Source organism: Camellia sinensis, chromosome 5 (assembly GCF_055761805.1).
Source record: "Camellia sinensis isolate YWXY chromosome 5, ASM5576180v1, whole genome shotgun sequence".
Classification (NCBI taxonomy): Eukaryota; Viridiplantae; Streptophyta; class Magnoliopsida; order Ericales; family Theaceae; genus Camellia; species Camellia sinensis.
In genome coordinates this window covers 199,506,426-199,650,604 of record NC_138965.1, presented here as the reverse complement: position 1 = coordinate 199,650,604, position 144,179 = coordinate 199,506,426, and the positions used below count along the sequence as shown (strand labels likewise).

The window sequence follows — 144,179 nt, the reverse complement described above, 5'->3', positions numbered from 1 at the left end:
GCCATTACAAACGGCCTCTCCCAAATTCTTTCATGGGGTACTGTAAGAATCTCGGAAGAAATTTTGAATTTCCCATAGAACAATATGTCCAAGTCAATTGGTCTTGGACCATACCTTATCCCATCAGTACGCCCCAAGTCCTTCTCAATCTTCTTAAGTACTCCCAACAGTTCATGAGGCCCGAGTTTTGTAACACCTCTAACAGCAGAATTGAGGAAGCGAGGTTGATCCGTCACATAAGCAGGCTCCGTCTCATATAAACAGGCATGCCTTGCAATGTGTATGCCTGATTTCTTCAACAACTGCAATGCTTCATTAAAGTTATGAAGTCTATCCCCCACATTACTTCCTAAAGCTATTACTACTTCATGTTCTTGTGCATGAACTTCCACAGAAGTGTCTGAAGACGAATGGAATAAAGAAAGGCATGCTGCCAAAAAGAAAAGAAACAAGTATCAAGAAAGTAACCAAACCCTCCAATAATATTTCAGGATATACGCAATTATATTATATATATGTTATGCAACATTTAGGCATCCGAAACAAAATGTCATTTCAAAGCTGAAAATTGAGAAAGTTTGGTGTTCACATCCAGTTCTTTCCTGATTAAGCCATTAAACATCAAGTTTATGGTTCTAATCTTCCAGGCAAAGATCTTCTTTTAGGGTTGAATTTTACAAACTGAAGCTTCTAATTATTTTTGGGGGTATTGTTCTTCATGAAGAAGATGATCAGAAGAAAATAAAAAATTCTTCAATGGAACTTTCTAATTTAAAATCCAGACCTGATCCCTTCAAATGACATAGCTCTAAACATGTCACAAGCTATTAAATTAACTCTATGCAACTACATTTTTGCTGTCACAATCATAAACCTAATCTTTCTCGGAACTTGGAAACCGATTTATATTATACATACATTTTATGGATCAGAACTTGAACAAAAGCATTGTGGTTTCATGATTTCTTGGCATCCAATAACAATATGATTCAAGAAAGCCCATACCCTATAAAAATTACACTAAAAATCAATGATCCAATAAAATAAGGAGTGGAGACTACCTCTACAAGATTTTATGACAGCACCTCTAAACCCACATTTGATGGGTGCTAACTGTTTGAAAATGTTCATCTGAGGACAGGTCTTTCTCCAACACAAACTTGCAAGTCAGAATTCCTTTCAGTTCAACACAATTTCAAGAGCACTGCAGACACAGTAGTCATACATAAAATTGAAGTAATTAGTGAAACAAAAAAAATACTTGCACAAACCATTCAAGTAATTCCATCTCCGATTCTCCAAAAAGTAAAATCTTTGTAATATTCAGAACCATTCATGAACATCACAGCAAATATGACTAGAATTTAAAATAAAATAAAATAAAAAAGCATTTATACCATTATAATTAAAACATTTATCATTCATAGGATTTGAGAATGCCAGTTTCTGATGAAGCAGTCTAACAAAACTAATGAATATGCTGAAGAAATCGATAAAATAGAAGTAACCCATTTGACTGATTTGCAAGAAAACGAGCTGTCTACTGCTGAAATAGCTCAAATCTACCGAATTGCATTCTGGGTTAGAGAGAGAGACAGAGAGAGACAGAGCTTCGGTGGAATTTTGATGGTGAACAACCCTAGTGGCATTTTGGTAACTTAAAGGTAAATGAGTGGCATTCAGTGACATGGTTTAGATAATGCATTCTTTTTTTTTTTTTTCTTTTAACTTTCTAAAAAAATTCCAAAATCATAATCAAATGGGCTAGCCCCGAAGCCAAATGGGGGTTTTCTCTCCCCTCATCCTCTCACCAGTTTCACTCTGATAAACCCTTTCTGGGTTTACACAAAAACCCAGTCTTGGAGCTCTCTGGCAATGGCGTCTGCCTCTCTCACCCAGTTCCTATCATTGCCCAGGTTCTTTCTCTTCCCTCAATTATCTCTTTATACCCATCTTTAGTTCCATATATCTTGTGAATTTGAACAGAAAATATATATTCTTTGAGGGTTTATGATAGAGAAAAAAGATAAAGGCTCTGAAGTTGGGACCCATTTTGTTTGTGTTAGTAAAAATCATGTATTTTATGGTGCAAACATTTTGTTTTCTTAAAGATATTCAAAAAAACTTAAAACCTAATTTGGTGATTTTTTTTTTTTGGGGGATAAAAATCAATGGGGCCGTTTGGTGTAGCTGTTAAAACAGATTATAACTTATAGCTTAACAGATTATAGATTATGGCTTTAATCAGAAGCTGTTAATCTGTTTGGTGTAACTGTTGGATTATAGATTTAAGTTGTTGAGTGGTGTTTGTTAAATAAGCTGTGAAGTAGCTTTTTGCTGTGTAAATGTCTTTTTTACCCTTGTTAGTTGTAAATTGATTTTTTCTAGACTTTTTGCTATTAATTACATATTAAGAGATCATTCCAACACCAAATTAACATAACCCTATTATTTTTAAATAATAATACAATGAAATAAATATTACACAAAAATAAATTTTTATACAATGATTTCAGATTTTTTAAATAATAAATAATAATAACTTGAAATAAATAAATATTATGAAATAAATAATAATACAATGATTTCAGATTTTTTAACATCAAAAATCTTATGAGATAAATTAATTTATTGAAGCTTTTTTTGATTATAGATTTAATTGGTGGTGTTTGAATTAATCTTAAGATAAATAATCTTATGAAATAAGCTATAAAAATTAATCTTAAGATAAATAAATAAATCTAATAAGATAAATAGCAGCTGCATCAAAAAAAGCTTCAATAAATTAATCTTATGAAATAAGCTATAAAAAGTGTTAATTTTTTTAATTTATTATTAATCCATTACAATTAATATTATTTAATAATATAAAAATTGTTAATTTTTTTAATTTATTACTAATCCATCACAATTAATATTAACTAATAATATTAAAATTTTTAATTTGTTTAATTTATTATTAATCCATTATAGTTAATATTAATTAATAATATTAAAATTGTTAATTTGTTTAATTTTATTATTAATCCATTATAGTTAATATTAATTAATAATATTAAAATTGTCAATTTTTTTAATTTATTATTAATCCATTACAGTTAATATTAATTAATAATATTAAAATTGTTAATTTTTTTAATTTATTATTAATCCATTACAGTTAATATTAATTAATAATATTAAAATTGTTAATTTTTTTTAATTTATTATTAATTCATTAGAATTAATATTAATTAAAATATAAAAATTGTTATGAAATGCATCTGGAAGTCCTAGCCAAACCCTACCGCCGGCGGCCCTAGCCACCGCCGGCCGCACCCTTCTTCTCCTCCTCATCCCACACTACAGCAGCCCTCTGCAATCATTGATCACGAAGAGAGAGAGAGAAGCTTGTTGTTGATCGCGATCGCGAAGAGAGAGAGAGACAGGCGTTGATCGCGATCGCGACGCCGGAGAAGAGAAGGATTTCAGATCGCGACGCCGGAGAGAAAGGGAAGAAGGGTTTCAGATCGCGACGCGACGCCGGAGAATAAGGGTTTCATCGCGATGGGTTTCATAGCACAGCCAGAAAACAACGTCGAAGAGAGAGAGAGAGAGAGAGAGGGATCTGGTTCATAACGCCAGACTTCTCGCCGGAAATCGCCTGTGTCGCCGGAAATCGCCACTCTCCTCTCTCTCAGAGAGAATGAACAGTGATTTCGTGGTTTATATAGTGGCAATTTCGTAATGCTTCAAATTATTGAAGGGCATTTAAGTAATTTCCACACTCCTCCGCATAATCCCAGTTGCGGAAGCTGCTCCAAGCAGCTTTTGATTTTCAACTTTTTTATGTAAGAAAAAAATCTGTAGAAGCTCAAGTGGTTGGCCTTAAGCTCAACCAAACAGTCTGTAGTAACTTTTTAGAAGTCAAAAGTTATAATCTGCCCAAATTAAGCCAGACCAAACACCCTCAATAAACTCGTCATTTTTATATGGTTTTGGCTGAATAATTTTAGAATTTTGAAAATATATTTTTTGGTGCTTTTTTTTCTTTTTGTCAAACTAGTTTTATTGTTCCAAATTTTTTTTTGAAACATTGATTCTGAAAATGAAACCAAACAGAGCTCTTGGAGACTTGACTGGTTTGATTAGGTTGCTGACCCAATTGAGGTTTAGGAGGAAAAAGTGAAAACCCTTTTGCTAACAACTCCAATTTTCATGTTTTGGTGAGCAGGTGGCACTCAAAGTGGCCTTTCTTCCCGTCATCAAGCGTTGTGCAACTTCATGATCCACGTAAGAGATGGGGTCTTATGGCAATTTCTAGGAAAAAAGTTAAAAAGTCCTTAGCTCAAGAGTTATCGGGCGAAGAAGGGATTGTTGTAGAAAAGAAAACATCTAGAACATCCAAACGCTCACCCGCTAGAAGTAGGAAAAGGTAATAGAGGATAGTCCAGAGGATGATTTTGTGTCAGTGGTGAATGCTGATGTTACAGATGAGGAAATCAATAAGCCCCCAGCATCAGGTGAAGATTCAAAGAAAACCCGAAGAAGAACTCGAAGGAAAGGTATACATTTTATCATATAAGGGGCATGCTTTTGGATTTTGCGTTGTCAATACAATTTGCCCTCATATTTGGTATGCCAAATGCTAACACGGGCACTTGTTAAAATCGAAAATGTGATATAAAGTGTTTTGGAAAAATGTAAAATAATTAAAAAATTGTTTTAAAATTCATAAAATGTTTTAAATTTAGTGATAAATGTCTCGGGATCTACTCATTTTTTATTTTTTTTTAGTACCCCAGGGCACTTCTTAGCAAGACCCTTTTTGTTTACTTCATAATATTGCAATCTTCAACTTCATGGCTCACAGCTGAATCTACTTCTAGCGTGCTGGGGGAGGAAAAAGTTGAAAAAAAGATAATGAGGCGGGGAAGGATCAAGAAAAAGGTTGATGATACGGAAAATGAAGTGAGTGAGATGGAACTTAGTGATCGGGAGGGGGATTCATTCATTGTGAATGTGGAGGATGAGTATGACGAAGACCTGGAACTTGGAAAAGATGGGGACGAGGAAGTTAGCTTTACTTATGGATGGCCTCCTCTGGTCTGTTGCTTTGGTGCTATTCAACACGCATTTGTGCCGTCAGGAAGGCCAGCCAATAGACTTATAGACTATGAACTGCAAGAAAGAATGAAGGATGCGTTGTGGACCCCGGAAAAATTTGTGAGGGCACCTGGAGGATGTGCAAGTAATGTTGCGGTGGCTCTTGCAACCTTGGGTGGTAAAGTTGCCCTAATGGGAAAAATTGGGGATGATGACTATGGTCAGTCCTTGTTATATTACTTAAACGTGAACAATGTTCAAACCCGATCCATGCGTATTGACAGCAAAAGAGCAACAGCAGCATCACAGATGAAAATTGGTAAGAGGGGTGGATTAAAAATGACATGTGTCAAACCATGTGCGGAGGATTCTTTATCAAGGTCTGAGATCAATATTGATGTGTTGAAGGAGGTAAGGGATTTAAATTTTATGGAAAACGGTTCTTATTTATTGTGGTAATTTTCAATGTCGGTTGTTGAATTGTGACATATTGATTTCTATTGGTTTTATTTTGTTTGCCATCATCAATTTTGTGCACTATCACAACATGAAATGTTTTCATTTGGGCATTATTGATCGATAGCACCCCTATATTTTCTATACATTTTTCGATAGCACCCTTATATTATTGGTCGATAGCACCCTTATATTTTCTGATGTATTAATATAAGCTTCAAGAAGGATAGGATTCAGTTGAAATATGAGAATTTGGCACACTTCTCTCTCATTTGTATGTGCATCTTTACACAGGAAATGTCCCAATGCATAAAATTGAACTTCAAGAAGAATAACTTGACGGGAACTAGATGAATGCCTGTTAGATGTACTATTCTTTCGTTTGGTGCACAGTACAAGCAGCTTGCTCAAGATTTCAGTGCGAGCTGTCATACAAGCAACATTGTTATCATCTATTTATCGATTCTGTGAACGTCACATTCAGGCAAAGATGTTTTACATCAACACATTCTCCATGCTTGACCGGAACATGAGATCTACCATGTTGCGAGCCATCAAGATCTCCAAGAAATTAGGAGGAATTATATTTTATGATCTTAACCTTCCATTGCCACTATGGCAGTCTTGTGAAGAAACCAAAATGTTCATACAAGAGGTGTGGAACCTTGCAGATGTTATCGAGGTTACCAAACAAGAACTCGAGTTTCTATGTGGGATCAAGCCCTCTGAAAATTTTGACACTAGAGACAATGATAGATCTAAGTTCATTCATTACACGCCAGAAGTATTTGGTCGACTTTGGCATGAAAATCTAAAGGTTTTGTTTGTGACAAATGGGACTTCGAAGATACACTACTACACCAAGGAGCACAATAGTGCAGTTCTCAGGATGGAGGATGCACCTATCACCCCATTCACTGGTGATATGTCGGCATCTGGAGATGGCATTGTTGCAGGTAGAAATTGCAAAATCTGATTTATGTTCCCTTTTTTGTTCCCCTAATCACTGAAGAGCAGACTTCTTGTGAGGTCAACTATACTGTGGAGCCACTGGAATCCTACATCTGTTTCGAACATATATTTACACCTAAAGACACCTACAATTTTACATGTGGTCAAAAAAGTTTTTTGAACCATACAGGCCTTATTATTAATTTTTTTTCTTTTTTTCTTTTTTATCATTTTACTTAGTATCTCATTCCATAACTTTTAACTAATTTGGCACAGGATTGTTGGCCTTTCTATTGGTGGCTTTCACCAGTAACTTACAGTCTGTCATTGTTTGCATTAGCATACTTTCTTAATTGTCAAATCACTCTGTGTAGGCAAATTTGAGTCTACTAAAATTTTTTACATAAGAGTGCTGTTACTGCTCTATGATCTATTTGCTTGCATTTTCTTTCTTTCCTTTCAATTTGTAGTGGATGCCTTTTATGAAAGACCTGATATTTTGTTTTTGTACATTTTCTTACTTCTGGTTGTTATTACATCTATAGAAGTATTATATTCTCTTGCATCTTGTAAAATGGAATCATACGAATGAACTACTTGGGATGCCCCATTTAAACATAAATATAAGGGCAAATTACATATACCCCCCTCGAGGTTTAACAAAATTACAGATACCCCCTGAGGTTTGAGACATTACAGATACTCCCCTGAAGGTACTATTTGCATAACAAATTAGGGAGCAAATTATTATGAAAATATAAACCTCATGGGGTAATTTGTTATGAAAATATAAACCTCAGGGGGGTATCTGTAATTTTTGAAACCTCAGGAGGTATCTGTAATTTAGCTAAACCTCGAGGGAGGTATATGTAATTTGCCCTAAATATAAAAGAAAGCTGCCTACTGAATGTGATTTGCCTCTGGCATTGTTTTATGGGTTCGTCTTGGAGAAAAGGCATTGTAGAACCATGGTTGATAGAATTCGGAGATAGATTTATTAGGTTTTTGAAGCAAATTTGAGGACGAATTAAGATATACTTCTAGAATAATTTTTTTAACAATTAGACATCCAATAATATTGTTTATTTTTTATCCAAATTAATCATGTAGGAACACATTTCTATGTGCATTATGACAATGTTTTGACGTTTCTCCATGTCAAAACTTCACCCACCTTAGCTTTTTGTTTGTATATTTGAGTTTTTTTACTCCTAAGGAAACCATCGTGAAATCTATTGCAAAAAATCTTTGAGATCATTTTTGAATGGTAAATTTACCGTTTTGGAATGAAAGTGTATCATATTTAAGAATATGCATTCCAAAACATAGTTCGCCTAGGGTGTTGGTGTATTTTGGTAACAATTGTGAAAATTTGTCATTTTTGTTATGATATTTGCGGCATGCATTCATGTATGGAAAATGTTAGATACATGCAGAAGTATGAAAATGTTAGATACACGCAGAAGTATAAACATCTTTCTTTCTTTGGATCATCCCTGCGCCAACATTTTCTCTGGAAAAACATTACAACCCTTGTTCTCTTTCTGAGATATATGCAACCTTAATTTTCTAATTTTCTTTGCAACATCTTTGCAGCTCTCATGAGAATGTTGACGGTTCAGCCACATCTTATCACCAACAAAGGATACTTGGAACAGTCAGTCAAGTATGCCATTAACTGTGGAGTGATTGATCAATGGCGGTTGGCACGGACAGTTGGCTTCCCTCCCAAAGAAGTTATGGAAGAAAATGTTGAGCCCGATCCAAATGGCATAAGATCAATTACTGAGAGGGAATACCGCACACTGCAGCCTGGGCCTGTGAGTTGATCAAACTCGGTTCTCCAATTAATAAGGATTGTGGTGTTTTTTGCCTTTGATGAGCCACAATTATCCCAATCCCTGTAAAGTGAACTGATTTTAGTTTTTTTTTTTTTTTTTTTTTTTTAACCATGAGGTTATTGATGTAACTTAGAGAACACCAATTTTGAAATGTGTGGGTATTATCTACTACCATAGAATGAGAATGGCAAGTTTTCAGGTTTAAGTCACAAAGATTTTCCATTTCTATTTTGCCTGCACCCATCGTAGTCATTGCATAATACAATTTGAAATTAGAAAGAATTAATATTTAGTCAGCATATGCAATGATGTTAATAAATATTATTCTTATTGTATTATTTATTTGTTAGCATTATATCCAGATTAATTTCCGTCCTTTGAATAGAGGATATAGTAATTTTTCTTAGGTTTCTCAGTTTATTGTTATTTTTTAAGATCAACCCAAGACACATGAGGCTGTAGACATACTTGACTGAGTTGGTTGTTATAGCTCATAATTCTGTCATGCACATTTCAGAAACACCTGGAACATCACCTGCGATGCAAAACTGAGTATTCTTTTCAGTTTTTCTCTTCTTTGAACTGGTGTGCTTAAGACCAAGTGTTGGGTGTATGAGACACTCCCTTTTCTGGTGTAATGTCCAAGTTCTTTCTCCCCATCTTCCCAACTCTTGATTCTTTGAAAAAAAAAAAAAAAAAAAAAAAAAAAAAAAAATTGTGTTCATATGGGTATGGCCAAGCAATGTAAAATAGTGTATATATATCTATATATATATTGAGTTTTTTTGGTGCAGTTTATGTACTACTTACAATCTTTTTTTTTTGAGAAATTGTGTCAAAGTGTTTGGTATATCTTCTACGTGCAACTTATGTTTTATAGCTTATGAAGCAAATTTTACTTGAAGAAGTTAAAAAATTGATACTTTTAACTTTTACTTTCTTATTAATAGCTTTCAGTTTTATCAATAGCAAGTTTCAATGGTAACTTCATTCAAAGTTATGTATTTAGGGTTTAAAATAGAGTAGTTTTTTTTTAACATAAAAAATAGAGTAGGTAAAGCAGCTAAATTTTGATTTTGTGAAGTGATGTCAAGTTCTCTACGGTGGTAGCAATTGTCTTTGAAAAAAGGACATGTAATTATTGGTCCTAGAATGGGGCCAAAACCAAGTTGTCAAGACTATCAATCTATTATTTTATTTCTTTTCAGTTTTGGAATATAGTAACAATTTGTGAACTAAAAAAAAAAAAATTGAGAAATTAAATACAAAATCACATGATTGAGCTTAGATATATATCATTTTCAAAAAAAAAAATTATTAAGATAATTTTTAATTACAAAACTGTTATGCTTACGCATCATTCTCTCCCTTTAAGATAAAATAAAATACAATAGCAAAGAAAAAAAATAAAACAACCACCAACAAAAAAAGAAAGCAAGGAAAGAACTTGGTTATCTTTTTTCTTTTGAAAAGAAAAGATGAACTAAGAAATCACAACTTCAAGATAACCTAAACTTTATGACAATTTAATAGAACATCTACGAGGGGGGAAAATGCCAGGATACTACTGAAAACACCAACTAAATTTCTTTTCTCACCCACCTTTCCCAATTTCCCCATATGGGTCACTTCGGTATAGTTTTTTATTTTTTTTTTTGCAAATTAAAAGATAATAATAAAAAAATAGAAGACAAAAACAACCCTCTCTCACCTTTCTAATATTCACTTTTTTTTTCTAATTTATTTAAACTATTTGTCTGATACATTGTAAGGCAAAAACTATATTAAACTGTCTTGCACACATTTAAAACGAAAAAAAAAAAAAGGAACAACCATATAAGTTATACCAAACAACCTTATAAATCAAAAATTGTGCTTCACGCAGGTGTAGAGAGAAGTTGGTGAATGCATTTTGTAGTACCCAAAATGCCATTATTTACATTTCACCATCATGGACAAAAAGAAGGGCTTGTTTTCCCACAGATTGATGAGATCAGATTCATATCAATGTGGAACTGAAAAACAGAAGAGGACTTAGTATTTAAAAGCCCCAAACTTCTCAACCTCTTCTTACAAGAAAGCATAGTCACACTTTCCCCAACAACCCCCACAAAAGAGAGGGAAAAAAGCCCAAAAAAGGAGAGAGAGAGAGAGAGAGAGAGAGAGAGATTAACCCAACTTTGAAAAGGAAAAGAACTAATGGAAGAGGGTGTTTCGACAAATGTACGATCCCTCAGCTACATACAACAAACATAAGCGCTTTGGCAAGAAGAGCTCGGCCCTAGTCGGAAAATTGAGCACCGTCGAGTTTTGAGGCAGCCGCCATGCCCAAAATTCATACCAACTTCCCCTTGGTTGGCTGAACCATCCTCGAAGGCAATGACAGGTAGTCAGGCCCCACGTCGTCAATTGCCAAGTGTACAGCCTCCGCTTTGCTGCCACCTGTCACAACCACAGCCACATTGGACTCCGAGTTGATGACAGGGATGGTGAAAGTGATTCTCTCGGGTGGGGGCTTGGGTGAATCAGTGATGAAAGTTACCCATTGGTCTTTCTCATTGAGCACGGAGTGATTAGGAAATAATGAGGCAACATGTCCATCCGGGCCCATTCCGAGAAGGATGAGGTCGAACTTGGGGCAGTCGCTGATCTCGGATACACTGATGACACGGGTTTTCACAAGCTGTCTGATGACAAATTCGTAGTCATCTGCAGCTTGCTCACATCAATTTGATTCTCACCCAGATGAGAAATTTGATCCGGATGCACTTCCAGTTGTCCAACTCATCACATTCAAGGACATAGTTGGCACAAACATCACTACTGCAGGGATGTTTTCGGGAATCTATGAATCTCCATTCACATCAATTTGCCTATTTAATATTTCATTTTCCATTGATTTTGACCCTTTGACTACTTCATGGGTATGTTCTAATGTGTCAGGTTACTCTGAGGACGTGTCTCCTGAACCATGTCCCGAAACCTCCTCATTTTCTAATTCTTCCTCAGCTTGCTTCTTATTTTTGCATTCAAGAAGCCGTGTAGCGATTTTATGATACCAAGATCTTAAGCTACATTTTATTGGTGTAATCGAGGGACTAAATGCTTCCCTGGGTTCCACTTTGAATTCAAGTGGATAAATCATCTAGTACGTTGCAAATTCAGAATCTTTCATCGATTGAGCATTCTCAAATTGTGCATTGGACTCTTCCAGATTGGTGTCTCATCCTGGCCAATTACCCATGTACAGCCTCATTTTTCTTCATTCATATGTGTAAGGAAATTTTTGGTAGTGCATTACATATAGAAGCTATGCTTGCTGAGTTTGATTCTTTTGCCTTTTTTTTAATAATAAATTTGCTTTTGAACTTCTTCTTTTGTTTTTTTGGTTATTTATTTTACAATGTAAATTTGTGTATTGTTGATAGACACCGAGATTGGTTAGTAGTTGATGAGCAAGGGAAGGATGTTCATGGGAGTGATGTTTGAATACAATTTTCTTTGTTCTTGTGATATTACCAACATACTCTTTCTTGCTACTTGTTAATAATTTGCATTACTTGGTATTTCTTGCATTAAGATCCCTCTTAAGTTGTTGATAACTGTAGAAATTTTTGTGGGATCCCAGCATAAGTACATCAGGTTCAACGGCATAAACCTCATCTAAATGCTGCATAATGTCCTGTTTTGTGATTTATAATGATTGGTGATCAATATGGATCAAGGACCGGTTCATGTCCACATTTGGTGTCAAGATATGCGAATTCTCGCTTTCAAAAATGATTTCCTATGTTGCAATGAAAAATAATTCTTGAAAGGAAGACAATAAAGTTTAATATCTCCCTCCTGATCATCTGCAACAATTTTTTGGAAATTGTTAGAACCATCACAAATCAACAAGCACTCGAATTTTCCAGAATTAGACTCCGATTTCGCCACATGATGCAAAACAAATGAAATGGAACAGGGTAAAATATGACCATCTAATATATACACTAGATTAGGAATAATGCAAAAGAATTGCCTCATTTGTGACAACTTTTCACAAGTCACAGAAAATTGCAATATAAATGACAATAAAATAAAATAAAAATCTTTATCCCAACTCCACAATCCCCAACTCGGAGAACAAGTTGGAAAAACAAAAAGCATTCAATCAAAACTGAGACAGACGTTGAATTTGTATACAACAAAAGGAGAAAAAACAAAAAGGATTTATGTTTATCCCAACTCCATAAGCCCCCAACCGGGAGAACAAGTTGGAAAAATGAGAAGTTTTCAATCAAAACTGAGATGGATGTTGAATTTGTCACAATCTCATGTGTCGTCAAGGTACAGCAGCAGATTAAGAAGCAAGCTGAACCCAACAAAATTCCTCCTTGTAAGGTCCATTGTTTTCCTCACAAGAAGCTTCACATGTATAGACAACAATAGTTGCCCAATCAAGAGAATCCACATCATTTTTCACACCAAAGTAGTAAAGCAACTGTGGCAAAATCTGGGATGACCAAATACAAACATAAACCAAAGGTTTGAATGGAAGATCAGATTTCAGATAAATAGGCACATACATAGAGCTACAGATTAAATTGAAAGACTGTAGCAATGACAGAAAAATAAAAAATTGAAGGAACATTATTTCATACCTGAAATTCAAACGCTTGAGGGCCGCCACAGTAATTGCATTTAGGAATATCAGTCTTGGATGGCTGGCCACTGGACATGGGCCATAAGGGTTTAGCACTTTCATACCTACAATACCTGTTATATTTAAAGAAATAATTGAATCAACCAACCAGATCAATAATATTATAGCTCAGAGGTAAATTTGCCACAGGTAAATGTTATCAGAGGGAAAAAAATAATAATAACGATGAATGATATTCCAAGATGTGAATTGGCTAGTTATTAAATTAGAAATGTTCCAAGTCCAACACCTTAAGTGGGTCCATGCCTTTACACACCTGAAACATAAACTATAGACATGCAAAGGTATATATATACGTGACGCAAACAAATTTTATGTGGCATACAGCACACACATAGTGATGTTCATGCACAGAAATATTTATGTACAGATCTACATATTTTATACCATCGATGGAACACTTAAAGCTATTCCACTGATGTTTAGTGTGCTTAGAGCAAGATGACAATTTAAGTGCCATTACGTGCCTCAAACAAAATTTGCACGATTATTAGGAAATTAAGGAAGCCTGTAATCCATATTAGCGATTCAATACCTATTTCCCATCAACTAAAATGCAGGTGTAGACACCACTTGAGAGAGGAAGGATAACATAGGTCTTATAAAACCATCAGTCTAATTGCTGCCCAAGAAATCAATCTGGTATCAGAGTGGAAGCACTTTACAGAGTAAAACTATAATCTCTAAATCACACAGCCAGAAATCACTGGTGATAGGCCTACAACATCTATGCTGGCAAAAGAAAATTTTGAAATATTTCTTCAATTTATGTCATATGCTAAATATAGCAGCTCATCATTAAATTATTACAATGATGCAGAAAGTACATTACAGCTGCAGTAACAATTTTCATCTTCATATATTGCACAGTGCTAATTCTATATATTTAGATTGATGTATATGGATTTATAGCATCAAAGGATCTCGCTATGCATCTTGAATTGTAGCAAAAGACATTAATGCATCATATCCTAAATTCTTATTTAATTTTCTTGACTGCATGCTTCTACTAAATTATATTTATAATAATTTATTCTTAAAGCTGTATTTTGAATAAACTAAATGCCACCCAATGAAGATATAACATACATAGGTGCACCCAGAGTCAAATAAGAATTGAGATTTAGAAATCAAAGAATTACATAGACACAGCACTAATCTTTACCTAGGCTAGGTAACACAGGATACAACTATTTTAAAAAGATCTTCCCCAAGAAGGCAAGAGGCTGCAAATTTTTGTTACATCTTATCTTGTTTTCTCAAAATTGAGTTGGTGTATTTTCCCCGCATGTAATATGGTGCAAATGCTCATAAAATGATGACATGTATCCTTGTATGAAAGGTAAGCAGTCACCTCAACACTTGCTCAGGGCCCCTGGCTATACACTCTTGGAAGGAGGCCCAACTCTTCTTGTCACTGTCCCCCTGTTTAGCAACAATGAAACAGAGCCTGTAAAGGTTTGTAAAATAATTTCAAGATTGTGTAAACAAGCTATCCATACCTCAAAGTTGTCCAACAATGACTTGACTGATTCATCCATTTGGCTCCCAGAAACCAATGAATTAGAATACTTAATATCTTCAGACAGCCCTGTGTCAAATTCACATTCATCCTCATTTATGATCTCGTATTCGGGCCATATGGTGTTGCTTGCAACTGTTCATATATAGAAATTTGATCAGCAGTGAAATTCAGAAGAATCCAATCTCATGGATAACCTTTGCTAATGAAACCCTAGATTTAGAGTTGCTATTGACTGAACAATTTCTAAAATGCCATCTAAGAAATGAGTAGAGATTATGAGTTTCATAAAATAAATAAAAAAAAACACGGGTCGTTTGTATCAGTGCAAGTACACATCCCCTATAAGCCTATGGCAGCCAATTACCTCCTTGTAACATAATCAATAATACATTAATACTGGCCTTTTTGTGTCTCTACTGAATTGTTGGTAGGGCTAGTGTTAGATGATTGAGGATAACTGTTCAACTGTTGACATTCAATTTTATGACCTGATCTCCAGTGCATAGCCTACAAGTAAAAAGGAAGGACGATTCAAGATTCAGGATTCAGGCCTGGATAACCTCAAATACTGGAGCATAAAAATAATAACAAAATTTTCTCTAATTACCTGATGTTTCTTCGAGCAATAGCGTGCTCTTCTACAGCTACTACAAACTTTATCTCCTTTCCAGGTACCACACCAATTACACAGTGCAGCTAAAGCAAGCATCATCAAAGAGATAATATCATGAGGATGCTAAGGAAAAGAAACAACATGTAGTTTGAAGTACATAAATGCATCCACACAAGTTTCAGGCAAAGTCCTTGTGTCTGCTATCATTTAATCAGTTATTAATCATGATGGAAGCAAAAAAAAAAAAGTACATGAATTGGCTTTTTACAATTATACACCTTTAAAAGTTGAGAAGTATACAAATGCAGCAACAATTTCAAAATCTGACACAACTGGGTGTAAATTACAAAAAAACTAATGAAGCAACTCCAAGAGAGCAGGGATAAGGTTTTGTATAGCTGAGTTCATAATGATAATACTGATGATTGCCATCAGACCTATCAATAAATCTAAGTCTAGCAGAAACCAAAGAGTAAGACTGAACTACAGAGCGCAATGAAAGAATATTATACCTCCAATGCCAGATGGTTTGTCAGTCCCATCATGTTTTGGGGGTTCACTTGAGTAAAAAGGATTCAAGCGAGCCAGCTGACTGCGAAAAACCTTCACACTTAACAAAACAGTTTCATAATCAGAAACACAAAGTAAAAAAGGATAAAGTGAATAACTTGTTCAAAATTGATTCTCCTTGATGGGAAACCAAAAAGAGAGAAAAAAAAATTATAAAAAGAAAAAAGAAAAGAGATGAAATTATGAGGACTGAGTAATCCCAACCATTACCTTCGAGATGCCTTCTCTGGTTGCCGTTTCCATTGCTCATGTTGATCTTGGAGAAGACAAGTCATCGATAGACACATGAATACAAATAATGTGCGATGAAATGTAGGTTCCGTCTCAGAGAGGGGTGCATAAACCTAGGGAATTCAATGAACCAAAAAAAACTACCATCAAATTCAATCTCACGCCTCTGTTCCTTTTAGTGCTGCATAGATAAGTGAGTTGAAAAGGGACTGCTAAAGTGAAAGGAAGGATGAGATGAGAATTTGGCAATGCGTAACTTAAACATTGGACTAAAGCAGAAGTCATATTAATCCATCTTTTGGAGCCAAAAATTGACATGACACAGAAAGTCATAAAATAGATAATTTTAATCTTTCAGTTCAGTCATTTGCTGCAATAATTTGTAGGCCCAAACTGACAGTTTCCATTTTGGAATTTTTCTTTTGTTTTTGTTTTTGTGCCTAAAGCCCAACCTAAATATAAACCATACAAGGGCAGGCCAAGCACTGAACATCAGCTTGAAACCTGAGAAAGACGCTAGAAGTGCGCAATAATATCAGCTCTCTTTAGCAATCCAGGATTTAGGACACGCTCCCTTTAGCAATAATATCAGCTCACCCATTGGCCTCTCTCCATTGATGAGAAATATAGCCACACTAATTCCCAATTTGCAATTCAGACTCAAAAAAGTCTCTGATGGCATTTGCTTTCACTCTACAAACCAGCGGGACGTTTAAAAAGGTTGTGTCATTTGGATCATGAGAGGCACTCATAAATTGGCATCAGACGCCTCATAACACCACACCTAACAACACTCAATGAGATGATGCAAAGCAGAGGTGGGAATGAAGGCTTCACACACCCTTCCCTTATGAGTTGAAAGCTGAAAGAATCATCACACCATAACTGAACAGTTGGAATAAATTGACAAAAATGGCAACTTTTCACTGAATTGATGATCTTTTCATGGTTGCACAAATATAAATATGCAAGAACAATAGGTACAAGAACTGCAAAGGACATGTCTCTTTGTTTAAACAGTTAAAATTACTATGAAAAGATATACACCTGAAGCAAAAACTGCAAAGGCTCGCCGCAAATTTCACAGTGACAAGATCTTCCAGAGGGCAAATTAATCGGATCCAACCAAGCCTAAATTAAATTAAATTTAAATTTTAAAAAAAAAAAAAAAAACATGAATTAAATAAAAAACAAAAGAGAAGCAAGCCACAATTGTTGCGACAACTTAGTAACTTACCAGGACAAGATCTGCAGCGTCTAAGAATTCCAACTGATGTGTTATAAAAAGAACTGTCTTCTCAGACAAGAGATGCAGTAGATAAGTCTGCAAATTAAGTTTCAAGTTCTTAATAAATTGATCTAAATGTATAAGCAAAAAATATAAAATCACACATAATTTAAAAACAATTATTATGAAGAAGTGTTGCTTGCCTTTGAATAAGTGTGCCCCGGTATGTGCATCAACAGCACTGAAAGGATCATCAAGGAAATAAACATCTGAATCACCATAGATTGCCCTTGCTAATTGTATCCTCCCAACCCCCCCCCCGCCCCCCCAACCCAACCCCCCCGCCCCCGCCCCGCCCCGCCCCCCCGCCCCGCCCCCCCAACCCCCCCCGCCCCACCCCCCTCCCCTCCCCTCACGTCACACACGTCACACCCGTCACACACGTCACACCCGTCACTCCCGTCACACCCGTCACACACGTCACACCCGTCACTCCCGTCACTCCCGTCACACCCGTCACTCCCCTCCCCTCACTCCCCTCTCGTCACTCACGTCACTCCCGTCACTCCCCTCACGTCACACCCGTCACTCCCCTCCCCTCCTCTCACTCCCCTCACGTCACTCTCGTCACTCACGTCACTCCCCTCCCCTCACGTCACTCCCGTCACTCCCCTCACGTCACTCCCCTCCCCTCCCGTCACTCCCCTCACGTCACTCCCGTCACTCCCCTCTCCTCCCGTCACTCCCCTCACATCACTCCCGTCACTCCCCTCACGTCACACCCGTCACTCCCCTCCTCTCCCCTCACTCCCCTCACGTCACACCCGTCACTCCCCTCCCCTCACGTCACTCCCAACACTCCCCTCCCCTCACGTCACTCCCCTCCCCTCCCGTCACTCCCGTCACTCCCCTCACGTCACTCCCGTCACTCCCCTCTCCTCCCGTCACTCCCCTCACATCACTCTCGTCACTCCCCTCACGTCACACCCGTCACTCCCCTCCTCTCCCCTCACTCCCCTCACGTCACACCCGTCACTCCCCTCCCCTCACGTCACTCCCGACACTCCCCTCCCCTTACGTCACTCACGTCACTCCCCTCCTCTCACGTCACTCCCCTCCTCTCACGTCACTCCCGTCACTCCCCTCCCCTCCCGTCACTCCCCTCACGCCACTCTCATCACTCCCCTCACTCACGTCACTCCCCTTCCCTCCCCTCCCGTCACTCCCCTCACTTGCGTCCTCACGTCACTCCCCTCACTCCCCTCCCGTCACTCGCGTCACTCCCCTCCCCTCCCGTCACTCCCGTCACTCACGTCACTCCCCTCCCCTCACTCCACTCCCCTCACTGAGTGGTGGTGGTGGTGGTGGTGGTGGTGGTGGTGGTGGAATAGGGGGAGGTGTTGGTGGTGGTATAGGTGGTGGCAGGGGTATTGGTGGTGGAATAGGGGGAGGTGTTGGTGGTGTTGGAGGAGGTGTTGGTGGTGGTGGTGGTGGTGGTGGTGGTGGTGGAGGATGCGTTGGTGGTGGTATAGGTGGTGTTGGAGGAGGTATTGGTGGTGGCGGTGGTGGTATTGGTGGGGGCATAGGTGGTAGTGGTGGTGTTGGAGGAGGCCGTTGGTGGTGGTATAGGTACTGGCGGGGGTATCGGTGGTGGTGTAGGCAGTGGTGGTGCTATTGGAGGAGGTGGTGGTGGTGGTGGTGTTGGAGGAGGTATTGACGGTGGCGTTATGAAAGCTCCCTCCCCCTCCCTCTGTTATGAAAACTCCCTCCCCCTCCCCTCTGTTATGAAAGCTCCCTCCCCCTCCCTCTGTATCAAAGCTCCCTCCCCCTCCCCTTTCAATCGCTGCCTCCCCTCCCCTCCCCTCCCCTCCCCTCCCCTATATATGCGGGAAGCTGAGATGGAGATGAAACTCAGAAAATAAAAAAAAATAAAAAAATTCAAAATTCCCTCCATATGGCTCAACCATACCAGACAGCGGGAAGCTGAGATGGAAGGAAGCCTCATACGTCGCGGACTTCACCGTGATTGGCGGCAGCGACGTCGCGACTTGATTCCTTTCCTTAGTCAGTTCACCCCCTTCCTGCTGTTCCTGCCGTGCCGATTTCACCATTTTTTTTTTTTTTTTTCTCTCATGTTGTCACTGTGTTTTTTTAAACTCTAAAATATTAAAAAATAAATAAATAATTTAAGAATTAAACCTAAACTCTAAGCCTTAAAGTCTAAAATAAAAAAAATAAAAAATAAAAAAAAAAATTTAAAAATTAAACCCTAAATCCTAAACCCTAAAATAAAAAAATAAAAAAATTTATATCAAACCATATATATATTCATATACTTTATATTTCTAAACCATATATTTTTTTTTTGACATGTCATATATCAAACATGAGCTCAAAATGAAACAACACGAATTTGTTCAGTGCGACTTATTATAAATTAAAAATTGATAATCAAAAATAAAAATTAAAGTATTCATTTCTTAGTTTAAATTATTTTTACATAATAAATTATAAGCAAAAGTTTAATCAAATAATTTGTCAAAAATTTTTAGAATAAAAAAAAGTATAATCAATTAAGATAAACCGCATTAAACCGTCCCGATTACATGTAATAATAAACAAATGGAGTTCTAAAACCGATCATTGAATGAGAAGTTTATAAATACATTTTTTCACAAAATCACATGGAAGGAGATTGGGCTAAAAATATGGCCCAATTATAGATCAGCCTGTTGAACCTGAGCTTTCGACCCATACTATAAGCTTGTTTTGGTAGCAAAAATATCAATAATCACCAGCAAATCATTCTATACATGTAGGAGTTAAATTTAGGCAGATCTAACCCGAGCAACTCAAACACAGATGGAATGTTTTTAAAATTTAAATAACATATTTTCAAATTTTGTGTATAATTGGAGAAAAATTTAAAAGTCCGTATTAAATTTGAGATGAACTTTGGCAAATGCACACAATTTCATACAATTTGAAGCTCAAAATAATTGGCCATCCTAAGTCTAAGTACAAAAAATAAATAAATAAATAAAAAGAAAAAAAAAAGGTGCAAAATTTTGTATTTTTCACAATTTTACATAAATACTAAATCTAAGAGCATCTCTAATGGTAAATGTTATTATAGCATCTCCAAAGACATACTATAATAGCAAATTGTCAAATTATAGCAATAGTGCTACAATGATACAAAGCCATTTTGACAAATCCCAACTGAAGCCGAGGTTGGACAACTGTCTTGGCTGGTCGATCAACCGAAAGACCGGGTGGTCGACCGGTGGATGAAATTTTGCTGAGTTATGCAGAAACAGAGAGCTTGTCAACCGCGGTTGGTTTGCTGGGAAGGATGAAAAAGGAAGGGAAGAAAGAAAAAAAAAGGAAGGAAACAGTTGATTTTGGATGAATTGACACATTTGGCATTTGCCAAATTTAACAGCTCCAATGGCAAATTATTGAAGAATCACTTTTGCACCAAAATTGTTATGTTAAGCAGCTCTAATAATAAACTATTGAAGGCTCTATTTAAAGCAATAAAATTTAGGAACATTAATTTGGCCTTAAAAAATGACTTTTCCCAAATCAATTGTATTACAAAATCAACGAGATTAGCATATTTATCGAAAGTAAAAATAACAAAAGAATAAAAAAATGTTTTTGATCCATTGATTTTTTTTACATGAAATTTGAAATTAGCCTTACAATTTCGGTTTTATTAATAATTTTGGGTTGTCAATTTTTACTGTCTCATTTTTTATATATTAAGCGAATGCAAAATTTTAAAAGTGAAAAAATTGTTATAGAAAATTCATAAAGAATCTCTCACTAAAATAATATAGGGTAATATTTTTACAATTAACAATCATCTTGGTATATTATTTACTTTGATAAATTCGCTGCAGCCTCATTAGTTTTTGAATAATACTATATGCATCAATTAGTATACTAATTAATGTACCAATTGATGATGTAGCATAATTTAAGAGATTTTTGATATTTGTAATCTGTATAATGAGTGAGGCTAATAATAATGTCATAACTAGTGTTGGTACACTGGTTAGTACACTAATTGATACATGTAGTACCACAGTTAGTTTTTATACAAGTTAGTTTTGTAATTTTTTCTTATGACATTAAATTTTTGGGTAAATTACAAATACACTCTTGAAATTTGCTTAAAATACAAATTGTTCCCTGTGGTTTGAAAAATTACAAATACCCCCTTATTAGAATTTTTTATTTAACAGAATTAATTAAAAAAATAAAATTTATAATTGCTCTCATGTATAATAATAAAATTACCTGAATTATTAATAGAAACATATTTTTAACACCATTAAAAACTATTAATTGACTTGATGATTTATTAATAAAAGGGGTAATTTGTTATGAAATTAGAAATCTCAGAAGGTAGAATGTAATTTTTAAAACTATAAGAAGTAATTCGTATTTTAATCTAATCTCAGATATTGTATTTGTAATTTACCTTAAATTTTTTTATATTTTTTGAAAAGCATGTGTGGCCTTTCCAGCTGGCAAGGATTTCTCCATGATAAGCCTGCTGAGGTGGACAATGGGAAGTTTGTTTAATAACCATAATTGGCTAGTTTGATTCATTTTTCAAAACGTTACATTCAATATCTTGTGAGAAGTCATTTGGTGTTTCAGGTGTCACTATATGGTACCTTAAATTGAATGTGATTGATGGAGAGAGTGAAATTCACTGATTTCTATCAATGAAGAGAGTAACATGAGGCATGACAATTGATGATTAATTAGAAACACTAACACATAACAATCCTAAAGTATCAAATAATTTTCCGTTTTTATGATCGTGCAAACAAATGTTGATTTCTATTTGATAAAATGTTAATCTCTATTTGGTGCAACAAAGACTACTTGTAATTTTTATTTATTTATTTAAAACTTTGTGTTCTAGTGCTTTGTGCAATTAAGTAAAAATAACTTGAAAAGCTAATTATTAAAAAAAAAAATGAGAGAATGATATTTCTAACTTTGCTCTTTACTTTTTAATTATCAACGTCCACCTTACAAGAAGCTATAAGCTATACCAAATAGACCCTTTGCACCATCCAGCTTCACGGACATCAATCAAACAGAAGAAGAAAATAAAGAGTAAGGTGGGTGTGAAAATGAATTTGTTAACCAATTCACACAATGTAAAACCACATTTTTCACACAATGTAAAACCACATTTTGACCACAACTGAATTAAGTCTCCCTCTTCTTCCCTGCTTTTTTTACTAGCAAAAGTTAACCAATAAATCGAACAAAATCCAACTCAATCCTTTCTATGCTTAAAACCACGCCACCGAAGACATGATGGTATGGATTACACATTAGAACCATACAAAAATAGTTTAGATGTGCAGAGAATACATCAATAAGCTTATAACCTTCTTAACATTCCATATGAAGGCTTAACCTTTGGTGGTCCTCTAGCCGAGCATACAGAAAGGCACAAAAGCTCACAAAAAATTGTTATCACTGAATATGAAAATTTCAATATCATTCCAAACCCAACTCATATCCTAAAACTATAGTAAATGAAGCTTTTACAAGAAAATAACAATTAATTATAATAAAAACTCCTCAAATATATTATACCAACTTTTCATATATTACAGAATTTTCGATTATTTTTCCTATGAACACAATGGAAACAAAGATAACACAAAGACTCCATAAGTAAACATCCAAAACAAGACTACACAAGACTCTTGCGCAGTTTATTCCAAACCAAAACCTCAGGGGACCTAAAACACTAACCAGTAAGACACAAGTAAAACAAAGTCACCCTCTATCATCTCATGAGATTAGCATCAAGCTTGAACAGAAGCCATGTGCACAATCAAGACAACCACACGTGAACTGCAAAAGCATAGAAGATTGTGTCAAGGGACGACGCAACGTTGCGTGCAAGCGACGCGAGTAAAATGGAGTACTGAAATTACCTGTAACCCCATTCATTGTCATACCAAGCAATAAGTTTCACGAAATGTTCATTCAAAGCAATCCCAGCCTTGGCATCAAAGATGCATGACCAACATAAAACACACAAATTCAATAACAATACTGAGTGTTGCCCACAAACCTAATCAGCCAGAACATTAGGAAGGAAAGAACAGTAGGACAATCTACCTGCTGTCACCCACAAAGTCTGTTGAGACAACGTCATCTTTAGTGTACCCCATAATCCCCTTGAGTTTGCCCCCTGACTCCTCCCTGAAATTAACCAAGAAACGGAATCAAAGATCAGAAAAAAACAGAAGTAAAATCCAACCACTGAACGAGAACTGGCAGTTAAAGAAACTTCATACTAAAGTGTTCTTGTTCTGACAAATAAATACAATCAAACAAATCTACTAGGCATCTCAGTTTGATTGTCTAATACATAAAACAATGCAGCTAGTTTGAAGGAATACTATAAACACTCACTTGATCGCATCTTTGATTTGCTGGTAAGAAGCTCCTTTCTCAAGCCTCACTGTGAGATCCACAACTGAAACATCCACTGTCGGAACTCGAAAAGCCATTCCAGTCAACTTGCCATTCGGTGCTGGCAGAACTTTTCCGACTGCATGTTAGAGTAGAAGAAAGCAAACACACATGCAAATTAATCAAAAAGCTCAACACCATAAGAATATGAAGTAAATACCCATGGGGAGTGAACAAAACAGAACAAAATACAGTACCACATTGACACTCCGCATCTCAAATGATATTGATATCAAATCAAATACAGGCAACAATTTTCACACATAAGGACAGCGTCATTTACATAATTTGCTGACTACCTTTGCAGCACCAGTGCTGCTTGGAATGATATTGAAGGAAGTAGCTCTTTCACCCCTCCAATCCTTGCTTGATGGCCCATCAACAGTCTTCTGAGTGGCTGGGTGACGATTTACAAGAGAGAAAATTGAAAAAGATATCACAAATCATATCCCGAAGCAACAACCTAACCATGTAAGCACTCACCAGTGATGGAGTGAACAGTAGTCATAAGACCCTCAACAATGCCAAACCTATCATGAATAACCTGGAAAAATTGTTGAAATAGAAAATTTTAAGCAAAGCAATGTACCAATTTTAACTAAGCCAACAATTCTAGCCGATTCTAAATTGGTGTCAGTGTAACCTTGGCGAGGGGAGCAAGACAGTTTGTAGTGCAGCTAGCATTGGAGACGATGTCAAGATCGAGCTTGTATTCCTTCTCATTAACACCCACAACAAACATAGGGGCATCCTTACTTGGGGCAGAAATGGTCACCTTCTTTGCACCACCCTAATTACACCAAACAGTTTAGCCCATTGACCAGAAACAATATAACCAATAGCAGGAGTATTTTTACTAAACTCATGCCATTTCCAAAACTCTGAAGTAGTTTTGAACTTTCTTTTCAAATCTATCTTTCTTTATTGTTTTGAGAACTCGTGTTTTGATAACATGAAAACACGACTTCAAACTCAGAGTCATGTTTTCGAATTGTGATCTACTGATTTAATCAACTTATTGTAAAAAATTTTGAAATCGTGTTTTCAAAACAAGATTTCAAACCAGAACTCAAAACACGACTTTTCAAAACGATTTGAATTTGGGAAGTAAGTTCAAAATGTCTTGCATTTGGAACATACACTACAACAAAAAAAGGTTTCTACGGCGCGCAATGCACGCCATAAAAACCCTTCTACGACGTGCAACGCGCGTCATATTATGACCAGTCATGGAAACATCTTTCTTTCTTTGGATCATCCCTGCACCAACATTTTCTCTGGAAAAACATAACAACCCTTGTTCTCCTTCTGAGATGCAACCTTAATTTTCTAATTTTCTTTGCAACATCTTTGCAGCTCTCATGAGAATGTTGACGGTTCAGCCACATCTTATCACCGACAAAGGATACTTGGAACAGTCAGTCAAGTATGCCGTTAACTGTGGAGTGATTGATCAATGGCGGTTGGCACGGACAGTTGGCTTCCCTCCCAAAGAAGGTATGGAAGAAAATGTTGAGCCCGATCCAAATGGCATAAGATCAATTACTGAGAGGGAATACCGCACACTGCAGCCTGAGCCTGTGAGTTGATCAAACTCGGTTCTCCAATTAATAAGGATTGTGGTGTTTTTTGCCTTTGATGAGCCACAATTATCCCAATCCCTGTAAAGTGAACTGATTTTAGGTTTTTTTTTTTATTTTTTTTTTTTTTAACCATGAGGTTATTGATGTAACTTAGAGAACACCAATTTTGAAATGTGTGGGTATTATCTACTACCATAGAATGAGAATGGCAAGTTTTCAGGTTTAAGTCACAAAGATTTTCCATTTCTATTTTGCCTGCATCCATCGTAGTCATTGCATAATACAATTTGAAATTAGAGAGAATTAATATTTAGTCAGCATATGCAATGATGTTAATAAATATTATTCTTATTGTATTATTTATTTATTAGCATTATATCCAGATTAATTTCCGTCCTTTGAATAGAGGATATAGTAATTTTTCTTGGGTTTCTTAGTTTATTGTTATTTTTTAAGATCAACCCAAGACACATGAGGCTGTAGACATACGTGACTGAGTTGGTTGTTATAGCTCATAATTCTGTCATGCACATTTCAGAAACACCTGGAACATCACCTGTGATGCAAAACTGAGTATTCTTTTCAGTTTTTCTCTTCTTTGAACTGGTGTGCTTAAGACCAAGTGTTGGGTGTATGAGACACTCCCTTATCTGGCGTAATGTCCAAGTTCTTTCTCCCCATCTTCCCAACTCTTGATTCTTTGAAGAAAAAAAAAAAAAACTGTGTTCATATGGGTATGGCCAAGCAATGTAAAATAGTGTATATATATATATATATTGAGTGTTTTTAGTACAGTTTATGTACTACTTACAATCTTTTTTTTTGAGAAATTGTGTTAAAGTGTTTGGTATATCTTCTACGTGCAACTTATATTTTATAGCTTATGAAGCAAATTTTACTTGAAGAAGTTAAAAAATTAATACTTTTAACTTTTACTTTCTTATTAATAGCTTTCAGTTTTATCAATAGCAAGTTTCAATGGTAACTTCATTCGAAGTTATGTATTTAGGGTTTAAAATAGAGTAGTTTTTTTTTAACATAAAAAATAGAGTAGGTAAAGCAGCTAAATTTTGATTTTTGTGAAGTGATGTCATGTTCTCTACGGTGGTAGCAATTGTCTTTGAAAAAAGGACATGTAATTATTGGTCCTAGAATGGGGCCAAAACCAAGTTGTCAAGACTATCAATCTATTATTTTATTTCTTTTCAGTTTTATTTTATTTCTTTTCAGTTTTGGAATATAGTAACGATTTGTGAACTAAAAAAAAAAAATTTGAGAAATTAAATACAAAATCACATGATTGAGCTTAGATATATATCATTTTCAAAAAAAAAAAAAAATATTAAGATAATTTTTAATTACAAAATTGTTATGCTTACGCATCATTCTCTCCCTTTAAGATAAAATAAAATACAATAGCAAAGAAAAAAAATAAAACAACCACCAACAAAAAAAGAAAGCAAGGAAAGAACTTGGTTATCTTTTTTCTTTTGAAAAGAAAAGATGAACTAAGAAACCACAACTTCAAGATAACCTAAATTTTATGACAATTTAATAGAACATCTACGAGGGGGGAAAATGCCAGGGTACTGCTGAAAACACCAACTGAATTTCTTTTCTCACTCACCTTTCCCAATTTCCCCATATGGGTCACTTCGGTATAATTTTTTTTTTTTTTTTGCAAATTAAAAGCTAATAATAAAAAAATAGAAGACAAAAACAACCCTCTCTCACCTTTCTAATATTCACTTTTTTTTTTCTAATTTATTTAAACTATTTGTCTAATACATTGTAAGGCAAAAACTATATTAAACAGTCTTGCACACATTTAAAACGAAAAAAGAAAAAGGAACAACCCATATAAGTTATACCATATAAGTTATACCAAACAACCTTATAAATCAAAAATTGTGCTTCACGCAGGTGTAGAGAGAAGTTGGTGAATGCATTTTGTAGTACCCAAAATGCCATTATTTACATTTCACCATCATGGACAAAAAGAAGGGCTTGTTTTCCCACAGATTGATGAGATCAGATTCATATCAATGTGGAACTGAAAAACAGAAGAGGACTTAGTATTTAAAAGCCCCAAACTTCTCAACCTCTTCTTACAAGAAAGCATAGTCACACTTTCCCCAACAACCCCCACAAAAGAGAGGGAAAAAAGCCCAAAAAAGTAGAGAGAGAGAGAGAGAGAGAGATTAACCCAACTTTGAAAAGGAAAAGAACTAATGGAAGAGGGTGTTTCGACAAATGTACGATCCCTCAGCTACATACAACAAACATAAGCGCTTTGGCAAGAAGAGCTCGGCCCTAGTCGGAAAATTGAGCACCGTCGAGTTTTGAGGCAGCCGCCATGTCCAAAATCCATACCAACTTCCCCTTGGTTGGCTGAACCATCCTCGAAGGCAATGACAGGTAGTCAGGCCCCACGTCGTCAATTGCCAAGTGTACAGCCTCCGCTTTGCTGCTACCTGTCACAACCACAGCCACATTGGACGCCGAGTTGATGACAGGGATGGTGAAAGTGATTCTCTCGGGTGGGGGCTTGGGTGAATCAGTGATGAAAGTTACCCATTGGTCTTTCTCATTGAGCACGGAGTGATTAGGAAATAATGAGGCAACATGTCCATCCGGGCCCATTCCGAGAAGGATGAGGTCGAACTTGGGGCAGTCGCTGATCTCGGATACACTGATGACACGGGTTTTCACAAGCTGTCTGATGACAAATTCGTAGTCATCTGCAGCTTGCTCTGCTGAAACTGAGTCATTGATGGAGTGTACATGGCTTGGGACAATGGGAACCTGAAAATTACAAATGCATAATATCACAACCACATTGTCGAGAGATAAAGCAATGATATAAATTTAAAAAAAAAGAAGTAGATACTAACTATTATTTTCTTTTGATTAGTGAATTTTTAATCAGAAATATAATTCATAAAAGATGAAAAATTAGAAAGACGAGACTCAGTTGAGGATAGGATTTTCTCAATTCCATACTTCATCCACCACTTGGTCAAAGAAATTAAGAGGTTTTTGTAATCCTAGAAAAAGGAAGGTATATATACTTGGTCAAGAAATACATATACACCTCCCTCAGTCTTCGAACATTAAACACATTTCATATAGTATCTTAACCATAGAGAGAAATTTAAAGTTCTTAGAACTTTGTTTCACTGACGAAAGGTGAGTATTTCTTTAGTAGGGTTTTGTCTGTGCGTGTGTGTGTGTGTGTGTGTGTGTGTGTGTGTGTGTGAAAGAGAGAGAGAGAGAGAGAGAGAGTATACTAAGCTAAGTCTGGCAACCAGTACATCAAGCCTACTATTTATAAATAAACACAAAATATAAATAAACATGGGGAAAAAAACACAGCCTGTCAATTAGGCATAAGAGTAAGAAAATTACACAATTAATGCCCTAAATTAATCCTTAAATGTCAGCTCTTTGCCTACACTAAAATAAGTGCATAGCTTTCCACAATTCCCATCGCCTATATCTGAATGGAGTGCATGACTAACCAGGCTGAACATCTCAAAAATCAAGAATAGCAGGATTACTCAAAAGATGCACAATCTCACAATTTCACACAGGAAAAACACATTTTGGAGCAATTCCTCCCTTTTATGTCTCAAATCAAGCAGTAGGATTTTGCACAACTGCCACTTCTGTTTGTTACTCAACAAGTTCCAAGTGCAACATTTACTTATACTTCACAAATTAGAAATGCAATAATTTATTATAGGCAAGTAGAGACTAATTTAATCCAAAAAAAAAAATACTTACTAGAAACCTAGATTGTGCATGTTGGGGTAGTGTGGATCCTGACTTGATACTAACCACTCGACTGCAGATCCAACTGGTATTTATGGTTGAGGGGAGGCGGCTATCTCTTGTAACCTCTTGCAACTTTTCTGATCACAGTAAAAACCACAGCAGTCGTGAACGTAACCCTAGTTTGGGGTGAATCACGCAAACCTTGTATTCTTTATGTGTGCATGAGATGTATCTTTCTTGTGTATTTTTGTGTTTTTGTGTTCCATGTTTCACCAATCATGGTTATGTGTTACAGACAGTGCATCAAACTCTTTACTTGATTCTTGTGCATCGTTTGAATTGTCACTCAGCCCAAGAAGCTGATAAACCAAAAAGGAAAGGGAAACTCTCTCATAGGCGCATGGGCGGAGTGCAATAATGCCTGCTCAAAAACTCGCCCTTAGGCACTCAAGTGGAATTGGCACTTGGAAAAAAGAAAGAAAATTCCAGTAGCACTGGCCCTGCCCTTAACAGGGCCAGAAATGCACTCGAGCAAAGTTCAAATGATGCTCACTCTTAAACCTGCTCGAAGGCATTCGAGCAGAGTGAAGTATAGTTGAACAGAAGTCAAAAACAGTATTGCTCGCCCTTAAGTATGCCCTAAAGGAGCTTGGGTGGAGAACAAAGCTTTTTCTTCACCTGTAAAGCCGCTTGAACTGACTGTCAGAAATGTCAGAATGGTCTACGATGCTGTGCTGATTAGTCTTTTATTTTAAAAGGCAACTTTTCAGATGATGATTCTCCGAGTCTCCTGAGGTATTCACTAAGGCTGCGTTTGGATCACAAATTTGGGTATGGATTTGAAAAGAGAAATGAAAAAAAAAATTAGCTTATATTTCATTCACATCTCCCTCACCTTTTTTCTTTTTCTTCCCAAATCTCTATCCAATGAATATACAAGGCATGTGATAAAGTCTTACAAAGCGTACAGGCACATTGCATCAAATGAAGACACATGGGCAATACAAGATGGAACTCCTCCACTCAACACTGGTTTGTCTCATTCTAAAATGGAAGGGCAGAGAAGTCTGAGCTGTGTAATTTTAGTAGGGGAGGTTGGACAGGGTACAGACCTCCATACTCTTGGCACACAGAACCATGACATGAGAGGTATGGGCCAATTGATGATTGCTTTATCTGCAGAAATTTCAATTGAGATATAGAGACATCCGTATAGAGAGATTTCCATAGATAGCTAGAGCTGAAACATAAAATTTGTCGTCATGTAGAATTTATCTGAACCATGTTATTAGTATCAAGTTTCTTACAAACCCCATTCACCAAACAAAAACTTTAAGTGGCACATTTGCATTCCAAATCATCTTGTGAGATCAAAAAGTGGTACATTAGACTCTTCAATGATGGAATCAAAAATGGATTTATGCGAAAAAACTCCAGATGAAACTTTAATTGGTTGGTTTTATCAACTTTGAGCTTATTAACCCTTCCTCTAGGCTAGCTTGAGCATCCATTACTCTTTCAGTGGTAATGAAATGGAATAAGGCCGAGGAGAATATGGGCTGAGGCAAAGAATATAAATGCTAAATATGCCAATTAGCAAAGTTGTTGAAGTCTGTAGATAGTAATATGACGAACGTGAGATCAAACTCCACAGCCAGTAATTAGGTTCTTAGCATAGTTAATTTATGAGCATGGCCAAAAGCTCCCCTCTGTATAGATCGTTTGTGTCTCCAGACCCCTTCCCGCCCCTCTTCCCTAGTGCGGGTGTATGTCCAATTGTCAGACCTTCATAAACCTAAATGTTAGAATATTGGGATATGTATCCAAAAGTTGGATATGGGTCCAAAAATGCGCCATGGGCACTTATATATTGCATATTATATATTTTTCTTGGATAAAATGATATAAATTATGTATAAATGTACTTGAAATTTAATAGGAATTTAGGAAAAACATTAAATTTATATCTTTCATTGAGAGGTTAAAAAAATTTCTTTACTAGCAAATGTGAGTTTTTTCTTCAAACATCATAAAAGAATTTGCAATCTAAGTGTTTAATTAGATACGGGTTTCAGACGCATATCCCACTTACCCTTGTCATATCTAGTGGACGTACTTCAAGAGAATAGAAGAGTCCATGTAAACTCATAAGAAAGCCAAAGGTTTCTAAAGAATGAAGGTTTAACTTTAGGTAGGCCTCTAAGCAGATGGTTAGCAAGGATCACAATTTGAAATCAATCGAGGTTTAGTACCCAACAAATAAAAATGAAACCAATCTACAAACTGACATTGGAAACTTTACTGTCGAACTATACCAATTTCAGTGCTTTCAACATACGCAATTCAGTGAAGTCAGATAAAGTTACACATGACTTTTATACTTCATGAGATATTGATTATTCAAACAAACCTTGAAATATTTGTGGAAATTTACAGTTGAATTTTGCAAAAAGCCCTTGCAAAAACTAAACAAGTGAAGAAGATGACGGAAAGGTAAAAGTTCTATACATTTTTTAAAATAGGCCCTCCAGATATCTAAAGAAGTCAACAGAAAATTGTGTCATACTAATGACAGAAACAAGAAAGGATTAAAAAAAGTAGTTAAGTAGTTGGATCGTACAAGTAGTGTACCATAGCAAACTATAACAAGAATTCAATAACAAAACAAAAAAAAAAAAAGCCAAATTCAATTATTGTCTTCCTTCTCAAGACAAAATGTTACTTTTTTCATGAAAAGGAAACAATTCAGCAACAAATTAACAAATTAAAAACTATGTCCTACTGACTGCATAACAAGGGGTTGTATCCACACCTAAGGTTTTACTTTAACAATCTTTCATCTCTCTCTTGTTCACCATTGAGCATTTTTAGATATATCCCCAACATTTTAAAAAAGTTTACAAGAAGATTCCCCATAGTTTCAAGTACATCTCAAAAAGGTACAGCCAAATTTTCTTGAAACTTCATCCAGGATTAACAACAACAACAACAACAACCAAAAAAAAAACATATAAAAATAAAAGAGGAAAAGTATTTGCTTCCCCAATCAAACTAGGTTTCCTAGCTACTACGTAACTCAAGAAGCACTTTTTGCTTTTGAAAAAGGGGAACATGAAGAAGGAATGACTATCAGCCAAAGGCCTAAGCTGTTTGCTTGCCAGGGCGATTCAAGTGTAACTGTCCAATGAACAACAATAAAAAATGCTCTATTGATGGTTCATCCTCAAAGCTAATGTTAATCTAAGTAATTTTAATACAAAACAACAACAACAATAACAATATTTACTAGTAGACAAATTTATCAAACTGAATATCCACATCAAACTATAGCAGAACTATATAAAAGATAGGCCTGAAACTGATATCATTAGAATGGAGCACATACTTTCTACATAATAGAAACTTGCCAAAAAAGGCCTTCCCCATTCTGGCCCCCGAAATTGAGGGCACTGACAAGATATAATCAATAAGTACCCCCAAATTCACAACAGTAAGGTTCCCAATCAAGGTTGAAGCACAATAGGGTAGTTAGTTAAATGAGTTCACTAGAAAAACTATGGTGATGTATACTCTAGAAACTGTCCTACTATGATATGCAACCTGGAATTGAGGGCTCGGTAAATGCTGCAACAGTGAAGAATCTCCCCAGTATCTACTTTGTGGACCAAAGAGTTAGTTATCTAGAATAATAAGAACTTACAGCCCTTCGACTTAAGGGGAACATACAGATTCATACTGCATTTTTGACAAACCACCAAATCAGGTACTGACACAAATTACTTGGGTAGAACTCACCCTTGAAAACCATCTTGCAAGGGGAGGACACCCAAGATGCTGCATAGGTGCATCCGATCTCATACTTGACGTGGTGGCTGACTCTGATACCAAATGATACAAACCACTTGGGAACAACTCACCATTGAAAACTGACTTGCAGGGAGAGGGTCTTGAAGAGGCTTATATGCACACAACCAAGGCTTTTGTTGACCGATGTGAAATCGTAACAAATACCAAAAAAAAAATCACCAGATCAAAAGAAAGAACTTCATTTGCACAGTGGTACTAAACAAATACTGGGACTAGCTATATACGTAAGCAAACATAAGAAATTGAATCAGACAAAAACAATTCATGGGTGGCTTTCATTCAATCACAGCCCAAGGCCATCTTTAAAAAAATAAAATAAAATAATAATAATACCTTAAGATTGCTCATTCAGTCATAAAGAAAAATAAATTGAGCTAATGAGGATATATTGAGACTAAAAATACCTTTAATAGAAGGCCATCCTTGGCCAGCTTATAATTGCTATCAGCATGATTTTTAGCCACAACACGCTCGTCTGCCCAAAATATGTACCACTTCGCCCAATCAACAGTCTTGTTATAAGGAGCTTCACATAGTTTTCTGCTCCCAACCATATATACAAACCAAACTCATAAGACTGCAGAAAAGAAAAACCAAACAAAATGGGGAACAAAAGTATTAATACCCCATCAAGCCAATGAGAGAACCGCCCGACAAAGCAATGGCAAAAACACCCCTCTCCTTCACTGACACCTCCGACAATTCCGCAATATAGTCTGCCAAATCTGTCCTAAGCTCATCCAAACTCTCATGAATCCTCAACTCCCCTCTATCTTTACGAGCCCCAGAAAAAGCCATGCTTCTTGCAAGGCTGATTTATAAGACAACACTATCATGAAAAATAAATAAAAACAAGAAGATGATCAAGAATTGGTTGATAGAAGTACAACACCAAATGCAATTGTAACTGCAGTTTTTATTCTTTTTTCGATAATTAAAAGAAACAGAAAACCATTGAATATCATTCTCAAAAATAAATAAATGAAAAGGCAGAACAAGGCAATCTGGTATTTCTTGAGCATTAAACTCAATTAGAAGTAAGTTCAAAATATCAATCATTCACAATACAGAGGTTTACACAAATTAACCTACATAGAGCAATGTTTCACAATTACAGTTCACGATTCAAGAAGAAGAAAAAAAATTCAATGTATTAACCCCAATTCAGATTAATAATAAGGTAATCCAACTAAAGGGAATGACAATAATTAACTAAAGATCGAAGCAAAAAATCCAAACAACAAATCAAACAAATTGTTAAATATGCTGAATTGTAGACAAACCCCAGATCATAAAACATTCTCAATTCAAAAACCCATTTAATCAATAAAGTAAGAAATCAAAGAATAGAAACATAAAAAGAAATCTAAAATTCCTGAAGAACAAGAAAGAGAGAAAGAAACTCTTACAAGGAAGAAGAAGAGAGATGGGTGGCAAAGAATGAAGAAAATGAGGAATGTGGAAGATGGGTTTTAACAAAGATCATATATTAAATATATATATATATATATATAGATAAACATTTATACAGATACATACATATAAATCTAAGTCTAATCCATTTTACTGATTATAAAAAAATCAATTGCCGAAGATGAAGAGAAGAATTTATTTACCTTCTGGTGCTTCCACGTGCATCCAATGATCGTGACGAAACACACAGGGAAAACTCTCTCTCACTCTCTCCACAAAGTAAACGCGCTGATAAAACAAGATAGAGAAAGAAAATGAAAATAGAGAATACCCATCTCTATCTTCTCTCTTTTTTTCCAGAGCTAGAAAGGAAAAATGAAAATAGAAAAGAAAAATCTCTCTTTTTCGTAGATTCTCTCTGCTACTCAAAGAGTCACCATATGATATGAGTAAAAAATTACACACGTAACAATAATGATTATTTTGGGAGTGGGGTTAAAAATTAGTTTATTGATTTTTTTAATCATATCTTTCTTAATTTTTTTACATATTTTTTTAGAAAAAAATAAAAATAAAATAAAAAAATCAGTTTTTAACCTACTTTTTAAAATAACCGTATATAGGGAAAGAGTATGGTAAACACCCTCAAATGTATATATAATATGTACTTTGTAATTATAGAAAAAAAATAATATAACTTCATACACAATCATAACTTAAAAAAAAAATCATAACCAAATACAAAAAAAAAAATTACTAAAATCTCAAAATAATCTCAAAGAAAATTTATCATAGCTAAAGAAGAAATTGACGTAACTAAAGGTATATAGAGTATGAAGTGTGTATAATAAAATTCTCATTATATATATGTTATATAAAATATAAACTATACATTTATTGCATATTGTATAAGTTATTATTATTGAGATTTTGAACTTTTAATACCGTTATTCATCAATACATCAGTCAATACCTTTGATCCGAATCAATTATGTAAGTTGATTTTGTATATTTAGGTTGAATTTTATCAATTGATTTTTTAGCAAATTTTTTTTTTCAAATTACTTTTAGATCCTACTAAGAATCTGAAATTTTTTATTAAAAAAAATTAACACAAATTTTAAAAAATTCACCCTATATAAACAAATTAAGAAAAAATATGATTTTTTAACAGTTGCGGAACATAATTTTAGAATTGTTGTGCACATATATATTGATGAATTATATGGTTCATTTTGTATATATAGAATTGTTGAAAATCATAATAATTTTAGAGGCTCAAATAAGGTTGAGAATTATATATACTCAACCAAACATCTGTACCAATGAGATGATGACAAGTGTGCCAATGTGCTAGTGACTTGCAAAGCTCAAATTGAATGTTTTAATCTATGGTGGTGACAAGTATGCCAATGTGCTAGTGACTTGCAAAGCTCAAATTGAATATTTTAATCTATGGTGGTGGTATTTACTTTATTTTAATTTATCTACACATACTAAAATAGTTTTCTTTTTTCAACTTTGTTTTACTTTTAGAAAATGTTTCTCTTCCTTTCTTTTAACTTTACCTATTTTTTTCCTTTGGTTGTCTCCCCAAAAATAAGCTAATCGCCACTATTTTTATGTTTCTATATGTCTCTTACACTTCACCCATCATCACATCACCCTTCTTGATCCCCATGTGTTCTACTGTAGGGGGAGTTCTGTCCTATTGATGTTGGAGATTGGGACAAAATGTGCATTGGAGAGCTAAAATGTGAAAAATTATTGTATGATTTCAAAGCAATAACTTATCAATTTTAAGTGTCACGTGAGTATGTATGAATCTGTATTTAACTACAAGCTTAATATAATTATACAATAATATCTTAATAATGATTAGTTTGTATGATCATATAACTTTTAGGTCATGTTTGTTTGAACGGACTGAATTAGGTTGGATTAACATTCCCATGACCAATAGTCTTAGGATTACGAATCCTTTAGATTGTGTATCCTATCTTATGTTTGAATTGAGTTAGGATTATAAGGAGAACTAATAGTCCAGACTTTGGCTTACTCCTCCAATTTATATCCCACTCCCCTCGTGGGATTGAATAGTCCATCATATGTGGGATATCATATCCAGATGAATTGTTAGTCTGTACTTCAATTGTTTAACCAAATATTGGATTAATAATTTTATTGGACTATTAGTCTAATTCCAAGCTCATGTCTACCCAAACAAACATGGCCTTCATGTTGTTGGAATATCATCTTAGAAGCAAGAAATATATATCGCGAATTGAAATAAAATATACAAATTTATAGATATCTTATGAATCGATTGGTTGGTGCAACATATTACAAATTAGAAGCTAATAAACAAAAAATAAAACATAAATGTATCTCTTTCTTACCTTTTTAATAATCAATTTTTTTTACCTTAATTAAATTATTTTTACCTTATAAATTATAAGACGAATATATATGCCTAACATTTTAATTTTGATTTTGATTTTCTCTAAAAACCTAAAAGTAGTTCCAACAAATATGTAACAAATAATTGAGATCACTAAAGTTGGTGAAGTGATGATCAATTTGCAACTGCTGTTTGGAATTGTAAAATGATTAAAAAACATTATGATGGTTTTCACATAATGAGTTTTGGTAATTAAGTCCACACATTTTTGTTTTGTTTTTTTATGCAGTTTTGTGAGAGAAAAAAAAAAAAAAATGGTGTTGATTTAACTTTTCGTAATGCTATTGACGTAGGTTGCTAAAATTGAGTATTTTGTCGATGGTTTTCATTGTTGAAAGCGTTATTATGCCATTTCCATCATGAAGGTAGTCCGTATTCATTTAAACCAACTTTATGTCATCTTTCATATAATGTTTTGTATGGAAGATATATCTTGTCAACATCAGTTTCTTCAATTTCTCTAACCTCCACCCCACATAAAAAGAAAAATGCTTCGGATATTAAATTTATTATTTTTAAAAATTACTCTAATGATCTATTTAATAAGTATCCAATTTTAAATTATTAAATATTTTATCACGTCGTGTTTAACTTTAATATCACATCCTTAGAAGTGATTTAAGAATGCTAAATTTAAAAGATGTAGCATTACTGACATAAAAATTGAAAAACGTATTAAAAGAGATGTTTGAGAAAAATTATTGAGCATGGCATACAATGTTATGTGATATATTTCACTAATTATTAGAGTGTGATTTGAGTGAATTTGGGCAAGTTGAGATATTATCCAAGTCGAAATTGAATTATTCACATACGTCCAAACTCGATTTGTAATTTAAGATCATCTGTCTGAACCAGACTCGAGATAGGCTTGAATTGTTCGAATTATATATAAATTTAAGTGTTTTTTAAGTTGATTAGTTTGTTGAAATTAGAATATCTTCTTTCAAATACTTGTATCTTAATTAGTCCATAAGATTATATTTTAATAAGTTCTATTATTTTGGACATTTGATCAATTAAATCTTAATTATCATATTTAAGATATTTTATGAATAATTTTACCTTTATAAATATTTTTTAAACACTTAGTAACTTGATGATGTGAACATTCATATTAAATAAAGGAAAATGTCTCGTAGCTCAAATTTTGTGGCCATTTGAGCCACTTTTGAGCCACAAAATTTGAGCTACGTAGCATTGTCGATAAATAAATTTGATAGTATGTGAATATTAATGCATGTTTTATCCTATTATTATTTGAGATATTTTAAGAATTATGTCACTCATATAACTTATTGGAACATAAGAAAACAATTTGGATTAAGTAAAATATAAGTAGATGAAGAGAAATTTACGAACAAATGTCTCTTAAGTAAATAGCCTAAACAAATATTGAAAGAATATGATGCACCCCCCTCAAAAGATATGTACCATATGCACTTTATAATTACGTGAGTATGGTCCAAATTGGACCGATTTAGAATAAAATCAGGACTCATCTGTAAATTACAATTCCATAAAAATTAAAACCAATCCAAACCATTTAAAACATAGAACCAATCCATACCAAACTATTTAGACACATATTGATTTGATTTGAAACCACGGTTTCACTCAATAAAAATCATATAATATTATTCTAAAAAATTAATTTAACATGTAACAAATAAATATAAATTCATCATTTAATAAATAAAAATAAGTTCATCCTCTAGCAAATAAAACTCTCATATATAAAATAAAAAACAAAAGGCAAAAACAAAAACAAAAAGCAACACAGCACAACAACAGCAGCCTAAATCATTTTCAAGGAAGGCTCATGTTGATTAAAGCTGCAAAGAATATTAATGTTAATTTAAAATAAAAAGAATATAATACATTAATCTAATTTAAATAATAAAATGAATATTGGTAGTGCATATTTGTTTCTATATCCTCCATATTTAGAGCAGGGGGTATGGTATAATGGTAGTGTGAGATAGTAAACGGTTCAGGTCAGATTCAATCTAAAATCATGGAACATAATCCGGAACTAATCTGTAAACAACGGATTACTAATTTAACCAATCTAGAACCATGGATTAGAAAAATTAAACCAAACCTACTGGATTGAATTGAAAAGGTTTTGGATTGCAAATTTTTTGGTTTAGCTGCTCACCTCTAACAGGAAAAAAAAAAAATTTTGCATAACTCTATACTTTCTGAATTATAACTAAAAAAAAGAAGAAGTCATGACCAAACAAAAAAAAATTATAACCAAATATCTTAAAATAATGTCATAACTAAAAAAAAAATAAAATTGTGTAACTAAAGGTGCATATAGTATGAAAGTGTCCATATTTAGTGTTACTCTGCCCCTATAACTTTAGTTCTACCTCTTTTATCAATCATAATATTTTTAGGCATAATTTGAAATGATAACTTTTTGACTATTAATCAAAAAAATAAAAATATTTAATCATATCACTTTTTCTATTTTACGACATCTTTTTATAAAAATTAAAAAATTAACTAAAATAATTACTTTCACAAATACGTTTTTAAGACACCATGGACTATGCTTCAGAACCATTGAATAGGTTTAATCAAAAGAAAGACGAAAAAAAATAAAAAACAATAAAAAAAAAAAAAATCATTGAACAGACCATTGAAATATGCAATAATTGCTTGGGATTAGGGATATCCATCCATAAATGCCAATTGTCAAAGAAGTAGTGTAAAAAGTGACAAGTTCAAAAGTGTTTGTAAAAGTCCCAGCTAATCAAAACCCCACAATCATGACAAATCAAGAACCCCTCTAAGGCCACTCCAGTAATATAAAGCAAAATCAAAGCCAGACCAGACATACATACATGATGGGCTCTTTCTTACTTGAAATGTTATAAATTTAGAAATTTTAGTCTGATTTTTATTTAGAAGTATTAATATACAATTTAAATTTATTTATATTTAAATTTAACAGAAAAGATAAAAAGAATCATGAAAAATTGTCAAAAAATTTTACTTTGAAAAAAAATGTACATTTATATTTAATTATAATATAAAAAACAACACTTGAAACATTGTTTGGGATAAACTAAAAAATTTAAAAAGTCAAAAAGTTATTAAAAAAATTAAAAAATTTATATTGTTCAATGGTAGCTTGTGGGGGAAGCTACTGGGACAAAATTATTATTTTATCCTTTGAATTCAACTATCTAAAAATTAAAAGAGTTAAAAGTCAAAAAGGTGAAATAGTCATTTTGATTTTACAATAATATTTATTACACATCTTTTCGTAAAAATTTAAAAAAATATTTCAAACATACATTTTTTTTTTCTCTACATTTTTAATCAAAAAATACACTTATATAACATATATCCCAAACAACTACTTAATTACACTTTTTTTGTCTAGATGTTTTTCTAAATAAAATTTTCAATTTCATATCATTGTTGTTCTTACTTTTTTATTCTAAACTTTAGTATAAAAACTCCTATTATTCAACTCTGATGACTCATCACAATTAAACATTCACATTATATATGCAACTAGCTACTCAGGACAACTTTTTCAACTCTGCCACTTTTTTTCCTTTTTTTGTTTCTTTTTCTTTTTCTTTCCTTTAATCATTTTAGCCTCCGTTTGGGAAGTGGGTTGACTTTTTGGCTTTTTGACTTTTTTGACTATTTTAGCCTGAGATAAAAAGTTTGGTTTGAGAAGGGCTTTTTGGCTTTTTGACTTTTTTGACTTTTTTTGTGAGAGAAGAATGTAATGATTATGGGTTGGATGTGATATTTTGTTTTTTGTAGCTAAAATAGCCTATTTTGTCTTTTGTGGCTAAAATAGCCAAAAAAACCCCGTTTAGCTCTTGGCAAACGGAGCTTTAGTGTAGTTTAGTACCAATGACAATTTATCCCGTTCCATTCTCTTTGTTTTCTATTCTATCCAACATGATTTTTACTCGTCTTAATAAGTGACGTGTATAAGTCCATAAAGGACATGAATAACCCAAGCTCATCACTTAAAATCTAATACATAACCCAGCTGGTGAGGTCCACGACAGCTGGAGTCCAACATGGCATAAAGAGTCAATGACATTCAGACACATGGCAGGTGAAGGACGAGTCACATCAGCAGATAAAGATCTGCAAAGTTATTGCCACTGCACATCACCATTAATGTAGCCCATCACAGCATTTATTACGACAACACCTCTCTGTCGAAACAGGACCCCCTTACCCTGAACAAGGTAAGCTACAGCATAGACTTTCGGCGAGGAGGACAGGTCGGAAGGGACAGCAAAATTATTACCAAATGATATAAGCAAACGTTGAAGACAAGAAGAATGTTAAGTTTTTCTATCTCTAATCTCTCCCTCTGCACTCTACTTCTCTTCCTAACTTGCTCGTCGAAGGGTTCACTGAGGGACTACCTAGTTCCCCGTTGAACTTATTTGCAGGTTATCCGGTGGGCTTGATTATTTGGACATGGGCTTGAGGAGCTTGGACCAGTCCGATCCATTCACTGGAACAATCTGTATCATCAATAAGAAACAAGAAAGGGGACGGTTTTTACTTCTCCCATCCTTTTTTTTTTTTTTTTTTTTGACAGTCATGTAACATATTTATATATACATATATATATATATATCAATTTTTTTTTATAAAATTGAACCACTAAAATATTGTACTTATTTTATATTTTTCACATTTTATCTCTTTATCATACATCGTTTTAATTATTATTTCTCATCAAACATTATTTTTCATATATAAAATAATCTTTTGTTTCATAAGTATCATTGCCCTCTTAGGTGTCAAATTATCTTGATAATACCCCTCCATGCCTAACCCCTTACGCCTCTTCGATTTTTCTGAGTCCCACCCCAACCTAATAAAAAACGGAGAGGAGATGGTATACACAAACCCAACCCCACCGCCTTGCCATTCACATTTTTAAAGCGAGATGTTCAATTTTCCCATTGTAATATTTTTTTTTTTTAATTTGGTTTATTGTGCTTAAAGATTAAAAAAAAAACATTAACGAGTTTAGAACACTTGATGTTATTTGTACTCAGTTTTTATTTGTATGTAATCAAATATTCATAAAAAATTTAAAAATGTTCTCTAAATTAACTATCCCATAATGGAGAGGGAAAAAAAAAATTGAATTAATAACCTTTAACTTGGTCCCTTTTTAGTATGCTCCGATCTAATTGTTAAAACATTGCTTAAAATGCTATCGATCGAGTAGGCGTTATGCAATAATTAGGCCCTCCTCACTCTATTGCTTTGGAATTTTTTTTAAATTTTTTAATTTTTTAATTTTTTTTTTTGTGTGCCATCTTCCTAATTAAAAAATAAAATAAAATTGTGAAAAAAAATAAAATTCTTAAAGGAGAGGGGAAAAAAAAGAAGAGGGTTTAAAATGACGTCCCTAAGTTTGATCAAAATAATAATCATACCAGCATGTCTTTTCAAAACCGAATTGGTTGCAATTGAAGTGGTCAAGACATCATTTGATTCCAATTGATAATTTGATATGGTCCATAAAGAATAATAAGGAAATTGCCCATAGTATTAGCAAGAGTATATATTTAAAGTAATTGTTATCTGTGTATAGTATGAATAAACTTGATCATTGACTAAAAATTTTGGATGATTTTTGAGCAATAATGTTATGGGTTTATAGTAAGAATATTCAAGTTCTCAGAGCACGAACTTGGTATATTGACATAGTGTTTCTAAATCAATAAGTGTATTGGTTATCAAATTAGAGTCGCCCCTTCCAACTCTTTTTATTCGACCTCATTAGTGTGGAGCCCATATAAACATGTTATGGTAATATTCCGAAATTATCAAATCATTTTCATCAAAAATCAACCTAAATTTGATTGTTTAAACAATTATAATCACATGAATAACCCAAAATCTTGTATTTTTGTAGCTCGAATTTCTTTTAGCCCGAGTGGCTCGACTGTTTAAAACGACGTCGTTTTGGGCTTCTTTTTTTTTCTTTTTTTCCTTTTCTCTCTACAGATGAAGAAGAAGAAAAAGAATGAAGAGGATGCGGAGGAGGAGAGAAGAGAGAGCTGCGTGAGAAAGAGAGCATATCATCATCATCATCAACAACAATAACAAACAACACCACATCATCATTAAGAGATTTTGGCATCATCAGCAACAAACAACACTACATCCTTTTTTTTTTTTTTTTTTTTTTAAATAACTCAGAACAGAGAGAGAGATAGATCTATACACACACAGAGAAAGAGAGATACACAGATCTGTGTATACACACACAGATCTATCTGTGTATATACAGGTCTGTTGATGATGGCGTCGGTAATGACGCCGGTGATGGCGGTGATGCCTCTCTCTCCTCTCTCTTTTCTCTCTTCTCTCTCTTTCTCTTTCTCTTCTCTCTCTGTTTCATAATATAAGGGGGAAAAAATGCCCAAAACGATATCATTTTGGACAGTCAAATCACCCGAATCAAAGAAATTTCGAGCTACAAAGAATTATTCTTCTATATGAGTACTCAATAGTAAAACTCTTGAAAATGTAAAAAGTTATCATGCATGTCAAACTTTCTAGCATGAGTAGACAACAATAGCAAACCAATGTGCTTTTCTTTCTTTTTTTTTTTTTTGGCTAGAATCCATCAAGGGTTGGAACCCCATTTTTGTCCTCTTTTGGAGCTCAATCATTGAGCCTTACACCAACAAAAGTTTAACTAGGACAAGTTTCAAGTGGTTCTTCTTTTTATCTCTTTCCTCTTCTAGTTTTTGTCATCAATCAGTTGTACTTCTCATGTTGGATATTTCTTTTCACACAATACCCTTTTCTTAGCCTTTGTCCAAATCGACCACACCAGTTTGGTCGTTGCAAGCCATTGGTACTTTGTTTGTTGAGTAATGCCATAGTTATATGGTGATCCATAAGACCTTTGGTTTAGGTATAGTACCCATCTTCTCTTTTTTATAATTAGGGTAATATTTTATAAATACTTTTATATAGAATGATATATCTTATCTATATTTATTTATTTAAGGATAAGAAGTTCATCGTTATGGTTCATATAATTTTAAATTTTTTATTATCATATCATTTTATATATATAAATTTTAAAGGCAAAATTTACTTTATCGCTTGTGATTTAGGCCATTTGCATTTTATCCATATCCAATCTTTAATAATAGATAGAGAGCTTGTGTGATTTTGATTGTTTAGCACTATATTCAATTTCATTATAAATTCATCCAAGCTATCGCATTCTAACAAAATTAAATGGATGATAATATGTGTCTAATTAATTTAATTTTTAATTATGTGTATAATTAATTTTGTAAATGATTCAAATCACAAGAGTTAAAAGTAAATTTTACTCAAATTTTAATACTAAAATTTTGTATGATTAGTAATTTTTTCATAATTATTGGATGTAAGTGAGCCTTTTTCACTTCTAATAGTCCATGAAAGAAAAAATAAACAAGAATGCTTTGGAGACACTCTAAATCACCCTAAACCACACCTTGGTGAGGTAAACTTCTTATTAAATGTCACACCATGATGACATAGCATGATGAGACTCACAACATGGTGTCAAATCCAATAAGAATTTTATGTTTTAGCATAATATGATTTAGGATGTAGACAGCTGGACAATCATTACATGAGAAGATATTTTATTTTTTTTATTTATAAAAAAAAAAATCATATTATGCTTAATCTTGTGATCCAGCTTGGTTTTTGCATGAGTTGTTTAGTATGTCCAAATTCTTATTCTTAAAATGTTACTATCTTTGATATGCCAACAAAATTTTGTCGTTGCAATGGCCAATGGGTACAAAACCCATTTTCGTGGGAAAGTGTCACGGTGCTTTGAAGCGAAGTCTCATATCATTTATGAGTAATGCATAATATATAAACGCAGTGCAGTCACACATTAAGGTGCCGTTTGGGAGAGGAAGGTTGGGCTATTTTAGTCACTACCGGATAAAAAAGGCTTAATTAATCAAATGAAGACAAAAGCTTGTCAGGTGCTTTGCAACTCACAATGCTAAGGTAAATTTACGAAACTACCCCCACATGAAAGAGGGGCATTGCCTCAGCACACAAAAAGTAAAAAGAAAAAAATCTTTTCCCAAAAAAAACAAAGAAAGTTGAAAAAAAAAATTAAAAACAGAAATTAGCATTTGCGATGTAATTTAAAAATAAATAAAACACATGAAAAATCAATTTTCAAAAATAAAAACAAATTAATGTATACAAATACAAATAAAAATAAAAATGACAAAAACGTAAATTAAAAAAAAAGAACCACAAAAATACGCCTCATCTAAAAAATAAAAAAATAAAAATAGAAGTTAGCATTTTTCACGTAATTTAAAAATAGGGGGATGCACCAATAAATCTCAAATTAACAACCCATACACTGTTTAGTCCTAAAAGTTTTCTTATAGACTGAAAGGTCCCATTACAATATTTCAAATATCAGATTAATGTTTCGAACATTAGATTTCGAACATCAGATTAATGTTTTGAACATTATATTTCGAACATCAGATTAATGTTTCAAACATTAGATTGATGTGCAAATGGGACTAAATGGAGCATAAGAAAACTTTTAGGACTAAATGGTTCAACTTTTCAGAAACTAGGACTTATGGGTAAATTTTCCTTAAAAATAAATAAAACACATGAAAAACTATTTTTGAAAAATAAAAACAAATTAATGTATACAAATACAAATAAATTAAGTCAAAAATGTAAATTAAAAAAAAAAACAAAAAAATACGCCTCATCCAAAAAATGAAAAAATAAAAACAGAAATTAGCATTTTCCACGTAATTTAAAAATAAATAAAACACATGAAGAACTATTTTTGAAAAATAAAAATAAATTAATGTATACAAATAAAAATAAATTATCAAAAACGTAAATTAAAAACAAAGGACCAGAAAATACGCCTCATCCAAAAAATAAAAAAATAAAAACAAAAATTAGCATTTGCCACGTAATTTAAAATAAATAAAACACATGAAAAATCATTTTTAAAAAATAAAAACAAATTAATGTATACAAAAAGAAAAAGAAGACAAAAATATAAATTAAAAAAAAAAGAATTCCAATTTAATACGCCTCATCCAAAACAAAAAAAAAAAGTACAATAACGCTGATGTGGAGGAAGGAGCTGGCTAGGAGTGAAAAACTAAAAACCACAGAAAAAAGTCTTTTCGAAAAAAAATAACCAAGGTCAAACAAATAAGAAAAATAAAATAAAAAATTAAAATTAAAATTAAAATTAAAATTAAAATTAAAAAAATTAAAATACACAGGATAATAAAATAAAACTAAAAATTAAAATTATTAGTATTATTATTTTAAAATTTAAATTTAAAATTTAAAATAAAAAATTAAAATACACAGGACAATAAAATAAAAATAAAAATAAAAATTATTAGTATTATTATTATTATTATTATTATTATTATTATTATTATTTTAAAGTTAAAATTTAAAATTAAAAAAAATTAAAATACACAGGACAATAAAATAAAACTAAAAATTAAAATTATTAGTATTATTATTATTTTAAAATTAAAATTTATAATTGAAATAAAAAATAAAATAAAATACACAGGACAATAAAATTAAAATAAAAATAAAAATTATTATTATTATTATTTTAAAATTTAAAATTAAAATTAAAATTAAAATTAAAAAAATTAAAATACACAGGACAATAAAATAAAAATAAAAATAAAAATAAAAATTATTATTATTGTTATTATGTTAAAATTAAAATTTAAAATTAAAATTAAAATTAAAATTATTATTATTATTATTATTATTTTAAAATTATAATTTAAAATTAAAATTATTATCATTATTATTATTATTTAAAAAAAATAAAATTAAAATAAAAAACACATGAAAAAACCATTTGCCAAAAAATAAATTAATTAATTAATTAAAATACACAAGATAATAAAATAAAACTTCACTTTTTATCATTTTACAGAAAATGAAAAAAAAAATTAAAATTAAAATGAAAATCAAAATAAAAAAACACATGAAAAAACCATTTAAAAAATATAAAAAAAAAATAATTTCGGTCCAAAGGCTAATCTAACGTGGAGGACCAACGTTATCAATGAGTTGACATGATGAAGTAGTTGAAGGGCAATTTTGTAATTTAACTTGAAGACATCTCATCAAAAAGTCAAAAAATCTTTCTCAAATCAGGCTTTTTAACATCAGGATAAAATAGTCAAAAAAGTCAAAAAGTCAACCTACTTTCCAAACGGCAGCTAAAAGTTAATTTTTAGAGTTAAATTTTTTCTAATATGATATTAGAGTTAGAAATTCAAAAATGAATTGGTTATATGTCCGTGATTTGTATACAGAGTAACTTGCAGTATATAGAAAGTGTGTATTTTCACCTCAAAAAGCTAACTTTTAGGCTTGTGTTCTAAACTAAACACTTCTGATTTAAATGCAGAATCAAAAAAACCACTGTCTCTTTAACTTTTTAATAAGGAAAATACTTAAAACAGCCTTTAAGGCGATTGTTAGTGTAGAAATATATATAAAAGGTAAATTGAGGTGTAATGAAATACATGAAAGTATTTTGGAATGCTTGCATGGTGTATTCGTTTTATAAATAGGGCAAATTATACAAATAGTCTTTATAGTTTGGGACTTGTGTCACTTTGGTTCCTGACTTTTCAATTGTGACACATTTGATCCTGAATTTTGAATATTGTTCCAAATAAGGACAATTGAAGATATCATTAATTTTTTTAAGGGTAAAATCGTTAATTTAATAAAATATAAACTAATATGACAAAAATAAATATTAAACAAATATTTTTGAATTTTTAAAATTTTTTTCTACCAACTAAAAATGAAATTATGTAAAATTGATAAATCTTGTAGATATTTATTTATTTTTTTTACCAAATTAATTTTTATTATGTGTTTAAATGATGATCATGTAAAATTAATTTTAAAAATTAATCATGTAATTTTTATTAATTTTACATAATTTTATCATTGGTGGATAAAAATAATTTTTAAAAAACTAAAAATATTTTTTTGACATTTATTTTTGTCAAATTAGTTTATATTTTATCAAATTGACGATTTTACCCTTGAAAAATCTAATGATATTTTTAATTGTTCTTATTTGGAACAAGATTCAAAATTCAAGATCAAATGTGTCACAATTGAAAAGTCAAGGACCAAAATACCAAAGTAATACAAGCTCCAAACGATAGGGACTATTAGTATAATTCACCTTTATCAATATTTTGAAATTTTATGTTTCTTAATAATAATCCTTAAGACTGTTATTAGCAAAACTCTTTTGATAATCAATTTTTTTTTTATCTTATTTAAATTATTTTCATCTTGTAAACGACGAACAATAATACAAATTTTCAAAATAAAATAAGAAGTCCAAAACGAGCAAGGATCCTCTAGAGTGATTTTTTCCTAAAGTTTCCTAAAGTGCTACAGTGTATGGTTGAGATTTACTAGCAAGTCACATCAATTTTTCTTATGTGACTTGCCAGTAAATCTCAACCACACAATATAGCACTCTAGGAAACTTTAGGAAAATTTCACTCTAGAGGATCCTTGGTGGTCCAAAACACCCCTCATCACCAAGTACAGTGGAAATACCCATTTCAAATAATGGGTTGGGCACCAAATTGTTTTTTTGGTTTTGTCAAATAGCAATGAAAGAAACGTCAAAATCATATGATAGAATGGAAATGTCTATTTGTTTGTGAGTGGACCCATGTTATCTGTTTGAGTAAACCTATTCCATAGGCTGAGGGACCTCCCAAATATGGACATTTTCTCTTTTTGTTGATACAAATGCTTTTGTTTCTTCTCAATTCTGTGTGTGAATTGTGGTAAGAAATTCAATTTGATATATGATAATTTACTATAACCAAATCACACTAACCTCTACATAATTATATAAGGAAGAAAATACTAAAAACAGCCTTAAAAGTTGTTAATCTTAAAAAATTTGTAAAAGATGTAACATATATATATATATACACACAAGTGTTTTGAATTATTCGAAAAGAGCATTGAGATTATAAATATTTTAGCATTTTGTATTATTTATTCACCGTCCTTAAATTGTCATTAGCGACCCTAAAAAACTATTTTCAATTTTTTTTTTTTTTTAAAAAAACAACTCACCATTTAGGATACCCTTATTTGTCAATGTTTTCCTTTTTTTTTTTTTTTAAGTCATTGAACATGTAATAATAAATACATTCGATTTAATAAGTTACTAAAATTACTCGCTTATTAATTTAATGAAGTGTTAAAATTAAAAATTCATCAAAATCAAGACAATTTAATGTCACATTAAATGCCAATTAAACTAGTGGCTCAGGCACACTTATTAGCATTAACCTACCATTTTCACTTTCTATAGAAGTTAAATCGATTTCAAATTTTTTTAAAGTTTTGAAAACAAAAGAAAATGTGTTATTTTTCTCCTTCCTCCACCACCTCCAATTACTACCCACCACTAACTACCACTGCCATCCATCACCTCCATGTTGGAGAAAAATTGTTGAATAAGAAATTGCCTCATAAATGTGTATATAACTCACACATTTAAGGCTCATCAGTTTTACAAAATTAATTGAGTAGTTTTGCTAGCATTAGTTGCCAGCCTTGATGGCTAAAGGCTCCTCCCCTCCCCCCCCCACGGTGTATAAAAGGAGGCCCTATTCCTTGAAAAGAGATATAGAATTTTTCCTTGACATCCATACACTGTCAGTCTACTTCTCCTATAATTTTCTTCCTGAGAGAGAGTGTTGCTGTTGTCCGTTCGCTAAGCTAATCAGAAGGTGCTTCTGTTGTAGCTGGTAAAAAACCGTCATATTCTGGGAAGTAGACGCCGGCATACCTCCAGCACCCAACGGTGAGGCGGTAAATCTATTTTAAGGAGACTGTGGTATCACACAGGCTTCGGTTTGCTTCCTTTAACCATTTTATATTTTATCTGTATTTTATTCAGCATATTATTTTTCCTGGGATTGAAGGTTTGTTTTGTTCATCTCATTATTTTGCGATATGCAATGTGAAATTATGTAATGTGAGTAGTTTTTCCCAACAAGCTTAAAATACATGCTTTATATATTGGAACTTGGTGTGTTTAACCTAATTCATCCATTGGAAAATTTAATTCTTAAAGTTGTTTCCCATAGACTAGGAGTCAACATGCTCTTGAAAGTTTTGTCTAAGGTTAACTGGGTTTTAAGTGGGACCGGTGTGACCCTTCCAGTCTTCCTGGAAACTTTCCTGACCATATTCAATTCTAGGTTGCGTGGTGAGACTAGTTTTGAATTAAATTTCCAGTTGTGGGATTTTCTAGTGTTAAGTTTGATTTCTGGAAATACAGAATAGTGAAAATTCTGCTGTAATTTTTCTACTACTACTGCTGCTGCTAATGTTGGTGGGGATCCGAACCCCGAGGCGACTGGCTTGCCAACCCCTGCTGTGACCTCTGTGGTCAATCCTCGTGTTGTTACTCCGGCTGTTCCAGGAGGACCGCTCAATCATCACGAGTGCCCGGAGAAGTTCACGGGACTAAATTTCAAGAGATGGCAGCAAAAGATGCTGTTTTATTTGACTACTCTAAGCCTTGTGAGGTTTCTGAGTGAAGATGTACCAGCCGTAGAGGAGAATGAACAAGATAAACAAAAGCTCATGGCTCTGGACGCTTGGAAACAAGCAGACTTCTTATGCCGGAATTACATTCTGAACGGCTTGGCGGATCTGCTTTTCAACGTGTTCTATGCCAAGAAATCGGCTAAGGAGTTGTGGGATGCCTTGGACAAAAAGTACAAGACTGAGGATGCTGGGGTAAAGAAATTTATCGTCGGCCGGTTCTTGGACTTCAAGATGGTGGACTCTAAAACTGTCCTGAGTCAAGTCCAAGATTTCCAAGTGATTCTGCACGAGATACATGCAGAAGGGATGGTCCTAAGTGAGTCATTCCAGGTAGCTGTTTTGATTAAGAAGCTACCTAACGGCTGGAAAGACTTCAAGAACTACTTGAAGCACAAACGAAAGGAGATGACAGTCGAAGAGCTTGTTGTCAGGCTCCAGATTGAAGAAGACAACAGGAAGAAAGAAGGGAGTACCTCCACTGTCAAAGCCAACATGGTTGAGCATAGCGAGTCCTCGGGGGCGAGGAAAAAACCACCGACAGGCAAAAGCTCAAAGTTGGGAGCTAGAGGAGGAATCTCCAAAAGGCCAGCCTACAAGCCAAAAGAGCCTACTTTTAGGTTCGATGGCAAATGCTTCAACTGTAGAAGTGACGGGCATCGGGCAGTTGATTGTCTGAAGAAGAAACCCTACAGGAAAAACCCTCCCCAACACAAAAACCGGGCACATATGGCTGAAATGGAGGAATTGTCACACGATGTGGACGGCATGCATCTGTCAGCCGTCGTGTCAGAAGTGAACATGGTGGGGTCAAACCCGAGGGAATGGTGGGTGGACACTAGGGCCACTCGCCATATTTGTGTAGAGAAGAGAATGTTCACAACTTTCGAACCGGTTTCAAACGAGGAGAAGTTGTTTATGGGAAACTCTGCAACCTCAGCTGTTGAGGGTAAAGGCAAGGTGATCCTAGAGATGACTTCAGGAAAAGAACTGACTTTGAATGATGTCCTTTTTGTGCCGGACATTCGTAAGAACCTTGTCTCGGGGTCTCTCCTAAGCAAGCATGGCTTTAGCATGGTGTTTGAATCAGACAAGGTCGTATTGATCAAGGGCGGGGTCTATGTGGGGAAGGGATATATGTCAGGTGGTATGTTTAAATTGAATGTAATGACACTTAATCCTAAGATTAATGAGAAAGCTTCTTCTTCTGCTTATATGCTTGAGTCCCCTAATTTATGGCATGGTAGATTGGGTTATGTAAATTTTGACTCTTTACGTAGATTAATCAAGTTAGATCACATACCATCTTTCAAGATTAGTCCACAACCCAAGTGTGAAACTTGTGTAGAAGCAAAATTGACAAGGTCTTCTTTTCATTCTATTGAAAGAAGTACCCAGCCTTTGGGTTTAGTGCATAGTGATGTGTGTGACTTGAAAGTTGTACAATCACGTGGTGGCAACAAGTGCTTCATCACTTTTGTTGATGATTGCACTAAATACTGTTATGTGTATTTGCTTAAAAGCAAAGACGAGACTATTGATAAATTTATTCTTTTTAGGAATGAAGTTGAGAATCAATTAAGCCGGAAAATCAAGGCATTGAGAAGTGATCGTGGTGGTGAGTATGAATCCCCGTTTGCCGAGACTTGTGCTCAATTTGGGATTATTCACCAAACCACAGCGCCTTATTCGCCTCAGTCAAATGGTGTTGCTGAGCGGAAGAACAGGACGCTGAAAGAGATGATGAATGCAATGTTGATAAGTTTTGGATTGCCACAGAACTTATGCGGGGAAGCAATTCTCTCCGCGAATTATATTCTTAATAGAATACCACGGAAGAAAGTGGACAAGACTCCATATGAGTTGTGGAAAGGTCACAAGCTTTCATATAAATACCTACGAATGTGGGGGTGTCTTGCAAAAGTGGCGGTACCTACACCCAAGCGGGTTAGGATAGGTCCGAAAACCGTGGACTGTATTTTCATTGGTTATGCACAAAATAGTAGTGCATATAGATTTCTTGTGCACAAGTCTGATATTTCAGATATACACTAGAATATTATCATGGAATCTAGAAGTGCATCTTTCTTTGAAGATGTATTTCTGTGTCGTCCCCAAGACAGGGTTCCGAGTTCCAAGAAAGAAATAGATGATCACGAAGACGATCACATAGATGATCACATGGATGATCAAACAGCTGATCAAATAACTAATCAAGTAGATGATCAAGCTGATGAAGTAGATGAGCCAAGAAGGAGTAAAAGGGCTAGAACCACAAAGTCTTTTGGTCTAGACTTCTCGACTTATATGTTAGAGGGAGAACCTCGAACGTTCCATGAAGCTGTGACTTCACCTGAAAGTCCTTTATGGAAAGAAGCAATTAAGAGTGAGATTGACTCCATCTTACAGAACCATACTTGGGAGTTGGTTAATCTACCCCCAGGCAGTAAGGCCTTGGGGAATAAGTGGATCTTTCGGAGAAAGATGAAAGCGGATGAGTCAATTGACAAATATAAAGCTCGGCTAGTTATCAAAGGATATAGACAACGATAAGGCCTAGATTACTTTGATACGTATTCACCTGTGACAAGGATTACATCCATTCGCATGGTGATTACAATAGCAGCTTTACGTGGTTTAGAAATACATCAGATGGATGTAAAGACAACTTTCTTAAATGGAGATTTAGATGAAGAAATCTACACGGAGCAACCCAAGGGGTTTTCAGTTCCAGGAAAAAGTAAGAAAGTCTGTAAGCTTGTCAAGTCATTGTATGGTTTGAAGCAAGCTTCCAAACAATGGCATGAGAAGTTTGATAATGCTATGTTGTCAAATGGGTTTCGAATCAATGAGTGTGATAAGTGCGTATATGTTAAAGACACTGATAAAAGTTATGTCATTTTGTGTCTATACGTTGATAATATACTCATTGTTGGTAGCAATGATGAAATGATTAAAGCTACCAAAAGATTGTTAAACTCTAAGTTTGACATGAAGGATATGGGCCTTGCAGATGTCATTCTGGGTGTTAAGATCACCAGAACATCTGGTGGTATTGTACTTTCTCAAGCTCATTATGTTAATAAGATACTTGAGAAATTTAGAAAGTCAAATACAAGTATGTTTAGGACACCGGTAGACTTAAGTCTATATTTGACCAAGAATAATTGTGAGAGTGGCTCTCAACTAGAATATTCTCGGGCCATTAGGAGTTTGATGTATCTGATGAGTTGTACAAGGCCGGATATCGCCTACGCTGTTAGTAAGCTGAGTAGATACACGAGTAATCCTAATGCTACTCATTGGAAGGGCATTATGCGGGTGTTGGGGTATATCCGTTACACCCTGGATTATGGGCTGCATTATACCAGATACTCAACGGTACTAGAAGGGTATAGTGACGCAAATTGAATATCTGATATAAAAGATTCCAAATCCACTAGTGGTTATGTGTTTACCCTCAGAGAGGCAGCCGTGTCTTGGAAATCTACCAAGCAAACGTGTATCTCGAGATCAACGATGGAATCTAAGTTTATTGCTTTAGATAAAGCAATTGAAGAAGCTGAATGGCTTCGCCAGTTTGTTGAGGATATTCCACGTTGGCTGAAACCTGTGCCAGCTATCAGTATTCATTGCGATAGCCAATCAGCGATTGGTCGGGCACAGAGTAATATGTATAATGGAAAGTCTAGACATATCCGTCGTATACATAATTCCATACGACAACTACTCTCAAATGGAGTTGTCTCTCTAGACTATGTCAAGTCTAAGGACAACATTGCGGATCCGCTAACCAAAGGGTTAACTCGAGAGTTAGTAGAAAAGTCGTCAAGAGGAATGGGGTTAAGGCCTTTAGTAAAGGTTACCGGAACGGAAAACCCAAACTAGTTGACTGGAGATCCCAAGATCTAGATTCAAAAGGACAACCTAACTTCGTGTAACGGGTGAGTCACTGAAGAGGTAAATCCTCTTGCCCATTCCTTTATACAGTGATGCCCTATGGGGGTGGAAGGTTAAGCTAACTTTTAATGACCTTAGTGATGTGGTATAATGAAATACCGTATCTAGGTCACCTATGTGAGTGCGAAGTGGGGCCGCTTCTTTAAGAATTGCCAAGGTCGAATTCTTTAAAAACACTCACAGAACCAGGCTAGTGTTCCAGGGCCATACCGGACACACCAGTGAGAACAAGAACAATGGTTGGACTAACTCCTGTGTGAGGTCTATTGTCTCGGTTTACATAAACGGCAGAAAAGTTCAAGACATCACGTTCACTGGTCAGCCAGTAAATCCGATAGGCTTTCACTACGAAAGGTTCAAGGCCAACAGCTACCTTTTCTGATGTAGGGTTAGTCTATGTGCTCTCTCTCTTTCCGAGTCTTTGTTGATAAACGTTGAGCGTTTGCTGTATTCGGTCAATTTTTATTCATGTGGGGGATTGTTGGAGAAAAATGGTTGAATAAGAAATTGCCTCATAAATGTGTATATAACTCACACATTTAAGGCTCATCAGTTTTACAAAATTGATTGGGCAGTTTTGCTAGCATTAGTTGCCAGCCTTAATGGCTGGAGGCTCCTCCCCTCTCCCCCATGGTGTATAAAAGGAGGCCCTATTCCTTGAAAAGAGATATAGAATTTTTCCTTGACATCCATACACTGTCAGTCTACTTCTTCTATAATTTTCTTCCTGAGAGAGAGTGCTGCCGTTGTCCGCTCGCTAAGCTAATCAGAAGGTGCTTCTGTTGTAGCTGGTAAAAAATCGTCATATCCTGGGAAGTAGACGCCGGCGTACCTCCATCACCCAACGGTGAGGCGGCAAATCTATTTTAAGGAAATTGTGGTATCACACAGGTTTCGGTTTGCTTCCTTTAACCATTTTATATTTTATCTGTATTTTATTCAGCATGTTATTTTTCTTGGGATTGAAGGTTTGTTTTTGTTCATCTCATAATTTTGCGATATGCAATGTGAAATTATGTAATGTGAGTAGTTTTTCCCAACACTCCCATCGGTAACCTCCAACAAGTCTTCAACCACCTTCTCGTTACTTCCGGCAGCCGTCGCCAACTACCCTCTATTGCTAGCTATCACATCTTGCAAACTAATTAAGCATTTTCTTTATTTTGTTTCGAAATATTTGTGTATATTAAACAAGTTTTTGTTGTTATTTTGTAGGGAAAAAAAACTTTTTTTCTATTTTATGTAAATAGAAAACTAAACACACTTGTCAAATAACCTTTTAATTTTTTGAAAATTATGTTTGCACAAAAATAAAAGTAACATGAAAAGTGATTTCAAACTTTTATTGTTTTTATTTTTAAAAACACAAAACGCAAAATCAAAGACAACAAAAACACAATCAAACAACAGTATTAAAAGCTTTCAACTTCAATTTAAATCTCTCTCCAATTTTGCAACCAAATCAAATTTCTAATACATGCTTGGGTAGTTATATATCCAAGGTGCTAGATTTCTCATAAATGTATGCATCTGCTGGTCTCTATCTCTATTAATTCAAAGAGGGGCACATAATTAATTATATTTTAAGTTAAGATAACTTTTTAGTTAAATTTGGTGCTTATTGCAATTCAAAGGAATGGTCACTACTCTTCTAGCATTTAATTCTGGTCTCTGGCATTTAATAAGATAAAGTAGTAATTAAATCAAATGTTCCCCCATTGTGACAGCCAAATTCTTTCATATTCTTATCATTAAAACAAATATATCAAGTTTTATAAGTTTTGTATAATTTATTTCAACAAAAATAAGTGATTAGAATCAATACAGATAGTATGTAAATACAAAAATAAATAAAATAAAATATACATTTTAATAAAAAAATATGACAACATTTTTTCATGATAAAATTTGTTTATCGTGTGAATGAAAAAATAATAGAATTATTTATTTTACAATAAAATGTATATATACATTTTTAATTATCTGTGTTTATAAATCAAATGAATTAATTTTGATCATTATAACCTTATTAAAAATAAATAAATCTATGTCAAACTTACAGAATTTGATTTTTTTTTTTTTTCACCCAACAGAAGTGATCATTTTAATTTATTTATTTCTTTTATTATGATCAGCCCTGCTTTGGATTCCCCACAGTAGCAGATCTAGGAATTAGCCCTAGGTGGGTCCAAAATTATAGGCACTTTTGCTAAGTTATTACTAAAAAAAATAATCTACGAAAAAGAAGTCTAAAAGGTAATTTCATGTGAATTGTGAACATGAAAACTAAGGAGTCACCACTAAAAATTAATATATTTAATTAATATTGACATAGAAAAAGAAGTCATCACTCAAATTATGAAACTATCAAAGGTAATTTCATTTTTATTGATCATGAAAAAATGTTTTCGCACAAACATGGATACAGAAACTTAGACCATCTCCAATTATTCAGTAGATGTATCACCAAATTTAAATTTGATGAAAAAAAAATACTTTTGGTGCTCTAATGATGTCACCAAAATTGTATTAAATTGATAAAACATCAGATGTTTCACCAAATTGAATATCTGGAAAGCGTTCATCAATTTACTATGTGTAGACGTTGGGTTGGGATCCACCGGATGTCCGGCCAATTGTCCACCTGGTTATCCGGTTCACAAGAGAAAGTAAAGTTTCCAAAACCTTCAATACAATTAGAAAAACAACTCATCTCTCTATTCTAATTTCTATATAAACAACTCATCCATGGAATTCTTTTCTTCTTCTTTTTCATTTGTTCAACTCCATTCTTTTCTTTTTCTTTTTCATTTGTTCAACTCCAGCTTTCTTCTTCCTCTTAACGCATCATCACATTAATGCTCAAAATTAGAGAGAAAAAGTGGTGCGAATTCATAAACATCAAATGAGAATTGAGATGAGATACAATCATCTATCATGATGAAGAATTGAACAGCTCATTAACCTAGGAACTTTTAAATATGAAATGAACTCAAATAATAGTAAAAGACATAAACATCGATTGGTGAAATCAGTAGAAGATAACTGACCATTTTTGAATTTGATGGTGCGAAACCCTTGCAATTCTTCTTCGCGCAAGACAATTTCTAGAGAGAGAGAGAGAATCGGGTTTCCTAGGTATTATGATCTCTCTCTCCTCCCTATGTTAAAATAGGGTTTCGTGGGAAGCTAGCTGCTTTCCAATTTCTCTACAGAAGAAACAGAAGAAAACCTTGAAAACACTGAAATTGAGGGGGAAATTTTTTTTCATCAAATGCTCTTGTCGGTTGACCGGCCGATCGACCAGCCAATCATCCACCTAGACATCAGGTGTTTTGATGAAAGCACCGTTGGAGTATCTGATATCATGATATCAGATTGAGGAAATCGTTTTTTTTTTTTTTGCTCAGATTTGATGAAAAAAATAGTGAACCATTGGAGATGTTCTTACAAGAAGATGAGACTGGACACTTTCTCATTGCCTCCCCAAATTTTGCTTTTCAAGATCTCTACAAAATTGAGTTCACACACACAAAGAAAGTAATAATAACAACAATATTTACCTAATGATAGATGAAAAACAAGGTTAAAGACAAAAAATCATAAATATACATACAAGGTTAAAGACAAAAAGTCATAAATATACATTTTTTTGTTTAACTTGAAAACAAGAGCGATCAACTATAAACGGAGAATAGTTCGAAGAGTATCACAAAGGTTTTGAATGGTTTGTTGTTCTTGTGTTGCTTGTAGCTCCTGCAGTGGCATCTCTTCATAACACCTGCAACAAACAAAAATGGAGATGAGCAAGAACAACTAAGGAGTAATAAGTAACACATGATAAATGGATATTCTAACAAAGGGGGAAAACAATAATGGCAGAGAAATGAGTTCAGTTAATATGTTACTCAAAAAAATTTCAAGAAACTAATCTAAACAGTTTTCAGATTTCTAAATAAAAAATTAAAAAAATAACTAACGCGATGCGATTTGATTAGAAAATAATACAAATCGCAAAAAGTCCATTAGAAAATAAAAAGGGTAAATAACAAATTTCAAAAAAAATTAAAAAATTAAATTTCAAAAAGTCCATTAGAAAATAAAAAGGGTAAATAACAAATACACCCATGCAATTTGATTAAAATACAAATCGCAACCTAAAATTTTGGAAATTGCATTCCACCCCCAAGGTTTCTAATTTCATAACAAATCACCCCTTTTATTAATAAATCGTCAAGTCAATTAACAATTTTTAATGATGTTAGAAATATATTTCAATTAATAATTTAAATAAATTTATTATTGTATAGAAGAATAATTATAAATTTCATTTTTTTAGTTAATTCTGTTAAATAAAAAATTCTAACAGGGGGTATTTGTAATTTTTCAAACCATAGGGGACAATCTGTATTTTAAGCAAATCTCAAGGAGTATTTGTAATTTACCCTAAAAAGAATTCAAGAATGACCATGTCTAATAACTTTCTTCATTCTCATTTTCAAAATCTCCCAAAATGAAAACAACAATGCAAACAAAAACCATATCCAAAAGTCCCAGATTTTAATAGTTGTTCCTTGCTTAAGATGACTCAAAAGCAGTCACAACTCACACAAAACAAAATATAATTACGATTATGACTGGACAAATTGGAGAATCATACATTTTGTGGTAAGCTAAAGCTTGGGTGAGATTCATTAGCGTAGAACTTGAAGTGAGTCTCTGGTACACACTTGGAGGAAGGGGCACCTGCAGCACATTTAAGTAGTGAAAAGTAAGCCCAAATAAATGGCTCAGACAGAGAGAGAGAGAGAACCTCATTCTGTCCCCTTCTGCCCTTTCTGGAAGGTCCATCCCCACTAAAAAGCTCCTGCACTGCTTCCACAGCTATGGTTCCACTACTATCCCGCTGCCATCCTCCAAGCACATTGTCAGATAACAGTGCAATGGGTGATATATCGGTTGCCCTCAAGAATGGGATAGGGACTGTATTACCAGCCGCATATATTGACCAAAGCTATAATGAAAAAAAACCACAAGTGAGCATGCACCCAAGTTGCATTCATAAACATAAGAATTATGAAAAAAAAAACGGAGAATGGGAAAAGGGCTTATTAAACAGTACAGAAGCAAAAAAAATCCATAACACAATCCAGTTGCATTTAGGCTTCATTCTGAGGATGTGGTTAAATTTCAGATAAAATGAATCAAAGATTTTGACGTGTATTCCAAACTGGATTTGTCTAAAAACAATGGTAGATACGGCAATGAAATTCAGCCAAAATGGAGTGATTAAACGAGTTTTTAATGCATAAATCAGGAAATTTGACAAACTGATGTAAAGGAGGGTTGCACTTTCCGACAATTGAAGGGTAGTAAAGAATTTCCACCAGTACACCACAATTAGTAATCCAAAACTTCCATAGCAGTTAAATGTGAACATGAATTCATCAACAGCTTATATTAGTGTTTAATATAAACATTGATCAAGCTTCAGAACTCGGGGCATTTGACCAAATAGTTCACACCATTTTGTTTGTTCATATATCAACTACCAAAACCAAAAGTAATTGTTTGGATATCAATAATTGAACAAATTTAAATTTTTCAATACCAACTAGGTTTTTGTTCGGTTTCTGATATCCGAACAATTGATTTTTGATCAGAAGTTGATATTTGAATGATAAAAATAGTATGAACTGAGATCAGAAGCTAAAACTTGAACCTTGTTTGCCTCTTCGTTCAATATGGTAAAAAATAGATGGAATGATGAACATCTATCAATTACAACAATTTATAGTAGAAAATAAAGTTTACCTTATCTAATGCTTTCCGACTGACAGTTTCATTCTTTAATGGGCCGCTGCTCATGCCATCAATATTTCCAACCTGTGCCTGAGAAAGGCTATTTGCCTTGAGGAGTTCAGGAGAGGCAAACATTGAAGGAGAAGATGCTTGGATGGTCTGTCCAAAAGGTTGTGATCCTCTACTCTGAAAGCTATCTACATCGACGCCAACTGCATTTTGGCCCCTGACAGGACATCTTAATGAATTGGTGCACACACAAAAACAGAGAGAAAAGTACATGCTCATGGTGCATACATGAGAATTGAATATTAAATGATAACCGCAAAAGAAAACTTGCAAATTTATGAAACACTATTGGTGAAATCTCTGTTTAAAAAAGAAAAGCTGATGTGTGCAAGCACTCACACACTCACAAAGAACAAGAAAAAAGAGAAGTAAGAATCAAGGATCTCAGTGCCTGTACGAAAGTTAGAAAGTATATAGTAAAAAAAGTACCCGGGGTCAACTAATTTATCTCCTGCACCACTGACAGAAGGACCTTCAACGTGCCAGGAATCAGGTGAAACTCCAGCTGCATTGGGCACTGGTGTTCGAGTAGATGTTTTATAATTCTCAACTCCAGCATGAACTATTACAGTCCCAAAGTCTCCTGACAAATAAAAGTAACTCATAAAACACATACCACGCTCAAAAAAAAAAAAATGTCCTTTCATCTGTTTAGAGGAAAGATATATTTGCACAGATGTATGCACGTGAAAGCAGAGAGCCTTAGTTAACTAACTTGCTCTTAAAGTAATATTACTCCTACTTTTTTCCTTTATTTTCCTTTTTCAAGATCATGAGCCATGACAGGTTATATTACCCTTCAGCAAGATATCAAGTTATTCAGCACAAAATTGCATTAAATAGTCTCCTTAATAGTCACACTAGTTTATGTAATCACAAAAGAAGTAGATCAAGACCAGAAAGATAAACCAACAAAAAAATACAATCAAAACATTTTTGTACAAAGGTACCATGCCATACTCACAGAATTCAGCAGTAACAAATGAAATAGCCCATACTGGCCATGCAGCTAAATTTACAGAATTTGGAATGTTCATACACACCTTGACAACATTGCCTGTTAATGTTAGCTCATTACACCACTTGTTATTTAATGTTCAACAATAATGCACAAAGCTCATTTACTCTCCAATGAATTCACTTAAGTTTTTTATCAAATGCAAGAGGACCCACAAAGCTCCCCTCAAGCTCAACCACTTCGTTCACTCATAAATGTCCTATTTTTCAAGCCCAACTTCCCAACCAGAACTATGTGAAGATGTGAAGATTAGGTTTCGCTCCTGTTCTGAATGTAAAGTCACAACACAGTTGTATGGTTTAGTACCCATACCCAAGAGAATATAAGTCTGATGATGCAATACAAAAACTGATCAAGACATGAATACCTTCCCCAGAGAGTTCCACAGCAGCAGAAATGTGCTGCTTTTGTGTTCCACTCACAGCAGGAACTCCACCGGCAACATCATGAGGCCTTGATGGAACTGTGTCTCCATAGTCTTCATTCACTTTCAAACCTCCCAATGCCTGTATATATAAGAAACAGTTACTGCAAGATACAAGAGTTTTCCACAAAGAGAGCTAAAGGAACAAAATTTAAATTTTGTCATACACCATCTCCTGGTACAGAAGTCCCTGAAGCAATATTTTGTGCTTCCAAAACCATCGAAGCTTTAATTTGCCTTGCCTTCTCAAACTTCGGCAACATTACAGAAGGTTCAGCTTTGCATCTCTCAATGAATTTGTGCTAATTCCAAAGACAGACAATTAGTTCAAGTTAGACTTAAACTATCGTTAGCCAAACCAGATGTGCATTCAACGTAAAAGGAAAGCCATAAAGAATATATGCACGTGATGATGCTTCATGCATTTAATTGGTGTTGGTGGCTATTGTCAAATTGTTCCCAACCATGCCTATGTGATTATACTCAACAATCAAATTCTGGAAACTCCAAAAATTAACCATTAACTTCTCAACAAGCAGTCCTTTCAGTTTTAATCATTAACTTCTACGCACATGTTTAAGATTGTTCATTTGTTTGGTTCTCTAGGTCACCTACCACTATTCAATACCATTATAGTAGTGATGTAAGAAATCAAAACCAGCTCAAGGAGGGAACAACTGTAGGAAGATTGGGATTTGAAATGGACTGCACCCAATAAGAAGATAACACTCAAACAGTTCTACAAGCAGTTGAATAAAGAGAGATCTATTTAATTTCTTAGTATGAATAGAATAGACTATTCTAACATACCTTTAGCATCTCAGATGCAGTAGGTCGTAGGCGTGGTTCTTTTGTGAGACACTTCGCAACAAAGTCATGGAACACAAGGGACCTGTAGAAGCAAACTAGATAAGCCTAGACATTATACAATATTGTGGTAATACATATATTTGTAATTGATAGAAATTTGTGTGGGAGATTGATTAAACAAGCATGCAGATTCTAACCCAATGTGATTAGTTGACTGCCAAGCCTACAGTCATTGCCTTGACTACTCTTATGTGCATCAACTGTCGCCACTTCATTAAAAACAGTTTTATTTAATTATTTATTTTGTATGACTTGAGGAAGTTGGAATCAGTTCTTCATGCTGTATTTTGTTGAATTTCAACAAAGAGGGAAAAAAAATTGACCCATGGAAGAGGCCAGCATCCACTTTTTAATAAATGTTATTTCTTTAGGTATCATTTCCTATGGACCCTGCAAAAAAATTAGGAGAGCCTATTTGACATTGGACTTTTCATGTTCTCTGTCTTCTAGATTTGTGTATCCCAATGTATAAACAGGTTTTCAGTTTCTTGTTATGTATAGAATTTACATTTGTCAAGAAAAAGTTGAGTACTTCAAATGTCGAATGAGCAGGCATTATGTGTGAGGAACCAAACAAAAGCCAAGGAGATTTGCTCATAGCTTGACGAGAAGTCATCTCAAGAGACAAATGTGCCTAACAAGACCGTTTTTATCTTATACCTATTATTGAGTATATGACAACTACACCATAGGATTATAGCCTTTTCCAAAAAGTGAAATGAGGAGAAACTATAAAACTTACAAGAAACTACATATAAACAAAATATGCCACAGAAGGCTCAGTTCAAAGCCAGCCAGTTTAGCAGACAGGTTATAGCAAAACTTCACCAACCTTAACCGGTCTTTATTTTATAAAACCCAAAACTGGACAAAAACCCCTTGGAAGCCAAACCAAAACCAAATTGAGGTCAGGTAGATCCAATTCTTAGGTTTTATTCATCAAGAGTTGCACCACAAACAACAGTATTCTGCTCATGTTAAAGCACTACAAAAACAACGAGAAGGCCATAAACGAATATGAATTGAAGTTGAGCAACTAGAATAAGATATAAGTTCTGGAACCTAGATGGAGCATAATGGCTGCAAAAGTTCATGAAGCTGTCTAACGGTAGCAGTCTAGTAGACATGAACCTTTCTAAGTTTATTAGTTGAATTTCCAATTTTCATGCCAAATGCATGATACATATAATACCATTCTCAAAAATGCAACTTGAAAAGGTGAACATTTGGAGAAATGTGTAACTAGATAACTAACAGAGAATCAAAGACAAACCATTTCTCTTTATCCTCGAGCATTGGAGCTGGTTCAATGGATATCATGAACAATACCTATCATAGACAATAAATCCGTGAGTTCTTCATACTAGAATCATTCAATCAGAAAATTTTCGATCAAGACAGATAAAAATTAGAGGTCAAATATTTTTCAATTATGTGCTTGTAAAAATAAGATGGCATATTCCATTAATTAAAGGACTACTCTTCCCCAATTTCGGAACAAGTATAGATGTTTGTTTATTACCTAACATTCATTCCAGACAGAAGAATTTAAAGGCATCTACAATCAACATCAAAGATATAATAGAATGAAAGCTATGAATAATCAACAATAGAAGGTCAATATGACCTCAAAGTTTGTTATACGAATTCTAAAAATAAGATGATTGAAGGAGCTGAGGCCAAGTGGGAATTTGTATGATATACACTTCCAGTGACCAAAGGATGTCTGAATACCATATTATGAATTAGTCTATTAGATAAGCCACTGCACAGAAAATACAAATGGCAAACTAAGACAAGTAATGACAATGTAAAGCACACTAAAATCTGGTCCTCCAAAACTGTAGCACTTATCTTCCTAGATATTATTAACAACAAAAGCATGCCTAGAGCAGAAATTTCACAGAAAAGAGATACAATTAAAAGAACCACTTTTGTCCCTTCAACTGACGATATGTTTTACACAATAAAATAAAAGTTTTACATAAAAACTTGATAAACAATCAATTTTGGGTTTCCTTCATTACAAGGGACAGGAAGATAAATCAGCTTTGCTCGACGACACAAACCAAATTCTAGTCCTACCTATACACTCACATGTACTAAAAAGATTACTGTTCAATGCTCTCTAGTCTGGGTACACAACAATCAGAGGTGCAATAGCACTCATCGTGCCATGTCCTTTATTTGTGTATTTAAAACTGAACACCAAACTTAGCATCCAAGAATGGAATCCAGTGCTGAGGATATGATATAAGCCCCAAGTGTGGAATAAATAATTCATATAACAAACGAAGTAAAAAGAAAAGACAGAAAGTTTGACAGCTATGATCTTCAAAGAAAAGAAACAGCATGTTCACAGCCTAACTGCTGATTGCATATTATATATTCAAACCAATCGGTGAACCCAGATTATTCAGTTCTCTTGGACCCATATCCTCTCCACATTTTATACATCTAGGTTATAGGGCGAATTTTACAATGCCATAACAACCACACACAAAAATGTGGATAGGGAAATATATATCAATCAGAAAATATTAACTAATAGACAGAAGTTCAAATGCATTCAGCCACTAACCCTCATTGGATGCACTGTCGATCTAGGAGGAAGTCCCTGGAAAAAATAAAAAGAAAGTTTACTAGGTGTCAAGAATCACATGGTGAACATATTTAAATCATGTACACACACACACACACACACACACACACACACACACACACAAAAAAAAAAAACTGTTCAGGCAACAAAAAATTCTTCCTCTCCTTTTTTTCCATCTCTTCCCTTCCTGAAGTTGGTACACACTACTCAATTCAAAAAGAACTAGATGGCCACAAGGGTCACTAAAATGGTCACGAGGGTCGCAAATGCTCCATTGAGGTAGTACAGGTTCAAGCAACACAAAACAATAATAAATGTAGGGTTACTAAGGTTTGTTAATGAAGGAAGAGTGATAAAAATAAAAAAATGATTTGTTTTTGAAGTATTTCTATTGGTGAATTGTTTGTGTAATTATTAGAGGCTTTATAAATGCTTGATTCATAGAAATTTTCTTATATGGACTATGCTCTTATTGGGCTTTGTAGCTCATCTCCCTATAGTTTTCAGTATAAAAAACAAAAGACTTCAGGCTGAAAGTAGAGGCGTTTATTTGTTGGACACAGTTCAATTGATTAAAAGATTTGTTTACATATTGAGTTCCAAGTGTATGAGAATAACAGTTTGTAGTTATTATTGTTTTATGAAAGACTGGTTATCAGTATATAATTTTGGAATCGTGGTTAAGGAATTACATCCTCATTAATTTAAGAACTTCAATTGACTTCATATTGGTTGTTGGAACTACAACCAGTATGACACAGCCCAAGGAAAGAACAAAACGGGAAGGTAAAAGGGTGGAGAGCCAGGCAAGCTAGGTTTTCCTGAAGAATGTGAAGTAATTAATTTGCTGAATATATGTACCTCTGCCATTTCGATTGCTGAGACTCCAAGTGCCCACACATCCACCTGAGAATGTAAAGGTTAAGTGCATCAAATAAGTTAGAATGACCAATGACTTCACACTGACGGTAGAAATCTTTCAGGCACATTAACGGCTTAGAAAATTTATCCAAGAAATAAACTATAATGAATCACAAATAAGTGCATTTCAGCCATAAGCTTAGTATTCATTAACAGTGTCTTGCAAGTTGCATAATCAGTGGTTTCAGTGGCCTCAAATATCTTCTAGTATCTACGTGCTTTCCCTAGCAACTAGATAAAACTTGTTTTATCTTTTACCATATGAACATGTATTTGCAAACTTTCAGTAAATTTGAAGTTGAACCATCTGCCTTTTAGAACATTTCAATATTTTTATTGGCAGCCAGAACTCATTTTCCAAATGGAACTTTGATCGGTGGCAACTAGGCACTGGGACTACAATACCATAAATTAATAACTAAATGTGCTCGGGTTCATTTAAATATATTTTTAAATCCTTCCTGATTCTGAATTTTTCCAATCAAGATGATACTACATGTGCTGGCACTGAAAATAAATTTGAGCTTCTGCTATAGAGTCAACAAGACAATTCGAACACCTACTTCACCATCAAACTCTTTACCAAAAAGCCCAAGGAACATTAAAGTTATAAATTCACTTTTATAATTCAATGATCTACATAAAGAAAATTTACATGAAGCCATAAGAGAAACCTAGAGAAATAAATTAGATTCTTGTCTGTCAAAAAGACATGGAAAAAAAAGTGGCCTCCAGCATCAAGCAGACCATGTGCTATTCCATGCTAATCTGACAGTTGGCAGAGAAATTGGCCAGAGAAACAAGAAGAGCCTGTAAAGAAAGAAAGAAAAAAAAAAAAAAAAAATTCATTCCATGCAGGCACTTCAATGTACATAATACCTCTTAGTACCTTTCCATCATAACGACTTTCCTGAATAACTTCTGGAGCCATCCAATGGGGAGTGCCAATAAACTGAGATAAAGTAAAATATCAGCACCAAGAACTTTATCATGATTGAGTAAAAATAAAAATATATCACCAGAAGTCAAAGAAATAGAGTACAAAGACGAGGAAAAATACACAATAACAAATGTTTAAACACACCTGATGAGAGATATATAGTACAACATAAACCAAATAACATTTTGTAAGAAAACAATAAGGAACAAGTAAGCACTTTATGGGCGGATAAAAAAAAAGGAACACTAAGATCTTCATGACAAAGCATTTACACAGCAATAAAGCAGAAAACTTTTCCAAAAGAAACATATACAGCAACGAGACAGAAGAAGCATGAACCGGATAAAGTACATGAAGAAGAGAGAAGTCAAAAGAGATTGAGCACTTGATAGACTTTTAACCAAATGTGCATATTGTATATATTGTAATCCTGCTATGTGTGTGTTTAAATTGTAGGCGTTTTGTGTTGTCATAAGCCGCAATCGGGGTGCAACAAGGGGTGGTTCATATTTGGGTCCACTCTTGTTTGGTTTGGTTTGCACTTTGTTGTTTCAACAGAATCTGATAGTGCACCCTTGCTTGGCATAAGTGGGGCTCAATCATTGTTTGACACATAGCATGTTAAATTTATTGTTTTTAGTAGAATGGTCCAGTGTTGTTACAATATGAGACGAGCGTTGTAGCAAAGATATCATTTATTGGTTCTTTTCAGGTAGGTGGTGTGTTGTGGAGATTTGTTTTTTCTTGGTGATGACATTGCTACAGTAAAATATTGTTGAAACAAATTTGCTAATTTAAAATTGTCTTATTTGCTAAATTGTATATCTGACATGGAGATTATGTATTATTATTTTTGTATAAAATATGTGACTCCATAGTTTAGTCTTGTCCCCTCTAAGGCAAGGTAATTCCAGAGGCAAGGCAGTTACAATCCTGGGTGAATAGTGAGTGAGCAGTGGGAGCAGAAAGGGTCCTTGTTATAGATATGTGGGGGAAGTACTACATGGTTTTCATTCCTTCAAACAAGGAGATCAAGAACGTGTTGGGGATGAGATGAGACAATAAAGTTGTGGTTGTCATCTCATTTATGTTATGAAAGGGTATTTATGACTAGGGTTGGGTATAGGGTTATCCAACCGGCACAACCCGCCCTACCTGCACACGTATGGGCGGTTTCGCAAATACAATAGGGTAGGGTGCGGTTTGAAATATTTCAATTTTTCAGGTTGTGGGCGAGTTGCGAGTTTGACCCACACCCGCCACAACTGCCCACATTTCTTTTTTATTTTATGTTTTTGGGGAAAAAAGCTGGACCGTTGATATTTTTTGCCCCAACCCAAACAAAACCAATTGAAAAGAACAAAACCCTAATCTCACTCTCTTATCTCACTAACCCACTGAGACACAGAGAGTTCTCTTCATCTTCTCATCTGCGCAGCTCGCACGCGACGATCGACCTTCGCAATCGACTCTCTCTTGCCTGCAACTCTGAGGTAAGGCTCTCTCTGTCTCACTCTCTCTCCTCATTCTGTGATTTGTATCTATCTCTGTCTCACTCTCTCTCCCCGATCTGTGTTTTTTTTTTAGGCGATCAGATCTGTCTCACCCTCTCTCGTTTTTCATCTACACAGCTCGCATCGATTGACCTTCATCTTCTCATCTCTCTCTCGTTTTTCATCTGCTCAGCTCGCACACGACGATTGACGTTTGCAATCGACTCTCTCTCTCCGACAACTCTGAGGTAAGGCTCTCTCTGTCTCGCTCTCTCTCCTTGATCTATGATTTGTATCTCTATCTTTGTCCCACTCTCTCTCTGTCTGTCTGTCTGTTTCCCTCCCAGACCTGTCTCTCTCTCTTTTGTTTTTGTTTAACTTGACCTATCAATGTCTCACTCTCTCATTTTTGTTTAATTTACTTACCCGGTTACTTTTGAATCTGTTTAATTTGAATCTTTGTAATCTGTTTACTTTTGAATTTGAATCTGTTTAATTTGATCTTTGTGATCTTTGTAATCTGAATCTGAATTAAACATAATGAAATTGAAATTGAATCTGTTTAATTTTTTTTAATCTATTTAATTTAATCTTTGTAATTTTAATCTGTTTAAATTGCAAGGGATAATGAATCTGAATTTGAATTGAATCGAATCTGAATTTGAATTGAATTGAATTGAATTGAATTAAATTAAATTAAATTGCAAAGGATGATGAATTTGAATTGAATCTGAATTTAAATTGCAAGGGATGATGAATCTGAATTGAATACTCTCTCCGTCCCAAAATATTGGTCCCTTTTGGGGAATCCAACTTTTTTTGATAGTACAATTATTGCATTTGAAAAAAGTTGATTTTTCAAAATTACCCTTTTGATAGTACATTTTTTGGGAATATCAATGTCATAATTGTACTTTTTATATTGTTTATTAATTTAAAAGAAGGGCAAAATAGGAAATTTACATTATTTTTGTACTTGATTTTTGAAGAGGGACTAATATTTTGGGACAATGAAAAATGGAATAAGGGACTAATATTTTGGGACGGAGGGAGTATGAATTTTTTGAAATTGAATCTGAATTTTTTTTTTTGAATCTGGATGAAATTGAATCCGAATTTTTTTTTGAATCTGAATTGAATTTGTAATACAATTTGAATGGAGGATACTATTGAATCTCCCGTAGTGAATCTTTTACCTCCGGAATCCTCTAATTCTCAAATGAATCCCCCCTTAGCCGAACCCGAACCTGAACCTAAGCCTCGTAGTAGGGGTGCACACGGTCCGGATTGGTTCAGTTCTGAGAAAATCCAAGAACCGAACCGATCCTAATGGTTCTGTGATTTTGAGAACCAGACCAGACCGTTACACTTGTAAAACCGGACCAGAACCAAACCGAAAAAACGGATCAGTTTCGGTTTGATTTACGGTTCCAAAAATTTCTATTTACAAGAATAAATTGTTAATATTAGCAAAATAATTACTCAAACTAATTACATTTAACTCATGATAAAAACTATTAATATAAAGGCATTACTTCATATTATATATCTATACCATCCTAATATCATTAAAATTATAAAAAACCAATTAATAAAAATAAAACTTGATATTATATTTTTTTTAATTCGGTTCGGTTCGGTTCGAACCGCGGTTTTTTCATAAAATCCATTAACCGAACCGTTTTTACGATTCTCATATTTCTTAATCTGAAACCAAACCAATTCTTAATAGAACCGAACCAAACCGTACGATTCGGTCTGGTTCGGTCCGGATTACCGGTTTGAACGGATTTTTGAACAGCCCTACCTCCTAGACCCCCAAAGAGAAGTAGTGAGGGTGGAGGGGGGAGAGCACCATCCACAGTTTGATATCATTTTGATAAGGTTTTTGGGACCGATGGGAAGCGTAGAGCTGTATGCAAATATTGCAAGAAAGAGTATTTGGCTGACTCTAGACTTCATGAGACTAGTAATTTGAGGAGGCATACACCCAATTGTAAAGCATATCCAAATAGGGATAAAGATGGTCAACAAACATTAAATCTTAAACCGAAACAAAATGAAGAGAGTGTTGAGGTTGTAGCAACAACGTTTAATTTTGATGCTTGTAAAAAATCTCTTGCGGAGATGGTTGTCTTGTCATTGATGAGTTGTCATTTAGATTTGTGGAGGGAGTTGGGTTTAGAAAATTTTGTAATGTCATGCAACCCAAATTCACACCAATCCCCTCTCATCATACCATATCTAGAGAAATGCTTAACATATTCAAGAATGAAAGAGATAAGTTGAAGAAGGCCATGAAGGGTTGTAGAATTTTCTTTACTACGAATACTTGGACATCTATTCAGAATTTGTGTTACATGTGTTTGACTGCTCATTTCATTGATGATAACTGAAAACTTCAAAAAAGAATCATAAATTTTCAACAAGTTGAAGATCACAAAGAAGAAACATTGGGTAGGAAAATTGAGTCATGTTTGATTAAGTGGAACAGTGATAACATATTCACCTTAACAGTTGATAATGTTAGTTCTAATAATCTTACCATTCAATATTTGAAAACAATAACCAAAGATTGGAAGGGAACTATTTTGCAACATTAGTTTATTCACATGCGTTGTTGTGCACATATTCTTAATCTCGTTGTGAGTGATGGGTTGAAAGAAATGGACAATTCTATTGCCAACATTAGACTTGTGGTGAGATATGTGAGATCTTCTCCTCATAGGCATGATGCTTTTAAGAAGTGTGCGGCCACACTCAACCTTGATTCAAAAGCTCTTGTATGCCTAGATGTACCAACTAGGTGAAACTCTACCTATTTGATGTTGGAGGCCACCGAAAATTATGAGAAGGCTTTTAACTGCTTGAAGTTTGTGGATTCCAATTTTGAACCTTATTTCAAGAATGTTGATGGTGGTATAAGAAGTCCGAATGAGTTCGATTGGAAAAAATGTAGATTGTTTTTGAGGTTTCTAAAATTATTTTATCTTGCAACTAAAAAGTTTTCGGGGTCTCTCTTTGTTCCTTCCAATGCTTTTTACAAAGAAATGTTTGTTATTGAAAGCAAAATTAATCAATTAATTTTGGAGGATGATATTCTGAGCACAATGACAAAGATTATGAAACAAAAGTTTAGCAAGTATTGGGGGGATGGAAGTAAGATCAATTTGTTATTGTATGTTGCAGTTGTTCTTGATCCTACCAAAAAAATGGCATACCTTGAGTTTTACTTTTCAAATTTATTTCTTGGAGATAATAAGAAGGTGGAAGATATGGTAGACAAGGTTAAGAATTGTTTGAGTCGCTTGTGTAGCCATTATGTCACACTTTATTCTTCAAATGAGAAACTTCCAAGTGTGAGTGAAGTTGTGAATATGGTAGAAGATGATGATGATGATGATCCTTATTCTTTGGTTGACTCCCAATTTAATTCTTATTTGGAGGGGCGATGCACTAGTGGATCTAAGTTAGGAATGGCAACGGGGCGGGGCGGGACGGGGCCTGGGACTACCCTCCCCGTCCCCGATCCCCGAAGGCTCAAAAATCCCCGTCCCCACCCCTGATCCCCGGCGGGGGAACCCATCAACTCCCCGTCCCCGTCCCCTAACGGGGATCGGGTTTCCCCGACCCCGAAAAATCCCCGAGTTTTATTTTGAATTTTGTTCAACACAACAACAAAACAATATATATCACTATGTTTCATCATCATCAACAAATCAACACAGACCAGATCACACACAGATTTAATACAGGAAAAAAAAATTAATTTGAAAAAAAAAATGTTTTCAACAACAATATGTTTCATCATCATCAACAAATCAAAAAAATTTAATCTGAAAAAAAAATCTATTTTCAACAACAATACGAGAGAGACAGATCTGAGTACACAGATCAGATCACAGAGAGAGAGAGAGACAGAGACAGAGAGCTGACAGATCTAACAAATCTGAGTTCAGATCTAACAGATTTGAGTGAGATCGACAGTGGCTGGCTGGCTTCGGTGGTGGTGACAGAGACAGACCTGCGGCGGTGGCTTCGGTGGTGGAGAGAGACAGACCTGCGGCGGTGGCTTCGGTGGTGGTGAGAGACAGACCTGCGGCGGTGGCGGTGGCCATAAGGAATAAAGAGACGAAGTGGAGAGAGAGAAACGAGGTGAGAAGAAGAGAGAGAGAGGAGGTCGGGGACAGCGGTGGTGGTGGTGTCACCGTGTCGGTGACTGAGAGTGACAGAGTTGATAGAGAAGAACGAGAGTTGAGAGAGAGTGATGGAGAGAAAAACGAGAGACAGAGAGTTGAGAGAGTGAAAAGAGACGAACCAAAGAGGGAAAGAGAGAAATGAGAGTTAAGAGCAAGAGATACATGAGAGAGAGAGAGATATAAAATTATAATACAACTAATAGGTAGCACGCGCGGAAGCTTCGGGGAAATTTCGGGCCGGGGCCGGGCCGGGGCCCGGGGGGCGGGGCCGAGAAATTAATCCCCGTCCCCGGCCCGAAAATTATCGGGGATGTATTTTTCAATACCAGCCCCGGCCCTATGGGGAATAATTTTCGAGGAAAAACCTATTTATCGGGACGGGGCGGTCCGGGTCCCCGTCGGGCCGGGTTGATATTGCCATCCCTAATCTAAGTCGGAATTGAAACAATATTTGTCTGAGGTTGAACATTTTGCAAAGAACTAAACATTTGAGATTTTGGATTATTGGAAAGTGAATACAACCAAATATAGAGTGCTATCGCAACTTGCAAAGGATGTGTTAGCCATGCCTATTTCTACCATTGCATCGGAGTCGGCTTTTAGTACGAAGGGGCGTATTCTTGACCCATTTCGTAGTTCACTCTCGCCTTCCATGGTTGAAGCCTTTGTATGTACTCAAAATTGGCTTCAAAGCAACCTTCAAATTTCTCTTCGAAAGGTGATAGATGATGTAAAGGAATTTGAGCAATATGACTCGGGTAATATGAGAATTTATTTATCGTCATTTTTTTTTTTTGTATTGTTCATTTTGTAATGTAAATTTTATTGATCTTCTCTTGTTGACTCCTAATTAGATACTTTGAAGTCAGGCGCATCTTCAAATTCAACCTATAATGTTGATGCTAATACTATAATTAATTGAACTCTAATCCATTTGCTCATTGGTAAATTTTCATGTACTCAACATATTTTCTTACTATATTGAGATGCAATATATAGATATTTGTTTATCTTTTCATTACTTTATTCTTTTACACTTTTTTTTGTCAAAAGAATTATGAAGATTGAATATTAAATTTTTTATTTTTCAGTTTGTTTTTGTGCAGGGTTCATCAACTAAATGCATGGAATTGAAATTTTTGGAACTTGGATATGATTCATGATGATGGAGTTTGAGATATTGTGTTGCAAATGTTTTTATTTTATTTGACAACAATTTTATTTTATTTTTTTCTTGCATTTTGGATGAATGTAATAGTTAATGAAGTTTGTTTGACAACAATATTTTTTATTTTTTCATTTTATTATTACGTTTTGGATGAATGTAATAGTTAATGAAGAATTACTTTTAGGTAAGCTTAGGATTTTGAATGATTTTACTTTAATTTTGTATTATTGGGTAGTAGATGGAGAATGTTGAGAAAGTGGTTGGAGAATGAGATTGATGATTTAGTTAGGATTTTGAATGATTTAACTTTAATTGTATTGTTGGGTAGTAAATTAATTTTGAATGATTTTAGGATTTTGAATGATTTTAGAATTTTGAATGATTTGTTTGTGTTAGGAATTGATTTTAGAATTTTGAATGATTTGTTTGGGTAGTAGATTAATTTTGAATGATTTTAGGATTTTGAATGATTTTAGAATTTTGAATGATTTTCAATGATTTGTTTGTATTAGGAATGATTTTGAATGATTTGTGGAGCATTTTAGAAAATTTGAAAAAAATGACCATAACTAAATATTTACAAAATGAGAAAAAAAAAATCAAAAAATAATTTTTAAAAGAAAAAATCCAAACTGCAAACCGCCCACAACCGTCCGCACATCCGCAAACTCTATCCATACAAACCGCAAACCGCACTGCGGGCGGTTGCGGTTTGACTTTTCCCCAAACCACATACATGCGGGCGGGTCAAAATCGAACCGCAAACTGCACAAAACCGATCCGCGATCACCCCTATTTATGACAGTGGAGGAGAGCTGTTGTGGTTTTGTAAGAGTTGATAAAGAACCAACAAAAGGGTCTCTCCATTTACATTTTGCTTCTCTTCATGTTTGTATTTTGCATCTCCACGTGCAAAACAGACTTGCACATGATTGATATCGGGCTCCTTTCCTAATGTCCTAAATTTTGGAATTAGTGGCGATCTAAAAATAATAAAAATAAGCAAAGTAGGGATATAAACACACATTCACTTCGGGGTTGACATCACTTTTGTACTATACAATTCACCTTGCAATCGTATAGTAAAATATCAGATTTTTTCTTATTAAAAAGTAACATATATTTTTTACTGCCACTAAAACCTCCTCCATTGAACATACAACTCTTCAGATCTCATTTCTTAACATTATGTTGTAGAGTAGGTCATCATTATTTAGTAGAAATAAAATTTTCTAATCACTATCAAACTTCTTCAGCAAGGAATTATATGACATCTGAGCTATGGAAGCCAAACGACCCAGGTATGACAAGAAAAATGTAATAACCCAACCCTCGTATGTGATTCTGCTATATTTTAGTCTTTATTCTGTACTTTCGAATGTTTGATGTGAAACCGCATAAGAAATTAAGTTTAAGTATATATATGTCTTATGAATCGAACCTGTATCTGTTCAATAAGGAAAAGCATCTGCTACAATTATAATGTTAAATCAGAAATTGGAAGCCCTAGAGGCTTAATTATCTTAAATTGATTTTATAATGACGATCAGCGTAATTTTTAGGTAATATTAAGCATGTTTACGAAATTTCAATTTCGGAATGATTAAACGAATGATTTTTGTCCTATTATGTCTATCAATGCATTCTTGCCTATAACCACTTGATTTGGGAAAAACCCATTTCGTAAATATCTCCTGGAGAGGCTAGGAGATTAAGGAAAGAAGGAGAAAAGGGGAAAGCTCAACAAGGAAGTGATTTGGGTTAAAATTAGAGGGTTAGAGAAATTGAAGCTTAAGGTAAGTGTAATTCCCTTAACTCAACCCTCTTCCTCTATTTGGAGTAGGAATTCCTTGACGTTGTGTCTTTGAGTTGTAAGGGTTGTAAGGGAAATTTTGTGTGTTTATGATGAAAAATTGATATGATCAATCTATCATTTGATTATTTTGTTCCTTGATTTATCATGTTTGAATCCAAGTATAGAAATATATGGCTATATGGATATATATCTACATATGTGAGTTTAAAGTTTAAAGTTTGAAGTAGTTATGAGTTTAGAGTTTTGATGAATCAAATTGAGTTGTGAAGTTAAAGATCTAGATTGTTGTGTATTTATGCCTTCTAAATACATGAATTTGAACCATAGTTTAGTAATCAAAGGACCTACTTTGAACCTTGTTGTTGCTCACCAAAACTTGGCTTTGTGTATAAATTTCGAACTGCCAAATAGCGGCTTGGCCGCACGTGCAGAGAAGAGGGAAAAATCTGGGTTTACATAGGGATGGCAATTTGAAACCGGCCCGACGGGGACCCGACCCCCCGACCCCGAATGGAATGGTTTTTCCCCGAAAAAAACTCCCCACGGGCCGGGGATGGTATTAAAAAATAAATCCCCGATTACTTTCGGGCCGGGGACGGTGATACCTTCCCCAGCCCCGGACCCGCCCCGGCCCCGTCCCCGTTTCCCCGATAGGAAATTACAGATATAACCCTCCTATATATATATATATATATGTTTCCTAATGAAGATGTAAACAAACACTACACTAACCCTCGCCTCCCTCTCTCTCTCAAACCCTCGCCTCCCTCCGATCTCCATCCCTCCTTCCGACCTCACTGCCTCACCCCGACCACCATCACTGTCTCCGTCCGATCTGCCTCACGCCGATCTCTCTCCCTCCCTCCGATCTCACGCTGATCTCTCTCCCTCCCTCCGATCTACCTCACGACGATCTCTCTGCCTCCCTCCGATCGCCATCGTCCCTCCATTCCGTCTGAGCTCAGATCGTTGTCGTCGTCCCTCCAATCTGCCTCTCGCTTCTGTGGCATCATTCAACCATCTGAGCCTCTAATGAAGATGAAGAAAAAGATTTGTTAAATTCTTTTATTTTTTATTTTTATTTTTTTACATTTGATGAATATAGGGATAATTTTTTTACATTTGATAAATATAGGAATAAAATGATCTATTTAGATCATTTTTTACAATTATTTTTTATTTTTATTTTTATTTTTTATATTTTTATAAATATAGGGATAAAATGATCTATTTAGATCTGTTGATGATTGTTTGTGTTGTTGATGAGTCTCTGCTCAGATCTGTTGTTGTTGGATGTTTATGTTGTTTTTTTTTTTTTTTTTTTTTTAATTTTAGCCGAGGAATTATCGAGGTCGGGGAAACCCGATCCCCGTTGGGGGGCGGGGGCGAGGGTGGTGATAGGCTCCCCGTCGGGGATCGGGGCCCGAGATGGAGAAATTTGTACCATCGGGGATCGGGGACAGGGAGTGTGATCCCCGGCCCCGCCCCGCCCCGTTGCCATTCCTAGGTTTACATACTGTCTACGGCCGCTCGTGCGGAGGAGGGGGACCGCACGTGCGGTCCATGTCCACTCGTGTGGAGGGGGCTGCCGCACATGCGGCCCAAGTCGGAAAGAATACCTGCTCTGTTTTGTGTGCTCGACCCTCTGTTATTTTTTTACAATATTTTTGATGATCTTTCGATGGTTGTAAACTCATTTGAAGCGTAATGACTCAAGAATTATTTTAACAAGGAAGAAGAAAGCTAATTTGTGAACTTTAAATGTATACAGGACATACTCCGGGAGGGACTAGCACGTCATCACAACGCTGTGAGTAATAGTACTTCGATGCACCTTTAACCGTTCATAATTATCGTTATTGACATTATGATTTTTGTCGTAAGAATTATGTTGACATGTATGCTATGTATGCTATGTGAGAAACATTGTGAAATTATGGAAACATCAAAAGAGGTAGTGAAGTTATGTATGCCATGTGAGAAACATTGTGAAATTATGGAAACATCAAAAGAGTTTGTGAAGTTATGAACCTATGTGGCCAAGGGCCAATTGTGAAATATGAAATGATGAGGCCGAGGGCCAACTTGTGAAGTAAGAATCTGTAACTTGGGAAACTATGAATCTCAGAGGCCAGGGGCCAATTTGTGAAGTTGTGCATCTAAGTTGTGAAACTAAAAAGCCAAGGGCTAATTTGTGAATGTGTGAACTCTTCAGGCCAAGTGCCAAACTGTGAAGTTGTGAACCGACAACATTGTTCTGTTTGCCCGAATGGAATCAGACTACTACATGATTTCTGTATTGCTACACTTTTATGTGTGTTACATTTTTAATTAAGTAACTGATGCATTTAAGTACTATTGTTCACTGAGCCTGGCTCACTCTATGTTATGTCTATTTCTGTAGGTAACCAACGAGGAGGTCAGTCCTAAGCCCGGCATCATCACCTTTTTGTCAGCCTAAGCGTAGCCAGGGTCAAAGCCTTACATTTTTGGTGGTATTTTGTTAAGTTATGACTTGCACCTTAGTTATTGGCTTAGATTGAGATGTACATAATGTTTTGTTGTACGCCCAACCATGGGGCAGGTTCTGTATATGTATATGTTTATAACTAACTCTCACATATGTAGCTCTTTATGTCTATTCGTTTTATACTACGTTTGTGATCCTGGCATGGTAATAGTAGCTCAATAGAAGTCATACTTTCTCATAAATTGTCCTATGATATCAATGCTTCCATACAGGCCCCTAAATTATATATATATATATATATATCAGGTTAAGTGACTAGTTCTGCGTAGGTCATGCCCAAACTTTTAGGGGCGAGTTAGGGGCGTGACAAGTGGTATCAGAGCACGAGTTGCTATCTCACACACGGATTCATTGAGCTTAGGGTGTCTAGAAAAGCTTTAGGCATCTTGCATGACATCCTGAAAGTATTTGAAAGAGCGATGGCAACGTTAAGCGTACTCTGATAATACTAACAACTTTGAATTATGTTTCTTGTATATAATTGATTGTTGTGTAGGAAATGGTGAGAACAAGGACAGAAGATGCGGAAGATGCTACTTCTGCACGGTTGGATAGGAGGGAGAGAATGATTATGGAAATGGCAAAGACCCTACGACAACAACAGCAACAACCACAACAGCAGCAACAGCCACTAGAACAACCGCCACCACCACCGGTACCTCCACCGGCAGTACCAAATTTTCATGCTGAAGACCGAACCATCACCCTTACTAAGGAGTTTAAAAAGATGAAACCGCCAGTCTTCAAAGGAGGCATAGAACTAATGAAAGCTGAAGCATGGGTGTTGGGAATCGAGAAACTATTCGAAGTTTTCCCTTGTACAGAAGCTCAAAAAGTGCAATTGGCTGCTTTCACTCTGGAGGATGAGGCGCGGAGATGGTGGATGCTCACCAGGACCATACACCCAGGATTAACATGGGATAGATTTCTAGAATTGTTCTACGACAAGTATTTTCCCCAAAGCATGCGAGACAAAAAGGTGACTGAATTTGAAACTCTCAGACAAAGGAACAAGACTATTGCTGAATATGAAGCCCAATTTGCAGAACTAGCTCGGTTTGCGCCTCATATGGTGGATACGGATTATAAGAAGGCACGAAAATTTGAAGGGGGCTTACGAGGTGCTATCCTAGACCGGGTCAATATGTTAAAGCTACTTACTTATGTCGATGTGCTAGAAAGGGCCGTTATAGCAGAAGGGAATCTTGCTGTTCAGAATCGAATTTCCGAGCGGAAAGGGAAGAGGCAGAATAATCAATGGTCAAAAGGATCAGTTACCCTACCAAACAAGAAGCAGAATTCAGGGAACTTCAACATCGCCACCCCTACCCACAACTCCACTCTGGTGTGTCCAGATTGTGGAAGGCAACATCGAGGGACTTGCCACTGGAAGACTAGAGCTTGTTTTAAATGTGGCAAAACGGGTCATCTGGTAAGGGATTGCCCGCAATGGACTCAACAAAAGGGCAATAGGACTGCTACAAGTTCCGCGGGGTCTACACCAACCCCCAACGCGAAGGCAGCTGCTAAACCTACTAATAATAAGGATACTGCAAGGCAAGGTAGGGTGTTCGCATTGGTTCCAGGTGATGTACAAAATGCGGCGACGGTGGTGTCAAGTACATTTACTGTTTATAGTCATTCCACACATGTATTGTTTGATTCTAGCTCCACCCACTCTTTTGTGTCGAAACTATTCGCTCCTAAGTTAGATAAAACTGAAGAAAACTTGTCTTATATATTGTGTGTGTCTTCCCCTTTGGGAGACTCTATGATCTGTGCTTCGGTATATGTAGCTTGTAAACTTCAACTTGGGGATATTCGGGTGTATGCTAACCTGTTACCTCTCGACATGACCTCTTTTGATGTTATTCTGGGAATGGATTGGCTGAGTGATTATGGTGCGACTATAAACTGCTTGACTAAGCAAATCAATTTCCATCCTCCGGGGCAACCAGAGTCTATTATTCAGGGGCGGGAAGCGACTTCGCCACCTTATCTGATTTATGCCGTGAAGGCTTGTAAGTTAATGCACAAAGGATGTCAGGGGTATTTATGTAGTGTTTTGGAAGAACAAGTGCTGAATGGGGGTATTGATGTGATTCCAATGGTTCGTGAATTTCCGGATGTTTTTCTCGAAGAATTGCCAGGGCAGTTGATAGACCGCGAAATTGAGTTTATAATTGAAGTAGCGCCAGGAACCCAACCCATCTCTAAGACGCCGTATAGGATGTCCCCCGCTGAAATGAAAGAGTTAAAGATTCAATTACAAGATTTCCTTGATAAGGGATTCATCCGACCGAGTGTATCTCCTTGGGGTGCGCCAGTTTTATTTGTGAAAAAGGACAGAACACTTCGGCTATGTATTGACTATAGGGAACTTAATAAGGTAACAATCAAAAACAAGTACCCCTTACCACGGATTGACAATTTATTTGACCAAACTACAAGGGGCACAAGTTTTCTCAAAAATTGATCTACGGTCTGGATACCATCAATTGAAGGTCAAAGCTGATGATGTGGAGAAGACAACTTTTCGAACTCGGTACGGCCATTACGAATTTCTAGTCATGCCCTTTGGAGTTACTAACGCACCGGCAGCATTTATGGATCTAATGAATCGCGTCTTTAAACCTTACCTGGATGAGTTTGTGGTGGTCTTTATCGATGATATTCTTATATATTCAAAGAGTGCAGAGGCTCACGAGGATCATCTTCGCCTAATCCTTCAAACACTCCGGGAGAAGAAATTATATGCAAAGTTAAAGAAATGTGAATTTTGGCTACAAGAGGTGGCATTTCTGGGGCATGTAGTAACAAAGGAAGGAGTCTCTATTGATCCGCATAAAATTGAGGCGATTATAAATTGACCAACTCCTACCAATGTCACTGAGGTGCGTAGTTTCATGGGATTAGCTGGATATTACAGGAGGTTTGTTCAGAATTTCTCCAAAATCGCTGTGCCGCTTACACAATTGACTCGAAAGGGAGTTGCATTTGAATGGTCAGAAGAGCGGGAGTCTGCTTTCCAAGATCTGAAAACAAAGTTGACTACAGCACCAGTTCTGGCCTTACCATCTGGTACCGAAGGATTTGTAATTTACAGTGATGCTTCGCATAAAGGGCTTGGTTGTGTACTTATGCAGAATGGAAGGGTTATCGCTTATTCCTCTCGACAATTGAAACCCCACGAGAAAAATTATCCCACACGACCTTGATCTAGCAGCAGTAGTTTTTGCTTTGAAGATATGGCGACACTATCTCTATGGCATAACCTGTGAAGTCTATACCGACCACAAAAGTCTCAAATATCTTTTTACCCAAATGGGGTTGAATTTGCGACAGCGGCGATGGTTAGAGTTGCTTAAGGATTATGATTTGCAGATCCATTACCATCTTGGTAAAGCCAACACGGTCGCGGATGCACTTGGTCAGAAAAATAGGGGGGATTTGGCAAATTTATTTACAGAACAAAAGGAGTTGGTGATTGAGTTAGATAAACTGAATGTGGAGTATGTGATACGTGGACAGGAGGTCATAATGGCAGCAGTAATGGCTCAACCGACCTTACTTGAAGAGATCAAGTTGCATCAAATGGAGGATGATACTTTAAGGAAGATATGTGATGAGTTAGAGACAAAACCAAAACCGAGATTCAGTTTAATGGATTCGGTGCTCAAGTTTCAAAACAGAATATGTGTCCCTAATGTGTTGGAACTTAAGCGGGAATTGATGGAAGAAGCACATGCCTCAAGATTTTCAATACATCCGGGAAGTACTAAAATGTACCGGGATTTAAGACAAAATTTTTGATGGCCATGTATGAAAAAGGAGATCGCGGAATTCGTTTCTAAGTGTTTACAATGTCAGCAAGTAAAAACGGAACATCAAAGACCAGCAGGATTATTACAACCCCTTCCAATCCCGGAATGGAAGTGGGTACATTTAACCATGGATTTTGTTGTGGGGTTACCACGGACTCCTCGAGGCATGAATTCGATATGGGTCATTGTAGACCGGTTAACTAAGTCTACTCACTTCTTACCAGTGAAGACTCAGTATAATGCGGATAAGCTTGCAGTACTCTATGTGAATGAAATTGTAAGGCTTCACGGCGTTCCGGTTTCAATTGTGTCGAATAGGGATCCCAAATTTGTTTCAAGATTTTGGCAACGTCTGTAAGAAGCTATGGATACAGAACTTAAATTCAGCACAGCTTTTCACCCTCAGACCGACGGTCAATCCGAGAGAACGATACAAACTTCAGAAGATATACTCCGAATGTGTGTGCTAGATTTTCAAGACAGTTGGGAAACCCATCTACCATTGGTAGAATTTGCATACAACAATAGTTACCATTCGAGTATTGAGATGGCACCTTATGAAGCTTTATATGGGAGACCATGTCGTTCCCCAGTATGTTGGACTGAAGTTGGGGATAGCTCTTTGCTAAGGCCTGAAATTGTGCAATTAACAACGGAAAAGGTGAAAATTATTCGGGAATGATTAAAAACGGCTCAAAGCAGACAGAAGAGTTATGCGGATAACCGTCGAAGAGATTTGGAATTTGAAGTGGGTAGTTATGTGTTCGTGAAAGTCACACCGTTGAAAAGCCATCCGAGATTTGGAAAAAGGGATAAGTTAACACCCCGGTATGTTGGTCCCTTCCAAATTCTGGAAAGAGTGGGCCCGGTAGCTTACCGAGTAGCCCTTCTACCGAGCATGAGCCAAGTACATAACGTGCTCCATGTCTCTATGCTTCGAAGATACCTGTCAGATCCATCTCATGTCATAGACTACCACCAAATTGTGTTGGATGATAAGCTAAGCTATGAAGAAAAACCACTTCGAATTTTGGATCGGCAAGTGAAACAGTTACGCAATCGAGATATTCCAATGGTAAAAGTAGAATGGCAAGAACATTATGGAACCGAGACTACTTGGAAAAAGGAAGAGGATATACAACACCAGTATCCGCATGGTACAAACAAGTTTAAGGGACCAAACTTATTTAAGGGGGGGAGAGTGTAATAACCTGACCCTCATATGTGATTCTGCTATATTTTAGTCTTTATTCTGCACTTTCGAATGTTTAATGTGAAACCACATGAGAAATTAAGTTTAAGTATATATATGTCTTATGAATCGAACCTGTATCTGTTCAATAAGGAAAAGCATCTGTTACAATTATAATATTAAATTAGAAATTGGAAGCCCTAGAGGCTTAATTATCTTAAATTGATTTTATAATGACGATCAGCGTAATTTTTAGGTAATATTAAGCATGTTTACGAAATTTCAATTTCGGAATGATTAAACGAATGATTTTTGTCCTATTATGTCTATCAATGCATTCTTGCCTATAACCACTTGATTTGGAAAAAACCCATTTCGTAAATATCTCCTGGAGAGGCTAGGAGATTAAGGAAAGAAGGAGAAAAGGGGAAAGCTCAACAAGGAAGTGATTTGGGTTAAAATTAGAGGGTTAGAGAAATTGAAGCTTAAGGTAAGTGTAATTCCCTTAACTCAACCCTCTTCCTCTATTTGGAGTAGGAATTCCTTGATGTTGTGTGTCTTTGAGTTGTAAGGGTTGTAAGGGAAATTTTGTGTGTTTATGATGAAAAATTGATATGATCAATCTATCATTTGATTATTTTGTTCCTTGATTTATCATGTTTGAATCCAAGTATAGAAATGTATCGCTATATGGATATATATCTACATATGTGAGTTTAAAGTTTAAAGTTTAAAGTAGTTATGAGTTTAAAGTTTTGATGAATCAAATTGCGTTGTGAAGTTAAGATCTAGATTGTTGTGTATTTATGCCTTCTAAATACATGAATTTGAACCATAGTTTAGTAATCAAAGGACCTACTTTGAACCTTGTTGTTGCTCACCAAAACTTGGCTTTGTGTATAAATTTCGGACTGCCAAACAGCGGCTTGGCCGCACGTGCAGAGAAGAGGGAAAAATCTGGGTTTACATACTGTCTACGGCCGCTCGTGCGAAGGAGGGGGACCGCACGTGCGGTCCATGTCCGCTCGTGCGGAGGGGGCTGCCGCACGTGCGGCCCAGGTCGGAAAGAATACCTGCTCTGTTTTGTGTGCTCGACCCTCTGTTATTTTTTACAATATTTTTGATGATCTTTCGATGGTTGTAAACTCATTTGAAGCGTAATGACTCAAGAATTATTTTAACAAGGAAGAAGAAAGCTAATTTGTGAACTTTAAATGTGTACAGGACATACTCCGGGAGGGACTAGCACGTCATCACAACGCTGTGAGTAATAGTACTTCGATGCACCTTTAACCGTTCATAATTATCGTTATTGACGTTATGATTTTCGTCGTAAGAATTATGTTGACATGTATGCTATGTATGCTATGTGAGAAACATTGTGAAATTATGGAAACATCAAAAGAAGTTGTGAAGTTATGTATGCCATGTGAGAAACATTGTGAAATTATGGAATCATCAAAAGAGTTTGTGAAGTTATGAACCTATGTGGCCAAGGGCCAATTGTGAAATATGAAATGATGAGGCCGAGGGCCAACTTATGAAGTAAGAATCTGTAACTTGGGAAACTATGAATCTCAGAGGCCAGGGGCCAATTTGTGAAGTTGTGCATCTGAGTTGTGAAACTAAAAAGCCAAGGGCTAATTTGTGAATGTGTGAACTCTTCAGGCCAAGTGCCAAACTGTGAAGTTGTGAACCGACAGCATTGTTCTATTTGCCCGAACAGAATCAGACTACTACATGATTTCTGTATTGCTACACTTTTATGTGTGTTACATTTTTAATTAAGTAACTGATGCATTTAAGTACTATTGTTCACTGAGCCTGGCTCACTCTATGTTATGTCTATTTCTGTAGGTAACCAAACAGGAGGTCGGTCCTAAGCCCGGCATCATCACCTTTTTGTCAACCTAAGCGTAGCCAGGCACTGGGTCAAAGCCTTACATTTTTGGTGGTATTTTGTTAAGTTATGACTTGCACCTTAGTTATTGGCTTAGATTGAGATGTACATAATGTTTTGTTATACGCCCAACCATGGGGCAGGTTCTGTATATGTATATGTTTATAACTAACTCTCACATATGTAGCTCTTTATGTCTATTCGTTTTATACTACGTCTGTGATCCTGGCATGGTAATAGTAGCTCAATAGAAGTCATACTTTCTCATAAATTGTCCTATGATATCAATGCTTCCATACAGGCCCCTAAATTATATATATATATATATATATCAGGTTAAGTGACTAGTTCTGCGTAGGTCATGCCCAAACTTTTAGGGGCGAGTTAGGGGCGTGACAAAAAACTTCACTAATTTAGTGTGAACTTCTTATCCATGCTTACAGTGGAAAAAATTCTGATCCCTAGAAAACAATTTTAAAGCATAAACTAGCTAGACAAAACCTATGAGTTATTGTATATTAAATTGATAAGCATACCGTGTTACGCTTGGACATGGTTCTTGTTAGTTGTGCTGCAACCCCAAAATCACCTGCTCATAATATCAGCAAAATCAAACGAAAAGTTTGAATAGGTATATTGTTAAAAGAAAAGAAATGGAAAATATGACAAATTCACTATTTAAAAACAAGCCTAAAAAGGAAAGATCACTTTTCACAGATTTGATTATATCAATTCCTATCCTTCATTCAACTAAAGAAGCAGAGAAAAATTTAAAAAACACTCACCCAACTTGACCTCTCCTTGTTCTGTCAACAATATATTACCACCTTTAATATCTCTATGTACCTTAAAGATTGAGTGCAAATAAGATAGACCCTGCATCAAACAGAATAGATGTTTAGGCCAACAAGCACAGCGCAAAGTTAAAGGCCAGATCATATCAATGAAAAATCATCATCTGATTATTTCGAAACCAAGGCCTTGTATAACTGAGACAGTAAAGGGGAAGAAAAAGAAGGGGGCCCACTAGTACTAAGCTTACAATCTTGTTAAGGTTTCTTAAAACTACTCAGATAAATGAAGCAGAGAAGTAGTGAAGCAAGCCTGGCTTTCATAAGAAAATATAGGAAAATGAACCATAGTTTATAGCCTCTCCCCTCCTCGACAATTAACAGCATTTCATCAGATATACAACTACATCTTGGTTCCACAAAATGATTCCTTTAAACAATAATCAAATAAGATTCCACATTACCTTCAATGCTTCCCTACAAATAAAAGCTATTTGGCTCTCCTCTAAAGGCTCATCAGTAACATTCATCAAGTCAGCTACACTTCCACCCCCACAGTACTCCATTACTATCTGCCATCATATTAAAAATTCCCAAATATCATGATCAGATAAAAGTATAACTCAAAATGTAATCATCCAGAAATGAATACAAATAAATAATTGACTGAGACTTCCAAACTAATTAAAAAACTATAAATGTAAACCAGCAATAAAAGTGAATGCTGTTGTTCCCACCCAAAGGTACTCTTCTCCCTGGTAGCTTCCAAGGTAGCGGACAACATTTGGATGACTACATTGCTGCAACATCTCGATTTCTCCACGAATTTCTTCATACCCCTCCTCCTGAATGCATACAAGATTGCAGTATTCTTGACTTCGTCTACCCAACTCAATCAATTATCAAACTCAATAACACATATATGACATAGTACTTACCCCTTCACACAATGATATCACTTTAATAGCAACCAATTCTGAAGTTCTTATATCTCTAGCTTTATAAACAGAACCATAAGAGCCCTTCCCTGCAATTCCCAAACACCAACCTCTCTCAACAATCAAGAATCACATGAACTACAAACAAACAGAAGTAATATAGCCATACAATTATTAGAGAACATGTCAGATCAGAACATCTCCAGTCTTTCATCAAATTTAAATTTGACGAAAATTTTGGAAAAAATGAGGTCAATCATTTCATCAATCTTGTATCAAATCAAGTTTTCACTAAATGCTTCATCAAATCAGGTATGAATCAAATCTTTCACCAAATTCTGACCACCTTTTTTCACTTAAAGTTCGATGATATTGTTAAAAGATAAGGATTGGAGGGGGATTTTTTTTTTTTTCCACATGAATTAGCTAGAGTCCATCTCAATCCAACCCTTCACCAATTTCTTCATCTAATTTGATTCCAAATTTGAATAAAAAGCTTGATTTGGTATGAACGATTCCGATCCTTTCATCAAATTTTCATCAAAATCCTTTTAAAAATACCCCTCTTATCCGAAATTTCACTTTTCATCAAATTTGATGGGAAAAAAAAATCTCCAATGCTAAATTTCCATCAAATTCAAAATTTTATTTTTTTAAAAAAAAAACCTTTGATTTACATTTGATGAAAGACTTGGAGATGATTTTTTTATAACTTTTTCATCAAATTTAAATTTGGTGAAAGAAAGGGTGAAGGATTGGAGATGCTTTCGGTCCAAGTTCTTGAACAAATTTGATGAAAAAAATAAAAAGAAAACCACGAAACGTCACATTGAGCTTGAATTCGAAAGCAAACGAAGAAGAAGAGAGATAAAAACAAATTTACCGAGTTCGTTGAGCAATTCGTACTTGGTAGTAGGATCTTCCTTGATAACACACTCGGGAATCGAGCTCGAAGACACTTGACTCGGTTGTTGCCCATGCCTACTTCCCTCATTCTGCCAAGAAGACTTCCCACTACTCCCCTTCCTCTGATTCCCAAACCCTTCCCCCACCGCTTGCATACTCGCCACCGCCATACTCAACGTCGAACCACCGCCACCACCGCCACCGCTCCCGCTCCCGCTCCCGCTCGTCCGCTTCACCACCGTTCCCGAATCTCCACCATCCCAATCTCTCACCGTAGATCTCATCACGAACGTCGAGAAATCACTTCTCTCATCATCATCCTCCTCGTCATCCTCATCCTCGAATCTCCTCCTCCTCGGAGACACCTGATTCGCACTGCGAGGCTTCCATGGCGATCGATTCCGATTGGAGCGATCGGTTTTGACGATCATTGTGGCGGAGATGGTGCCGGAATCGTCGTCGTCGCCGTCAATTACGCCGAAGTCTTTGGGGAGGCGTTTGAGGAGGGGAGGGAGAGAGGAATCGTCGTCGTCGTCGTAGTCGTCGTCGAATTGATCGTCTTTTTTACGCACCATGGTTGCGTATAGATCTTCTTCGTCACCGGCTTTGGGGTTTGTGGATTTGCGTTGTTGTTCGTCTTCGTCGCCGTGGACGACGACGGTGGAGTAGATGTCGGGCTTGGCGGGTACTCTGCGAGCCCGGCGAGAGGTGGGAGAGAAGTCCATCGAAGAAAGAGAGAGAGGGAGAGAGAGGTGGTTACTGTAAAGAGAGGGAATTGGCTGAACTGAAAGCTTGAGCTGTCACTGACAGATCGCTGTCGTCCGAGGTGTTTGTGTTGGGCTGGGCTGGGCTGGAGAAGAAGCCCTATAAACGACTTTGGTGTAAATTGGGATTCTATTTACACCTAAAAAATTATTAACTATTTTTAATTAATTTTTAAGTATACCTTATTTTAATAATTAATTTTTAAGTATACCTTATTTTAATTATTTAAAATTTTATTTTACTTCCATTACATTTTATTATTTTTTTCAAATTATCCTCAAAGTAAATCTAAATAATAAATAATAAATAAATTAAAAAAAATAAATTATTTCAAAAACTTTTCAATACATAAAATAATTCTCAAAAAAAAAAAAACAAACAAACAAACAAACTTATAAACACATAAACATTATAAATATGAAAAAAAAAAAAACCTTTTACAGAAGCATTATAAAAAATTTTAATACTGGAAAAAAAATTACATTATAAATTATTCACAAGAATGCTCGTGGAAAAGTAAAAACCAAACTTATAAGCACATAAGTATTAGGCACTAACAAGAAAGAGTAGTTCTCAAATATATATCTATCTATCTATCTATATCTATATCTATATCTATATTTTGTATATATAACCAAATGTAATTGTTTTGTCAAAAACCTCCAAATATTTATTCCTGAATTCTCATAATTTTAAAACTCTCTCTTTCTTACGTGGCAACCTTCTTTGATTGCCTTTCATGTTTTCTATTTTTCTTCATTTTCTATTTGCTTGATTAATTAAAATTAAAATTAATTTCATTACTTATGGATAAATATTTGAATTTCAAAATTTCTCCATATAGATAAACATATAAAAACTGAAAATTAATTTTATAGTCTACAAATAAAAATAAAAATTAAACAATTAATTTAAAAAAATTAATTTCATAACTTATAGATAATTAACTTATAAAACTTAATTTCATGGCCTACAAATAAAGATAAAGATTAAATAATTAATTTTTAAAAGAAAACAATATTACTCCTTTTTCCCCATTCATTTTGTAATTTAATTAATTTCATTATAGATAAACATATAAAAATTCATAAATAATTTATAAAAATTTATTTCATGACCTATAGATAAAGATAAAAAATTTTAAAAATTAATTTCATGACTTATAGGTAAATAAACATATAAAAAATTGATAAATAATTTATAAAGATTAATTTCGTGGCCTACAGATAAAGATAAAGATTAAATAATTGATTTACAAAAACTTAAAATAATAAAATTTAGATAAAGATATGATTTGTTAATCTATATATCTATCAAAAACATGTATATCTAAATCTTCATTTTGATTTACTCATATTTTTTCCCCATTCATTTTGTACTTTAATTAATTTCATTATAGAAAAACGTATAAAAATTCATAAATAATTTACGAAAATTTATTTCATGACTTATAGATAAAGATAAAAATTTTAAAAAATTATTTAAAAAAATTAATTTCATGACTTATAGATAAATAAATATATAAAAATTGGTAAATAATTTATAAAGATTAATTTCATGGCCTGCAGATAAAGATAAAGATGAAATAATTGATTTACAAAAAATTAAAATAATAAAATTTAGATAAATATATGATTTGTTAATGTGTATATATCTATCAACAATACATATATCTAAATCTTTATTTTGATTTACTCATATTTTTTCCCCTTCATTTTGTACTTTAATTAATTTCATTATAGATAAACATATAAAAATTCATAAATAATTTATGAAAATTTATTTCATGACCTATAGATAAAGATAAAAATTTTAAAAATTAATTCCATGACTAATAGATAAAAAATATATATATAAATTGATAAATAATTTATAAAGATTAATAATTAAAATAATAAAATTTAGATAAATTTATGATTTGTTAATCTATATATCTATCAAAAACATATATATCTAAATCTTTATTTTGATTTACTCATATTTTTTTCGACCCCGCTACGTAGCTCGAATCCGTGGCTCGAATCTGTGGTTCGACACCAAAACGACGTCGTTTTGGTGTCTTCGTTTTTTTTTTTTTTTTTCTCTCTCTTTTTCCTGTGTTTTTGTTGCAAAAGGAAGACGAGGAAGAATGGTGGAGAAGAAAAGAAGGGAGAAGGAGGAGGAGGAAGGAGGAGGACTGGAGAGGGCATATTCACAGGGGGAGGAGGGGGCGGAGGCAGGGGCAGGGCCGGAGGCGACGGCGGTGGTGTTGCGACGACGGGGGTGATCTCCTCTCCTCCTCTCTCTTTCTCCCTCTCTCCTCCTCTTTCTCTTCTCCTCTCTTCTTCCTCTCTTCCTCCTCGCTTCTCTCCCTCTTCCCTCTTCCTCTTTTCTCCTTTCTATCTGTCTTCGAATTCGAGCCACAGATTCGAGCTACCAATCTTTTTCCTATTTTTTTTCTCCTCCTATCACATATTATATTTTTTTATTTTAAATTTTTTATCTTATGAAATACCCTTATCACATATTATATTTTTTTATTTTAAATTTTTTATCTTATGAAATACCCTTATCTATAACTTCTTATCTCCTAATAAATTCTTAACTTTCTCTTGATAATTTTTATTATTCATTATTATCTACCAAATGATAAAGATAAAAATATATATATATAAATATATATATTGGCTCTGAATGAAAAGAGTATTAATAATGAAATTGGTTGGCTCTAAATGAGAAGAGTATTAATAATGAAATAATGAATGCTGCATGGTAGAAAGCAGCACAAAAATCTCACAAAATTAATTTTCGTCACTATATTTATCCAATGTAATAATTTGATAATCTTTCTATTAGTTATTAAAAATAGTTTGTATTAGATCATTTTTATTTTTATTTAACTATTTTTTATAAGGCTATCGTTGGTTATAATATTTTTTCAATCCCATTCTTTTGAAATTTTTGTTTTTTTAATAATAAAGTTTAGAATTAATTTCTTATAAATTTGTTTTCTTGGTCCTTATTTTTTTGAAGGATCAAAACAAGTAAAACTTTGATATGATATATGAAATTAATGAATATAATACAAAAATGATGTGAAAGTACTACATATTTGTCAATATCTCTATGTTCTTATTAGTTGATTTGCTAGATTATATTATCAATTTAGAACCTATATGATTTAATTCAATGTCCATGACTTTATTTGTATTTGACCATTTTTTCATTGAGTGACCTATATAATTTTTTTTTTTGGTATATAATGATTAAAGCTATCATTTGTTATATTTCTTCAAATAAAATTCAATAATTTTTCATCATTTTTTTTATAAATAAAATGGATTAAAACTATTTTCTTATATAATTTTTATAATCCTATGAAATTCTTATCTTAATTAATTTTTTTAAAATGATGTAGGAACTATGCAAATATTATTCAAACTGTGGAGAAGGACTTATCTATATAATAAAGCAGAATGATTTTTGAATTTGTCCTACACACATTTGTCCTACTAAAACATTTGGACGGCTCAGATCTATTCAAATTATGAAACAACGGCTGAGACGTATTTTCCAAAAAATATCTTACAGGGACATTTTCTATTTTCTCGCTTCTCTCTCTTACTTTTTCCTTTTCTCACCCATCCTTCTATGATCCTATGATCCCACCTTCCTCTCCATTTTCTTTTTATTTTTTTTATTTTCTCTTATTTTTATTTTTCTCTCTATTTTATTTTCTCTTTTTTGTTCACTTATTTTTATTCATATTATATGAAAAAGTTTGCAATCCCAGAATCAGGAGACAGATTTTACTGTGTGTAGTGAAGATTAAATTAATGAATTTTATAATCCACAAATTAAATAAATTTGAACAATTAATTATTATTTTTAAATATATTGAATACCTGATAGACTTTATAAATTTAGATCTCATATGAATCTTCAACATATTTTAATAAAGTAGGACAGTTTTTTAATCTTCAACATATTTTTGTCCTATTGGGACATTTGGATCACTCAAATCTGTTCAGATTATAAAATAATGGTTGAGATATATTTTTCAAAAAATGTTTTATATATACATTTTCTACTTTCCCGCTTCTCTCTCTCTTACCTTTATTTTTCTCACCCATCATTCCATGATCTCACCTTCCTTTCTCTTTTTTTTTTTATTTTTTTATTTTATCCTGTTTTTCTTTCTCTCTATTTGTTTTTTTTTTATTTTCTCATTTTTGTTCAATATATTTTACACATATTTTCATACAAGGACATTACGGACATACATACAATTTTCATATAATTTTATAAACAAAAGCAGTATTGTATGTTTTCCCGTGAAAATTGTATATATGTTGGGAACATCTATCTATCTAACTATATATTATATAAACAAAAGCGAGTTTTCGTGAGGAGTTTTGTGAGAATTCCAAAATTTTATAATAAATTTGTGATTTTATCAAATTAAAAAATAAATTTAAATAGTATTGAGATTACAATTATATTCTAATTCTAACATTATTTACGTCGTGCCTTCAGGCACGGGCATACACTAGTACCTTAATATGATATGCATATGTCATTAATAGAGGAAATCAAAGATAGTGAGTTGCTAACATATTAATGATTTGTTTGAGAAGTTCTTTTTATGAGCAAGGCAACAAATTTAGATTAAATTTTTTAAAAAACTACTTATAAATTATAATTAAAAGTTGATTCATAATTTGATCCCACAATAATAATATAGACCACTAATTTAAAAGTCTAAGTAAATTTATGATAACTTTTTTGAGTTTATAGAATTTATCTCTTTCAATGTTTTGTTTAGTTTGATACAAGTTATTTATGTTATAAAGTAATTGTAATAATATTATTCTCAACAATTTTTATAGTTAATAATTTTTTATGCATATCAAATTTTATTGTGAAATTTTATGGGTTAATTATTGTTAACACACATCCGCCAGCTAACTTAATTATTTTTCCGTGCATCGCACGAGTTACCGCTAGTGTTATATAAGGAAAATGGAGTTTCTAATCCACAAGCTTTGTGGGAGTTCTAATATCTCAATCATAATTTTCTAATTTTTTTATTGTAAAAAAATAAATAATCTCAGCATTTATTGACTTCTCCCAACCCACAAACCTTTTTTACTTTTCTCATAGTTACTGCAACACACTTTTCAACTTCTCCCATACACTATGATTAGTGATGGGATTATTAAATTATTTTTATAAAAAAATCTAAAAAAAATAATTTGTATATTAAAAAAATATCTAAAACAAATTTAAATATCTATATCTATATATTATATAAGAAAAAAAGGGATTTCTGATGAGAAACCTACTAAGAACTCCAAACTCTCATTCTAAAATTATTGATTTTTCAATTTATAAAATAGATTAAAAAAACCTATTGGCTTATTTATTTATTTAATTATTTTAGAAATAATAATAGGAAGATAACAAAAACATTTCATAATCTCTCCATTATAATCTCTTTCACCAATTTTCAAAAAAAAAAATTAAATTAAAACTTGCATTCATTTTCTCTTATCCAAAAAATCAGATAATATCTTCTATATCTATCTATATATTATATTATAACATAACCAAAAAAACAAATTAAATCAAATATACAAAAAGATAAAATTAATAAATTAGATTTTTATTTATTCAGTTAAAATATTTCTTTTGCCTCTCAATATCCAATTTTAAATTTTAAAAATCTATAAAGTCTATCTAAATAAATCTAATTTGAATATATCTTCCACTATCATACTTTAAATCAATAAAACTCACATATCTATCACATATTTAACTCGCATTATAACTTACCTAAATAACAATAATTTAAAACAAATAGAAACCATAGATAAATTAAATTTTAAAAAATAAATAAAAACCCACAACTCCATCTAAAATAAATTTAAAAAAAAAACAAATAGAAACCACGCAAAAATAAAGAAGATAAGAATTTAGATATGGATCTCAAAAAGATATAACAATATCTAAATTTGAATTATGATTTGATAATATAATTATCTATTTTTTTGATGTATATCTATCAAAATTTTAAATCACGGACAAATTAATCAATTTCATAAAATTATTAATTTTTCAATTTATAAAAAGATTTTAAAAACAAACTATTGATTGATTTATGTATTTAATTATTTTAGAAATAATAATTATCCTTTAATTTATAAATTTCAAATGGAAAGATAACAAAAAAACTTCATAATCTATCCATCCTAATCTCTCTCACCGATTTCCAAAAAAAATATTAAAACTTGTTTGCATTCTCTATTCTCCAAAAAATCAGATAATATTTTTCATGAAAGTTGTAAATATCTATCTATATTTTATATATTATATTATAACATTAAAAAAAATAGATATACAAACAGATAAAATTAATAAATTTGATTTTTATTTATTTAGTTAAAATTTTTCTTTTGCATCTCAATATCCAATTTTAAATTTTTTTAAGTTTATCTAAATAAATCTAATTTGAAAATATCTCCCACCATCATACTTTAAATCAATAAAACTTGCATGTCTATTACATATCTAACTCACATCATAACTTACCTAAATAATAATAATTAAAAACAAATAGTAACCATAGATAAATTAAATTGGGGGAAAAAAAAATAGAAACCCATAACTCCATCTTAAATTTTTATTTTTTAAAAAAAAAAAACTAACTAAATAGAAACCACACAAAAATTTAAAAGTAATATAAGAATTTAGATATGGATCTCAAAAAAATATGATAATATCTAAATCTGAATTATGATTTAAAAATATAATTATCTATTTTTCTTATGTATATCTATCAAAATTTTAAATAACTTAATGGGATAAATTAATCAAATTTTAAGTCTTATTTAAAGAATAATCTGATTAGTTATCCAAACTCCTAGGCTTTGCGGGTACTGGCGGATGAGCTAACAGATTGTGTTAGGTAAGATCTAAGTTGTTGGAGGTAACATTCTCTCATTTCATAAATTTTTTTGTTTTTTAATTTTATTTTTTTCCATGTGTAATTCTCTTTTTCTGCTGTTGGTTTGATTTTGGTTTCGGTTTCGATTTTAGTGAGGTTTACGTGTTTGTTTACAGGTTTGCATAGTGGAGAAGAATTATTGGCGATTATGGTTGCAATCGAAATATCTATGTCTGTCCTGTGCTAAGGATTTTGATCGGATTTTATTTTCTTCAATGCAAACCATAAAATTGAATTAAAAAAATGGGTATCAAAATTTTTTATTTTTTATTGTCATTTTATTTTATAGAAAATGTGAAAATTTATTGAAAATTCAAGATTTTACTATAACATTAGGCAAATTTAAAACTTTTAAATATCATTGTGTTATTTCCTCTTTATATCCCATTATATAATTACATCTATTTGTTAGTTTGTTAATTATAATTCAATTAATTAAAAATTAAAGCTTAATATAACTTTTTATATATATTATAGTTAATTTGTTATAGCTATAGTTGTATATAATATCATAATATACAAAGATAATCTCCAAATATAATTTCTATTTTTTAATGTGATTAAGGCCAAGTTTGGGGTATGTAAAAAAAGTCAAAAAGCAAAAAAGTTAGTACTCAAAAAGTTAAAAAGTTAACACTATTCACCAAAAGTCAACAATTACGGCTGCACAACTCTCAATTCTAATTTTCCTCTACAAACCAATTTTTACAATTTTTTATTACACATTTTTTCATGAGAAGTCAAAAAGTTAACCCAAACATCCATATTTTTTCCCTTAACTTTTTAGTCTAAAAAGACAAAAAGTGCACTTATTTAGGACACTCCAAACAACCCCTAAATAGTCCATCTTAAATAGTGTATAGAAGAGTTATATGCCTTATTTTATCTCTAAAAAACCCAATTTTTTTTTTTTTACTTTTTAATTTTTAAATTGAAACATCAATTATTTATATCCATAAAACAAAATTGATAAACACATATCCAAAAGTTACACATTTTTTTTTTAATATGTAGGATATTTACAAATGAAAAATGTTTGGCACCTCAATTTTTTTTCCATAATCTGACTTATAATGATGTTGTCATAAGTATCAATTTTTATACAAATATGAGAAGAGAAATTAATTAAATTATATATTTTAACCAACCACATACTCAAACTTAGACTATTTTAAGATGTTATTTCACTATAATTCCAATTAAGAGAATATTCAACCCTTAATATTTTTTTATATCAAATTATAGTTTGATAAAAATTTAAAAAGATGAAATGTTGAAAATGATTGTTTTTTCCATCAAAATTGGTGAAAAGAAAAAGAAAATTGGGATAATAATGAAATTCTTTTAAAAATTGATAAAAATTTAATGAAAAAGTTAAAGTAATTCATATAAAATCAAAATTTTATTCAAATTTAAAATCAAATTAGATAAAAAAAATTAAAAGAAAATGATGAAAGTTTGAAAATATTTTAAAACCTTCTTATTCTTAAAGACTATAAATCCATGTGTGTATTATATTCATATTATATTTTTAGTTATGAAATTGAAATAAAAAGAAATGTAACTTAAATTATTGGATTAATAATAGAAATATCATGTTAATTATTGTTAAATATCACTTCACTTCACATTTAATAATAAAATTATATATTTGTCTTTTATAACTTTTGAATTTGTATATTTTCATAACAATAAGAGGTATGTCTTAATTCTTTTAATCTCATTTAATCAGATTTAACTATTTTTTAACACAAATTTTCAAAATTGCACTAATTAGACTTATATATATATATATTTTAATTTTTTAAAACTAATAATTTTAAAAGTTATAGACATAAAAGTGAACTTATAAATTTTATATATACCACAACACAAAATATTAAATTAATTCAAGATAATTATAATAATATTTTTTTAATTTATAAAATCCATGTGCATAGCACGAGTTGCTACTAGTAATATACTATTTAAATGATAAAATAAGAGCAACTCCAATATTATGTTATTGTTAATCTATTTACTGGACCTTTTAATTTTTGTCAAAAAATTGATATAAAAAATAATTAATGTGTCACGACCCAAACCCGCCCCTGCAGGTTTAGCACCGTAACCAGCCAGTAATCCGTGGATTACCAAAGGTCTTTGAGCAAATTAGCAAATATTAAGGGGCTGCGGAAGCAATAATACAAAATAGACAAGGTCCAATGAGCTGTGATAACGTACATAGGACAGAACATTTCAAAACTTACTTATAGATATATAAACATGCTAGTCCAGATACAAAATATTTACAGAAGTGAACTTCCCAAGATCTTACTTTACAAACAGTTACAGAGACTAGCATGAAATACAAAAACAGCCATGGCATTAGACATCGATCGGAACCTGCTCGGGAGACACAACGGTTAGCTTACAAAACAGTACAAAAGGCCGTCAACTCTGGCCCTGGTCATGTGCCGGCTCACCTACATACATAATATAAACTGTGAGTGAAAGCCTAGTGAATAATAACAGAGTAAAGGGGTTATATGAATGATGTCCAACACAAGTTAGAATCTATCATTTAAATCAGAGCATAATCAGACTTCAAAACAGAAAAAGATTCATATACATTTTCATATTCAGATTTTGCATAAGATCATACGTGGTACACCCATTAGCTATCAGAACAGATTGGTCCAGAGACCCACATACATAGTTGGTACCAATGACCACAAAGGTCCATAACTTGTGCGCAAGTAGCCATGGTATTGTTACCCCCAAGCAAGGGCCGCGTGCAGATTAGCCGCGGTATTGTTACCCCCGGGCAAGGGCCACATGCAGATTGGCCACGGTATTATTACCCCCGGGCGAGGGCCACGTGAACTAAGGGTGCCACAAATACTTTTCAAAAAATTAGACATTCATTCATCATTACTAAGATAGCATTTCAGAAAACAGATTATACCATACTAGTCAGAGAATACTTAGGTTAAACATAACTTTACAGAGTTATTACTCACAGTGAGCCTTGAGTCAGACAGACGGAGTAAACTTGGTCAAATGGTATGTGGCACGTGAAACACACGTTCTAATTGTATAAAACTTATTTTATTGGCTCTTAGTGTGTTTCTAATCTCTTACCCTCACTATAGAGTCTTAAACATGGCCTAAGAATGCCTAGGATGGAATGGGGATGCAAAGATGCACTTTAAAACACTTTTCAAAATTTTGCTGAAACAGGGGTCCCTCTCGAGCGTGGTCTTCTACGCTCGAGCGGACATGCAGACAAAAGGAATCCGCTCAAGCGTGGATTACTCCGCTCGATCGGACTGCAAGCTACAATAAAAGTACTGGATACATAAAATTCACGCTCGATGGACGCTCGATACCCGCTCGAGCGTGAGATACAAGTCCTCGCTCGAGCGTGCATTACCCCGCTCGAGCGGACTGTAAACACATACAAAGTACTGGATACACGAAATTCCCGCTCGAGCGTACTGCATGAACTCAGTATGTACGCTCGAGCGTGGAGTTTTCCGCTCAAGCGTGAGTCCAAAATCTGAAATTTTCAGATTTGAATCTTAAGCTCAAAACTCAACTACAATGCATCAAATTCGATCCTTTTAGGCTAATTTTCTGGAAAACTCTTGTAAACTCATAGTATGACATGTTTCAAAGATCAATTTGAGAAATCAAAGCTCAAAGGTAGTTCGATTAAACACAATTTTCAAATAAATTTCAAGAACATGAAGAACAATGCAAATTCAACACATGCATGGGTTCTTTGAAACTCCAAAGTTCTAAAACAAGATCAAATGCAAGATTTAACTTCAAAACATGGTGAGTTCATGGACTATAACAAAAATGTGGACATGCATCCAAGAATTTTTATGAAAACAACCTCAGACTTCATGATATACACATGCATGCATTATTTAAGCTTCAATTCAACAATCTAAACCAAAACTTTACTTTAAACTCTAATCTTCCATGAACCATGCAAGAATTAAACTTAAATGCACAATTAAAAGGGAAATCTCCTACCTTAAGCATTGAATTCCAAGTCTAGGAGCTCAAATATGCAAAATCTCTTCAATTCTCCTAAGTTCCAAGCCAAAACTCTAGATGAATTCAATTCCTTTTTCACTCCCTCTCTCTCACGGTTTTGTCTCCAAAGTGGCTAAGGAAATGTTGTATGATCAAGTGTAATAAGGCTTCAACATAGTCTTAGGTAGTGGCCCACTCAAGGGCAATTTCATAAATAATTGGACTAATGTAATTTAACGTTATTTAATCTAATTTAATCGCTTCGAACCGAATTTTAATTAAACCTACCATAAAATTCTATAAATCCTAACTAGCACATAAATCAGGTCGATTTCTGATTTGGACTCCGATAAGGTTTTCAATTCGCAATTTAAAGTCAAAGACATGAACAGATCATTTTATCGCAAACAGGTAGAAACACATAAATAATGCAATACACATGCAAATAAATCCCAAATCCTTCCTAAATTACTATTAAGCATAATTAATCATGAATTAACATTAATCGGAGGTCGGGGTCATTACATAATGGTTCTCTACAAAAATTGTGAAACCCCTTTATATGAATACTTATCTTCTTTTTTATAGGTTATTTCAAAAAACTATTTTGATTATTATTCTCATTCATTATTTGATTTTGTTCAAATTTTCTTCTAGGTTTAGGGTTTTAAAATAATAAAAAACAATGATGTTAATAATGATAGTGAGTTTTGGTATGATGGATTGGAGTTTTGGAGGAGGGTGAAGAAGAAGAAGGAAAAAAAAAAAAAACTTTGATCTCCTGGGAAAGAAGACACAGAGATTTAAATAAAAATAACTGATTAAGGTATACCATGAGAGAAAAAAAAAATATTTTAGGGTTTAATATACATTATCCTTATTAGTAAATTCATATTAGGATATAATAGGAATTAAAATTTATGAATTTAAATTAGGTGTATTGAGATATATTTTAAGTTTAAATAGAATTTCCGCATAAATTGGATGATCTTGAACGGCGCAATATTGGATTAAAAACATGAGAGAATTTAAAATAATAATAATAATAATAATTAAGTTTGAATATTATAACAAACTAAAATTTCAATTTTAATTTTGTCTTTTTAAATTTAATTTTTTTTATTTTTTAAGTAAAAATATAGAAAAATAAACATTTTAATTATTAAATTTTAAAAAAAATAATATTTTAAACATTTCTCATATACTCGAAGTGAATATAATAATTAAAACATTATTTTTTTATTAATTTTACCCAACAAAAATAAATAAATAAATAATATACTCAAAATTCAACATTTAACTCGTAATTTTTTATTTTTTATTTTTTATTGTTGTAATTTCTTCAAACAAAATGTTTCCACAACATACAGAGCAAGGACCCAAAGCAGACCAAAGAGAGGAACGCAGCAAAACCCCTGTCTGAGGCCCTCGAATCACACATAGATCCTCACCGGTGATTTGTTTGTAAAGATCTTCTTCTTCTTCTTCACTATAATTTTTTGTCTTCCCTTCCGATCAAATTGTATGATTGTTAATTTTTTTATTTTATTTTATTTAATGATTTATGGATTTGTGCATTTTTTGGGTTTGTTCAAAAATGGATTTTGGGGTTGTGGGATTTGTGAATTCTAAATTTGGGTCTGTTCAAGAATGGATTTTGTGGTTTTGAGAGATTTGTGAATTCTAATTGTTTGTTAAAAGTCCTCAAAGACCAAGTGAGTTGGTTTTTTTGGCTAAACGATTGTGCATTTTATTGTTCAGTGAATGTATTTAAAATTGTTGTATGTGTACTACAAAAGGCGATATTCCCTTGTGATTCATTCCCTCTTCTGGAGGGAAAAGAAAAGAGGAAGGAAATGTGAATGAAATAGGCTATTTATTTTTTTTATTTTATTCACATTTTTCTCTTCTTTTCTTTCCCTCCACAAATCCTTACCCAAATTCATGATCCAAACACAGACTAAGGGCCTGTTTGCTTCTCAGAAGTTTCCGTCATGATCTGGGTGTCTGCTAATTGGTGTTCTGTTTGTGTCCCAGCCTTTTCTTTCTGATTGAATATTGGTTGTTTTCTTGTAGTAGCTCTTTTGCACCAAACTGTTTGTGAAAATGCAAAAAGTGACATTGTTATTCTGTGTCCGGTTAATGGCATCATGATCAATTGTTTACATATTGTCATCCACAGTCCGTTGTTTCTAGGAATATTTTTCTTTGCATTATACGATATACTTTCAGACTGTCAAATTTGTTTTTGTTTTCTTAAAGATTGTTTTAACATTATTAAAAGTTTGAATTGTAGGTTTGCTTGATTGGATTTTATTTTTTTCCATAATTCAGCTTTAGATGCAATGATAGAAGGGGCACGCATTCAGCTTAATGGGTGGCAACGGGCTGCAGTTGCTCTTGGTTCAGCAGTGGGAGCGTTAGTGGACCCACGAAGAGCAGATTTGATAGCTGCTTTGGGGGAGACAACTGGGAAGCCTGCTTTTGAAAGGGTTCTAGAAAGGATGAAGAAAAGTCCTGAAGGCAGAGTAAGGATTTGTTAATTACAAGTTGAGATTCTAATTATATTGGCATTTATAAGTGTTATATATTATCATTGTGTTTGTGAACGACTTAGTTATAACTGCTGTTTTTCAATGGACTATTGCCCTCCCTCTTGGCCATGGTTCATCTACTCTTGTAACCACCAGTATTGTTTTAACAGAGGTGTTTCCCTATCCGTCTGCACTAATATATTATGTTGCCTAGGTTAAATTCCCCCTCATTTTATAGTGAGGATGAAAGCTAACAGATTTGGAAAATCTTTCCCCTTCTTTTCCTTCCCCTCGTGCCTATGCAATAAAGCTTTCTTTAATTGATTTTTTAATGATGGGGCTAAACATTTACTGCAAAATTCTGGTCTCTCTGTCTTTCTGTTCTCAGGCTTTGATCATGTAAGAACATGTGGGGTGAATGGAGTTGATCTTAGGACGAGTAAATTGTTGTTTTTTTGTTATTGAATTCTTGTATTTGCATATAAGTTTGCCACGAATTGCTTTATAAGTTTGATTTCACCTCACTATGGAAAATGATCTCTCTCTCTCTCTCTCAGGATGTACTGTCGGAACGTCCTCGTGTCATCTCTTCAAAAGTGGGGCACGTATGGGACCTACCGGCCAACACATTCGGTGCCGCCTATGCAAGGTTCATGGGTTCTAGACACTTCTCCCCAGACGATAGGCCACTGGTCCGGTTCATGGAAACAGAGGAGCTAGCATACGTTGCAATGCGAGCCCGCGAGGTCCATGACTTCTGGCACACCCTCTTTGGCCTTCCCACCAACTTGATTGGCGAGTCAGCACTCAAGGTGATAGAGTTTGAGCAAATGATGCTTCCCATGTGCCTGTTGTCAGTCGTAGGAGGAACGGCAAAATTTAATGAGAAGCAAAGGGCACTGTTCTACCAGCATTACTTCCCCTGGGCCTGCCGTGCTGGATTGCGATGCACAGACCTAATGTGTGTATACTATGAGCAGCATTTTCATGAAGATTTGGAGGATGTTCGGCAGCAATGGGGTATAATTCCTGCTCCTGCTCCTGCTCCTGCTCCCAAATGAAATGTGGTCATGGTTAGTTAATAGCTCCCAAATGAAATATGGTCATGGGATGAGAGATATCGCGAAGTGGACATCAGGATTTGTATTTCATCAACTCGTTGGGTCATACGCTTGGGAGGCTTGGGAAGGGCGGTAGCTATTGTGTACTGGTTGCTAGATGGGTTTTGTGCTTCACACTATTATTATCAAACAAGTGCAGACATTTGTTCTGGTTGTCTTTGATTGTGTGTGTTTTGGATGGTATGCATCTTGTTATCTTGTGTTTGTGGGAGGGTTCCATCTTCAAATACCAAAATTAGTTGATGATGGCAGTTGTTTTGCAGTTCTTAGTTTAGTTTTTTGGCAATAATGGTTGATTTTATGGGTGTTTGATGTGGTTATGATATTTATCTTTTCAGATGTTTTGCGTAGGTATCCCTTGTACAAATGTATTTTTATTTCTTCTTCTTCTTTAATTTAACTTAACAAACGTTTAGCTAAAAAAATCACTACTTTCGCGCTGCTATATTAGTTCTTTTTTCCAACACTTTTTGAATGAAAAGATCCTCATCAATATGAATATATTGAGTTAAACCCACTCAATCACCAGTACATAAACTAAGCAAACCCAATCAATCCAAATCTTCACCATTCTGATGAGAAAAATTACAACCATGGTATAAGAATTAAAAGGGGGAAGAGTAATCAAATATTTATAATCGGCAACAACGTCCCGAGTCAATTAATAGACAGTCGATAAACACATGAGTGCGTCAACGACTGTAACCTTGTTCTTAATAGTCACTGAGCTTCATAACAGAGATTTTTGCAGCAACCACCATCCCACCTCTATATTACATTGTACATGATCAAGCAAAGTTCTCACTGTACATAAAAGCTAAAAAAAAACCTCCCAAACAACACTTTGGACACAAATTGATTGACAACACTTGCATTACAACGGTATGATGGCATATATATCAGTTGCCGCCGCCGCCGTCGCCAAAGAGGTAACCAAGAGAAGATCCACCACCAGGGGCAGAATGGATCTTAGTTGAGGGCCGATCCTGCGAAACACGGGAAGAAAGTCATAGTGAGATATCGATTCTTTAATACAGCAGAAGAAAACAATAAGGAACTTGAAAATCATTATGTGTTAAGGTGGATCTGAGTAGTTTCTTCTCTGTTGTGATAATAGCTGAAATTAATATGATAATTTGTAGTCCATGGAATCATTTTTCCCATCAAAAGCTGTAACCACAAAACTTATAAAGAAATAAAAAACTATACATAGTGAAGAAGATAAAGTCCAGCATGTAAGATCAAATGACAAGGCACACATGGTGTTTTGGCACTGGTAGCTATTTGAACTAAACGTTGTCCTATATCGTTAAGCAGGACTTCTAGCCATGGTAGGCCTTCTGAACGTTTAAAAATAGTCTTTGAATGCAACCTATAATCCTAAAAATAGGAACTTCGGCGGACTGAAGAAGACACCGGCAAACTCAACCTTTGAGCTTATAGAGAATGAACAATCTGTCAGCTAAAAGGCACTTGTTTAGCATAAAATGGGAGTTCATAATTACTCATCACTACAATATGCTTCATGCATGGTCTCCAAACTTTTTGTTTTTGTTTTTGTTTTTTTTTTGATACAAACTACAATATGCTTCATGCATGGGCTCCAAACCAACCTAACACTTCATGTTGAATTATTAAACATCCAAGTGATTTCCATGCCTCAAAGTAGACATTTATTTGGAAACAATCTAACAAGGAAAGACATTTTTTAAAGATGATTATGTAACCCTAATTTCCCAGTTACTGATGGCCCTTTCTTTTTTGCCTATCCCTAGATCTACAATTTAATAAACGCAACACTCAAATGTTGTAGCACTCATAGAAACTCCAACGTCCAACCTAGTAGATTTTGAAGCCTCTATTCTTGGCCCTCTAATATGAATAGGGTTATAAATTGAAATGCACCATGCTGAAATGATATATGCATGAGTCTCCTAGTTAGCCATACACTATGAGTTCATTCCCAAGTAAGAAGTGAATTTCATAGACATCTCATCAAGCTTGTTAACACAAGAAATACAAAACAAAAACTACAAATAAGCATAACAAAACTGGAGTTGCAAGCCTAAGACTTTTATTCCCATAGTTCAATGATGTTTGCAAAATTTATCAACCTAATCTAATCCTTCCAGCTCTGAATGGATGACCCATAAGCCTATTTTTTGGTACTAATTACGAGGATGTGTCTTTTTTCTGTTTCTTTTGTTTTGCAAGTCAATTACTTCATCCAAAATATCATGTCATGACCCTAAGCACCCTGTAGTTGTGCACCTGAGACACAACTGACGTAAATGTTACTCAGCTAGAAAATTTACCATTATAAAGATGACTAAAATTATTATGGTTAGAGACATACTGTAATGAAATTGCCACCGTTCTGACCATCTGCCCTGAAGTATTTATTTGCAGTGCTGCTATTTATACCGGTAGGAATCTGCTTAGTAACATCTACTTGTTGAGAAGCAGCAGTAGTCTTGGGGGGAGGACCATTATTTACATCCTGTCCTTCACTTGAAGCAGGTTTTGGATTGTTTGTGGCTGGCTTTGGAGCCTCACCACTCCCAAATAAGTAGCCACGTGAACTCTATCCGCCGCCATAGCTGACTCCACGACCCATATCAACAAATTCCTAGACAAGAGACTCAGCCCTGCCCACAGTGTAAAGCTAATGATGCAAGCATACGATTAGTATTCAACATAAGTGAAGCAGATGGAAGAGAAATAGAGAAACGATAAATGTTGAAAAGGTTCCCTTGGGATTAGTCATTGAGGATCTTATAGGAAAGTGTGAGCAGTCAAAACATGTTGATAGTTTTTCTTTCTCTTAACGAATCAACTACTTCAATGTCCAAAAGCTCTTTCAAGATTAATTTTTCTTGGCAAATGACAAAGTATTTTGAGAACAACGAACCACAATGTAATAAGAAAGAAAAGAACATATATAGACATATTGTTAGGACTTAGTTCCCGTTTGACAAACACGTAATCTTTCCATTAAATGAAATTGTACTCGTTTCTGTATACGAATCCTTTCCAAACGGATTAAGCTGGGATGAAGAGCTGACACAAGGCAAATTATGAAAGCATAGTGAAGTAGTGGCCACTGCTCAAACGATGGTCTAACAGTGATTCGCACCTTAGTAGATCTAAGAGTCTGTCTCAAAAGTACCGGATGTTTAAATTCATCACTTGAGCAGAGTGATGAGACAAAGCGGTATCAGTCAGTTCAGTTAGTTACACAAGCTCGGATCGATTAGGCTCAGATCAAACTCCTTAGAACTAATCTAGTGAGAGAATTAACCAATCTTTGAAGAAGATATCACATCCAAGGTAGAAGACATTTGGTGGATTCAAGAGGTGGCTTGATCGTTAGGGATTTGCCAGTGTTTAGATCACTCTCAAGGAGAGCGATGAACTGGCTAAAGAGACTTCAGTCCACTGGGTGAGAAGATTCACCATTTGATTGTAAGACTTTTCTTGTAATCGTTCATCTACATAGTGGATTGACTTGTAGCCCTTTGGACTATGGTTTTTCATTTCAATAAACCTTTTGTATCATTTGATTGCTTAGAGCCTATTAACTGCTTGATAATTAATAGAAATCTAATCATGAATTGGTCAATTCATTGATTAGTGTGAAGATTGGTTGAAATGATCATCAATTGTTTGATGAATTGCCTAATTGAATAATGTATAAGTCAACTATTTAAGAAAAAGGGATTTTTCACATATACTCAATTAGACTACATCCCATTTTGACCAAAAAGCATGTGAAAATTCAGGTATAAAGAGAAATTGTCTACAAGGCTTAGGGAATTTCCACAGACCTTAAGAATTGTAGACACACAAATTACATAATACATTTAGACACACACATATATACACATAGATAGACTCGAGTAACATAGACACTATTTTCAGCTCAATTGCTCACAAAATCGTAAGCTCTCTGTAACTACAATTTTAGTAGTGAAAAGTTACAACAGATCCAAATTGCATTGAAGTAACCATTAAGCATGCTATCAAATCAGAAACAGTAAAAAGCATAGTTAATACAGAGATATCAACATTGAAATCGTAAATATGAGAGGTGAGTGGTCAAATACACATGAAATTGAGTGTGAAACAAGAGATCTAGGGTTATGATTTCGATACCTTTCCTCTCTCGGATCAGATCTGGTGAAGAACAGAGAGAGTGAGAGCTTATGAGAGAGAGAGAGAGAGAGAGAGACAGACAGAGAGCTGAATCGTTTTCTATTTGTTACAAATACACTATTGCCACACTGCCACGCTGGCTTTTGCTATTTCATGTCCCAACTTTTCTATTTATTTTAATACATCAAATTTTTTTAATTTTTTTTAACATACTGAAATAAATTCGATGACAAATAATTTTTTCTATTTACAAAAATTATACTTAAGACAATTATAATTCAATAAATATAAAAATTCAACAATCTATCTAACAAGAGCCTCATGACATGAAAGAGTAATGGTTACGTACATATTTTTTTTATCATATTTAATTTATCATATGATGTGTTATTAATACATTAATTAGTGAAATTTATTAAAATAATTTAATAATGCGACATAAGATGGTAAAGTAGGCAAAATATAGTATGTTTAGTAGTACTCAAAAAAATAAACAACACTACAAAAAGTTCCATAATAGAAATTCATAACCTCACAATTTAAAGTTATTCCTAAAAAATGAGTGTTCTTTGGGGAGAGAAAAAATTGAAGTCAATTTGTAAAATAAGTTTTTGTATCAATTTCTTTTTGTTTTTTCTTTTTTTCTAAAAGTAAAAATCAAAAATAAAAACGATACCAAACACACTTTGCTTTCAGTCAATTAAAATTATTTGTAATTGTTTAGGTAATGATTGAATTAATTATAATCAAATCCTAAAAATGTATAGAAAGCTAATTTTGAGTTATCAATTTGTCAAACATGATTTTTTTTTCTTTTTTTCTTTTTCATACATGTGACATTTTTTAATCAAATTAGAACAAAGTTAAGGGATTAGTAGAGATATAAATTGGAGGAAGAAAATGGAGAGGGGAAATAGAAATTTATTATATCATGAAAATCGGTGGACCAAAGTGTAATAGAGATGTTGTTGGTTCAAAAAAAAAGTGGGACATATATGGATGACTTCAAATGTTACATGCCTTGTCAACAATTGTCATTATTTCTTATGATATAAATATGATTGTATATTTTACTTTGTTTAACTTGTTTACCTAATTAAATCATGAATATATTTTAAAATTTTGTTAACTTTTAAAATTAAATTTAAACAAGTTATTATTCAAACTCAACTTGAATACAGTTGATTTACAATTAATTTCAAAGGTTAATAAATTAAATTCATTAACTTTGTTAAAATAAATAAATCAAACTTAAACAATCTATTATTTGGGTGTTATGGTCATAGTTTTTTTTTAATAAATAATATGAATAGAAAAAAGCAGTGTGTGAAAATAAAAAATTCCACATACGCAAAAAGATTGAGAAGTTTCTCAAAAAATTCACAAGTTGGCCACTATATGGATCAAAATTACATGTCAACAAGTCCAGACATTCAATAATCACTTTATGGGGGTGTCATAACGTTGTAGAGGACACTGTATGGTGGTGTCATAACGGTGTAGAGGACACTGGATGGCGGTGTCAGACCGATGTAAAAGACAGTTTATTGGGTCATGTCGGACCGTTGTAGCAGACAATGTTGTGACAGTTGTGGTGACAGTTTACGGAGTCTTGCTGGACCCTTGTAGAAACTAACCGGAATCAATGTCGGGACAGTTTACAGAGTCTTGTCGGACCCATGAAGGAGCTAACCGGAATCAATGTCGGGACAGTTTACAGAGTCTTGTCGGACCCATGAAGGAGCTAACCGGAATCAATGTCGGGACAGTTTACAGAGTCTTGTCGGACCCTTAAAAAGTCGCACCCTCAAAAGGTGTGCCCAATCTTTCAAAAGACGTGCCATCAAAAGGCGTGCCCAATTCATCAAAAGGCGTGCCATCAAAAGACGTGCCATCAAAAGGAGCGCCCATGTTGTCGGCGAGCGTCGAGCGGCGCATGATGCGCGTGTCTGCCGCTTCGTTAGGGTCTTTATAAATCGAAGCGGAGGCTGAGGCTGGGAAGCATAACAAACCAGTCTGAAACCTCTGAACCTTTGCAGTCTGAAACACTCTGTAAACACTCTGTAACCAACCCTTCTCTGAAACACTCAGCAACCCATAACATGGCCTCTTCGTCCCGTCCAGCTAACCAGAACATGGCCTCCTCTTCCCGTGGGCTGCTTACGCTATTTCCAGAACTAAATGAGTCCACAAGAGAAATAACTGGTGCGGTGGCCAGTGAACCTCAACCAAACACCTCTGGTTTTGCTCCGTTGAACTTTCCGATGCGGTCGGTGGAGCAAAAAATGACAGTGCAAACGGATATTGAAGCTAATCAGTATACATTGAAGTCCTGTGTTGAAACTATGACTGCGGTCACAAACTTGTCGCACCGGCTGCAGAGTAGGACAAATGAGGTGCAACAGTTAAACGCCCAACTGGCTCTGCTCCAACGCATGTATAAGGATGCGCGAGCAGAGATAAGTGTGCTAAAGGCGGAAAATAAGGAGCTGAAGCGGAAGGCCACCGTTATGTTCCGATTTGGAGGTCCGCCATATGCTGTAGTGGAGGAGCAGGGTGGAGTGATCGTGCCCAGTGGAGTGGGAAACACGGAGGCAACACCGTCAAGGGTCGCTCAGGACGGAGGCAAGAAGAAAAGACCGGCGGAATAGGCGAAAAAGTGAGGTCGGTGGGTGTGCAGAAAAGAAAACAAATCTTGTGGTGTTGTGGTTTGTGTTGTTGTGGTTGTTTTTTTTTTTTTTTTTTTTTTTTTTTTTTAAATTGTGATCGGGGTTGATCCCTGAGATGAATAAAAGATGGTTTGGTGTGCAAAGCTATATGGTATGAATGGAATTTGAAAAAGATTAAAAAATAATGTGAAAGAAAAATAAAGAAAGAAATAATAAAAATATATTTGAAATCAAAATGAAAGATGGGGGAAATAAGGAAAGTGGTTTGGAGAAAATAAATAAAAATAATGGATTTTGAAATCAAACGGAGGAGAGAGAGGGGACAAGCCCATGTGAGAGAAAGAGGGGAAAAATGATAGCCGATGCACCCAAAAATAATCTAGCTGCTATCCACAGGCGCTTAGGGGAAGGAAATGGTAGCAAGAGACGGCCAACACCATATATGGCTATAGCAAAGAAATGGAGCATCAAGCTCAATGGGCTAGGATTTAGACCAGAGAGTAAAGCCACTGGTCCTGTTGAACACACACCTCCAAGGCTCAAATAATCAAAACATGCTTCACGCATTTCCTTCCTTGCTTGATCAGGAGATGCACAAAACACCTTATACAGGGCTCCAGTCATTCCTCCACCAGTTAAAGGATGACGCATGTTGAAAGCATCACCTATTAATAGTGCTCCAGGAGTAGGGTAAGGAGCAGCTGGCATACTTCTATTGGGCATTGTTCTAATACTTCCCTTATCAATTGCAGCTATAAATGAATCATGCAGCTCAGGTGGAACCTGGGGAGCCACCAGAGGGAAGCAAAGCCGAAGGCTTCTGCAAAGCCGAAGGCTGTAAAAGCGAAAAAGGAAAAGAAGGCTCCGGCTAAGACAAAAGCTGCTGCGCCAAAAGCTAAAGCCGCTGTGAAGCCCAAGCCAGCGGCAAAGGCCAAGCCAGCTGCGAAGCCAAAAGCTGCTGTGAAACCGAAGGCTGCCGTGAAGCTGAAAGCTGCAGTGAAGCTCAAGGCTGTGGCGAAGCCCAAACCAAAGCCGAAGGCGAAGGATCCTAACAAGAGGCAAATGAGCATGGAGGGGAAGCATAGATTGAGTGTTGGGTTGCAGAGTTTGCCCCAGGAAAAGATGCCACAGTTAGTGCAGATTATGAAGAAGAGGAATTCACATTGGCCTCAAGAGAGAGGATTTAGGCAGTGATGGGAAGGTATGTGTAGAAAATAAACGGAATAGGTTGAGGTCCGGCGGGCGGCCAAGGCGAGGTTGCCGCCCGCCGGTGAAACGAAAAATACTAAGTGCTTAACCTCGCTCTGATACCATGTAGAAATTTAATGTATAAAGAGAAATAGAGAATTGTATTATTGATTGATTTATATTGATTGATATGTTTATTGTAGTATTTATTACAATGATTCATGATTCCTATATATAGAAGAGGGTGAGTGTGTAGTAAGTAAGGAGTAGGTGAAGTGGAGGTGGTAGTGGTGTAGTGGGTTAGGTTTAGTGGAGTAGGTGAGGTGGTAGTGGTGTAGTGGGTTAGGTTTAGTGGAGTAGGTTTAAGTAGGTGAAGTAGGTGATAGATTTTAACAATATCTAATCCTCAAAATGTTTTTTTCTTGCTGCTATGCTATGCATAAATACATTCAACCTTTCGATAGAAAAATTTCAAGCAAAAGAGTGGGAAGATGAGAAAAATTCCGTTGCTCCCATATAGTTAATAATGCCTGTGGAAACTAATAACAAGCATATGATTGTCTTCATCACAGCACACAAGTCTGAAAATTGAACTTGTGTCAAAGCAATAACCTAAGCACGACGAAATGAAACATGAAAAGTAGTTCTTGCCCTTAAATATGAGCACCATGAATTCTATGCCGGAAAGGCATAGTATTGAGGAGCTAGCTCAGGTAACCACAAGTAATCAATTCTAGTAACATTGTGCATGTAATTCTGATTAATTCAGACTAGCTCATCAAAAATTATGCACTCTGGCTTTGTCCGGAATAACACAGAGGAAGGGTGGATCTACACTACCTGGTTGCTTGATAAAACACTGCCATTTTGTAAAGTAACCATGAGAGGTATTAAAAAGGGGAAAATGGAAAGAATTACTAGATAAATAACCAAGAGAAGATACAATAATAAGAAAATTTCAAGTAAAGTAAATATAGGGGTGGACTGTGAAACCAAGAAGAACCCTCCGTACGAAAATTAAAACTCATAATAGTGTACTTGATACCTGTATGTACCATCAGGCTGCTTTAAAGCTGCATTGATGAAACAAGCAGCAGCAAGGCAACGACGATATTGAAGCATCTCTTCTTCACAAGAAGTTATGTGCAGACCCATTTGTTCAACATTTCTCTGAATTTGCCTGCACCAAAGCACAACGATTAAATTAAGAATTCAAACAACAGGTGAAAAACATTTAGATGGTTGGACAGGTCTACATACTCGCAAAGCTCTTTTTAACAAAAAGGGCAGCAAACAATAAATTAATAAGAACTATACAGATTAGACAAATAAGAGATCAAGTTTCATAGTATTTTGCTTTTAAAAGCAAGGAGGAGAATGTAGCTTGCCTGTGAATTTCACGAGCATGTCTTAGGAAGCGGTTATTGATGAAATTTTCCTTGCACCATTTTCTGAGACTTTTTTCAGCTTTTTCTTTATTGATCCCTATCTTGCTCTTCTCCAAGAACTCATCAAAAGCCCGATATATGTTAATCAAAATTAGATGGTCTCCCTCTAGACTTGAGAAGCACTTTGTTGCAGTTTGTGCCTGACCAGAAAGGGAAAAATATCTAGCGAATACTCAATTTCCAAATTGAATGCACTCTTTCTATCTCTATCTCTATCTCTATCTCTATCTCTATCTTTACCCCCCCTCCCTCTCTCTCTCTCTCTCCCACACGCACACACACAAAATTAAAAAAAAAAGAATGGAATCACATCAATTAAATTAGCTAGGTGACAAACCCATAAAACCTCATCATGATGAATAATAGATGAGGAGAAACAAGCAGCAAAAAGACTTAACAATGACAACTTTCACGTAATTGGTCTACAATGACAAACTCATCTTGTGTTCAACTATTCAAAGCATCCATCATAATTTGATTTAGTTTTTATTTCCCAATACTGAATCATCTCACTGATTGAAAATAAAAAAGCCTCTGGTTCTATTTATAATATAGTTAATCAATTCCAGTTGCTAAGGCAAATAAAAGAACTTACGATCACTTTATTAAATGACCCAAGCAACTTCATGAACACTAGCTACATAAATGCATTACAAATAAGTCATGAATGCATACCTCCTCTAACTTCTCACGAGGAGCATAAAAGATAGATTCCACTGAGAGCATTGCAACAGTTATTAACATTTCTTCCAGGCAATTGAACTGACTAGCCAGGATAAGTGCTTTAGAATGAATAGGCTTTAAGGGAAGCCAGGCCATTTGATGCCCAACTGGGTCCGACAATTTATATTCTTCTGTTATAGCATCTAACAAGACCAGTATCTCCAATGATTTGATGACAGCATCCCTGTTCAAATTGTAAAACTGACGGTGATAAATTCCTTCCACTAATTATACAGCACTTCCATAAAAATAGAAATGAGCATTCGGTAAATGTCAAAAAACAAAAGTTTATGGTAGATAGTGCAGGCTCCTCGAGAAAGCAGACAATAGAAGAGGACAATAAAAAATAGATTATGAAAGAAATCATGATTATACAAATCTTCTGTTCTTTTCTTTCTGATTTAACACCACCTCCTTTGGCTTTCCTTGCTTAGTTACCAATCACTTATGGAAATCACTCATAACCTAGTTGCTAATGGTCAAAGGTATCGACTCCATGAAATACACCCTTTCATTTTGTCTTTCCCTGCTTCACTACAAACCCAGAAACCTTTCTATGTTTTCAATTTAAATTTGTTCATACAATATAGTGGGCTGAGTAAAGTTGGCATAAAATAACTCATCAAAAATGCATGCACAAATAAACATGGGTGAAACAATGAGTAAAATGCTAAACCAATACAAGACTTAATTCTTTTTTTTCCACCTTGATGGTTTTTCCATGAAATCAAACCCAAAAATATCATCAACACCAAGAGCCTTTAGTTGCAAAATGACATTTGAAAGGTTGCACCGTGTAATCTCTGGAATTGTAGAATCCCTGAGTTTCTCAAATTCAATCTCAGGGTAGAGGCGGAAGCACTTGCCTGGTCCTTCACGGCCTGCACGTCCACTGAAATAAAGTAGCAGGCATGAGATTAAAATTCGTTTATATTCAGTCAATGAAAAATGCAAACAAATATACAGAAGGAATATTGGGTAAATACAACAAAATCCACATCATTTGACCTGTTTATATGATGAAGTTTATAAACCTATGGGTGCTCTCCCCCACCCACCCACTCCATGAAAAAGATAGCTCAGAACATGGTTAGTAGATCTCTTTTTTAAGGACATGATAAATAAGAAATTTACTCAAAATAAATGAAATCACTAAAATATAACATGGATTTTTCTGTGCTTTAGTAATACAGTATGCCTACCTCCTTTGCAAATTTTGAGGTTGGAACAAAAATCAATGATTCCATCCCTGTACGAGCACAGTAGGTGGGTGCTTTCAGCAATCCAGGATCTATCACATACTTGATTCCAGGTATTGTTACGGACGTTTCAGCAATATTAGTTGCTAGTATTACCTAAACAGAACAGGCAAGCATATTAACTAGTGCTAGACATAGATACCAGAAATTGTTAGAATAGTGAATCACACAAGGAAATGATCATCCAGCATGCAAGTATAGCTCACACTTCATACCATTTCCAATAGTTATGTAAGACAAACAACGAAAAACAAAAGTGATCAAAGAAATAAACACCACAAAATTTAACTGGCCTATCAGAATATATTTCAACTTAAAAATCGATCATACAAATGAATCAGAAGCCTAGATGATTCAAAAGCATCTTAAAATACATGACACAATCACCAGGGACATCCTCAATCAAAAGGCAGAGGTTGATTCAGTTCATACACCACGGCACCCTTTTAGAAAAAAAGATAACTCTAGCAGACTGTCCAACCGACATGCATGACACACTTAGGAAGTCACAAAAATTCAAGAGAACAATGTTTTAGATTCTCATCCAATGCATTGCCTATTCTTTTTGACACCCTTGTATGGTTGGAGCATCAAGTAACAAGAAGAGTGAACTTGGTTGCAGGCACTCACCAAAATCATAAGCCAGTACCAAATTTTGGAGTACTTCACATGCAGTCGCTGATTAAGGGTTTCGATTCTTTTGATCTTCACATAATTTAATTTTGTGCAATCATTAAAGTAGAAAAGTCCTACATCTCATTGTTATTTCATTAATTATGCTTATAAACATAGGCTTCAGTTCAGACCAACATAGTCACCATGATATACAAAAATTCAATTATATGACTGTTAATAATATGTCAGTTCAAAATACTTTCTGCAGAATTTCTTTTGACAAGTGGACCTCAGCCCACTATAACCTCATTATTTGTAGACTCTGTTTTAACCAGGGAGATCAAAACCAGGAACAAACATTATAGGCCAAGTAAAATGCCATATTAGACAGCCTTTAAGGAGTCATTTCTTGTTTTTCCTTGTAAAATTACAGTACTAGCATCAAATTAAAAAAATGTAAAATAAATTGATAGAGAGAGAATTACAGAGAGAATAAATTGTATGTATTATGATTGATTTTTATTGATATCTATTACAATGATTCATGATTCCTATATATAGAAGAGGGTGAGTGTGTAGTAGGTAAGGAGTAGGTGAAGTGGAGGTGGTAGTGGTGTAGTGGGTTAGGTTTAGTGGAGTAGGTGAGGTGGTAGTGGTGTAGTGGGTTAGGTTTAGTGGAGTAGGTTTAAGTGGGTGAAGTAGGTGGAGAGTAGGTGGATTTTAACAGCCCCCCGCAAACTCAAGGGGGATAGGAACTAACCAACTTGAGTTTGGAGAGAGTAACAAAACAAGAAAATACATAAAAATAAAAGAGGATAAGAGACACTGTATGGTCGTGTCAGACCATTGGTGAAGACACTGGATGGTGGTGTCATAACGTTGTAGAGGACACTGTATGGGGGTGTCATAACCATGTAGAGGACACTGTATGGTGGTGTCATAACGGTGTAGAGGACACTGGAAGGCGGTGTCAGACCGATGTAGAAGACAGTTTATGGGGTCATGTCGGACCGTTGTAGCAGACACTGTGTGGTCGTGTCAGACCGATGTAGAAGACAGTTTATGGGGTCATATCGGACCGATGTAGAAGACAGTTTACGGGGTCATGTCGGACCGTTGTAACAGACACTGTTGTGACAGTTGTTGTGACAGTTTACGAGGTCATGTCGGACCGTTGTAGAAGATACTGTGTGGTGCACCAAGGGGGCGACTTAGGGAGTGCGCCATGAGCGACTTATACATGATACCGTTGTAGCAGATACTGTGTGGTGCACCAAGGGGGCGACTTAGGGAGTGCACCATGAGCGACTTATACATGATACTGTGTATAACCCCCCCTTAAACTCAAATAGGGGTGAAGATAGAAACCTATTTGAGGTTGAAACAAAGGGATTGATAAAGCTGACCGGTGTAGAAGACACTGTATGAGTGTGTATATAGGCTGCCCAAAAGATATACATGGATATAGATATCGAGCCCTCAAAAGTCGTGCCTCAAAAGGTGTGCCCAATCTTTCAAAAGGCGTGCCATCAAAAGGCGTGCCCAATCCATAAAAAGGCGTGCCAGATATGATGGCGAGGCACGTGAGTGCCTTGGCTGGCGCGCTCGTTTGTCGTCTGGCGTCAAGTGGCGCGCGATACGCGTGGCTGCCTCGACTATTTAACCAAGACGGTGGCTGAGGCTGAGGCAGAAGCTGAGACAGAAAAACTGAGAGAAACCTCTGAAAAATTCTTCCTTTGCTGAGAGAGAAACTCTGTAATACGCTGTAACACTCTGGTGCCCAGAAAATGGCTTCGTCTTCCCGTGGGCTGCTCACTCTCTTTCCCGACCTCAATGAGTCAACAAGAGAGAGAACTGGTGCGGTGGCCAGTGAACCTCAACCAAACACCTCTGTGTTTGCTCCGTTGAACTTTCCGATGCGGTCGGTGGAGCAAAAAATGGCGGTGCAAACTGATATTGAGGCCAATCAGTATACTCTGAAGTCATGTGTGGAAACCATGACTGCGGTCACAAACTTGTCGCACCGGCTGCAGAGCAGGACAAATGAGGTGCAACAGTTAAATTCCCAGCTGGCTCTGCTCCAACGCATGTATAAGGATGCGCGAGCAGAGATAAGTGTGCTAAAGGCAGAAAACAAGGAGCTGAAGCGGAAGGCCACCGTTATGTTCCGATTTGGAGGTCCGCCATTTGCTGCAGTGGAGGAGCAGGGAGTAGTGATCGTGCCCAGTGGAGTGGGAAACACGGAGGCAACACTGTCAAGAGCCGCCCAGGACGGAGGCAAGAAGAAGAGACCGGCGGCAGAGTAGAGAAGAAAAATCCCGCCTGTGGATGTGGTTGTTTGTTGTTTTGTGTTGTGGTTTTTTTTTTTTTTTTTTTTTTTTTTTCGTGGTGTAAAATGGTGATCGGGGTGAGCTCCGACATGAATAAAATGAGTTTGGTGTGCAGTTCGTCTTTTTTTTTTTTTTTTTAAATATATATATATTATGGGTGGAATGAGGAGGAGCGCCTACGGAAGTATGGCTCAGTGATTGGGTGGAGATATGATACTAAGATATTTTAAAATATTAAAATAATAAAATATATGTATAATAAAATAATATACAAGTGGAGGAGGGTACAAAAGTGATGAATGATGGTGTCTGCAGTTGTTAATATAGATATATATATTCGATATATTCTAGTGGGATGAATGGTGGGTTCTGGCGACATCACAATGTGGGGGGTGTGGAGTCTGACAAAATAAAGAGTGGAATCATGAGATGTGATTAAAGTGGGCTAGTGGAGAGAAAGGGAGAAGCAGTGTGGCTATTTTCCTCTTTATTTTTTTGTTTTTTTTTTTTACTTAACTCTGTCTCTCACCTCCAACCCGAGAGAGAGAGAGAGAGCACATGCAGCTGAAACCAAAGCAGTAAAGACTATTTCTGTTTGGTATTTTTGGTGATTTCAAAGAAAGAGATGGATAAGATTCAGCACAAGACTATCTTCGTCAACGGCATCAATATGCACGTCGCCGAGTCCGGCGAAGGTCCGGCGGTGCTCTTCCTCCACGGCTTCCCTGAGCTCTGGTACACGTGGCGCCACCAGATGCTCTTCCTCTCCACCCGCGGTTACCGAGCCATCGCCCCCTGACCTCCGTGGCTACGGCGACACCGACGCGCCACCTTCAGCAGCCAGCCAACACTTGGACAACCGCGGAGGTCGATGCCGGTGACAAACCGTGGAGAAGGATCGGAGGGAGAAGAAGCATAGAACACTCGACGAAGCCGTTCTCGCACTTGTGACAGACCACGTCGGGGAGGTCGGGGAGGGTTTCGATGGAGACCCGTTTGTCGCAGTGGTAGCATCAGTACTGTAACGGATCAGGATCCGAACCCGATTGGGTTTTCTTTCAATGACACCAACACCTTCAGCCAAATCAACTCAAATGAAATCAAAACAAACCCATTGGGTTCGGAAAGAAAACCCAGAAAAATCTGAAATGAAGATTGAGCACCAGGCTTGTCGATCTTGTTGCCTAACACCAACAATGGAATACCACTCAGTGATGGTTTGCTTAGCAGATCATGGAGTTCACTTCTCGAGATGCCAAGGTATGTGTAGAGGTCCGGCGGGCGGCCAAGGCGAGGCTGCCGCCCGCCGGTGAAGCAGAATGAATAGGTTCTTAACCTTGCTCTGATACCATGTAAAATAAATTGATAGAGAGAGAATTACAGAGAGAATAAATTGTATGTATTATGATTGATTTTTATTGATATCTATTACAATGATTCATGATTCCTATATATAGAAGAGGGTGAGTGTGTAGTAGGTAAGGAGTAGGTGAAGTGGAGGTGGTAGTGGTGTAGTGGGTTAGGTTTAGTGGAGTAGGTTTAAGTGGGTGAAGTAGGTGGAGAGTAGGTGGATTTTAACAAAAAACTTTAAGTCAACAATCATAAATATCTGAATGCATCCAGCTAATACCCTACCTAAAAAAAATCTAACATGCATCAACAATCTACCTTGCGAAATCCGGTTGGAGCTAGCATGAACACCTGCATCTGTTTTTCTGATGGAAGAGATGAGAATATGGGTAAAACTTTTAGTTTCCGGTTGTCTTTCGGTAACTGTCGAAGACTTTCTTGGACAAGCTTCTCAACATATTCAATCTCTTCTTGGCCAGTCAGGAATACAAGTATATCACCTGGACCCTCCTTCAAATGTATCTACAAGGTGAGTAAATGAGCTGATGAAGCTGTAAAAATGAATGTAAACGAGGACAACCAGACAAATGTCTAATAAGTCAATAATAACAGGTGAACAATTGCAAACCCAAATTGATCTAGGTATTAAAGATAGATATGTTCCATTAAGGCATTTGAGAAGTACTTGAGAAAGGAACAATAAAACTTGATTCCACCATAACAAAAAGAAACAAGAGATATTGGAAACCAAACAGCAAGTTACCAGGTGGGAATATCTTAAACAGCCTTTAAAGAAATCATATACACACACCCCGGGAAAAAACAGACACTAAAACAAAATCCCCTGTAGCCCAAACTTCAACTTGACAAAAGAATAGACAAGCAATCTAAAAACGAGTTCCAATTCAAGTAAGTTGTAAAAAAATTACTGGGATAAGGGAGTCTATAGGTTGGAATCACGAACACCCAAGAGAGGCTCAATTAATAACCTGAAATATAGTTTTTAAAGTTGTATCAATGCAATCTGTCTCGGGATGATAAGTGTAAAGTATATCCACAGGAAACTATCGCCCTTGTACATGAACGGCTTTTGCACTACCAAAATACTCAGAAAAAATTTGTCCAAACTGGCAGACATAATGATTAACTTCAATGGACTGAACTTTGTCCCTTGATATTGCTTGAGGATACCAGTGCTCTCAGCATCATTTTCTTTTTCCATCATGCACGCCATTGTTTGCTTTCGTATGATCAATATTAGGGCATTAATTGACTGATCCTGACCTCACGTTCTGCACACTTTTCAGTAAGCCCAGCAAGACATCAGTGTGGACAGTTCTCTCATGAGCCTCATCGACAATAATAACTGCATACCTAGAGAGGTATGGGTCCAACAATGCTTCCCTATGAACATACTCAGCATTCATCAGAATGCATGTAAACAAGGCAACATGATGAAGTTTTAGTAAGTAAACATTCCTATACAACTACTCATCAGTGTAAATAATCCGGACTCTGTGTACCATTTTTAACACCAAAAATTCTGAAGGTCCCAGAGAGACCTAAAGATTGATGTATAAAAGTCATTAGATTGGGAATCACCCAGCGATTGAGACAGAGGGAAAAAACGGTAGGCAAAAACTGATGCACATAATTTTTTTTCACAAAAAGCAGAGTATGAATAGGTGCAAAAACACATTTGTTCAAATAGGTGCAACCTAATGAAGGATTGTACCTCCATGAAAGATTGTGACTCTTCCATGTATATAACCATCTCTCTCTGTCTCTAATCTAATCCTACTGGCTGGGATATAATATTAGAGGACAAATTTTAAAAAACAAAACAGAGACTAAGTCTTACAGATCATGGATGCATGATTTTTGTTACTCATTTAACACAAACTTCAAAATGAAGACACCAACCAGCAAGCTTAAAAAATACGCAATTCTTTTCCAGCAAATGCTACCATCAAATTAAAAGGTGACCTAAGTCCTTAATATAATGCAATGAAGTGAAACATACTTTCTACCTCAAAAGAAATCCATCTGTCATGTATTTGATCCTCGTTGAACTGGAAGTCATATCATCAAATCTAACAGAATAACCAACTTTTTGGCCCAACTCAACACCGCATTCCTCAGCTACCCGTTTCGCAACACTAACAGCTGCAATGCGTCTAGGTTAAGTGATCCCAATGATCTTCCCATCACAACAGAATCCCGTATTAAACAGAAACTGTGGCAACTCTAGAAAAATTGGTCCATATAAGAATAAAAGGTTAGAGAATAAAAAAGGGGAAGATCAACTGTAAGGAAGAGTAAATCCTTTTTATATTTGTCCCCAAAATCGAAGGTCTCCTGGCATAAAAACCCAACTAAGAAATTGTGACAATAGAGATTCAACAGTAAATCTCTTCATAAGTAATATGAAGTGCTGAAGCCTACTTTGCCCCTAATAGCCTTTTATCTTGAGCATGTAGAATGATTCATTGTTTGTTTGATATCAATGTCATGCACTACCTAGAAAAGCCTAAAGCCTGCATAAAGCTCAAAGCCTACTTTGCTCCAAATGCATCGAAATTCATATTGAAGAGTACATTATCACATAAAAACACATACTTAAGAGGGCATGTTAAATATTAAGTACCAACCAAACATCTATATGAGGAATCACAAAGGAACACCATACATTATATTCCACTTTAGAACATTCTTACATGTTGTTCTAAAGGAAATTAGAAAAGAATAGCATAAAAATACAAAACTTACGTGTTGTTTTTCCACTTCCAGTTTCACCAACTATTATCAGTATATCATTACTCTTGACCTCCTCCACAAGTCGTTTTTCAACTAGAGAAATATCAATAACATTATAAGCAAATCCGCATTTGTATAATAAACCAAAGGTAAGACACCATACCTACAAATGAAATAATAAATTCATCATACAACATAATAGAATTTTAAATTGTTCATATAATCCAAAAAGCACAAGTTTTCAAATATCTATAATTTAATCTCCATAATCTCTTGGTTTTACTGTCTATTTCAACAAAAATTTGAAGGGTAGGTAGCTCATATAAAGGTTTCTAAATTGTTTGCCTCCATGAATTAAAGTGATGTAAAATTAGTATACAAGAGAATCTGGAATAAAATTATTGGAAAATGATGTATTTACTCAGCCTACATCCAAAATAGTGCTGAAATAACTGGCAAGCAATCTTTCATTTTTTATGTTTAATCGGAATTTTCTACATTAAGTGAAAGGGTTGCACTGAATCTGAGTGAAACAAGGAAACCTAAAGACAATTTCCACCCCCAAGGATTGCTGGTAGAGTGATATGCCAATGCCATCAAGGAGCCTGCCCTTTTATCAATGCTTCTCTAGGTAACACGACACTTGAATCATCATTTGTTTAACGAGTACTATGAAAAAAAGTCAACAAAAAGTCTGTATATCCTTTCAAAATTAAAATACAATGCCAATTCCTATTTACTAAAAGGTTAATAATCATTGCATAGAAAGCGATCACAACCCATTATAACAAGGATTGAAAGGAACTATATACCTAAAAAGAATAAGAAAACAAAAGTATTTAAACATTAAGAAAATACCAGCGGTAATTGGCAGAGATTTTCTCTGTTGCGCAATCCTCTGCTTCCTATATCGTGAATTACAAGCACAATCATATCAGCATACATACATACATACATACATACATATATATATATACACACACATAAATAGAATAGATAGAAATTGGAACCTGGAGAAAAAGTCCGATCTGGTGTAGTCATTGGATAGATTTCGGTTAGGTTGATTATTACTCTGTACGGAGTTTTTGCTTCCGAGAGGAGCCATTGAAGGTTATCTTCGAAAGCTAGCGTGGAAGACGAAGGTATATATATATATATGGTGGTGTGCCTGTGCATGTAATCAACAATGGAGAAAATATGTAGAGGCTACAATAGTGGAGAGAGAGGAGTGGAGTAGAAGAAACTAAACAAAACCCTCAGACGGTTGGGATCCAAAAGACCAAAAAAAAACACACAAAAAAAATTATATATATATATGTATATAGTGTATTTACACTTTGCCCCTCTATGTTTGATATTCTTTTTCTTTGGCCCCTTGAATTTTTTTTCCTACTTTGACTTTCTATATTTCAAGTTTTTCTCAATCTACTCTTAAAGTTAATTTCTGTTCAAAATTAGACAAAAAAATACCATATTAGTTGATGCATGACATAAAAAATATATTATTATATTAGGGTTTGAGTTTTTATCAAATGTGTAAGTTATATAAAATAAAATATTTTTATATCACATAGCTGTCAATTTGTTATTTTCTGTTTAATTTTAAAAATAAGTTAGTTTTTTTAAATAAATTGAAAAACACTTAAAACATAAAAAGTCAAGTAGGGAAAAGAAAAATTTTAAGAGCCAAAGTAGAAAAATGATCAAATATAAAAAGGGCATACTATAATTTACCCAAAGATAAAAATACACATTTTCTAAAGGTTTGAAGAAAATACAATTAATCATGGCATACATACACCTTTAATATAATTGAAATTTTAATTCACGTAACAATTACGTTATTTTTTTTCAATAATTCATTAACCATATAAATTAAAAAAATATATATATATATATATTGTCATCTATTTAAAATTAAAAATTTATTTATTTTATTTATTTCAGTATATACTTACTATCTATATTAATTTCATTCGAGGTGAGTGTAATTTACCCCTACAAAAATAGAGCAAATTTGTCCTACAATTTTAAATTCCATTAATTTGTAAATATTTTTAAACATGGCACTATCATATAATTTTCAAAATCTTTCCATTGAATTATAAATTCTTGCCCCAAAAGCCACAACTAATATGAAATTCCCTTATCTTTTTTTTCTCTCAATTTTTTGGTATTCTCACGAACAATTTACAACTCAAGTTAACTATAGAGTATCTTTATGTATATGTGTACATGATTTCATTAGCATAGTTTTAAAACTCATCAAACTTAAATTGAATTAGCCTACCCAAAAAAAAAAAAAGAAAATTTCCAAACTTCCACAAATTAGGGTGTTCAATGAGATGTTTTTAATACAATAATTAGGCCAAAAACAATTCGGATTAAAGATCAATGAAAGCACAGCCATACAATCTTTAAAATCCTACACTTCCAGTCCTTTTGGATTGAAACACACCCAAAGCCTTTGCATTCTTCCAATGAAACCCCTTCGCAACCCAAGTTAACAGCTTCCACCACCGATGCTCTCAAGACCATGAGACAGAGACCAAGGTCCGATCCAAAACAAGTATCCACGAGAGCAGCCGAATCAACAAAAACACATCAGAGATGTTTTCACATTGCAGCAGGCAAAGTTCCAAAATGACGGCTCAAAAACCGCACACCTGCAAGTCAGACGTTAAAAAAAAAAAAAAAAAAAAAATCCATCAGAATTTTTCTGAAAATTGCCATAACTTGGAGCATTCCTTCTAATTTGATAATTTCCCACAACCGGTATAGAAAAACAAGTATCCATAATATCCTTGTCAGAGTAAACGTCTCAAGAATAAGTAAATTTGACACCAAAAGCTCCTAACAGTGTAACTTTCCATCAAAATTGATCAGAAAAGTGCATAAACTAGGAGTATTCCTTCTAATTTGATAATTTCCAACCACCGAAATAAATATTAAAAAAACAGAAAGAAAAGAAAAGCATCCACAATGTCCTTTTCAGCATGAACTTCTGAAGAACAAGTAAATTTGACACATAAAGCTCCTAATAGTTAAGTTTTTTAGTAGAATTGTGCTTTGAGAGGCTCACCGGTTATGCGATAACGCATCAGCAAATTCTTTATGTTGTTGCTAGTTCATTTGGAAAACGATCAGTCTGCATGAAAAAATATTTAACACCGGCAAGTAAAATAAAGCTTAAGATGCCAATCGAAACAGGACCCACTGAACCCAACAAACTCGTAGTGTGCTTGCTGTTCTGTTTAGTGCTGGCTTTGGATGAGCCAGAAGATATCAGAGATGGGTTCTTCATGAATGACAAATACGAATTGACTTCTTCTGTTGTTAGGGCTGGCTTCAATGACTTCCAGACAGTCTGGAAGTGACGATTACACACAACACTAGCAGATATGTCTTCTCTCAGAGCTACAATTCCAGCTTCCCTGCATAGGCCCTCCAACTCCGCCCCTGTGAATAGCTCAGTATCCTCTGCTATTTGTTTGAGATCAACATCGTTGCTCACTTTCATGTTACGTGTATGTACGCTAAGTATCTCATATCGAGCTTCTAAATCTGGTGGTGGCACATAAAGGACCTACAATTTCACAGAAAAGAAATTACCAGGACTTTTGGCAATGAGCTAACTAGTAACTTTTTGTTTTTCTTACCTGACTTGGATGTAAAAATAAATATATTAATTATTCCCCCCCAAACAAATATATGCTAGAAATCTATAAAAGGAAAAAGTCAAACAATCCACAGTAATAATTATACATGAACTGTACAAAAAAAAAACCTAGTTCAAGGGCTAGCATTGCTTATCTGCTAGCTAGAAAGGACATCCAAAAGGCACAAGAACAAGGAGCAATGGACAAGTGCTTAGACAAAATTGTTACCAGATCAAAGCGTCCAGGCCGCATAAGAGCAGCATCAATTGCATGAGGGCGATTTGTAGCTGCTAAAACAAGAATTCCCTAAGAAAGAAATCAGCAGATATCAAGTGAAGTTTTTAAAATCTTATCTTTAATTTCTCTCCCATGATGATGATTGAAATTAATAGATATCAAATAATTTATGAAGTTTAATGCTTACTTTTGCCTGTTCTAAACCATCCATTTCTGTTAGCAAGGTAGATAGAAGCCTCTCTCCTACAGCAATGTTGCTGCTTGATTTGCCTCCTCTGTCATTGAAAGGTAGAAAAGGAACAAAACAAAGCAAAAAAGTAGAACCAAAATGAAACAAAATCATTATTTCAAGGTGGTGGGGAAGACAAGCCTCAATGTAGAGAATAAAGATGTGTGATCTTGGAAGTGCATTCCTCTTTCTATTCATTCATCAACTGCACTGTGACTCAGAAGTACAAGCATACATATATTCAATTATACAATCATACGTACATACTTATATCTTGTCAAAAAAATAAGGAGAAAATCTTTGTTCTTGTTCCTACATTTTCATGAACTTGACGAGAAATAAAAGGGAGGCTACAATTATATGTAACAGATGAGTCACATTAAGTTTTAATTGACAAAATGAAGGACTAAACTGTTAAAATTAATGTATTATTGATTGATATGTTTATTGATATCTATTACAATGATTCATGATTCCTATATATAGAAGAGGGTGAGTGTGTAGTAGGTGAGGAGTAAGTGAGGAGTAGGTGGAGTAGGTGAGTGTGTAGTAGGTGGTAGTGGTAGGTGTGTAGTAGGTGGATTTTTAACAGCCCCCCGCAAACTCAAGGGGGATAGGAACTAACCAACTTGAGTTTGGAGAGAGTAACAAAACAAGAAAATACATAAAAATAAAAGAGGATAGGAGACACTGTATGGTCGTGTTAGACCGTTGTAGAAGACTGGATGGTTATGGCAGACCGATGTAGAAGACAGTTTATGGGGTCATGTCGGACCGTTGTAGCAGACAATGTTGTGACAGTTATTGTGACAGTTTACGGAGTCTTGCTGGACCCTTGTAGAAACTAACCGGAATCAATGTCGGGACAGTTTACAAAGTCTTGTCAGACCCTTGGAAAAGCTAACCGGAATTAAATGTCGGGTCAGTTTACAGAGTCTTGTCGGACCCCTAAAAAGTCGCACCCTCAAAAGGTGTTGTGACAGTTGTTGTGACAGTTTATGGAGTCTTGCTGGACCCTTGTAGAAACTAACCGGAATCAATGTCGGGACAGTTTACAGAGTCTTGTCGGACCCATGAAGGAGCTAATCGGAATCAATGTCGGGACAGTTTACAGAGTCTTGTCGGACCCATAAAGGAGCTAACCGGAATCAATGTCGGGACAGTTTACAGAGTCTTGTCGGACCCTTAAAAAGTCGCACCCTCAAAAGGTGTGCCCAATCTATCAAAAGGCGTGCCATCAAAAAGCGTGTCCAATCCATAAAAAGGCGTGCCATTAAAAGGCGTGCCTATCAAAAGGAGCGCCCATGTTGTCGGCGAGCGCCGAGAGGCACATGATGCGCGTGTCTGCCTCGTCTATTTAACCAAGGTTGAGGCGGAGACTGTGCAAACCAGTCTGAAACCGCCGAAAATCCTTTGAAAAAAACTCTTCCGTTTCTGAGAAAGAGATTCTGGAACACTCTGTTGCCATTCTGTAACCAACCGTTCTCTGAAACACTCAGCAACCCATAACATGGCCTCGTCTTCCCGTTCAGCTACCCAGAATATGGCCTCTTCGTCCCGTGGTCTGCTCACTCTCTTTCCCGACCTCAACGAGTCAACAAGAGAGATAACTGGTGCGGTGGCCAGTGAACCTCAACCAAGCGCCTCTGGTTTTGCTCCGTTGAACTTTCCGATACGGTCGGTGGAGCAAAAAATGGCAGTGCAAACTGATATTGAGGCCAATCAGTATACTTTGAAGTCATGTGTGGAGACCATGACGGCGGTCACAAACCTGTCGCACCGGCTGCAGAGTAGGACAAATGAGGTGCAGCAGTTAAACGCCCAACTGGCTCTGCTCCAACGCATGTATAAGGATGCGCGAGCAGAGATAAGTGTGCTAAAGGCGGAAAATAAGGAGCTGAAGCGGAAGGCCACCGTGATGTTCCGATTTGGAGGGCCGCCATATGCTGCAGTGGAGGAGCAGGGAGTAGTGATCGTGCCCAGTGGAGCGGGAAACACGGAGGCAAAACCGGCAAGGGCCGCCCAGGACGAAGACAAGAAGAAAAGACCGGCGGCAGAGTAGAGAAAAATCCCACTGTGGGTGTGGGTTTTTTTGTTTTGTTTTGTTTTTTTTTTTTTTTGTTTGTTTGTTTGTTTTTTTATTTTTTTATTTATGATGTAAAATTGTGATCGGGGTTGATCGTTGAGATGAATAAAAGATGGTTTGGTGTGCAAAGCTATACGGGTATGAATGGAATTGGAAAAAGATGAAAAATAATGTGAAAGAAAAATAAAGAAAGAAATAATAAAAATATATTTGAAAGCAAAAAAGAAAGATGGGAAAAATAAGGAAAGTGGTTTGGAGAAAATAAATAAAAATAATGGAGTTGGAAATCAAACGGAGGAGAGATGATGATGTTTTGTTTTGTTTTGTTTTGTTTTGTTTTTTTTTAATATAATATAATAAAAAGAGAGATATATATATATATATATATATATATATAAATATAAAATAACGAAAGTGGGGAACAAGGAGTGCACCAATAAGCTTTATAATAAAAAAAAAGTTTGGGCGGTGGATGCAAAGTGAGGAGAGAGAGTGTTGGGTTATGTGGGTGGAGAATAAAGAAAAGAATCATACAGCTGTGTGTGTATATGGCAGTCCTTCTTTTTTTTTTTAGAGACAAAACTGAAATTCAGTCCACCAATTTAGAAAACCAGCCACCATATTGATCTACCCCACGTGCTAATCGGCTCAAGTTTAAAACCAAAACAATAAATAACCTCTTGGAGGCACTAGCAACTGTGGGCCCATGTGTTTGAAAATACATACATAATATATAAATATAAGAAACTCATATATATATATATATAACAAACCAGCCCATGTTCATAAACTTTGAACCACGCTGTCAATCATATCAAAACTTAACCCAAATTTTGAGTTTCCCTCCATGCTACTAGCATGTGCCGAACCAAAAAAAAAAAACTGCACAAGTACCAAACAACCCCTCCTGCAGTAGCCAGCTCTACAAAGACTTGAATGGTACACTCAACCAAACCTCAAAACCAGCCCACGGTTTACTACGAAACCACCCACAACTCAGATTAAAATAATTAAGAGAAGTGGGGACTGGAGGCCGGCTTTCTGAGATCTGGAGATCGATTTGGAGGACTTGGGCTTGCCTCTGCCTCCTTTTGTTGCGGTAAAGCGAGTAGCAGCGGAAGCGGGAGCGACGGCATCGTCGTTGCTGATGAACGATAAGCGGCGATGCCAACATCTACGATAGCCGCAGAGGAGAACAGAGGGAGAGGGCATCGGAGCCTCTGACATCGACGGCGACGTGTTGATCTCTGTGTCTCTCTCCGCTAGTGCTTCGAATTCAACAGATGGAGGAGAGAGAGATGAAAATATGGCTTTGTCATTGTTGGTCAGAAACCAGAGAGAGAGGGTTTGGGCAATGATGGGAAGGTATGTGTAGAAAATAAGCGGAATAGGTTGAGGTCCGGCGGGCGGCCAAAGTGAGGCTGCCACCCGCCGGTGAAGCGGAATTACTAGGTTCTCAACCTTGCTCTGATACCATGTTAAAATTAATGTATTATTGATTGATATGTTTATTGATATCTATTACAATGATTCATGATTCCTATATATAGAAGAGGGTGAGTGTGTAGTAGGTGAGGAGTAGGTGGAGTAGGTGAGTGTGTAGTAGGTGGTAGTGGTAGGTGTGTAGTAGGTGGATTTTTAACATAAACCAAATGAAAATAGAACACTAACCGTTTGGCAGCAACAACATCTGCCTCATCAAAGAAAATTATGCTTGGTGCCGCAAGGCGAGCCCTCCGGAACGTATTACGCAACAAAGCTTCACCTTCTCCAACATACATTGAATATAATTCTGCACCACTGATTCATCATTCATAAATTTTCAAGACATGCAACTGTACAAAATTTTAATCAAAGAGCCCCTTTTCAAGGCATGCAATGGACTGTGACTTTTATTCTTCATTTTAATGGACAAATTTGATCTCAATTTTTTTTTTTTTTTTTGGCTGGTCAAAGAAAAAAATAACCTAAAATTTTCATTAAAAATTCAGTACACAAAGTCTTCAAAACTACTAGTTTAACACTGAAACTTGTCTCAATTATTAATTTTATTTAGTAGGCTCTGAGAGAAAAGATACCACCGCCTAAAAGCAATTTGACAATATCGACTGGAAACATTCCTGAATTGCTTCTATCTAGGCAAAACATGATTATTTAACAAATCCTACCTAATCCCAAGATATCCAATTTTTTCTTCTTCTTCTTTGCCCTATTTTCCTTAACAAGGTTAAATTTTTATAACCTAATATTCCACTCCCCATTTGAGATGACTATTCCACTTGTCACAAGTAGTTTTGAAGAAGTTTTCAGCCAGAGCTTTTATGACTTTGATAAATGTTTGGCTCCAATTTTGAGTGAAGTAACATACAACAATATCCATCCTTTGAACTACCCACATGGTTTTCACAATGCATCTTAAAATTTATAATTATGTTAAGTTTTTATGCTCTTAACCTTATCTTGCTGAAATTAATGAAAGATGATCAAACCTCAAGGAAAAAAAAGAAGCTTGGGCAGCGTGAGCAGCTGCTTTGGCAAGGGTGGTTTTTGAGCACCCTGGAGGTCCGTGAAGAAGAATCCCACGAACAGGTGATACTCCAAGCCTCGAAAATGCAGCAGAATGTTTTAAAGGCCACTCAACAGCTTGCTGGAGCTTTTTCTGTACCACATATAGAGACACTGTCAGGGGTCAGTAAGAGTTTCAGCCTCAACTGATTCTGTAATGTTCACAAACCTTTAAATTTTTTAATCCTCCAATATCCTCCCAAGAAACCTTGGGAATTTCCACAGTAACACCCCTTGTTATGCTTGGACCAACGACAGATCTTGCATGCTTCCAGTCATCCATTGTTAAGCTACGCATACCAGCTTCCTCATGTGCATCTGAAGATTTTCTTACTGCAGACATGGCAGCCTCGCGACACAAAGCTTCTAAATCAGCCCCAACATAACCATTGCAAGATGCAGCGATGGATCGCAAGTCAACGCTGGGATCCAAAGGAAGCTTCTTTGTATAGAGCTGCAAAATGTTATAAGAAGAGAGCATTATGGCCTTCAACTCCATAAATTCAACGTTGGGCTGAGTAACACTAACAGTTATCCAAAGGTGAGGGGTGCTACAGAACAATTTCCAAACAACAACTCTTGAAAATTCAATTTACCTTAAGTATTTGAAATCGTTCGTCTTCATTAGGAGTTGTAACTTCAATCTCAGTGTCAAAACGCCCTGACCTTCTTAGTGCAGGGTCAATTGCATCCGCTCTTTGTACATGTAAACCAGAAGGCAAGAATAAATCTCATAATATATGTTAAATTTAAGGCTAAAATTCTAAGGATCTGACAAATGATGCAAAGCAATAAGATCCAAAAATGTCAGTGCTCAATTTGAAAATATTGAAGGAATTAGCTATGGTTTATGTCTCTAAATTGGATTGGTAACTCAGACAGAGATGAAAGATATGCTACCTCACAAGAACAGGACACCAAAAGGTTATATACAATATTTACTTCACAGCCTTCAATAAAGAGAAAACAAGTAAAACAAAAAATTGGTTTCTTCCCTTGTTATGTCTGTCCCTTTAAAATCCGTTAGTGTTTTCAGTTGCTTTGAGTTTCCTTCTTATTAAATTTCAGTTACATATATAAAACTATGAAACATGTATGTCTGTCTTTTTACTAAGGATGCGTGCAAGCATGCAACCACAAGGGGATAAGGGGTAAGGATAAGTTGAAGAGGCCATGAGGATATTCAAATATAAATTTTCCATAGAAAGAAACAAAACACAATGTTTTTTTGTTGCACTGCAAAAGTTTGGAGGTGGGTTCTATGTTACCTCGAAAAGTTTGGAGGTGAATTTTTGTAGAGAGAAAAACTGGTGGTGGGAGGTTTGGCAGAGAGAGAAGGTCATAATAGTGGTGGGAGGCGTTGACGACAGCAGCATGAATGCAAGGTTAACATGGATTTGCATAATGCATGAGACACATGAACACAAAAAATAAAACTTATCATAAAATATTATTGAAATATCCAAGAAACAGATGGTCTTAAAGACAATAGGAGTGCAAAACTAACCTATTAGTAGATGCCACCACAACCACCTGTGGCACAGATCTTGATGTGGGTTTGTTGGAGTCCATAAGCATAAAAAGCTGAGAGGCTACACGAATATCTTGCTCTTTTCTGCATTTCAAGGACAAGTGACATATGTAAGTAAGCAACTGCACATAAATGATGCCATATTCCCAAATCGCTGGTTCATAGTTAAGTAGCAATGATTAGTTTCACATTAACACTTCTATTGTCTTTTTCCCCCCCTCAGCAGTTTCACCAAAAAAATTAAGACAACAAAGAAACAGTGTCTATTTTATTAAGAGAAAACATTTTGGTATCAAACTAACAGAAGGCATCATAACAGTACATATGCACCCGCATGCACATAGAGAAAATAAAATGCAGAGACGTGCTCTATAGCATGTAATGAGCATAACAGCTTCAACTATTGGCAAAAAAGAAAATAATTTTTTTTTCTAACCACTTGTCTTTTCTCACATCAGCACCATCAAATATGAAAGACCAAATAACAATCACAAAAGTACATTACTGAATTTTCTTGGGAAACAAACCACTGGTAATGGGAAACCATACAACTGTAAGAATAACACCTCCATGCAAATGATAAGTGAAAGAATTAAAAAATGGGAAGAAAAAAACAAATAGAGAGAAAAATGTGAATGCACTTCAGCATGTTCCTTCACAATTCCCCCCCCCCCCCCTCTTCTCCTTCTGTTATTGAAGTGCAGCACAATGAAAAGCAGTAAATCGTATGGAAAAAATAATTCAGAGTTTGCTCAAATTTTGTCAGTTGTCTCACACACCTTGAATCACGACGAGGACAGAGTGCATCAATTTCATCAATAAAGATAACTGACGGCTTGCCCGATTTTGCATGAGATGATGCTTCAGCAAAAGCCTCCCGTAAGATTCTCTCACTTTCTCCAGCATATGCTCTGTGAACAGAATGAGGACTGCAAGAGGAACCCAACAAACCAAAATCAGTATAAATTAACAACCAAATAAAATGACTTTAGGGATGGCTGGAAATATAGAATTCCAACATTTCAACCCTCCATCTGGCAGAGGTCATTGAAGACAAAAAACCAAAAATAAACAAAATAGGGGAAAAAAGGACCTATCACGGTGACTGTTATTTCAATCTTCAATATCTACTTCTGCAATTACTGCCATTTCATGTAATGTTCATATTCAGAATGCTATTCAATGTGAGATTTAACATACAGCGCCACAGTTGATTTGAATTTCACCAGGCATGCAATTTTTCCCTTAAGTAAATTATTTCACCAATATGATGGAAAAATTCGGTACGGAATTTTACGAGAGTCAGAGCAACATCGTGTGGAAAACCAATAACAAGACGTCCTAATGATATTAACAATTTTAATAGAGACAAATAAACAGCATGTGCAGAAACCAACAATGAGATTACCTAATAACAGTTAAATGCGCATCACATTCACGAACAACTGCTCGAACCAAGCTTGTCTAACATTGCAAGAAAAAGAAATACAAATTAACAACCTCAAATGCTAAGGAATACATAAGCTAATATACTCCTCCATACTGTCAAAAAAAAAAAAAAAATAACAAATACTCCCCCATACTGTCAATTATCAAAAGGTTCTACACAGATATGAATGTATGAATATATAGGGGCAGGATTAACTGAAAAATAAAGAAGTTTTAAACCAGTTCATAATTTTTCACAAATTCACAAAATCAACTATTAGATTGAACACTTCTCTTATCATGGATGCCAAATTTTACATTGAGAGGAGGTTGGGAGATTTCTTATTTAGATTGAAATTTGGCATGCTAGTCAAGTTGAAATTTAGCATGCACGATGATCATGGAAAAACATCAAATCCAACAATTAGTTTTGTGAAATATGAATCATCAAAAAGTTATGAATGGATTAAAAACTTCTTAACTTTATTCTGGGTGTAAGTTTATCCCTGGGGCAGAGCCACATAATGCAAGAGGGCGCAGCTCCAAACCTTCAACTTTTAAAATTTGTACTTCTACAATATTACCTATACTTAAAAAATTATTTTCCAATTTTCCCCCTTAAATTTCATATATGCCTTCCTAAATCTTTCACATCCCCTCTTTTCTTTTCTTTTTCAACAAAATCCATGCACTTTGCCCCTCTACATGTTTATTTTGCTAAAAAAGTCTCCCTCAAACTACTCTCCTAAGTAGTGTTTGGTTGACTGGAACGAAGGTGGAATGAAATGATCATACCTTAAGGAATGATCATTCCATTCCACCTTTATTCCAGTCAACCAAACACTTAAGGTATGATCATTTCATTCCACCTTCGTTCCAGTCAACCAAACACAGTATTACTTCTTTCTCTACTCCTCTCATTTCATCGAACACCACTCGTAGGTGCAGAACCACACACTCTGTAGCGTAACGCACTAAATGTTTGACAAAATTCCCAAACCAAATTCAAACCGACTATGTAACATTTGGAACCAACATTCACATTACTTATTTATTTACAAGATTATATATACCTTCAGCTAAGTGGAAATGTTTATTATTTATCCATCATCTTTATTCATTAATTTTGTTTAGATTTTTATACTCAATTATAAGTAGTTCATTATATTAAAAATAAAAAATAAAAACGGAGGATGCGCTATTGAGGCTATTTTATTTTCTTAAATTTTCTATAATGAGCATTTGTTAAAATTGCTAATGAATAACTCAGGTGTTACAGAACCCAAATCAAAATTTAGCACTGACCCAAACCAAAACAACCCATAAAATTTGGTGCTCAGGATTGTATGTATGAATGTGTGAGTATGAAATTGATATACCTTTCCAGTGCCAGGGGGACCATAGAGAAGCAAACCTCGAGGCCACTGAAGAAAATAGAGTCAGAAATTCAATAGGTGATTTCAATGACAAACCCAATTCAATGAGAATCAAAAGTGAGAGAGAGAGAGTATTGATGAAATTACTTGAAGACCGAGCTTATGAGACTCACGAGAATAGAGGAGAGGGAAGGTGATGAGTTCTCTGAGAGCTTGTAGCGCTTCACCGTTTCCAGCAATTGCTTCCTCTGCCCTCCACTCCCTCTCTCCGCCGCCGCCGTCGATGTTCATGCTATTTGCTTCCATTGCACCGCCGTCGTTGTCGGCCTTGGCTTATGTCTGGAACTGAAGGATACAAATTAAAATTAAAAACTATATATAACTATTAAAAAAAAAATAGAAATTTTATAGGGTAAATTACACAGCTTTCTATAGATTCCTGCCCGTTTAAAAATTATGTTTAACTCATTGTCATATGAAAATAATATATTTACTCCTTAATCTTTTTATATATAAAATAATAAAATAATATTAATATTTCATTCATGTCATTTTAAAAAAAATAAGTGCAAATTATCAACATCCTCTTCGAGGTTTGACTAAAATATAAATTTTTTCATGAGGTTTGAGAAATTACATTCCGTCCTATGAGATTTATGTTTGCATAATAAATTACCTCTTGAGCTTTATATTTACATAACAAATTACCTCATGAGGTTTATATTTACATAACAAATTATTCCCTCATTTATTATGTAAATATAAACCTCAGGGGACGGGATGTAATTTATCAAATCTCAGGAGAATTCGTATTTTAGTCAAATCTCGAAGGAGGTGTTGGTAATTTGCCCAAAAAATAATAATCATCTTCTTTGGTTTAACTCACACAAAAAATTAAATTTCTTTATTTTTCGTGTTTTTTTTATTTTTACTGAATTTTTTTTAATATTAAAAGCAACTTTTTTTTTTTTAGATACACCTAATCAATTATGCTTAAGAAGTATAATATTTTGTAATTTTTTTTAAATTCACCAAATAAAAAATTCAGTAATATTGTAATAAATGTGAATGACGGTATTTGGTAATACTATAATAAATGTGAGTGGATAAACGAGAAAGAAAAATGATGGTGGTAATAAAAATGAAAAATTCTATTCATATATCAAAATTTATACAAAAAAAAAAATCAAAAAAATATTGCGATAGTGATATTGTAAATATAAATCATGTTTATGAGTGTTTTGTTTTAAAGTAAAAGCTCATCATTAAGTTATATCATTGTGCTTGAAAATTTTATATAAATTTTACGTTTATATATCATCAATAAGAATATGTTCAGGTTGAATTTAATAATAGAAAGTTATAGAATGTAGTCATGATGATAGTGAGAAGAAATGGTACGAAAATGGTAAAATGGTCATTCAAAAAATTTTAGGACATGACATCAACTATCCAGGGACAATTTGTAATGAGATTACAAATCTCAGAGAGAAAAATGTAATTTTTCAAGCGTAAGGGGAACATGTATCAAATAGAAACCTCAAGGGGTGTCGATGTTATTTACCTAATTTTATAATTTAGTTATACGGTAAATTGTTTTTATTTCTTTCAAAATTTCAAGAAAATACAATAAGTATTATAATTTTTGTATCATAAACTATATTATTGATTTCTTTCAAAGAAAATTAAAATTTTCAAACACAATAATGTATTCTTACTTATTTTCAAATAAATTTCTACTCAATTTTTTAGCAGCAATTTTTACTATCCTCTCTCCTTACCACCTCTTGCCACCATGCACCGTCGACAAGCTCTCTATCCACAACCCAACAAGCTCCAACAAGCAGATGATGACCATTCAAGACCTCTAGCAACACTCCCGCCACCTCTGATCACCCCTACCATCAGCCGCCCTCCAACACCAACCACTGTCTCTAACAATTTACCAAACATATTCATTTATTTTTATTTTCAAAACATTTGTATACATCAAATAAATTTTTTTGTTGTAAGTACGTTGTTTGCGTTTAAATTTTTTTTTTTTAGTGATTTGGTTCATTTTTGGGTAGAAATTCTCACACTAAACTTATTTATCTGTCAATCTTCTGGAAATCTCAGTGAATTAATCTTCAGCAAGAGTAAATCAACGCAGTCTGGATGTTGGTACAACAAACAATATACTAATTAAAATCATCTTCTTCTCAATTTTTTTTTCTTCAAAATAACAAATTAATGGCTTCCAATTACAAAACCAAACTGTTTAAGGTTACAGAGGAGCATAGAAGCAACTATACTTGACCCATATCACAAGTGATGAAACAATTTGTATACTTCTATTAAAATTTGCAAACATGCACCAAAATTGGCATACTCTGCCTCAATCTTCACAACAATTTTTCTTTTTTCTCAAAAATAAGCTGAATTGAAAAGTTATCATAATCGTCCTCATCGATTTTTTCAAATATACTAACAAAAGGCCCTAGCAACCTGAGGAAACAGCACATGCAACATGTATCTGGCTCATCTAGACAAGGTATCAATTTAAGCTCGATGTCCTGTAAATTTCTACACTTCCTGCGGATGCTTGGTTAGCTGCACGATTACTTCCAAAATTCTTTCGGTTTGATTCCCTTGCAATTCTTGAACCAAACTACAACACAAAATAAGCAAAGATCATTGTAAAATAAAAGCATATGCACTTCCTGTATATGTATGTTAGCATGTTCATTTCTAATTGAGATTTTAATCTCATTCATCACTCCCTATGGCAGGTCCGAATTAACTCACTCTAAGTTTATTTTCCCTTTAGGTAGGTGATTGGATTCAATTCTCCTGATATTTCTTGTGGTGTCTGTGAAACCAATACCAATGACTGAAAACATATGTTTAAAAAAAAATTTGCAATAAATATTGTTTTGAGTACATGCATACAATATAGTTTGCACATTACTGATATAATTAGCAAAAAGATTTGGGGAAAACAAAAACATTATAGTTTTATGTTCTAAATTTTAGAGGAAATCATTACATAGGGAAAATTTTCTAAACATCCTCAGATTGAGTATTATCTGCAATCCCAATCAATTCTGGGCAACCAAGAAACAAAGGAAAATACAAGCAAAGGATGAAGTTGCACATACTCACTAATTCAACGCAGCAGAATAAAAATGTGTGAACCCTAAAAGCACTCAAAATGATTTTTCTTTTTTCTTGTTTTTTTGATATCCTTTCGTGCTGGGCAAAAGGATTGATCATAGTTAGCAAAATAAAAAAATAAATAAAAATACATACCTGAATTGCTCTTTTAGGCAGAACAGATGCTTCATGCAAACCAAGCAATTGGGCAACCTTCAAGAAATAAGCAAAATTTAATGCTGCTCAAGATTCACACATGAAAGAGTACAAAAAAAATTGAAAACAGGAACAAACTACCCATCAAATCTACAAGAATCAAAGATAACCATAACAAAATTTTACTTTGTGCTAGAAGAAATTAATCACAAAGCAACAAAAGACGACTCAATTTATCCGTGACATAATGCAGAAGCACTGTGTTGCAACATGGCACTGATACGAAAGTAAAATCAAAACAAAAGAAATGGAACGCACCTCTCTGAGAATCTTCTTATCACCCTTTCCACTTGGTTGATCAAGGTCAGCAATCTCCCACAAAGGAATACTGAGGAGAGTCCTTATAACATCCTCATCCAAGAAAGGAAATCGAGCCTAATGGACCAAATAATTAGATAATGAGTATACAACAGAAATCAAAAGATGAAATTTGTTTTGAGTAAATCAGCAATACCTCCTTGCCATTATCAGCAATACATCTGTCATCTCTCCCTAGGTTCCTCTTCCAAATTCTCTGCATGTCTAATTTCATTTCTTCATGTAACCCAAGCCAACTGATGATGTTGCGTTGAACCACAACATGAGCAGGACAACAACATGAGCAGGACAAAACGAAAACGTTTTAGAACAGGCAGAAACATTTTAACAATAAAAATGCAAACAAAACATGCAAATTAACACACCACTCACAAGATGCTTGAAACAAGGAAATGGCATATACATAAATAAATTTATAATTGTAGATGTAGGCACATTTGTTTTCTGTACAAAATATGAGTTTACCTTCCATTTCTGTATTTTGTCCTATGTCGTCCATAGCCAGCGCATTGTTCATCTGCACCAGAACCAACTAGGAGGATCCTGGCCTCAGACTTGTACTTAATCCGCTGATAGTCCCCATTATCATAATTATTATTGCTATTGTAAATCCTTTCTTCACACACCCAACCATCACCACCAGCTGCCAACCACAAAGCTAAACCAATATTGAGGTCCTGAAATGGAAAAATGAAAAATTGGGAAATGAACACCACAAGAGAGGTATTTAGAAAAAGAAGCCGGATAGGTTTCTGAACCTTAAAAGTAGTACACTTTCTTATCAGGATATGATTAATCAAAAAACTTATAAATTGTATTATTATATCTGAAGGTGAAGACAAAATTAGAACAAGAGTTAAAACAAACCATGTAAACTGGGATAATATATATTCCATGATGCTGGGAATTACTTATTACTTTTATGCCTAACAACAACAAAAGAGTTAAAGCTAAGTGCTTCCCTAAATGCTAGCAGCACAACATACAAAATTATAATTAACTACCCTTCAATTTGTAGTATGAGACTGGTACCATATAGGTCTTTGCAGGATTTATAAGTGATGTGACATGCTTTGCCTCCGAGGTCAACTTTGACAAGTCAGCATCAATCTCGACAAGTTTCCATCTGCATTTGCAATGCCATGCATTTCATGTATTGAAAACTATAATTATAAACAATTTAAAACCAAAGAGTATTAAAATTCATGCATATTAAAAAACAATTCTAATCATCCAAGGTTTATATACAAAGCCCAATGAAATTCATCACTTCTTAGGGAAGCAGGTTAAACATTTGTCAAAACCCATGTTATAGTAAGCCACAAACTTAATTTTTTGGGTTAATTACACTAATAGTCCCTATAGTTTGGGACTTGTGTCACTTTGGTCCCTGACTTTTCAATTGTGACACATTTGACTCTGAATTTTGAATCTTGTTCCAAATAAGGACGATTGAAAATATCATTAGATTTTTCAAGGGTAAAATCATCAATTTGATAAAATATAAACTAATTTCACAAAAATAAATGTCAAAAAAATATTTTTAATTTTTTTAAAATTATTTTTATCCACCAATGATAAAATTTTTTAAAATTAATAAAAATTACATGATTAATTTTTTAAAATTAATTTTACATGATCATCATCCAAACACATAATAAAAATGAATTTGGTAAAAAAAATAAATAAATGTCTAAAAGATTTATCAATTTGACATAATTTTATTTTTAGTAGGTAGAAATAATTTTTAAAAATTCAAAAATATATGTTTGACATTTATTTTTGTCAAATTAGTTTATATTTTATCAAATTGACAATTTTACCCTTGAAAAATCTAATGATATCTTCAATTGTCCTTATTTGGAACAAGATTCAAAATTCATGGTCAAATGTGTCATAATTGAAAAGTCAGGGACCAAAGTGATACAAGCCCCAAACTATAGGGACTATTTGTGTAATTTGCCCTACTTTTTTTAGTGTCTTCAAGTTGGAAGTTTTTCTTGTTTGCCTTTATTCATAATTGTTAAAATCCACCTACTCTCCACCTACTTCACCCACTTAAACCTACTCCACTAAACCTAATCCACTACACCACTACCACCTCACCTACTCCACTAAACCTAACCCACTACACCACTACCACCTCCACTTCACCTACTCCTTACCTACTACACACTCACCCTCTTCTATATATAGGAATCATGAATCATTGTAATAAATATCTATACAACATATATCAATCAATAATACAATTCTCTATTTCTTTATTTATACATTGAATTTTTTACATGGTATCAGAGCCAAGTTAAGAAGCTAATAATTCTGCTTCACCGGCGGGCGGCAGAATCGCCTTGGCCGCCCGCCGGACCTCTACACATACCTTCACTCCGCTGCCACCAATTATTCTTCTTGATCTTGATCTTCTTGTTGTTGCTGATTCAAATGTTTGGTTTTCATCATATGAGGAAAATTCTCAGATGACATAATCACTACTGTTATATTTCTCAGAGATGAAGATTCCTTAATTTTCTTGAGCAAATCATAGCCTGTCATTCCAGGCATACAGTAATCTGTAATAATCAGATTCACTTCCAATCCCTAATAATCAGCCTCGCCTTGTTCGGCAATCGGTGAATTCGCATTCTACGACGTCGTCTTCGTCTCACATTGCTTATCATCAGAGTTCACAAGTCGAAGGATCGAATCCACACAGCAACACTTCAAGCTCAAGCTCGAGCTCGGTCTCGTCTGCGGAAAGATCTCTTCTTCCCAGGGGACATCAAAGAAGAAGCTGTTTCATGCGTCCTCCAGGGGCTATTCTTTCTCCTGGTGAGACTATCATAGCAACTGTATTCAAGTTTGTGGAGCCTCCAGAGAACAATGAAGAACCAAATTTTGGGGGACATCAATTCAGCTTGACCCTGTTGGAACTCTAACCTTGGAGTTTGATGATGGTGATGTTTTCCAGTGGAGCAAGGTCACAACATCCATTTGTAATCTTATCCTCGGTAAAGTGAACCTCAAGTGGTCTAATTTTTTATTTTTTTTATTACTATTATTATTATATCAAATAATCAATGCACTCCTGTTCCCCACTCCACATTCTTTTCTTTTTTCTTTTTTTTTTCTATTTATTTTAATCCATCTTTTTTGCAAAGCAAACGACAGTTTGCACACCCATCATCATTTTATTTTATTTTATTTTAACCCCCTTATCCTATTTTGATCATCCTGTCTCCACTACCCAATTTTCTTTATTTTATATATATATATATATATCTCTTTTTATTATATTAAAAAAAAAAATCATCATCTCTCCTCCGTTTGATTTCAACCTCCATTATTTTTATTTATTTTCTCCAAACCATTTTCCTTATTTCCCCCATCTTTCATTTTTGATTTCAAATATATTTTTATTATTTCTTTCCTTATTTTTCTTTCACATTATTTTTAATCTTTTTCCCATTCCATTCCTACCATATAGCTTTGCACACAACACCATATTTTATTCATCTCAGGGATCAACCCCGATCACAATTTTACACAAAAAAAAAAAAAAAAAAACACCAAAAGCTTTGTTTTCTTTTCTGCAGCCGGCCACCCACCGACCTCACTTCTTCGCCTATTCCGCCGGTCTCTTCTTCTTGCCTCCGTCCTGGACGGCCCTTGACGGTGTTGCCTCCGTGCTTCCTAGACCACCAAGCAAGTTTCCTCCTCCCTGCTCCTCCACTACAGCATATGGTGGACCTCCAAATCGGAACATCACGGTGGCCTTCCGCTTCAGCTCCTTGTTTTCTGTCTTTAGCACACTTATCTCTGCTCGCGCATCCTTATACATGCGTTGGAGCAGAGCCAGCTGGGAGTTTAACTGTTGCACCTCATTTGTCCTACTCTGCAGCCGGTGCGACAACTTTGTGACTGCCGTCATCCTCTCCACACAGGACTTCAAAGTATACTGATTGGCTTCAATGTCAGTTTGCACTGTCATTTTTTGCTCCACAGACCGCATAAGAAAGTTCAACGGAGCAAACTCTGGGGCGCTTGGTTGAGGTTCACTGGCCCCCGCATTAGTTATCTCTCTTGTTGACTCGTTAAGGTCTGGAAAGAGAGTGAGCAGACCACGGGAAGACGAAGCCATTTTCTGGACAACAGAGTGTTACAGAGTGTCTCTCTCAGAAATCTCTCTCAGAAAACAGAGTGTTACCGAGTATCTCTCTCAGAAATCTCTCTCAGAAAACGAAGAGTTTTTTCAGAGTTTTTCTAGCAGGTTTTTGTCTCTGCTTCCAAGCCTCAGCCTCCGCTTCGGTTTATAAAGACCATGACAAAGAGGCCGACACGCGTTCTGTCGATCACGTGCATCGCCGCGTGTCTGGCGCACCTTTTGATGGCACGCCTTTTTATGGATTGGGCACGCCTTTTGATGGCACGCCTTTTGAAAGATTGGGCACACCTTTTGAGGGTGCGACTTTTTAAGGGTCCGACAAGACTCTGTAAACTGTCCCGACATTGATTCCGATTAGCTCTTTTATGGGTCCGACAAGACTCTGTAAACTGTCCCGACATTAATTCCGGTTAGCTCCTTCATGGGTCCGACAAGACTCTGTAAACTGTCCCGACATTGATTCCGATTAGCTCCTTTATGGGTCCGACAAGACTCTGTAAACTGTCCCGACATTGATTCCGGTTAGTTTCTACAAGGGTCCAGCAAGATTCCGTAAACTGTCACTACAACTGTCACAACATTGTCTGCTACAACGGTCCGACATGACCCCATAAACTGTCTTCTACATCGGTCTGACACCGCCATCCAATGTCCTCTACACCGTTATGACACCACCATACAGTGTCCTCTACATGGTTATGACACCCCCATACAGTGTCCTCTACAACGTTATGACACCACCATCCAGTGTCTTCACCAATGGTCTGACACGACCATACAGTGTCTCTTATCCTCTTTTATTTTTATGTATTTTCTTGTTTTGTTACTATCTCCAAACTCAAGTTGGTTAGTTCCTATCCCCCTTGAGTTTGCGGGGGACTGTTAAAATCCACCTACTCTCCACCTACTTCACCCACTTAAACCTACTCCACTAAACCTAACCCACTACACCACTACCACCTCACCTACTCCACTAAACCTAACCCACTACACCACTACCACCTCCACTTCACCTACTCCTTACCTACTACACACTCACCCTCTTCTATATATAGGAATCATGAATCATTGTAATAAATATCTATACAACATATATCAATCAATAATACAATTCTCTATTTCTTTATTTATACATTGAATTTTTTACAATAATATTAAAATCCTCTCTGTTTCAAACACCTGTTTTTAACAGCATAGTATCTCTATCCACATGCTTTTCAAACTACTTGGTGTTTGTTACTAAATGATCCTATTGTAATATGCTGCGACACTTCAATTTCCTCTCACAAAAGCATTTGCATGTGTTAATCCTTTCTAGAAACCAAAATGTGTTAACAAATAATGAATTGAACACGCCTAGACTATCGCGTTGCAATCACAAGAAAAATAAATAAATACTGCCGTACCTTCTCAATGG

The 144,179-nt window shown here is 34.9% G+C and overlaps 10 protein-coding genes, 1 long non-coding RNA gene and 2 pseudogenes across 22 annotated transcripts in view; 4 read left to right on the top strand and 9 right to left on the bottom strand.

Moving 5' to 3' along the window:
* LOC145791126 (folate synthesis bifunctional protein, mitochondrial-like) overlaps positions 1-1,951 on the bottom strand; it is a 3,037-nt gene extending 1,086 nt beyond the window's left edge. The window contains exons 1-3 of one of the 2 annotated variants that reach the window (XM_082871125.1): positions 1,812-1,951; positions 1,062-1,204; positions 1-430 (exon numbers count right to left, since the gene is read on the bottom strand). The exon at positions 1-430 is cut by the window's left edge and continues 1,086 nt beyond it. In XM_082871125.1, the coding sequence (XP_082727251.1) occupies positions 1-430; positions 1,062-1,131 (500 nt within the window). In that variant the 5' untranslated portion in view covers positions 1,132-1,204; positions 1,812-1,951. Of the gene's footprint in view, positions 431-1,061; positions 1,205-1,397; positions 1,777-1,811 lie in introns of those variants that run through there. The other variant, XM_082871124.1, reaches the window with a different exon arrangement.
* Positions 1,785-8,546, top strand: LOC114299038 (fructokinase-like 2, chloroplastic). The gene is given in 6 exon segments (XM_082871123.1): positions 1,785-1,916; positions 4,214-4,415; positions 4,418-4,544; positions 4,853-5,496; positions 6,026-6,497; positions 8,089-8,546. Coding segments are annotated over 6 exon segments (1,719 nt in total). The 5' UTR covers positions 1,785-1,875; the 3' UTR covers positions 8,322-8,546.
* A 2,122-nt stretch (positions 8,547-10,668) lies between these two features.
* LOC145792013 (putative 6-phosphogluconolactonase 2 pseudogene) lies at positions 10,669-12,009 on the bottom strand (annotated as a pseudogene).
* Positions 12,010-12,333: 324 nt separating this feature from the next.
* On the bottom strand, positions 12,334-19,343 carry LOC114269089 (uncharacterized). The gene is made up of 12 exons (XM_082871127.1): positions 19,178-19,343; positions 17,412-17,449; positions 17,218-17,304; positions 17,028-17,111; positions 15,960-16,093; positions 15,692-15,789; positions 15,174-15,262; positions 14,968-15,073; positions 14,544-14,698; positions 14,396-14,466; positions 12,980-13,094; positions 12,334-12,831 (listed from the first exon to the last, which is right to left on the bottom strand). Exons 1-12 carry the CDS (start codon positions 19,317-19,319, stop codon positions 12,679-12,681), a joined length of 1,272 nt encoding a protein of 423 aa, XP_082727253.1. The 5' UTR covers positions 19,320-19,343; the 3' UTR covers positions 12,334-12,678.
* Positions 19,344-22,811: 3,468 nt separating this feature from the next.
* On the bottom strand, positions 22,812-24,520 carry LOC114276390 (glyceraldehyde-3-phosphate dehydrogenase, cytosolic). Its single transcript, XM_082871129.1, has 6 exons — positions 24,377-24,520; positions 24,217-24,277; positions 24,017-24,130; positions 23,674-23,812; positions 23,190-23,460; positions 22,812-23,106 (listed from the first exon to the last, which is right to left on the bottom strand). Exons 1-5 carry the CDS (start codon positions 24,473-24,475, stop codon positions 23,373-23,375), a joined length of 501 nt encoding a protein of 166 aa, XP_082727255.1. The 5' UTR covers positions 24,476-24,520; the 3' UTR covers positions 22,812-23,106; positions 23,190-23,372.
* A 2,671-nt stretch (positions 24,521-27,191) lies between these two features.
* On the bottom strand, positions 27,192-35,005 carry PGL1 (6-phosphogluconolactonase 1). 4 transcript variants are annotated; one of them, XM_082871119.1, is made up of 4 exons: positions 34,577-34,861; positions 33,586-33,789; positions 33,365-33,500; positions 27,192-28,121 (listed from the first exon to the last, which is right to left on the bottom strand). In XM_082871119.1, the coding sequence occupies exons 2-4, from the start codon at positions 33,756-33,758 to the stop codon at positions 27,630-27,632; spliced, it is 801 nt and encodes a 266-aa protein (XP_082727245.1). In that variant the 5' UTR covers positions 33,759-33,789; positions 34,577-34,861; the 3' UTR covers positions 27,192-27,629. The 4 variants fall into 4 exon arrangements, with proteins under 4 accessions (XP_082727245.1, XP_082727246.1, XP_082727247.1 ...); XM_082871120.1 differs by having other exon boundaries at positions 34,370-34,578; XM_082871121.1 differs by lacking the exon at positions 33,586-33,789 and having other exon boundaries at positions 33,365-33,537; positions 34,577-35,005.
* A 15,470-nt stretch (positions 35,006-50,475) lies between these two features.
* On the top strand, positions 50,476-52,678 carry LOC145792012 (uncharacterized). The gene is made up of 2 exons (XM_082872490.1): positions 50,476-51,333; positions 52,574-52,678. Exons 1-2 carry the CDS (start codon positions 50,476-50,478, stop codon positions 52,676-52,678), a joined length of 963 nt encoding a protein of 320 aa, XP_082728616.1.
* Positions 52,679-58,030: 5,352 nt separating this feature from the next.
* SIK1 (Protein kinase superfamily protein) lies at positions 58,031-88,760 on the bottom strand. 3 transcript variants are annotated; one of them, XM_028216759.2, is made up of 18 exons: positions 87,870-88,760; positions 86,987-87,075; positions 86,786-86,893; positions 86,513-86,620; positions 86,043-86,133; positions 85,794-85,846; positions 67,085-67,147; positions 66,136-66,180; positions 65,254-65,289; positions 63,946-64,001; positions 62,613-62,694; positions 61,970-62,104; positions 61,746-61,884; positions 60,790-60,943; positions 60,304-60,517; positions 59,303-59,503; positions 59,150-59,235; positions 58,031-58,270 (listed from the first exon to the last, which is right to left on the bottom strand). In XM_028216759.2, exons 1-18 carry the CDS (start codon positions 88,615-88,617, stop codon positions 58,171-58,173), a joined length of 2,508 nt encoding a protein of 835 aa, XP_028072560.2. In that variant the 5' UTR covers positions 88,618-88,760; the 3' UTR covers positions 58,031-58,170. The 3 variants fall into 3 exon arrangements, with proteins under 3 accessions (XP_028072560.2, XP_028072561.2, XP_082727244.1); XM_028216760.2 differs by having other exon boundaries at positions 60,790-60,940; positions 87,870-88,737; XM_082871118.1 differs by having other exon boundaries at positions 87,893-88,724.
* A 12,218-nt stretch (positions 88,761-100,978) lies between these two features.
* LOC114274799 (ubiquinone biosynthesis protein COQ4 homolog, mitochondrial-like) lies at positions 100,979-103,665 on the top strand. Of its 3 annotated transcripts, none has more exons than XM_028216775.2 (3): positions 100,979-101,135; positions 102,006-102,199; positions 102,763-103,665. In XM_028216775.2, the coding sequence occupies exons 2-3, from the start codon at positions 102,017-102,019 to the stop codon at positions 103,264-103,266; spliced, it is 687 nt and encodes a 228-aa protein (XP_028072576.2). In that variant the 5' UTR covers positions 100,979-101,135; positions 102,006-102,016; the 3' UTR covers positions 103,267-103,665. The 3 variants fall into 3 exon arrangements, with proteins under 3 accessions (XP_028072576.2, XP_082727243.1, XP_082727242.1); XM_082871117.1 differs by having other exon boundaries at positions 100,999-101,135; positions 101,968-102,199; XM_082871116.1 differs by having other exon boundaries at positions 101,000-101,124.
* Positions 103,666-103,931: 266 nt separating this feature from the next.
* LOC114274782 (protein SPIRAL1-like 1) lies at positions 103,932-105,958 on the bottom strand (annotated as a pseudogene). Its single transcript, XR_014330844.1, has 2 exons — positions 105,683-105,958; positions 103,932-104,312 (listed from the first exon to the last, which is right to left on the bottom strand). The product of XR_014330844.1 is annotated as a protein SPIRAL1-like 1 (transcript).
* Positions 105,959-124,120: 18,162 nt separating this feature from the next.
* CDC48B (cell division cycle 48B) lies at positions 124,121-135,380 on the bottom strand. Of its 3 annotated transcripts, XM_082871113.1 has the most exons (13): positions 135,079-135,380; positions 134,935-134,979; positions 133,536-133,591; positions 132,907-133,056; positions 132,104-132,211; positions 131,193-131,292; positions 130,766-131,050; positions 130,521-130,690; positions 129,703-129,831; positions 125,904-125,991; positions 125,708-125,785; positions 124,903-125,406; positions 124,121-124,486 (listed from the first exon to the last, which is right to left on the bottom strand). In XM_082871113.1, the coding sequence occupies exons 1-12, from the start codon at positions 135,235-135,237 to the stop codon at positions 124,933-124,935; spliced, it is 1,842 nt and encodes a 613-aa protein (XP_082727239.1). In that variant the 5' UTR covers positions 135,238-135,380; the 3' UTR covers positions 124,121-124,486; positions 124,903-124,932. The 3 variants fall into 3 exon arrangements, with proteins under 3 accessions (XP_082727239.1, XP_082727240.1, XP_082727241.1); XM_082871114.1 differs by lacking the exon at positions 133,536-133,591 and having other exon boundaries at positions 135,079-135,307; XM_082871115.1 differs by lacking the exon at positions 133,536-133,591 and having other exon boundaries at positions 135,105-135,276.
* A 1,862-nt stretch (positions 135,381-137,242) lies between these two features.
* Positions 137,243-144,179, bottom strand: part of LOC114306469 (Asparagine synthase family protein) — a 12,553-nt gene continuing 5,616 nt past the window's right edge. Inside the window, exons 8-14 of the mRNA XM_082871112.1 lie at positions 144,169-144,179; positions 139,633-139,726; positions 139,066-139,277; positions 138,737-138,836; positions 138,541-138,657; positions 138,223-138,279; positions 137,243-137,581 (exon numbers count right to left, since the gene is read on the bottom strand). The exon at positions 144,169-144,179 is cut by the window's right edge and continues 95 nt beyond it. Coding sequence (XP_082727238.1) covers positions 137,468-137,581; positions 138,223-138,279; positions 138,541-138,657; positions 138,737-138,836; positions 139,066-139,277; positions 139,633-139,726; positions 144,169-144,179 — 705 coding nt within the window. The 3' untranslated portion in view covers positions 137,243-137,467. The remainder of the gene's footprint in view (positions 137,582-138,222; positions 138,280-138,540; positions 138,658-138,736; positions 138,837-139,065; positions 139,278-139,632; positions 139,727-144,168) is intronic.
* Positions 141,499-142,315, top strand: LOC145791125 (uncharacterized). Its single transcript, XR_014330843.1, has 2 exons — positions 141,499-141,608; positions 142,194-142,315. It is a non-coding gene; the product is annotated as an uncharacterized LOC145791125 (long non-coding RNA).

Bases quoted from the DNA above. Each gene is read 5' to 3' on its own strand.
- PGL1 (XM_082871119.1), bottom strand. From the start codon at position 33,758: ATGGCTTTTTCTGGGGCTCGTAAAGATAGAGGGGAGTTGAGGATTCAT. The intron at 33,501-33,585 runs GTATTAATACTT...GGTTGGGAGCAG, and splicing joins TCTCTCATTGGCTTGATGGG to AAAACTATGTGAAGCTCCTT. The intron at 28,122-33,364 runs GTATTTTTAGTC...TGTAATTTTCAG, and splicing joins AGGATGGCCTTCTATTAAAG to GTTCCCATTGTCCCAAGCCA.
- LOC145792012 (XM_082872490.1), top strand. From the start codon at position 50,476: ATGCTGTTTTATTTGACTACTCTAAGCCTTGTGAGGTTTCTGAGTGAA. The intron at 51,334-52,573 runs GTGGGGTCAAAC...CTGATATTTCAG, and splicing joins TCGTGTCAGAAGTGAACATG to ATATACACTAGAATATTATC.
- LOC114274799 (XM_028216775.2), top strand. From the start codon at position 102,017: ATGATAGAAGGGGCACGCATTCAGCTTAATGGGTGGCAACGGGCTGCA. The intron at 102,200-102,762 runs GTAAGGATTTGT...TCTCTCTCTCAG, and splicing joins AGAAAAGTCCTGAAGGCAGA to GATGTACTGTCGGAACGTCC.
- LOC114269089 (XM_082871127.1), bottom strand. From the start codon at position 19,319: ATGGTGAAATCGGCACGGCAGGAACAGCAGGAAGGGGGTGAACTGACT. The intron at 17,450-19,177 runs GTATGGTTGAGC...TGATCCTTTCAG, and splicing joins TCTCAGCTTCCCGCTGTCTG to TGCTGTTGATGCACATACCG. The intron at 14,699-14,967 runs GCCAGTATTAAT...ATATATGAACAG, and splicing joins TTCAGTAGAGACACAAAAAG to TTGCAAGCAACACCATATGG.
- SIK1 (XM_028216759.2), bottom strand. From the start codon at position 88,617: ATGGACTTCTCTCCCACCTCTCGCCGGGCTCGCAGAGTACCCGCCAAG. The intron at 62,695-63,945 runs GTTTGTCTTTGA...TTGCTTCTACAG, and splicing joins CTCGAGGATAAAGAGAAATG to GTCCCTTGTGTTCCATGACT. The intron at 58,271-59,149 runs GTATGATTCTCC...TGTTTGTTGCAG, and splicing joins GCTTTAGCTTACCACAAAAT to GTGTTATGAAGAGATGCCAC.
- CDC48B (XM_082871113.1), bottom strand. From the start codon at position 135,237: ATGGAAGCAAATAGCATGAACATCGACGGCGGCGGCGGAGAGAGGGAG. The intron at 133,057-133,535 runs GTAATCTCATTG...TTCCTCTTGCAG, and splicing joins GCGCATTTAACTGTTATTAG to TCCTCATTCTGTTCACAGAG. The intron at 131,293-132,103 runs GTTAGTTTTGCA...ACATGTACAAAG, and splicing joins GTGGTGGCATCTACTAATAG to AGCGGATGCAATTGACCCTG.
- LOC114276390 (XM_082871129.1), bottom strand. From the start codon at position 24,475: ATGTTTGTTGTGGGTGTTAATGAGAAGGAATACAAGCTCGATCTTGAC. The intron at 23,813-24,016 runs GTAAATGACGCT...TCTAACATGCAG, and splicing joins AAAGGTAGTCAGCAAATTAT to TCGGAAAAGTTCTGCCAGCA. The intron at 23,461-23,673 runs GTGAGTGTTTAT...GGTTAATTTCAG, and splicing joins CAAATCAAAGATGCGATCAA to GGAGGAGTCAGGGGGCAAAC.